The sequence below is a fragment of the Lampetra fluviatilis genome, chromosome 19, assembly GCF_964198595.1.
Source record: "Lampetra fluviatilis chromosome 19, kcLamFluv1.1, whole genome shotgun sequence".
Lineage (NCBI taxonomy): Eukaryota > Metazoa > Chordata > Hyperoartia > Petromyzontiformes > Petromyzontidae > Lampetra > Lampetra fluviatilis.
In genome coordinates this window covers 12,983,717-13,124,660 of record NC_136293.1, presented here as the reverse complement: position 1 = coordinate 13,124,660, position 140,944 = coordinate 12,983,717, and the positions used below count along the sequence as shown (strand labels likewise).

At 46.3% G+C, this 140,944-nt stretch overlaps 2 protein-coding genes across 2 annotated transcripts; both read right to left on the bottom strand.

Annotated features, from left to right (window-relative positions):
- Positions 1–60,520: 60,520 nt before the first annotated feature.
- Positions 60,521–63,738, bottom strand: LOC144937699 (thymosin beta-10-like). Its single transcript, XM_078865126.1, has 3 exons — positions 63,653–63,738; positions 61,865–61,979; positions 60,521–60,871 (listed from the first exon to the last, which is right to left on the bottom strand). The coding sequence occupies exons 2-3, from the start codon at positions 61,962–61,964 to the stop codon at positions 60,837–60,839; spliced, it is 135 nt and encodes a 44-aa protein (XP_078721252.1). The 5' UTR covers positions 61,965–61,979; positions 63,653–63,738; the 3' UTR covers positions 60,521–60,836.
- A 5,145-nt stretch (positions 63,739–68,883) lies between these two features.
- Positions 68,884–131,833, bottom strand: LOC144937698 (AF4/FMR2 family member 4-like). The gene is made up of 22 exons (XM_078865125.1): positions 131,314–131,833; positions 108,048–108,168; positions 106,356–107,402; positions 101,945–101,989; positions 101,494–101,580; positions 101,050–101,086; positions 100,406–100,457; positions 99,335–99,386; positions 98,709–98,752; positions 96,673–96,829; positions 93,883–95,349; positions 90,927–91,021; positions 89,964–90,035; positions 87,723–87,978; positions 86,411–86,520; positions 85,771–85,834; positions 84,568–84,704; positions 83,288–83,359; positions 81,714–81,807; positions 79,571–79,611; positions 77,981–78,207; positions 68,884–76,866 (listed from the first exon to the last, which is right to left on the bottom strand). The coding sequence occupies exons 1-22, from the start codon at positions 131,328–131,330 to the stop codon at positions 76,745–76,747; spliced, it is 4,416 nt and encodes a 1,471-aa protein (XP_078721251.1). The 5' UTR covers positions 131,331–131,833; the 3' UTR covers positions 68,884–76,744.
- Between the last annotated feature and the right edge of the window lie 9,111 nt (positions 131,834–140,944).

Here is a 140,944-nt window from a genome sequence, read left to right as displayed (position 1 = left end):
GTCTGTATTTATTTAAAGTTGCGCATTTTGATGTCACGTCACATTTCTCAACTACCCCCCTCGTCACACATCGTCACACATGTCTGACACTCCCCCCCCCCCCAGGTGCGTGACGTCATTTATGGACGGCCCCTAAAGCTCTTTTTCACAGATATGCTGCCAATTACACGTAAACGATATAAATTAGTAATAATAATAAAACCTGTGTTTTCGTAGACAATAACACGATCCATATCTTCTTTCTTCATCCTACCTGGAAAAGAGGTATGGCTCCGTAACTAAACTACAGCACCGTACCAACATTGAGGTCACACCCACCACGCACGCATCAACGACCCAGGGAAATACTTTGCAAAAGCATGAAGTCGATGAGAGTTACCTGATTATTTACCACTTCAATCGCTGAATTCTGCTTTTGGTGTTCCGCAAATATCTTGTCGGGAAGCCGCTGCAGGACTGCGTCGCTATGGGAGAAGACCTGCAGGAGCTGACTTGTCCCTCAGCAGGGTCCAGTGCCAAGGCGGTGGGTGTTGGTGCCATGGCCACCAGCAGGTCACTCAATCCTTCATCATAGAGGTGCTTCTGGGGTTAGATCGCGTAAATATATAAATGTGTCGTTAAACTCGCCACCACCCGATACAGCCAGCTAGTAAGGATTGTCACGTAAACAGAACGTGGCGGGTTTAACGACACATTTATATATTTACGTGATCTAACCCAAAAGCAACTCTTATGGATGATATTGGTCGCGAAAGCCAACGTGTCAATCATTATTTTAAGTGTCAATATGGCCCGCGATAATGTAGGCATCAGTGCACGTTACAACCTTTTTGAACTGTTTTCTGTTTGTGTGTTTAGTTTGTTGTCCTTCCCCGGCTCCTCCGATTGGCACGGGTGGCTACGAACGGTGCAAACGAAGTTCAATATACAGACATTCTCAATACATACAGGGGGCACGGAGCAGCAGGAATGAAACACGCCCTCAGCAGAGTCAATTGCTAAATAGATCATCCCTGTAAATGCAACCACGTTATTTGTGCGTGCCCCATTCTCGGCCTGACAGCTCAAGACGCGGCAGAGCAAAACTCGCGATTTGACTCACGCAGAACCCGCGGCGAACATTGCTGACTCAGTCCAATTGTTGGCAGCCCAACGTGATGATCAGAATTTGCTTCAGGTACCTACTTGGGTTCCACCTGTCCTGGTTTCCAGAGGTGTGGACTCGAGTCATGTGACTTGGACTCGAGTCAGACTCGAGTCATGAATTTGATGACTTGCGACTCGACTTGGACTTGCATAACAATGACTTTGTCCCACCTATGAGATGTGGACTCGAGTCATGTGACTTGGACTCGAGTCAGACTCGAGTCATGAATTTGATGACTTGCGACTCGACTTGGACTTGCATAACAATGACTTTGTCCCACCTCTGCTGGTTTCCCTGTTTTCGAGATTGCATTGTGAACGTCTGATGATGGTAAAAAAAACACAGTTAAGGAGGATGTAAGTGATTGACTTTACCTTTCTTGTACTTCACACTCCGATCATGTTATGTTTGTTTTAACGTTCTGACCCGCCCCGACTGGACATCTGTGAGCAAGAGCTTTATTGCTCATCGGATTCCTCCTGCAGTCTAAATACATATTCTGATTTTGAAATATTTTGTATTTTTACCAGGTCAAGGCCCACTAAGCTACACAGCTCTTTTTCAGAAGCAACCTGCCCACAAATGATAGCCTAGTGGAGTGGCTTATCGGGTGGATATTTATAGCATCCAAATGCTCTAAACGCAACTTCAAATACGGAGAGGGCCTCTCTCTCTGAAGCAACCTCTGGCCCTCATAGCACCGAGGCCAGCCCCGCTTGACGATGTTGTTTCACACTGGAGTAGACTGCCCAGCGCAGCCATGCACATCACTTGAGGCTCGGCCATTGCTTCAGACAACCCTTGCCTCTGCACAGGGTCTGCGGAAGGGTGAAACGACCCAAACGCCCCAGCTCCAGCCTGGCAACCCGAGTGTCGCCCTGTGGCTCGTCGTTCAACTCCTTCGAAACGCACCACCCCGCTGCTGCTGCTCGCGTCGTTCCCATAAACACCAGCCCGTTTACACTTCCGTGCCAGTGGAGATCAATGGAAACAAAATTAAAAGCAGCTGGCAGCCGTCGATTTAAAAAGAGAGTTTAATGATCCGTGTTATTTTGTGCATTTGTGCAAACGATAAATAACCGCTGGGTGGATTGAAAACAAAAAAGCAGCAAGTTAACCGGCATAAGCAAGAGTTAAAGACTGAGGCAGTGGAATTTACAGCTTTATTTTACATTTGGTATATAAGAAGTGTAAATCTCCATGCATTAATAATGCACGCATAGATTATTTACAATAACACTGCAAAATTGTGCCCCCGGCGTATTTATTCCTGTGAAGTCACGCTGGAAATCTCATTGTGTCATTTAGCGCCACTTAGCAAGTAGCTCAACTGTCAGGACGTGTGAATTACCATCCACGTAACTATTCAGGCGCCGTCATGTTTCCTGAAGTCTCCATAAAGATCCACGAACACAGAAACTACCTCGCTGCCCATTAGATCTCCCGCATGAAACAGTTGTTGTGCTATGTCGCTGAGACGCACTCAATAGATTTTTTTTCCGGGCCTTTTAATGCACAGTTGATGCTGGATAATCGCTGGGGATTTTAACGAGACCACCAATGCTGACGTTGTACCTTTTAAGGTTTCTCAGTAAATGTCTGTCCTTAAGAGGAGAGTTTGAATTCTCCCAGGCCTCGTTTATGGCTCCGTCAGCAAGACAACGTCAGCTTGACAGCTTTGACACACTTTGTTATGATGCTGGATGGAAAGTTCGGCCAGATGGCTCAGCAGTACAGCGGGCAGCTTACATCCAGAAGGTTGCGAGTTCAAATTATGGTTGTGGGGGAGGGTGGGTTGACTCAGCCCATCATCCCTCTCGGGTCAATAAAATTTGTACCACTCTTTTGGGAGGTCAACAGTGGTCGTCCTATGGAGAAACTCACCTCTGCCATCGTGTTGTGGAATTTCCACCACTGGCTCACGGCTTTAAACAGGAGCTGAGCACGGCCTGAATGCTCATTTGAGGGAGAAATCACAGTGTGAATTGTGCTACATGTACTGTACATATCAATACAGTACTCCGAATTTATCAAATGTATACTGTATCGTATGCATATATGGCGTACACTATGCATATATAATTGCAGCAATTCCACTAACCATGCACGGAGATTTATTTTTTCCACAGAAATGAAAGCATTGATGTTTCAACATGAAATATAAATGAAGACCTGCAGTGGGGGGAAGAAAAATGTGTAAAATCTTTAAATAATTTATCAAGATGTGCGCGGCACACTTTGTACAAATGCACTGCACCGCCTGCTTTAATAGCTCTATATTTGTTCCAGTGTTATCTTTTGGACTTTACAACTATAATCTTACAAGAAGATTGAATGTCGCACAAAAATAAAGGGACCCTCGTGAAAACGTTACATTGCGATCTTTGTATGTGGGCCACAGTCGCTTCAAAGGGTCATCACAATGCTAATTTAGACGGTCTGTGGCAAGCGAAGCGGGCTGCTGCCACACACACACACAGCGCTCATCTGAAATGTTAACGATTATTGATTGCACGTCTCAGACCTTCCTGGAACTGTTAAGGGAAAAAAAATTGCGACGCCAGAGATTTCACAATTAATTTCGTCTCAATCCACATCAGTGTACAGTACGTATTTTTATGGGGGGTAATATGTTTTTTTTACTACAGGTAGATTGAAAAATCGAGGTCACGGTGCACTTTGGTTATTGTCATGAGAAAGAAGTCAGCAATTGAAGCTGAGAATTCACGTTAAAATAAAAAAACGTGCTTGAGTGTTCTCATGCCCTGCTTGCTAATTAGATGAATGATAAGCTACGGCAGTGATGCAGTATAATTAACAACAGATTACCTCCTATTCACTCTAACGGCAGTAATAAATTGGTGAGTGCTGCTGCATGGCACTTCTGCGATGTGCACGCATTCATCTGTTATTGTCAACAGCAGCAGCCACGCTTCATCTACTGCTGGATGAAGGCCTCCCCAAGCCATCGCCATCTCTCACGTTCCTGCGATGGAATAATCCACCTAGCACCCACACACGTGTGTGGTTGCCACATGTATACACCCTTATACTGCAAACAAACTAAAACATTCAAAGAAAAAATCCCCAAAATGTATATACTGTACTTTGTTCGGTATGGTAAGTTTTGAAAGTCAGTAAAGGGTTTGAAAGACTTTAGAAACCAGCAGCCTATCACTGAAATCAGCAGGGTTGGCGAGTATGGGAAGATCTGGGTAACGGAGGCCATTTGAAATGCAAAGTGCCGCATTAGAAGATGCGGCTGGAATTCTGCCACGTCTCGTTGAACGGAAGGGATTTTTTTCATATTTTCAGAAAAAGATGAATCACCAGACTAAGAGAGCAGTGTCACTCGATCATTTTATAGGGTCCATTCGAGTTGAAATGTGCAGCGGTCAGCGGTGCAGATGATAGAACGCTCACATATTTACATCTGTGCTGCCCACACACCGATATGGAAATGCACTACAATCGGACTCCAACAAATGGCAAACGAAATTCACACTCAAAACTGCACGCGAGCGGGACTCTCCTGAAAGAGAAAGTCTGAGATTCATTTGAGGTGATGGCAGTTTTCATAATCAATGTATGGTACCCAGGATTGCTTCTGATGTTTAAGGATGAGAGGGGCAGCGGTAGCGCATTGGTTAGCGCGTTGCACTATGAACCCGTCGAGTTTTAATTCTCGGACACCGAGAACATCACTGGTTAACGATACCTCAACCGGTTCACGACGCTCAAACACATTCCCATGACCGACGCTACCCATGCCCAGGCCTTCGTCCAGCAGTGGATTGACGTAATCGATCATGTACGCACTTCATACTTTTTTGGGGGACAAAATAACCCCAGAAAAGTTGATCATGTACCAATGATCACACGAGGGAAGACATTGGAGTTTGGTTGTAGTGTGGATGGGGGTCTGGTAAACTCGAATCTCGGGTTAGCACCACACCACGTTCTGCACACCTCTTTGGGCAAGGTTATCGACCACGAGGCCCATGTCCTGTGCTGCCCCCTCGGAGCTCCTTCCCATTGCAGATGGCAACGTCTTGTTCGCGTGTCACTGGTGGGGTGAAGGGAGAGCCGTGGAGACACCAGAAAAGTCGATGCCTTATTACAGCAGCAACAACAAAGTAAACGCGTCCACAGTCAACCTTCCATTATCCGGGGAGATATAAAAGTGGCTGTAAAACACGAACTGTATTGCCAACCTATATAGAATGATGAGGGTGAAGATGTTAACAGTGCCATGTGTTTGTATTGCTCGTCAAAGTTACAAGGTTTACTTGCAGGCACATTTGAGGTGACGTGAGCACCAAGTGACTGAACCTGGACAAGTTGAGATGCAGCTGATAAAGCAGCATTTGCGAAAATATATTCCGTCTATTAATTTTCTTAGGCACTGCTAATCTTCGATACGGCACGTGTTAGCGCTTTTATTTTGGTTCCGATTGCTTTACTTCTTAGCGGTATATTGTTTTGTTTGATATCACTTTGAAAATGTTGGTGATCCCAGATTACTATTTCAGATGATGTTTTCTTGAATTGTCACATGATAAACAGAAATAAACTAAATACGCCGGATAACCTGTTTATAGATAACATAACGTTAACTATAATACGGAAAGCTAAAATAATTACAGTTTATTAATGCGTCAAAATGGTAGATTTGATCATTTTATGATCAGAAGCCCACCGTTGCGAGGACAATAACAGCCAAGGAAATGGCAGGACGCACATCAACCCCACCCTGTGGATGTGTAACATGCAGCAGTCGTTGTGTAGTGGCGTTAACTACTCGCTGTTCGCAAACTGTGAGAGAGCCGATCGTAAACAAGGTTTTCCCGCTCAATCAAACGGTCAGGGTCAAAGGGGGTGAGGTAGGATCCAAACGCCAGATTGGGAAGGACCAATCGGAGGGTCCCACAAGGTGGCCGGGGATTGGACAACTCGGCCACGAACAGGTATAAAAGCCGGAGCGCTGAGAGCTCTTGGCCAGTTCTGCTACACGAAGACCCAAGTCGGCCAAAAACATCTAGGACCCTGGACCAAGCCCTCCTGCCCTTGTCAGGGCTAGGGTTCAATGTAACCAGAGGTCGGGGAGAGATCCCCTAGGTCCAGCCAGAGGACGCTGGGATAGCAGGGAGATTAGATAGCCTGCAAGGTCCGGAGGCTGTACCTTCTCAGGGTAACGGGTGAGGGGACCATATACCCCCTTTGTGTGATAGGGACTGTGTATTAAGATAATAAACAGTGTGTGCCATAAAGAAGTTTAGAAGTCCGTCCTTTACAACACTACAATTGCATCGCTGCGTCTTCACAGCTGTGCAGCACACACACAGAAACTGAACAGGACTAACGCAACACACAAAGCAGCGTCTCAGCTGGCAGGGCTTTATCGGCGCATTAGCGATACAATCTCTCTCCCATTGTCTTTAAAGTCCTTCTCGGCCTCTCTCCAACTCGGCACGCCTCATCTCAATTCCCTCTGCTCCCAGCCTCACTCATTGCCTCCCAGCGGGCGAGCAAGCAGAGATCTACCCTCCATTTCCGAGCCCTGGGACTGCAGGTCGCACCCTCTCCTCTGTTGCTCCTCTGGCGGAATGGGTCTCTCACGCTTTAACTCCATCAGCGTTTTCTTGGTTCTTTCGAGGAGACATAGTCTCGACAGACCTGTTCTCCACCTGAGGACGGCTGCTTGCGTTGTGGCCGAAACGTCGTGAGAATTATTTTATTGTTTTATTTTCATTATTTTATTATTTCCATTCTACGCGACTTTACCGAAAGAACCAAGAAGATGAATCCCTGCAGTCACGAAAGCTTTAAATCGAAATCCATAAGCGTTCTTTATATGTACAGTATCCATGTCCCTTCATCATAAACAAAAGGCATTGCCTCAATGGGCTCTCGGCTGGTAAAATGATGGCTACTGAACAAAATGAAGGGAATGGTTTTGCCCTCCTACCCTGTGGGCGTGACTCATTTCCGCTAATGAAGTGTCAGCTCTGCAGCGTGATTCATTCTACTGACCTCACTCGATTTGGCCTGATGGTGATTATTAATGTGGTGAGAAGACTCGAGAATAAATGATTTGGCACGTTAAGGCAATGGAGATGAGTTTATCGAATTGAACACACAGTAGGTAATTAACACGAATTATAAGCAACCATTAATTGGTAATAACCATAACAAGTGCGCTGTATTGCTAGCTACTAAAATTGGAAATTACTCTGTTAACTTGTAGCATCCTAAAGAGTAATTTCACTCCACGGCTCTTTACTGCATCTAAATGTAAAGTAAATTTTCAAGTTCACTTCATCATCAGCCATGCTCTCTCCACTGCTGAATTAAATCTTCCCCAATCTGCCTCTCTCTCTGGTGATCCTGCAGCGAAACTAATCCATTGAGCCGCTGCACCCGACGAACTGATCTCAACTTATTCCATCGCTTCATCTCCACGGTGGACGTGGTCCTGAGACGCGTTCCATGTCTAGGCTGCCCCTGTGTCGATATTCGTTATCAGCGGCCGTCAATCCCCGCTGCCGCTGTGTCCTGCTCAAGACTCACGTGCCGACCGGTCTGACCCCTGTGTTTGACCCCTGTGTTTGACCCCTGTGGTTGACCCCTGTGGTTGACCTGCACTCACAGTGCAGTGCTCTCGAGGCCACATGCTCCACTTTCTGTCTCTGAATGTAATTCCCAGTGTACACCTCGCCGTGCTCTTCGTGCTCTTAACGTTTAATTACAATTCATCAATAAGAGAAAAATACGTCGGTGCCTATACAGATCTTTAAAAACTAAATGAATGCTTTTAAACGATATTTTCTAAATGCAAATCACTAGCAAATTATTTTGGATGTGAGGCTGTGGCATAGTAGCGTGCATCTTTACAAACAATAAAACAACATCATAACCATTTGTTTAATACATTTATAAATCAACGAGGGAAGAGACCCTGCAAGAGAAAAAATGACAGCGATGAACACAGTTATAGAATCACTTCTACGGGAACTAAAATAATGGAAACTCAGAACAAAAGGCACAGATAACGCCACGCAAATACAGCAATCACGTTGAAGTCGCCTCCATCAATTGCAGGCGCATTTGGGACCCAATTAACACTTCACGGCGATTAACCTCCCCTCGTCTTCATCTGTCACACGCTCACGACGCCGACACGTGTTGTAGCGCCGCATGCGAACACACAAACACACCAACAAACCAAAATCCTGCTTAAAATTAGATCCGTTTGCCATGACCACGCCAGCGATACACTCGCGTGCGTTCGTGATATGTGGCACCCGTGAGTGGGAAGTTTACCGACCTCGTGATTTTAGTTTCATTTGCGGCCCTTCGATTACACGGCGCTGCCACGCGCTGCTCTCAACACGGAGCAATGCAGAGGTCACAGTGTGAACTACACACACACAGTGTGAACTACACACACACACAGTGTGAACTACACACACACACAGTGTGTAGTACACACACACAGTGTGTGTACTACACACACACACAGTGTGAACTACACACACACACAGTGTGCACTACACACACACACAGTGTGCACTACACACACACAGTGTGCACTACACACACACACAGTGTGAACTACACACACACACAGTGTGTAGTACACACACACAGTGTGTGTACTACACACACACACAGTGTGAACTACACACACACACAGTGTGCACTACACACACACACAGTGTGTACTACACACACACAGTGTGCACTACACACACACACAGTGTGAACTACACACACACACAGTGTGAACTACACACACACACAGTGTGTAGTACACACACACAGTGTGTGTACTACACACACACACAGTGTGCACTACACACACACACAGTGTGCACTACACACACACACAGTGTGCACTACACACACACAGTGTGTACTACACACACACACAGTGTGCACTACACACACACACAGTGTGCACTACACACACACACAGTGTGTACTACACACACACACAGTGTGTACTACACACACACACAGTGTGCACTACACACACACACAGTGTGCACTACACACACACACAGTGTGTACTACACACACACACAGTGTGTACTACACACACACACAGTGTGCACTACACACACACACAGTGTGCACTACACACACACACAGTGTGCACTACACACACACACAGTGTGTACTACACACACACACAGTGTGTAGTACACACACACAGTGTGCACTACACACACACACAGTGTGCACTACACACACACACAGTGTGTAGTACACACACACAGTGTATGTACTACACACACACACAGTGTGCACTACACACACACACAGTGTGAACTACACACACACACAGTGTGTAGTACACACACACAGTGTGCACTACACACACACACAGTGTGAACTACACACACACACAGTGTGCACTACACACACACACAGTGTGAACTACACACACACACAGTGTGTACTACACACACACACAGTGTGAACTACACACACACACAGTGTGAACTACACACAGTGTGAACTACACACACACAGTGTGCACTACACACACACACAGTGTGAACTACACACACACACAGTGTGAACTACACACACACACAGTGTGAACTACACACACAATGTGAACTACACACACACACAGTGTGCACTACACACACACACAGTGTGAACTACACACACACACAGTGTGAACTACACACACACACAGTGTGAACTACACACACAGTGTGAACTACACACACACACAGTGTGCACTACACACACACACAGTGTGAACTACACACACAGTGTGAACTACACACACAGTGTGAACTACACACACACACAGTGTGCACTACACACACACACAGTGTGAACTACACACACACACAGTGTGAACTACACACACACACAGTGTGAACTACACACACACAGTGTGAACTACACACACACACAGTGTGAACTACACACACACACAGTGTGCACTACACACACACACAGTGTGCACTACACACACACACAGTGTGAACTACACACACACACAGTGTGCACTACACACACACACAGTGTGAACTACACACACACACAGTGTGAACTACACACACAGTGTGAACTACACACACACAGTGTGAACTACACACACACACAGTGTGCACTACACACACACACAGTGTGCACTACACACACACACAGTGTGAACTACACACACACACAGTGTGTACTACACACACACACAGTGTGAACTACACACACACACAGTGTGAACTACACACACACAGTGTGAACTACACACACACACAGTGTGCACTACACACACACACAGTGTGAACTACACACACACACAGTGTGAACTACACACACACACAGTGTGTACTACACACACACACAGTGTGAACTACACACACACACAGTGTGAACTACACACACACACAGTGTGAACTACACACACACACAGTGTGAACTACACACACACACAGTGTGTACTACACACACACACAGTGTGAACTACACACACACACAGTGTGAACTACACACACAGTGTGAACTACACACACACAGTGTGCACTACACACACACACAGTGTGAACTACACACACACACAGTGTGCACTACACACACACACAGTGTGAACTACACACACACAGTGTGAACTACACACACAGTGTGAACTACACACACACACAGTGTGAACTACACACACACACAGTTTGAACTACACACACACACAGTGTGAACTACACACACACACAGTGTGAACTACACACACACACAGTGTGAACTACACACACACACAGTGTGTACTACACACACAGTGTACTACACACACAGTGACAACTACACACAGTGTGAACTACACACACACACAGTGTGAACTACACACACAGTGTACTACACACACAGTGACAACTACACACAGTGTGAACTACACACACACAGTGTGACAACTACACACATACAGTGACAACTACACACACACAGTGACAACTACACACACACAGTGTGAACAACACACACACAGTCTGTGTAGTACACACACACAGTGTGTACTACACACACAGTGTGAACTACACACACACACAGTGTGCACCACACACACACAGTGTGTACTACATACAGTGAGAACTACACACACACACAGTGTGTACTACACACACAGTGATGACTACACACACACAGTGAGGACTGAAGCTCCCCACCGTGCACAGGGCAGGAACAAGCAGCCTCAGGAATTCTCGCAGAGGCCTTGGCCATTGAAGTCTCCCTGCATCGGTTTCCTCCCAGTGGACCGGCATGAAAGCCCTCCTGGTGACCCACTCACGAACTCCAGATTCCTTGAACGCTACAAATGATACAAATGAATGCAAGAACTGTTTTGTCTAAGGGTGTGCTTATCCTACAGCAGCAGCTGTGTTTAGAATACTACCCTCATTCCACTGTGCCGCAGAAAAAGGCTGCATGCTTGTTGTTTCCCTGGACTTGCATTTTCAGACGTGTCAACTTGTGAATCCGTTCGAGATATCAGCTCTTCCTACCGTCACCCAACCATCTGAAATCATTCACTGCAACTTCCCTCTGGAGTTGTGCACGACGGTAACGTTTCGATCTCCTGTGTGTGTTCTCGGGTTGTGGCCGCAAGGTGATCGGCTTGACGGTGTGGGAGCCGGGCGATTGGGGAAAGTCGGTTCCTGAATAAGGTCCCAGCACTTCAATTGAAGCGTCGGACAACCATGCCGAACGACACGCGGTAAAAGAGCGAGTTGCAGGGCCACTCTGTGCAGAACAGCACAGAACCAGCGCAGCTGAAATGTCTACAAGTGAAATGCTGTTTTGGTTGGAGGGATAAATACATAAACTGCTTAAGTGGTATTCACTAATACATCATCTTTAACATAACATAATTCTGCACCACCACAGGATGAATATTGCGTGCGGTGCTTCGTTTTAAAAGCAACTCTGTCGACGTATCTAAGAACATTCCACGGGAGACTTTTACAACTTCTTATCTTCGAACTGCAGACGCCAGTGTTTCTAACGGTGGAGATCATTCCACACACTCCATGCCTCCTGTGGAAACTGCCTGTGGGCTCAGGAGGAACCCGCTGTTAAGGCATTAATAATGGCAACATTGAGTCAGCACACGTCCACTATTTCTAATTTATTTGTAACCTTTTCCACTATTTTTGAGACCCACGTATGATTTCAGATCTCACATAGAGACGTGCGACATTTCGTGTTAAGAAAACGGCCCACGGAAGCAGATACCAGAGAGCTACCTCCGAGATTGCTTCAAGTGACCGCTTGCAGTGACAACATTGATTGCGGTCTGTGTATCCATGTCCAGTTGCTTGATAGGTGCTCGCTAACTGCGTTTGACCTAACAGTCTGTTCAAGGCTGTGCTGGGGATCGTTGTCTGATGTTGCCTTTGCTTGCCAAACGTATTCACGAATGTCCTGTAGGCCTCCATCAGTCGGCGTGGCATCGCAGAGCGGCATTCAGGTCGCCAGGTGGCGCCACTGCACCAAAGGGCCACAGTCGTTGAGGGAAAGAACCCGCAATGGGGAAACGAGAAATACTGTAAACGCCACAAAGGAAATACAAAAAAATCATTTAATAATTCTGCTCATTCCCCCCCTCCCCACCTTGTCCACTATAACGCACCAGCAAAACGCGCATGACTTCGATCCATGGAATGTGTCATTGTGTGACTTGTCTGGGTTATCTCTCAAGGACAATTGCGCAAAATGTGTCGGTGTTTTGATTCACGTTGTTCCTTTGTTCAGAACTGCGTAGCAGGCGATGTGGGTTGTTGTTTTTTCAACTGAATATGCATATCTGTGCTGTGTACGAGGCATAGCATGGCCAGTGAGCTTGCTACGCACACAAAGCACTGGACTGATGTTCGCCCTTTGCGTTCGCACGGCACACGGGTGGCCAACAGCACGTCCCACCTACCGGCTGTCTCCCCAGTGCCCATGTTCACACATCACCCCGGGTACTCAGTCCATACCGAGTCGACCTACGGAGGACTCAGGACCGAGTCAGATATTGGCTCACTGCTATTTGGTTCGTGAGCGAGGGAATCGAACTCGGCTGCGCCACTGCGCCCCAGACCGGAGCACGCCTCCACATGGGAAGTGGTGACACTCCAGGGGAAGTCAGACCCACACTCGGCCAAGAAACGTAACGGTCACACCATCTTAATCCTCGCATGGGGCTCCATTTTCACGTTTCTCTTGTTACGTTCCTGGTAAACAACACACGGCCACTGCTGCCCGCTGAGAGAGACTCCCAGTACGAGGAGCTCGTGGCCAGATGTCTCTAAAGAGATGCGGAGTGCCCACGCGTTACCCCTCCACACGCGACCGCGGGGTCTGTACCCATATCGCCGGCTGAATTGACACAGCAGGAGATTTAACAAACTAGCACCACACTCTATGTATGCTGAACTTATTTCTCACGTTCCCATGCCGGGAGACCGAGTGTGCTTCACGTGTGCACCGCGGCCACTGCTTAGTCGTCTTCTCTAGTGCTGCAGTTTAAAATGCTGACTTGCCAAGCGGAGAAGAGCTGTTGTCTAAGGATCATTGGAGGAGGACCGATATAAACGTGAAAGGGTCGCACAGGCAGGATGCAATTTGGCCACTTTTAGGAAGCCTCTGGAATGACATTTTCAAAACTAAAAGCACCCCCCAGAAGAAAAGGCAAAATCCATCCCTCCTCAGTCAACTGTGGTCTCAGGGTGGGCAGCTGTGGTGTGAGGAGACTTACAAATTAGCTACGGACCATTCCTTATTTGGCGAGGGAGTGTAAAACATTGCAGCACCGTACAGTATGCAAAAACTTACAAAAATGTGGAACAGGAAAGGACTTTGAGACTATCAGGGCCTGCAGTGCGGCGAACCAAAAACCAGATGCCGATACTTCCCTTCGGGTAGCAAAAAGTGGAAATAAAAACCGTGAATGCGCTCGAAGCCAAATTGAGCCCGCAATTGTGCTCGAGAAAATTAAAGAGTGATCAGATAGTTAAGACACATTTACTGCGGTCATCTGTGCGTGTGGCAGCCAACAGAATTATGGATAAAGAATTATATATTCAACAATATATAATTCTTTATCCACTGAAAAATAATTTACAGTAATGTCTTTGTGGAGAATATAAGTAACAAAATAAGCAAATATAAATAACGCCTCCTTACGAAATGTGTCTCTCTACATGAAAAAAGCAAGTAAAGTGTCTTTACACATCACATTAGCAGTAGTCTTCTGGGGAGTGCATCTTTTCAGCGGCATTGGTATACCACCATCAACATTCCAGATAAATATTCACATTTGATATATCAGCAGTCCGAATTGCATAGACTGATACTGGTGAATGGATATTTAAATGCAAGGAAATGGGTATTTTCTTACAAATAGGTAATTTTTACAAATATATACAGCATGGCTTTAGAAAAGTCGCTAATGAAAGCCACCCTTACATTGCACGAAAAATGTAAAAGAAAGTCTTCATTTTGTTTAACATCATGCAAAGCGGCTGTGGGATCCGCAGAGTGATTGTGAATCCTCAGTGGGCCTGCCATGAGCTTTTTAAGGCCACATTCCACACAACAACAATAGGCTCCTTCCTAATGCGGTCCCCTCGCTCTGACTCACTCCCGCCACCCGTGAGACACGTGACGACTCTTTACAAAATGTTGGTCACTCGTGGGCACGAGAAGAAAATGGCTTCTTTTTAACCAACTGCATGGAGAAACATCAGTGAATGGGTTTTTTGTCATGTCCCGAATATTTTTTTTGGTTGAGTTGCATATATCGTTTACGAATGGAATTTAATTTAAAGAAAAGAGTAAAGATGCAGGACATGACAAAAGCCATGTCATGTTACGATTCACATTCGATTAAAAAATGGACTTTTTGCATTTAGCCAAAAGGACATTCTACATTTGACAAATCCCAATGAGAAAGTGTTAAGGAAGGCAAGTTTATATTTCTGAGCATCAGAACAGAATCTAAAAAAGTTAAAGACAACTGGTAATTTAAGGCAAGCATGTCAGTGAACATTAGATGGTAAACTAATTAATGTGAGTGACACTTAACATTCAGCACTTAAATTAACCTTATAATTCAATTAAAGTATCCAGGATTTAAGCAGCAACACATAGAATCTTGAAATGTGAATTTTTAAAAATCTGATTATTATTTATTATTATCTACCGAGGGAATCCTCACTGAGCCTCATGACTGTTTTCCAATAGGCTCCTCAGTTGTCGCAGTTGGGGTGGCGACACAATGTATTAATCCCAATTTAGTAATTTGTGGGTGACTATTTTTGTTAGATATGGGAATGTGTACCATGATGGCAGCACGCAACAACTGCCTACTTTTGTGGACGAGGTCACATGACCTTTTAACGTCTGCTGTGAAGTAGATGGCGTGTATTTTGTTGTTGTTTGTTGTTGCCATGGTTAATGCACACGCAGTCAGGGCCGGGCTGCTGGATTGGTACCGTGAAATTTGTGCCACAAACGGGCGAACTCGACCAGGAGTTATGGCCAAAGAAAATCACGACAAAAAACAGCCCGTTTATTTTTTAAATAAATAAACCATTTTTATATATAAAATGTAGACATTTGCAGCTGATTAATTATTTAAACACTTCCTGCTTTATACGAGTAAAGGTTCTTTTTTTCTGCATGAGATCAGCGAAGTTTGTGGGGTTGCCAATCGGTATTGTACACTTATGCGCACAGCACATTTTGTATAAATTCTGGCCAGCACCATAATTGGCCACCTTTGTCACCCCAGTGCTTAATGTTTACATACTAAACCAGCTACACTATTAATTTTAGGCAAAATTATCATAAATGAGGCCCAAAACATGTCTAGATACCACTTGTTACCGATTTTATCCGTGGCTTGAGTCGAACCGAGGTGGTGGGGTTTGTATCGCAGTGCTCAAGACACTTTGCCATAGACAAGCAGCCACATACAGCAAGTCTCCGAGCCATTCCTCAAAGATATTGGCCTTTCCAATGCCTTCCACTGCCTTGTTGACTGCAGACTTAATGAGGCGGATTAACATACCTGAGCGATGCATGGTTAGCATAATGATGAGAAGGTCGTTTTAAAATAGGGGATTACGACCAGCCACATAGGCAATTGAATCACCCGACACATCTTCCAGTTTACATCACATCCTCAGGATAAATAGTGACGCATATACTCGCTGCCAAGTCACAGTGCTCAAAGATGTGACATTCTCTCGCTGCTAGAACACAATGCACACAAGGGCTGCTACTCAAGGTGATAGTTTTAAACATGGCAGGTATTTTATTATACAATTTTTCCAAGCTGTTACCATCTCTCACGGTCTCACTCATTTCACCACGATGTATGTATGTACGTTGACCTTCTTTTGCACCATACACAGCCAACCGTGCTAATCGGAGGTGTCCTGATGGGCAGGATTCCTTCTTTGGCTGTTATTCCATTGTTCGTCTCGATCACCAGCCATTAATCCTTTCTATTGACGTGGCCTGCGCAAGCTCACTTACTCTCTTAACAATCAATATCATGTGACGTACACTTATTTCTCTCAGTGCATTTCCCAGCATGCATCTAGCTATGATTCTTTGCACAGTTTTCACCTTGTTTTTCATTTTCTTTGTCAATGTCCATGCTTCTGATCCATACACCACTAGTGGGTAATATACAGTGACCAAACTTGTTCTGCTATAGGCCAAATGGTGTGCTGCTTTTCATTATTAAGCTCAGTTTTCCAAAAGTAAGCCAACCTGTTCTCATCTGCCTCTTTATAACACCATGTTCATCCGAATCCACCTTCAATAACCACATTAGGTATGTGCACCCTGATCTGCCTTCATCCAGCAGTGGCTCAGTCATTGTTGATGATTGATGATGGTGCTTTTTTCAGTTAAACTTCAATTTCCAATTTTTATGTAATCAATGCTCTGTTTTAAATCAGGCCAAGGCCCAGTAAACATCAGCTTCCAAGGCCATTTGAGAGAGAACTGTTTAAGATCAAGGACGCTCCTGGTATAAAAATAAATCCTTCTTTCACATCAGTGTATTCAGGGCAGCCTTCCTCGTGACACTTGGTGCGGGATGAACTTCAACTAACAAGCGTGACGTGTTAATTGTGGCAGGTAATGCCTCGCACCAGTTAATGTGGGATTACAGAAATAATTATTATCATATTTTTAGGTTTTTTCGGTAAAGTCACGTAGGTAAAAAATTAAAATTAAAATTAATAAAAGTAAAATAAAAATAAAATAAAAATCACGACGTTTCGGAGGCAACACAAGCTTCCGTATCAAGCTGTATCAAGTACTTGATACAGCAATCGTGCTGTGACGGTTCCGCCTGAAGACGGAAGCTTGTGTTGCCTCCGAAACGTCGTGATTTTTATTTTATTTTTATTTTACTTTTATTAATTTTATTTTTTTACCTACGTGACTTTACCGATAAAACCTAAGAATATTAATTCTTGCAGTCACGAAAGCATCAAATCTAAAATTAATTATTATCAGTTGCAACGTGTGCATGTTTTGGTTTATGGGACTGGCAATCTTGCATTGCGTGTCTGGTGGGGCTGTGCCAATTCCCGCACCTCCGATTAGCACGGTTGGCTACGTATGGCGTTAAAGAAGTTCAACATACAATTCCACAAACAGTGGATGTCTGCATCTATACCGCACCCATGAGGTGAATGGAAAATTCCAGTGAAAACAAGGTGCGCGTACTGTATGCAGATATGACAGTCCAAGTGACCCATCATTGTCAAGACGTCTTAGAACAAAACGAAATGACGGATTTCAGTGCAGATTCCAGAATTTCATTTGTGATACATATTGATGGTGGTAAGTGATTGACGCCTCAACATTCGAATGATTTTCCAAAAGGGCGAGACAGTTGAACCTGTCACAGTCACGTTAATTGTACTTATAGAAAGAAAGATTTTTGAAATTTAGTCACCTAAAACTATGGTTTATTTATTTTAGCCTAAAGTTTTAGATTTGCTTATTTATGCTTTTAACCTCCTATTGATTGTGACAATAAAGCCGATAGAACAACGCCCATTACAAGACACTAGTTATATGTAGTTTGTAAGTGTTTTAATAGTTTATATAAAATCTTCTTTCGCTGTATGGTTCCTGTATCAGATAAATTATGCTGCAACATATTAAAGAAAACAAGGTGCTGGTGAAATGTGAAAAGAAAACAGTCATAATCTATTCTAGAGACTGTTTCAACCCGACCACCAAAGGGTTTAATGTGAGAAGTCATGCAGAGACACGGACTGCTTGATATTATCAGCATTACCTTAATCATTTGAATTTGCAGCAATATTTTTTTAAACAATTTTTTTTAATTCAGAATTGTGTGATTAATATTCTGCTGCAGCTTCATATTACCTCACCACAAAATGACACGGATATAAAAATAAATTCGACCATGATACTGTGATTAATAACTTGTTAACTGAATTTAAAATGTAAAAACTTACGTAAAAAAATGTTGCAGATCATATTAATGACATTGCGCACACAAGCCTGTCATTCTTAGAATATATCTCCAGGTGCTTCAGTTATTTTTTAAACCAGATCTGTATCATCAGCAGCAGCCCTGAGCTATCTACTACTTGATGAAGGCCTCCCTAAACTGTCAGCATCCCTAAAACTATGTTTAGGTCTTAATTGTGTTGCTATGACTAGCCTTAGAGAGAACATATCTCCTTTGCCGACTCCCGAATTACATTTATTACTTTCTTCATGCAATTTCAGTGTAGCTGTTCCATCTCTATAAATATCTGTTTACCGTATTGTAATTCATGATAAATGTATGTTAATAACAAAAATATATTATTTTCTGACCTCACCTATTCCTTTGAATCCAAAACTCAATTGGCCTGTTTATCATCTTGTCGTAGTTTCTGTAAATCCCAAAGCTACAAAAAGTAGTGCCTTCTATGTTTAAACACAAATTATAAAAGGCTCTTTAGTCTTTACCAATAAAGATATCCTGTACTTCTTTACGGTCCATTAATAATTGAATCGCCCTTTCTCCGACATATGTACTACGATGTTGTGTATTTAAGCTATTATTTGAAATCCACTCTGAAGCATTAATAATACATATATTGCACTGCTCTTGCGTAACGGTCTACGTTCGTGATGTGTACCACAGTGGGAAATTTGCACGTGCCAATGTTTGGTCATTCTAAATGCCGCTAACAGTTTGCATCACCCCCGTCTTGTTTCTTTCTTTCTCCTTCACTCTTCATTCTATTTGCCCTGCTTCTCATCCCCGGCTTAGATCACAACTGGGTTCCTCTGTAGAGCCACTCGTTTATGCTGGACACGGTGATCTTTTGTTACCTAGATGCTGTGTTGAAAATACAAATATGCAACAAGAATGATGATGATAGTGCTATGAAAATCAACTCAATGTTGTTCAGAAGGGCCATTGTCCCCAACGTCCCTTATTTTTCCCCTTTAAAGCCACAGTGTAGTGGCGAGCAATTAACTACCTCGCCTGGTACGCAGAGAAGGCATGGGTTCAACCCCGGCCCTGACGCCTGCTGTATATCTGGAGTTTGCGTGTCTCTCTCTCCCCGTGATCGCGTGGATTTTTTTTTCTCCGGGTCCTCCGGTTCTTCTGTCCCCATTTACAATCAACATGTGTTTAGAGTATTTGGCTGCTATAAATGTCCACGTAATAAGCCACTTCGTTGAGCTCAAATATAGCTCAGTGGGCCTTACCTGGCAAGTAAAAAGCTTAGAGTTTAGTTGTTTGTGCTCTTGCCAAATGTGTTGAGTTTTTATGGTGGTGCACCACTGCCAATGCAGCTGCTTAACCAAATGTATTAGTGTAACTCAGCACAGTTAGTTTCATTTCCACCTGATGGGAAAAGAAGGCGTAGAGAATTAATTTGTGGGAATCCACAAAAAAAAACACAAGTATGCAATTCATGTCTCCACATTTTATAGCTCCAGAGCCGAAATTTCATTAGTTCCATGAGCATCCAAAGTGAAAACACAATGTAAGAGAGTGGCCAGGCACTTGTAATTTTCTGTAGGAGTAAATTGTGGCATGGCAAGAGCCCACCACTGCGGCGTCCCTGTGGGTTCTTAATAAGTCGAGAATGTTGCGTGATCACTTTCGGTGCCTTTTGTGATAGATAGCCTACCTATTGTGCTGTAGGAATGATGCGAATATCAAATGTGCTTACACTAACTTCCTTGCAGCACCCACAGCGAGCTGACTTTTCCACACCCGGAAAGGACTGTGCTTTGTAGCGGACCACTGTGCCTGTCACATTCCCTGCCAGGATAATTTGCCATGAAAACTCTCCCCGTTTCAGACTCAGTGGAGTTTGAAACGGGGGGGTGGGGGGGGTCTCCCATGTTTCTGAACACCGCAGACTAACTTTACGTACGTCGTAAATACAATGTATGGCAGTGTTCATTTTCGGCTACTGCTTTGTAGAGCTCAACTATCCCCAGTCACAAGTTACAAGCAAAGGTAGTAAATCAACGAGGAGTAATCATTGTTGGAAGTTAATATTTGATTTTTTAAAATAACAAAATTATCATCATCGCTTACTGCCTCTGCAACACTGCGTTTGTGACTTTTTGAACGCCTGCACAAGCGTGAAATTCAATACACTACAAATATGTAAATGCATCTCGAGTTAGCCACACGGAGAGAAAAAGCAGACTTGTGGTTTCTGCCAGAGAGAGATGCAAATTCCATTGGGACCATGACATCACCAGCACTGTACCCTAGAAAAAACCACACTTATTAGGTTAAACATTAAGCCTCCACTGCAGAACAGAGAGAGGCTAAGCCGCAGACTGTGAAAATGTGAGGCAGTCTAGGAGGCAAATGAAAGGGGCATTTTGGGACAACAGCAAATACGTCCCCTAACCCCCCTAACCCTCATGCCCCTCCCCCTCATACCCCTCCCCCCCCTCATACCCCTCCCCCTCATACCCCTTCCCCTCCCCTCATCCCCCTCCCCTCCCCCTCATGCCCCGCCCCCTCCCCCTCATGCCCCGCCCCCTCCCCCTCATACCCCTCCCCCTCATCCCCCTCCCCTCCCTCTCATGCCCCTCATACCCCTCCCCCTCATACCCCTCCCCCTCATACCCCTCCCCCTCATACCCCTCCCCCTCATCCCCCTCCCCTCCCTCTCATGCCCCTCATACCCCTCCCCCTCATACCCCTCCCCCTCATACCCCTCCCCCTCATACCCCTCCCCCTCATACCCCTCCCCCTCATACCCCTCCCCTCCCTCTCATGCCCCTCATACCCCTCCCCCTCATACCCCTCCCCCTCATACCCCTCCCCCTCATACCCCTCCCCTCCCTCTCATGCCCCTCATACCCCTCCCCCTCATACCCCTCCCCCTCATACCCCTCCCCCTCATACCCCTCCCCCTCATACCCCGCCCCCCTGCCAATGGGATAGGTGTTACCATGGCAGCAGGCTCAGGAAGATCGCCGTTGCCATGGAAACACGCACGCGATTGGCTGCCGCATAGCAACGTAGGTTGGTCCATCTCACCGAAGTTGCCGCGAGACAAAAGTGTCCGGCATCACAATAATAACAAATCGTGATCGGTGATGGGGGTTGTTTGACCATACTTCACCAAGCTGGTCGGTGCGAGTTGGTAAAGGGGGGACTGTTTAGATATCGCCAGCAGTGTTGGTCGTAGCTGGGAATCTAACTCAGGCTCGTGAGTTCATAGGGCAGCGATGTCACCACTGCCCCAACCACTCCACCCACATCACAAAGGCGACGCAAAAAATGCTCCGTCCTCTTGAGGCCAAACATCCTAAAAAGGAGCCATCAGAAAATACATCTCGGAAGCCTTTCCTGGGTATTAATTATTTAAAATAGGGCTGTGTGTAATCACACAATAATTACTTGCCGTGCCATTACAGTATTCAAACGTATTTGCACAACATCATCAGCAGCAGCAGCATGCGTGGACATGAGGAGGCCATCCTTCCATCAGTGCGTCGAGGAATGGACGAGGAGGATTTAGTGCTGCGACTGCGTTGCCATTTCCTCCTCCACAACAACAAGAAGATGACCCGCCACGAGAGTGTGCATCTGATGCGAGCGTGAGAGTGCAGGTCACCGGGGGTCAACATCTGTTGCCAATTCGCTCAGACACGTGGACGCTCCTCCACCACCCACCCCCAAGGCATCTTCCTCTCAAGCGAACAAAGTCGTGAAGCTCAGCAAGTGCGTGGCGCGCCAAATAACATTTTTGTTTCTGCAAAGTCGGTGCTTTTGTGCGGTTTTATCTTCTGTTTTCATTTGTTCGTGAAGTAAATACAAAAATAGAAGAATGTTAAGCGCAAGGCTTGGAAGAACAATACTCAACTCTGGTAGGCCAAATGGCATTTTCTGCTCACTGAAATTGTGCCAGAGCTCCGTGGGAAAGAATAATAAAAACCTGAAGCTTTTAAGAGAAATTAAATGCAGACACTAGTGAGTGCAAGTTATCAATGTTAGATATTTAATGGAGCTTTGCTATGTGTTATTTAGTCACTGCAGTCACGTGGTGCATTTAAATCACGTACATTTGCGACTGACAACCCCGCTGCAGCGCTCCATCTCCATCGTACTAAATACATCCCTGAACGCGACAGATGATAACAGATGGTGACAAGGCGGTCACTGTAGATGTGACACGGCCTATGGGTGCCCTCCTGAGCAGCCTACACTGGAGCAGCATGGTGAAGTATGGTCAAACGACCCCCATGACCAAAATATGTTTAGGGGTCTTCCTTCAGCAGTGGCACGATAACGAGCTGCACGTTATTATATTATTAATGCATAAAGAGTAACTTTGTTTTGGGGCATTTTTCCACAGTGGACATCTGTGCCTGAACAATGGATAATACATTTCCTCTTACCATTCACATCTTATTTTCCTGTTCGCTGCGGTTAGTTTCGCAACAAGCATGCGCTGTGCAACTGATGTGTGTAGCAATCAATGGACGGGCAACTTGTGTAAACCCCTTGTTTAACACACCTGCAGCCAGGTGTGGTGCTAAGAAGAGGCAAAATGGGTCCAGTCCTGCAATAGGCGCCATGGTGGTGAGATGTTGACTACCTCGCCTGGTATGCAGGAGCCCATGGGTTCAACCCAGACCCTGACGCCTGCTGTATATTTGGAGTTTGCGTGTCTCTCTCTCTCTCCCCGTGATCGCGTGGATTTTTTTTCTCCGGGTTCTCCAGTTCGTCCGTCCACATTTACAATCAACATGTGTTTAGAGTATTTGGCTGCTATAAGTGTCCACGTAATAAGCCACTTCGTTGAGCTATAATTTATGGCCAGGTCGCTTCTGAAAAGAGCTACATAGCTCAGTGGGCCTTCCCTGGTAAAGAATATATATATAGTTGAGTTGAATTGCTTTGTTGGCGCCGCTGCCAGCAGAAGGCCTTCCACTCGAGGCAGCTCTGAACTAAAGTCGTCTAGGAGGGTATTTGGACGACTCTTTGTTGCCTGCTAGAACTCTTGAAAAGGTGAGAGTGCCCACACTCTAGCTCACCACACGCGACCTGCTGACCGGCTGTGCTGGGTGGATAGAAGCGGGAGGATTGAATAAAAGTGTGAATTGTTACAACTGCTGTGACGGGAAATCGTAGTGGAACCGGCGGCCTCTGAAATGCGCGTCCGCTGTGCTGACCATCACACCACGGCAGGATCCCTGTCATGCGAATTGAATATGAATGGATACGATTGGTGTACGGAGACGAGGTTATCATCCCCTCTTCTGGCATTGTGGGATTTCAATTGTTCTTCCCATGATATGCCCCCGTTTTATTTGTACCCCAGGAGGTGGCAACTGCCATGAGCACCATCCCCCATGCATTGTGAGCTGGGCACCACTTGGACTCGAGGCACACAGCAGCACACGGCCGTACTTGCGTTAAGCACCCGATGCATCGGGCGTCATCATGTCGAGCGGCGTGTAAAGTTTTGTATTGGCAGTGTGCTATGAGGCTGCGGCACACACACCAGCCACATCTTTGGGGGCACGCAGTGGAGATGTAGCTATGTGAACTGCTTCTACTGCCCCCCCCCCCCTGTTGTCACTGCTTCCTTTGGCCCAGACTCTTAGCCCCAAGCGTTCACTAATGGCCCACGAACGAGCGTGCTCTCTGCCACAACCCGTACCCCACGATGGGAAGTTTTGTTTTGCTCTCCCCGAAGGCTAGGGGCAGGGTTTGTTTATTTTTTTGGGTGAATTAAAAAATATATTTTCAACAACCATGGCGTACATTGCTGCTTGTTATCTCTAAAAGAAAAATAACGGTTAAATATGCTTCCGTTAAACATGTCAGCGAAAAGTACAGTTACAAAAATGTCAGTGAATAGTGAGAATGTGTAGTTGTCATAGGAAGCAATTTACGAAATCATGAACAAAGCAAGCCTCAGCCTTTTTTGTTTGGAAAGTTTGGCCAATAATGAGCGATTGTGCACGTGTGAGGAAACCAACACACTCAGAGACAACATACACATGCCATGGGCAACCGCTCACGCCACATTATGAAATGTCTCCCCTTTGCTGCTACATTCCTATACAGCCTCTGCTGAAGCGCAATCAAAAAGCATTCTTCACCAAGAAGTAAACACGTAGAAATAAAAGTACAGTGCAGCCGCTGTGCCAGCCCCCTGCTAGATGAGCGCGCCCACGTGCCGTGCGAGTCGTGACGTTCGCTTCACCATATTTCACCACCCTGGTCAGTGCGGGTTTGCTGAATGTTAGAAAAGAGATATGGGAGCATTTGAATACGGTACAACAATGGATTTCCCTGCATTGCCCTCTGTCGTCCTGCAATGTATCCCGGCATCTTGGTAACGCCTGTCATGCATTTATGTCACCTTATCCAAGCGTCATCCCATGCGCCACTACACCGAGATCTGACCAGATCCGGCAACATTCCGGGTGAATTGCTCACAGGCAAATATAATGCCATAGCAAGTGCTCCCCGCAATTATAACCTAAGCCGTGTTATTTGGCTTTTAAAAGACTGACCACACATCATTACCAAAGCAATTTGCATGCCAAATAAAGGAAGTTACAGACCCAGCACGGGACATCACTTGCAAGAGGTGGCCCACAATAAAGGATTGCCACAGAACAGCTGTGATAATGAGAAAATTACCCACTCCTGACAAATAATGAATACAAATGTCTTCCCCTACTGGGAGCTGAGCATTCTTATAAATGACATGAATTGTCTCAGTATGTCTATACAGCGTTAATATAAAAGAAAAACCAAACGCCACCTGCAAAATGAAACAGCATTTGCTTTGAGATGATATTCAGGATGCAACGATTCGCCCACCACAGCAGCTTAATGAATTGTTATGACATGCGCTTGTGATTCGATTCAATAATATGTATTTATGTCGTGTTTTGACCCTCTCGTTCGTGTTAATTCCTTTTGTTCTGGCTCATTTGCATAATTGTGTTTGTCCCATTAGGCTGATTGTAACATAACCATATCGTTTGTATAACTCGTAACTGACTCACATCCACGATGCATTGCATCTGTCATAAGCATGGAAATTTACTTTAATTTGATGACTTGATGCATTGTTACGTGCGTAGAAGATGCACTTCACTGTCAACACAATCCTTAAAAAGTCGTGGAACACTGCGCCGTGACACCACAGCCGCGGCATCTCTCCAGACCAAGTCCCATTGGCTGAGATAACATGGTGAAGCCTGATTCGCTCATTTTGTTTATCTTCCTTTACAATGAGCTCAGCTTTCCCGCCAGTGCACGAGTCGGAGGCCAAATGGAAAAATGTCACATCCTGGGCCCTCATTGGCTGGCCGCTACGGAGCGAAAGCTTATTTGGTGGATTTTCTAAGGGGTAAAAAGCCCCTTGTTGGCTGGCTTATCTCTCTGCGAAGCATTGAAGCCTGCCGGAGTGAGAAAAAAATGTGCAACAGAGTAATGAAAGTTTAAAACAAAAAACCGTAAACGTGCATTGAAAAGCAGCCAAGCGGACACGCGGGGTGGGGGGGGAATGGCTCCGTGCACAGAGAGGGCATCGGCGTGAGTGGGTTGAAACGAGAGCACGGGAAGGGCATGCCACGGAAGACCGTCCACTGTCAACGCGAAGCAGTTTTGATAGGGCGAGAGGAGGGTGGCAGTAAATTGTAAATAATGTACCCGCAGCGATTGCCCTGCCGAGAGAAGCGGGCCGTAGGCGATCACGCCGTGCGTGATTACAGGACGTCTGGTTGACTGTGCACACCCCCCCCTGCCCCCCCCCTTGTTCTGCTTTGTCTCACTTGGCAACGTTACACACACGTTGCTTTGCTATAATGAAGCAGAATTTTGTTGCGTTCATTAAAAATGTGTCCACGCAGAAGCAAACAAGCAACTGCATTTGTTTAATCAGCCGTGCAATTCCACTTTTATTTCCATGACACCTTTACTTGCGTTTGCTGCGATGTGTATGCCGATGCACATTGCAGTACAATATTGTGTTCGTGTGCCGACAGAGCCCCACAATTTAGAGGGAGTGCTCTTAACAGTAACATCTTGTGAATGACAAGTATTTGTTAAGCGAGTCTGACGAGTGACGACACCCAACTTTTATAAAACATTCTATACCAAAGAATTTAGTCAAAAGTTTAATAAACGAATGTTGCTGACAGGCCACAAGACCAATTTACTACTTAAAATACAGAACAGAGGTTGGTTTATTTCTTCATCAATACAATATGACAACCGTGTTTCTAAATATAAGAAAGGAATAAGTAAATGTGTACAAAGCCATCATGCTATTTATAAAAACAAACATGTTTAACCTCAACTCTGAATGTCAGTGCTAATGTTTAGAATGCTTTGTAATTACAAGTGAGAAATTTAATAATGAGAATTGCAGAAGATTACCATAGCATAGCTTGACCGAAGTCAACACAAGTGCCATGTACTGCAGTGATAAACCCCGCACGAGCTCATAGTCCAGGCAGCAGTAAAACAAAGTGCTCAGCCTTTACAGGCTTGGCTCATACGTTCATTCAAAGAACAAGCTTGAGGCCATAGACAGTGATACATTTCAACAAGGGTTGATTTAACAAACCAAAAACCAGCGTGTGACGCAGTGAAGTTTAATATCCTCCAGTGATCGTTGCATACTCTTAGGTTTTTTCGGTAAAGTCACGTAGGCAAAAATGATCGTTTCATGTGCTACGATGGAAAATGGTCTTGCTATCGCTGCACGGCGGCGATGAGATGATGCCGCGGGTTTCAAACTGTGCCACCTGAACAATGCAACGGGCGCGTGTGTGTGTGTGCCGCGTCCTTGTGCACGGCGACAGATTGTGAGACCTTGTTTCGAGATCCGCGGCCTTGCAAGAGGCATTTCCAGTCGTCCCCTCGGGAAGGCTACCCGCCGAGCTGACCTCATTAGAGAGCAGACGGCTCGGGAAGGGACAGAATTCAAGCTGACTGGCTGAGCACCTGCCAGAGGCATTATACCACTCCACGAAATATAAGACGTTTTGTGCTTTTCTTCCCTTCCGATAAAGCCACGCCATGTGCGCGCACCCACAGTGGTGGTTGCTCGACAATTGAGGCCCCAAAGCAGAGGTTAGGTTTTGGGTGGATTCCCCCTTTCAATGGATAGCGTCTTAGTGAACTGACGGAAGAGATGAGATGTAGTGAGATAAGAGAAATGTAGACAAAAACATAAATTAAGTGAGATGAGAAAAGAGAGATGCAGACGAGATGAGAGATATAACTATTGTGTTAATTGGCTGTTTATGTATCTTTAGGATATGAATGTGGGTCCATTGAGCTGCTTGAAACCCGATGCTTTTGTTCGGCTTGCTTATGGCTCGTGCCGCCACTGCTCATCCTCGAGAGAGCCACAGCAGCGGCAGCACACGCGAGATGCTGGCGGTGGGCTCGGTTCAGAGGTCATGCAGCAGAATCTCGGCTTTGTGTGACCCAGCCCAAAAAAACACATAACCCAGCCACGAATGCTGTGTTGCAAGCACGGCAGGCCACTAACGAGACATTTAAATACCACTCTCATGCAATTACCATTTGTACATTTGAATGTTTTGATTTTATGAATCAATTACAGATATTGATATATGGTACGGATGGCTCTATTTAAATCTGCAAGTTATTATTTTGATGTAAATCATTGAGCCAATTAGTAAGCCATTCTGCGTGCGCAATACTTCGTATATTATAATTGCTTCTGACAATTTCAACCGGAATACATCCGCTTCTTGTCGAAAGCTAAGCAGGTTGGAGCCTGGATCCGTCTTCAATGTGCGACCACAGTGCACAACGGGCGTAAGAGACCGCGGGGCTACGTGGTGGGCAGCAGAGGGCAGTGCAGCAGCACACGACAGTTGTAATGCACATCTATGGTCCCACATCTACTCTCTCGCCCTTCGGCAAACCGCACTGAACAAGCAGCGTGCTGAAGAAGTAAAGAGACACGACGCTTCTTTGACATTTGATACATTTCCTGCGCTGGCATTTACAGTGTATGAAGGCAGTGCAATGGTTTAATCGCGAGGCTTTGTGTGGTCTGATGTAATATCCAAACACAAATCACCCACTTGTGTGCTCCGACATTTAAAGTGATCAGCTTTCACAGCGGCTCGCAATACTTCGTATATTATACGAGTTAGGTGTACACGTACCGCCTGTGTTTGTCACTTCACTGCTGGATGAGAGCTTCCCATGCCGTGCTGGCTGTGAAGGAGCTCTCATCCAGCAGTGGATTGACAAAGGTGCTGTACGTGTACATAGTGTGTTGAGTTTTAACAGCTAGGATGGCTCACTTAGTTCATACTCGTGATCACTAACAGAAATGAAAACCTCCCACTGCTGAATATAGCTTTTGTCCGTGTGTTGTTGTGTGTGTGTGATTTCATTATTACGTGTATTTGTGTGTGTGTGTGCTCGTGTGTGCCGATGCGTTGAAATTGAATATTTGTGGGGAGCTTTGGCACCGTGATTAGCACACTGCACTACAAGCCCGGTCACGTGAGTTCAGCTCGTAGCCATGGCTGGGATGAGTAATACCTGCACCGCATACAAAGGTGGCCGGGCGTGGTGCTGACTGTACCCACGTTCTTATGCATCATGCAGGCAGGCCTTGGTATGTGCTGGTTAATAACTGGCGATCAACACCTGCCCTCAACAGTTTACACAGCATTGTGTAGCCCAGTGGTCTTCGCTGATTTTCAGAGGGGGGCACTTTCGCTGAGAAGACGTCACCAGTGCGAGGAGCGCTACTCGGCGTGCGAGTGGCGTTGTCACTCGCTGTGTGCTGTCGGGGGGGGGGTGCACGCCAGGGGCCCTGCTAAGACCACCAGGGGCCCTGCTAAGACCACCAGGGGCCCTGCTAAGACCACCAGGGGCCCTGCTAAGACCACCAGGGGCCCTGCTAAGACCACCAGGGGCCCTGCTAAAGGCCACCAGGGGCCCTGCTAAGACCACCAGGGGCCCTGATAAGACCACCAGGGGCCCTGCTAAAGACCACCAGGGGCCCTGCTAAAGGCCACAAGGGACCCTGCTAAAGGCGACCAGGGGTTCCATGACGAAGCACTGCCCTAGGCTGTAGGGGGGGTGGGGGGGCCATTGTGTTTGTATGAAGTGTAGTAGTTGTTAGCTCGCTGCACGATGATTTCAGTGGCTTGCGTTCCACTGCCGGTCATGGCTAATATCAGAGGGGATTGACATCTGACCAGGATCCTTGGCCTCCTCGAGATCAACCCAGCATTACAAGAACATCTGGTGTGGTGTGGACACATCAATCCTGGGGTGGCCGCGGTGGTTTTGTGTGGCGATAACCTCACCACCATCACTTCGTGCTGTGCCTGCCTCAGTAGGTGCTGGCTAACAGCAGTGAACCACGCTGCAAGCGACGGATGGTCTTCATCTCGTACACGCCGTGTGCACGGTCATGAATTCACCGCATTATTATATTTTGCTGCCTGCATATAATCCCCAAGTTGCTCAGTTGTGCCTTTCCCTTGAACACGCTTCCATCGTCTCGCTCTACACCGCGCCATGTACAGCAACTTGTGCTGTTGGCTCGTGTTCCCCTGAATGCCCACAATTGCCTGGCAATGCTCGCTCGTGCTGGTTAATAGCACACATTGATTAAGAAGGGCATTCTGCCGGGCTGTCACCGAGGACACTTAACAACAACACTGGCAGTTAGCTAATAATCATCATCAGCTGTGAACCATCCCCTGCTGGATGATGGTCTGCCAAAGTCAACACGATCCCTTATGGTTCCGTACCTTTTCACGGGTCGATACCATCGCTCCATCTCCTCGGCTGGCGGGTGCGCTACATTATTTGGCTGTCACTCCGTCACGAATCTTCACCGTCAACTACATAATCCCGTCTAGCAACGGCGTCCTGCCCAAGGCCACACGAACTTTGCTTAAGTGTGAATGATGTCTTCAAACTGCGTACGTTGCTCGATACACGTGAAAGGATAGTATATATATTTTAAATAGTTTAGATGTATTTAGATATATATATTTTAAGTGATTTGTTCACCTTTCCTAGACGTTGCACTCCTGCCGTGTGTTTGCCCTGTTTGTTGTTGTAGCGTTCTGGCCCGCCACGAGTGGACATCTATGAACAAGAGCTTTACAGCTCATCGGATTGCTCCTACAGTATAAAGACATTCTAATTCTGGACCTCACCGAGTCGAGATTGTAGACTACGTATTATTTATTTCAACCACCATAAACAACATTCGGCCACGACAGCTGCAGCCCCGGCATGAGAAGCCCTCTCCGTCTTTCTGGAGCTCCCTGGTTCACGTCGGAGGATACGTTCCTGGAAGGCGCGACGACTCATCGAAACGGCGTCAATCAAAGTCAATTTACAGGGTACGGCGGTGGTGGTGATGGTGGGGAAGGCTGAGAGACGACGGATACGAGAAAGCACGGACGATGATGCTGTCAGCGACGTAAGTGTGGGGTTGAGACGACGCAAATCGGGGTAGCGGTATTAATAAAGTGACGATGTCTTTGCCAAACGACGTGAAAGGGGAAGACGTAATTCGGGGTATTACTGTACTTCTACACCCGTTGGCCATTATGCAGACTACCAGCCAGCCCCATCATTACCCAATTATCTTTGATATTACATCTCTACACATGTGTCCCTCTTCCTCTCTCGCACTTTAATTCCAAGCATTCATCTTGGCACCGTTTTTAGTCTCGAGTACTAGAACTTGACATCACCTTCCAAAGTTGAATGTGTGATTATTTGAAGGAGCAATGTCCAAAGGGTGGACAACAGCAACAACCACGATCACGTGGTTATGTTCATAGTGTAGACAAGTTATAGCAACAACAGGAAGTTCACATGGATTCTTAAGTCCCAAAGCAGCAGCAGCTGTTCTGCTTTGTGTGACATGGGGCTTTGAGTATGGCTCTGGCTCATTTGCATTGCAGCACAAAAGTGAATAGATGAAAGAATGCATTGTCTGGGGGAATGTGTGTGTGTTCATCTGGGCGAATGTGTGTGTGTTCATCTGTTGTGGGGAGTGGTAGTGTAGCGGTTCACAGGCTGCACTACGAACCCGGCGACACGAGTTCGATTCCCGCTCACGACCATCAGTGACGATTTTCTGAACCGGTCCTGGGCCTCCCCAAGGTAGACTCAGCCTCAAATGAGGACCTGGTATGGTGTCTAAACATCGCCACTGGGAAGACAAAGGCGGCCGGGCGTGGTGTTGGCCACCCTTGTATGCCGTGCCGACCTTCATAGGTGCTACTCGCTAACAACACTTGCCCACACGTTCTGTTAAGGCTTTACGAGGATATTTGTATCTGAAAAAGAGCAAATATGTTTACGTGTACTCGTGTGTGTCTGCAAAAACTCAACTTATTTTGTGTATCTTGTACTTGTACAAATACTCGTGTATATATACATGCGGGCTCGTGGTTATATCAGCCAATAATCTCCGGTACTGAACAATTCCAGTGACAAAATATTTGAATCCTGGCCATTCGCGTTCCTGTGGATTATAACCAGATAATAAGCCTCCTTCCCATATACGGCATGTCCCCACATACCCCTCCATCATATCTGTGCCTGCACGATGTCAATGATTACTTCGCTCTGCGATGCGTTATCCCGTTGTAAGCCCGTCTGGCTGCGCATGACGTCGGATGCTTCATTCCGCGTGCTGCTGGAAGCTTTTTCCAGCAGCAGCAGCACATAACCCTACATGGCAATATTACCGGAACGTGCTCTATATATATAGAGAGAGAGATGCAGTAGCGTAACTAAGGTGGGGGCAGGGAGAGCCTTACCCCCCCCCCCGCAAACCAAAGCTACGAGTTGAGGGCCCCCATGACGACCACCGTGAGATTTGGTTTCAACATTGTTGGACCCCCATCTGATCGATTTGCCGCACCCCCTGGGCTAACAACGTAGTCACTACGCCACTGGATAGATGGTGTTTAGTTTCAGCAGCAAGGGCTTACTTAATAAGCTCTGAGGTTCTTTTCATGGGCATCCAGCGACGGTACTGGCGTTATACAGTACAGATCTTATTTACAATCGTGGTTACAAAGGTCGTGATCTTGGCTCGAGGCCTCTCCGATGTCGACTCAACCTTACGTAATCATCACGTGGGTGTGGTGTGTGGACATCACAACTCGGAACCTTTTCCCCTCTCATATAAGGCTACGATATCTGGCAAGAACAAATGTTGCGTGTTTGCTTTTGGGTTAGGCCATGTCAGCCGTTTGATGCCAATTGTTTCCTCGTTGTCATAAACCGAACAAGTGAGCTCACGCAAAAGTAAACAATGCGCATTGTATTGCCGACAGAAACACACGTTTTAAGGTAAAAAAAAAGTTATTTACCATTCAAGAATCCCCACATTTAGCCGCAGCGCTGCACATATCTGCAACATGCACGCGACGTCGTTCCATCGCAAGACTTGTGCCACCCCACGACGCACTCATCATCTCTGCCACCAGAACACATTTAAATAAAGCTCCGAACGTTTTCTCGTGTCCCGTAGCCAAACTCGGGGCACAAAGGAAGGAGGGGGATGAGGATGGGGGGGGGAGAGGAGAGGGGTTGGGGGTCGTTCTCGCGCTACGAAGGACAACCTCCCGGCACAGCTGCCGGGACATGCAGCCCTCCCGTGCCACCGGCTCAGCATCAGCGCTGGGCGGCCCATGCAGCCCTCCCGTGCCACCGGCTCAGCATCAGCGCTGGGCGGCCCATGCAGCCCTCCCGTGCCACCGGCTCAGCATCAGCGCTGGGCGGCCCATGCAGCCCTCCCGTGCCACCGGCTCAGCATCAGCGCTGGGCGGCCCATGCAGCCCTCCCGTGCCACCGGCTCAGCATCAGCGCTGGGCGGCCCATGCAGCCCTCCCGTGCCACCGGCTCAGCATCAGCGCTAGGCGGCCCATGCAGCCCTCCCGTGCCACCGGCTCAGCATCAGCGCTGGGCGGCCCATGCAGCCCTCCCGTGCCACCGGCTCAGCATCAGCGCTGGGCGGCTCGAGCAGCGCCTCTCGGAGTGAGCGACGCTCCCTGGAACCACCAGCGGTGGCCCGCGACGGTCCACCACGTGGGGCCCGCGGGGTTGCTGATGCAAATGCAGGTTGAGCCTTAACGTAATGACCAACGTTAACCTTTTGTTTCGGACATTCATTAGTATTTCACTTTATTTAATGCAAAAAATGAAGTTAGGTAAACTAACCCAGTTAAACTACCCTGACCCTATGATTTAAATGCCCCCCCCCCCCCGACCTAAAAAAAAACGTATAACTGCATAAACATTATTTTGTGTACTATTAATGTGGGTAACGAATGTATTTCAGACCAGCGCGGTCCTGCACGGATGCCACATTCTCTGTCCGCCTGCAACAGCAGAGGTGTAGGGAATTCCAACAAGACCTACATCTCTGATTTATTCACCTGGTCAAGGCATATGATACCATCAACAGATCAGTGATGTAGGCCGTTCTTCGTGCTTTTGGAGTTCCTGACTCTCTGCTCACAATCATTAAGATACTTCATGATGGTGGGGAGCCCGGGTAAAGCTCCGTGGCCAGGAGTCGGAGGCATTCCCTGTTCACCTTGGGGTGCGACAGGGATGTCCTTTGTCCCCCACATTATTTAACATTATCTTTGATCAGGTAGTTCGAGAAGTTTTTCATGGCTGTACTGGAGGAATTTGCAACTGGTACAGCTACAACAGGGGGGGGGGGCTGATCGATGCCCGGGTGCGGTCGAGGGATGGCTTCCTATTGGTCAACGATGTTGTATATGCTGATGATCTGGTGATTGCTGCTCAGAGAAGGAGTTGGAGGCGCTGCTGCTGAACCTGGAGTGTGCCACAAAGAGGTGGGGTCTTACCATTAGTCCCACCAAAACTAAGCACCTGCCTGGGTATTTTGTGCCACCAAACACTCCACCCCCTCAGCTCCCCATTCATGATCGAGCAGTTGTGGAGAGAGTGGAGAGTTTCCCATCGTGGGCAGTGTGCTTATGACCAGCTCCGGTTTGACAGCAGAAGTCTCACTCCGAATCAGTCGGGTGGCATCTTTTCATCGGCTGTGCAATGCTGTGTGGAAGCTACCTGGCCTGTCGCTCCGAACGAAGCTTCGGGTCTTCTCGGCCACAGTCCTGCCCTCCGTTCTCTATGCTGGTGAAACGTGGACCCCTCTAATAGAACATCTGCGCCGGTTAGAAACGTTCAGGCTGGCATGCCGACGATCCATCCTGGGTTTAACCAGGCTGAATTGTGTGAGCTCACAAATCCTTGAAAGATGTGGACACATTCCCATCAGTGAGCTCCTCCTGCAGGCAAGGCTGCGTTGGCTGGGTGATGTAGCCCGCATGCCCAGCCACCGCATGCCCAATGCCACGAGAACGCCTGGCAGACACACTCTGTAAGGACGCAGCCATCGTGCGTTCCTGTGGAGCATGATGGGTAAAACATCTTACATAAGCGGCTCTCCGTTCGGTGCCTGCATATATACATACAATCTATATATATCCATCTAAACGTGTCGCACCAGAAGCTCGAAACCGGTCTGGAGTGTGCGTGCTTAAAACACATTTTCACTTGATGATAATGGTTTGGAAAGCCAATGGGGGCCGATGGATTGCAACGCATCTTAACTGTATTTACACACAAGGGGATACAAAGAATTGAGCTAAGTCTTGATTTGAAACTTTCGTGACTGCAGGAAACCATACTCTTTGGTTCTTTCGATAAAGTCACGTAGGTATTACTTTTATACCTTCGTGACTTTACCGAAAGGACCAAAGAGTAATTGAGTTAAGCTGATGCTATACATGCGTCCTCTTTGAAAGGACGTGCTTTTTGTTGATTGTTGTGCAGTCACCATTGACGCGGTCGACCCGTGAGCACCCAGGACTCGTTGCGCTGGTGGCGGATCTGAGGGCCATGCTGGTGGATTTAGGGGTTGGGGAGGACGTGTATCTTTCATGGTTTTTATGTAAATAGACTGAAATGCAGCCTCCGTGAGAATCGAAGCGTGTGAATGTCAGGCTCTGGTGGGCTCTGGGCTGTGCATGCCGCGCGCGGTGAACTCTGGGGGAGTTTGTGTTTGTCTATTTCAATTGGAGCCACATGTGCTGCAACCCCGAACCCCCCGATGGACGTCAGTAAACAAACAGCGGGCCAAGCACAGCACGTGCTGCCGTACCAATGTAGAACTGATGATTGCTCAAGTCTCGTACGTCCATCACCTCTCATCACGATCCAAGAGGGCAGAGAGCCCGTCGTTGTCCACTGCACATGGCGTCGTTTGCTTCCACGTTCCTTTGTCCTGTGCCAATTTACTTCTACACATGTACTTACTTTTTTCTATAACGCACAATATATACTCTTTGGTTCTTTCGGTAAAGTCACGTAGGTATAAAATACAATAAATCACGACGTTTGGGGCGCAGCACAAGCGTCATCAGGTGGGAAAGCAACTGCTTGACTTTACGAACAGAACCAAAGAGCATGGATTCGTGCAGTCACGAAAGCTTCAAGTCAAGACGAAACGCACAATATGGTTGACGTGCCGTATGTATGTCGTTATGAGGCTACCGTAAGCGTGGCACGTTACGCACTTACTTCCCTGTACTCTACGTACAAGCGGATGCCATCACCCAGCACTGGCCTTGTGTGGTGAAAGCAAAGCCACGTAGTCATCCACAGCTTGCGGAGCGTGAAGAGACGTCCCATCGAGCAGGGGATCGACAACAACGGCTGCACGTGGAGCGGTGGCGCAGTGGTTGACGCAGGTGATGGCCACCGTCAGTGGTGATAGCTGAACCTTCACTGACACACACTGAGACAAGTGCGGTGAATGATATAACTCCACCACCCCTGGCAGACGGTTATATAATCAATGGCATTTAATTCGAATTGACGGAGTATTGTTTTGAATGTTCTTTCATAAAATAAACGAGCACTGATTACTGATTTCCAATTTCATATCATCTTACAACCGTCGTAGAGCCGTATGTGAGAGGATGTAACTGGAGGACTGAATTACATTCAAGATTCGTGTACAATACAACTCTCAGTTTTCCGTTTTGCATAACACCAAGAGAATTGTTACATAAGAAGTCTGTTTTGTTGTAAATGTGTACACGACGCACCTATCCCAGCGCTCGGATTCCTCAGACACTGTGGGCCAGATTCACCTTGTGGGCAAATGGTGGAGTGGGTCTAAATAAACACATTGTCCTGCGGAGGGAGCTGGTAGGAACGTTGGGTTGCTCGGTCAATGGCCAGGGTCAACGGCGGCGTGGTGTATTCCGCAAATGTGCCCGACTGCGAGAGCGGGCACAAGCCGGCGTGAGTAGGTTAAACGTTGAGTTTTATAAGGGCACCACGGGGTGACCAGCCCCTCCCCACCCAGCCCCACCCCTCCCATCCCCACCCAGCCCCTCCCCACCCCGTCCCACCCTCCCCACCCAGCTACTCCTCACCCAGCCCCTCCCTCCCCACCCAACCCCTCCCTACACGACGGACGGACGGACACAATAATCCCCTGTGGGCTGGTGGAACCAGTGGGTTCCTACCAGTAAAAGAAGGACCAATTTCCAGGAGGTGTTTCTGCCTTTTCCTTACGACGTTGGAGTGGGTCTAAAGAAATACCTCTGCTGTGTATATCTCTACACACACAGCACTGTCTGCCAGCTCGCTGTGACCAATATGGCACGTTTTAGTGGAGTTGATCCATTTATCTCCCCAAATTGTACTTGCATTTGCTCGGTCAATTAAATAATGAAAACATGTTTTACTCGGCCAGAGAAACCAGAGGACCATTATTTGGAAAATGACGCAACAAAGTAATTGCAGATTTTTTTCCTGTTTAATTAACCAGTGATCAGCAGGCTACGTCCCGTAGCCAGAAAACCTTGACAACTTGGCTGAGGCCAAATCAATAGACTAGACGCGAGGCACATTAGAATCGTGCAGCAGTGTTCGCTTCCTTACCAAGTCAAATAAAAAAAAGTGTTTCACTTTCACCCAAACAAACAAGCACGAGATCGTGCTCATCTCCATTGGCAGCCCTGAGACAGTGGTGGAAATTCCACATTCCTATGGCAGAATATAATATAGGACAATCGCGGTTGCACTGTTGTATTTACGATGGACTAAGTCGACCCCAACTGGGATTAGGGGGTTCGCGACATTCCTACTGCCGACTTTGAGTTCAGAATGAGAACATTTATTTGTACCGGAGGAGGAATCCGATGAGCTCCTCTTCACAGATGTCCAGTGGTTGCTCACGATGTCGCAGTGCGACCCAGGCAGATGACGGTACAGGACTCCACGCTCCCACGACGCATCGATGTGCCAATGAGAATCAATGCGTGAGCCAAATCGTGTGCACGTTCCTGAACTTTCGATCTTCATTGCCAGACCCCCAACCCACAGACCCCCCCCCCACTCACCCACTTCTCCCTAAGCACCAAATGAAGGCCTGCGTGCAACGAGTGACTTGTCTAAGAATCCGGTGGTTTAAATTACGGTGCGAAAATGACACGATGCAAATATGTGTGTGATCGTTCGTATTCGCACGGGGAGGGTGGGCAACGTGATGGAGGCTGAACGAGACGAACAACGCGGGGCACAGACGACAGCCGGGGCGTGAAGACACCAACAGTGGCAACAGGAGTCGACGGCACTGTTCAAGGCAGCACCAGAAGTGTAACATGTGCGGTGCACGCAAACCACACCACAGTACACGCTGGGAGAGAGTACAAGAGAGTACAGTACAATATTCGTGACAAACTCCCTGCCGCCGCTTGATGTTTGGTCCTTTGTGACTGTGCTCAGCACCTTGTGACGATTATTTGAATCGGTCCTGGGCCTCCCCTGGGTCGACTCAGCCTCAAATGAGTTTCTGGTGGGGTGTGTAAAACATCGCCACTGGGGAGGCAAAGGCGGCCGGGCGTGGTGCTGGCCACCCACCATATCAATGCCGGCACAGCATTGATAGGTGCTCGCTAACAGCACTTGCCCCAACAGTCTATTAAGACTGTATGGGTGTTCTTTGTCTTTGATATACGGTAAGTATAAACATCAACTAAAACCCTGCTTCAATGAACTTGGACGGAAACACAAGTTGATGAAAAAAAACATTGTTTTGTTGTAGTCAGCTAGCATTTTATGGTACTGTCATAATAATCATCAAAATCTTTGCATTTATATGATGCTTAAATGTCGCAGTAACTCAGAGTGCATTACATCACATCTCAAAGGTCACTCAGTCTGCAGGACAGGGCGAGCTGATGATTGCTGCGTTGGACAGATCGGTGCTGGCGTGAGATTTGCGCAAGGTTACAATGGGGGTTTGGCAACACGGTGAGTCATCAACACAGTGACTCATCAACACAGTGAATCATCAACACAGTGAATCATCAACACAGTGACTCATCAACACAGTGAATCATTAACACAGTGAATCATCAACACAGTGAACCATCAACACAGTGAATCATTAACACAGTGAATCATCAACACAGTGAACCATCAACACAGTGAATCATCAACACAGTGACTCGTCAACACAGTGAATCATCAACACGGTGACTCATCAACACAGTGAATCGTTAACACAGTGAATCATCAACACGGTGACTCATCAACACAGTGAATCATCAAGGCCGCTGGCGTCTGGAGGGGGAGTGATGTGGGGGGACGGATCACTTTCTGGGGTCAAAGTGCACGGCATCGCCTATTAGGATTCATCTGCTTTGTGGGGCCGAGTGATCAATGTGGCTCGCAGAAGATTGGGGCTGTAATGCCACTTTGGGTCACCCGTGTGGGAGCGAGATGCACTTTTGTGTTGGCAAGGGTCGCTGAATGCTTCATTTTGTGGAAAAACTGCGGGCAAAAAATTGACTCGAGGGTAGTGGCTTTCACGGCAAAATGACGTCCAGCAGCCGTGTCTACAGGGGGCTTTGTGTCGTGAATTGCATCGCCTCACGGTCACCGTTTCATTTGCGTATCGTTGATTTTCATTGCGCCCGTGTCGGTGTCTGCCTCGAGCTCTGCTGCTCTTTCTTTGTAAGACTGCAGGGTCATGTAACACGCGTTTCATCTAAACTATTAAACTGTTTTATTTTGTATTTTACCAGGTAAGGCTCACTGAGATATGTAGCTCTATTTCAGAAGCGACCTGGCTACCACAAATGAGAGCTCAACTTAGTGGCTTACCATGTGGACATTTATAGCAGGAAAATACTCTAAACGCGTGATGTTTATTCTAAATGCGGAGGGAAAACCGGAGGACCCGGAAAAAAATCCACGCGACCATGGGGAGAGAGACACGCGAAGTCCAAATATACAGCAGCAGGCGTCAGGGTCAAGATCAAACCCACGACCTCCTGCATACCAGGCGAGGTAGTCAACATCTCACAACCAGCCGCACACCTTAGTTTGTATCCGACAGGAACCCTGCAGCCCTTAGCACCCAAATTGTAGTTAAACAAGGAAGCGATGTTAGAGACCGGTCGGTAGAGTCGTCACCGCTATGGTTGGCACCACGGCTCCCACCACTCAGTGGACATCCACTGCTTCTGAGGAGGGTTGTTCGCTACCCGTGTAACGCTGCTTCATCTCACACCGATGATTGCGCCCAACATAGTTGCATCGAATTGCGTCAGCATCAGTCGTTCGCAATTCGCATCAAACGAGAAGCTGATTACTCACTCACTGTGAATTACGAGACCATGGAACGAGGCAGAAAGAACTAGAATAACAAACCATACTGAAAATACAAATTAGATAATAAAGTTACAAAATCCTCGCATTGCTTTATGCTTCTGACTCAATACAATTCATTGAATAACTGGGGCTGATGTTGAATCAAGAAATGGATATTTCTTTATCAATTGTTCAAAATGCCACTTCATATCAACACAACATCCTCACTGAGAGTTGCCACCTGTACTGGATCTCCCAGGATCACCCTTTTGTTCGTTTAGCCGTCCTGGGAAAATGTGTAAGTCTTCCCAGGATGTCCAAATTGCTGGTTTGAGTCAGTTGCCTACTAAAGCACCACTCCAGACAATGGATTTACACGCAGTTATCCCCTCTTTTGGTTTTGTGAGATGCTGTATTATTCTTGCCATTATATATCCCAGTCGGTTTTTTTGTAACCTCAGAGGTGGCAATCCTATCTCTGCTCCAGCAAAGTGACTCTCTCGTCCAAACAACCCTCAATTTAAAACGCCCCACGCTGTAAAGTGGCAGGGGCGGTGATAGACGAGGTAGAGCAGTCTGCTCCCCCGTGCTCAGTCGCCAGGTGTACACCTTGCCACCGACGGCATGTGACGGGCACTATTGATGATGGAAAGGAGACTAATTGGCTGACACGTGGACATATAAGTCCTGTACACTACTGTGCTGTTACTATCCCCCCACCGCCCCCCACTTGTGTGAACAGCTGGAATTTAATTAGCTAATGTACCACTCTATCTGGTGAATATTTATTTTGTGAACGTTCAACTGCGGAGTGGCCTGGATGTCTTGTGACCCCCCAATTAATTTACCCCTAATATATAAACTTTAGAGGATTAAATGGGAGTCACACGACATCTATCTGGACCACCCTGTAGAGTATGGTTGCTCTTTACTAGGTTTGTTAAACATGCCAGGCGTAGTAGATGGCTGTGCGCCCTGAATAAGTCACAGAGGAAAGGCCTGAACCTCAAAGTAGGTCATCACAGGACCGCAGAAACTGACGCCCAGTGACAAGTGGGAGTTTAAATGGACATGACACCCTTCAATAAGTCGTTGTAGCAAAGGGAAGAAATACAGTGCATCGCAAGTATGCGTCATGGTTTTGGGAACTGCTGTTTTTCTCCTTGGCACTAAAACAGTTCGATAGCTTAAAGCAAACAGCACTGCTCATGGGTTTTATTTAAAGTTCAGCAAATGCACTGTGGGAGACTTTTTTTTTGAAACCTCATCTCTGATTACAAGTTTTAGGCGAGGTTACAGATAAGGGAATTTCAGAGCCCTGCTGCGATAGATAAATTTGTTGGCTGGATTACACCGGTGTAAATGTATTGGCTGGATACGCCGCTTTATTTAAGGGGTCCTACGGTGGCGTGATGTTATCTTCTTCGCCTGGTATGCAGGAGGTTAGGGGGTTCGATCCCAATCCCGACCCTGGCGCCTGCTGTATATTTGGAGTTTGCGTGTCTCTCTCTTCGTGGTCGCGTGGATTTTTCCCTCCTGGTCCTCCGGTTGTTTCACTTTGGCTGCTATTCATTTCCACACGATAAGCCACTTCGTTGAGCTATCATTTGTGGTCAGATCGTTTCTGAAAAAGACGCTTTACCTGGTAAAATAAAAAAAGTCTATTTTAAATTTGTTTAAGTGATTTGCTCACCTTCCCTAAACTTTGCACACCGATGGTGTTTGTTGTTGTAACGTTCTGACGCGCCCCCAGTGGGCACCTGTGACGATAAAGCTCTCGTCGGATTCATCCGCTATAAATACAGATTCTGATTGTGAAACGTACGTCGATGAAGTGGCCACACCGTTGACGAGGCTGCCACGGTGTGCAATGGCGAGCACAGCGGACTTACAGATCCCGGGGGTGACCTGTTCCTGCTCCCTGCACGGCAGTGTCAACAGCGGTGCGCGCTTCTTCCACGGCCCTCGCCTCAGTCCACGCAGCCGTATCGATGGGGACAACATCGATACAGCACAGCCGGTCTGCAGATCGCCTGCGGTGGGATAAAGTGTGGGTACTGCCACCGTTTCTCACGGTGTTTGGCCAGCGTTTAAGAGTAGGCCAAAACACAATTATACAGGGTGCTCCAGATGTCTTGTGACATCTGTGTTTTCCTTTGCATATTGATGAATATTTTAAATAAACCTTACTGTAAACATATTACGTTTTGGAGAATGGGATGGGGGTCACAAGACATCTAGACCACAACCGCCGCTCTCACTCCCCTTCCACTAGCAGGGACGTGAGCAAAGCAGTTGGAGGGCTGCACCTTCACCCTTTGTCAGGAGTTTATAAACTACAAATGCATCGTACAATTACATTTCAACGACTGCAATCAGTCTCCGTTTCACATTTCGACGTCACGTTACTATATATACAGAAATCACGCACTCGACTCAAACACAAATATGTGAACACAACAGAACCCCAATAGAATTGCCCAAACTTGGTGTTTCTGAGGCTCTGCTGTGGCACAGACGCTGCTGCTGCTGCTGTTGTTGGCTGGCGTGGGCTGTGCAAGGTTTCCAATCTGAGATGAGGGATGGCACAGGGTGCCACGGTGGCTAGGAGATGTTAGCTACCTCGCCTGCTATGCAGGAGGTCGTGGGTTCGATCCCGATCCTGATGCCTGCCGATATGGAGTTTGCGTGTTCTCCCCGTGGTCGCGTGGATTTTTCTCTGGGTCATCCTGGTTTCCCTCCACATTTATAAGTGTGCTGCTGCTATAAATTTCCACGTGATAAGCCACTTCGTTAAGCTCTTGTTTGTGGATTGGTCGCTTCTGAAAAAGGGCTATTTATCCCAGTGGGCCTCACCTGGTAAAATAAAAACAAAATAGTTGTAGTTTAAACAGTTGAATACTTTTGTAGTTTCAGTCTATTTCCATTCATCAAGCATTCCAATAATTTACCCTGGATTACTAATTTAATTTCAGGCCCATGAAAAATGTGCACTGTTTAATTTCATTGCAATTATATCAATCTGTGATGGATGAGATGACCAAGGACTTGAATATTAATCCTCTGATTAAATACAGATCTTGAAAAAACGATATTATGCTAATATTGCCTCTGAGTGACCTTGATTTGTGATACGATGTGTTTGAATAACCTACGATATTGTGTTTTAATTCCGAAGTGCAAATTCTGTGCAGATGTTTACAATTTACATATGCTGTATATTCACCCTGAATCTTTGCAAATTTGAGATGAGAAATGTTGACCATGCAACACATTTTTTTCCAACGCACACATATGTCATATCACATTAAATATAAAGTAACTTAATATAATCGAGGCCTATTCAACCCACCAAATGGATACAATCCTGTCTGCATCGTGGCTGGTCACTGCGGGTTGGTGAGGACATGAACCGTCTGGATATCCCTCGCCGCTGATGTTAGCCAGTCGCTGGGTTCAGAGCACAGCACCACTAATCCACTGCTCCACCCTTCTGTTAAATTCACATTTAAGCACAATCTGTTCAACATGTTGATATATTTCGATTTAAAGCTTTCGTGACTGCAAGGATTCGTCTTCTTGGTTCTTTCGGTAAAGTCACGTAGAAGGAAAATAATAAAAATAAAACATTCTCGACAGACCTGTTCTCCACCTGAAAACGGCTGCTTGCGTTGTGGCCGAAACGTCGTGAGAATTATTTTACTATGTTTTATTTTTATTATTTTCCTTCTACGTGACTTTACCAATAGAACCAAGAAGATGTTGATATATATCAGAAACATCATAATCTTACTGGTAGTACTGTTTTGACAGACGTTTCTTCGTCGGCCATTCTGCTTTTAATTCGAGAACCAAGAGCAGAACAACGATGAACAATGAACTAGAGAATGATCCCCTCGACGAAGTGCGCACTTCCTTCTTGAGATGGTGCTGTGGCCAGGCCGAGTAAGGTGGCGGTGGGGGGTGGTACATTTCACGGGGAGAACTACCAGCTCAGTAGCCCGCTGCCTCATTGCCATCAGCGAGTCGCAGAGCACGAGATACAGCATTGAGCATGTACCAAACAAGGCTCGTTTGAGCAAAGTGAGCACGCAGAGTTGCTAATCTACACTGTGTACAGACGACTTCCTGTGTACATGGCTGCGGTTGTAAGACGGCGATAAAAGCCCGCTGCTGTGGGCGTAGTTAGTGATAACGTTTTAGCGGTTTGGTTGTTCAGTCAGGTAGTATAAGTGTTTAGAGTTCTCAATGTTGTTTTACTTATTCACCCAGGAAAGCCACACTGAGTCTTATGGCTCTCGTTTAATGTTTAAAAGTTTTCAGCCAATGAATGAGTAACACCTTGCGGATAGTTTTAAAATGGATGTGCTACGACCAGGGCCGGATTAAGATTGTGTAGGCCCCTGGGCTACAGGTACTGTGAGGCCCCCAGTGATATTTTCAAAAGGAAACAAAGCTAAAGAAACATCTAACTTATTTTTACAAGGCTGACAACAAATAAAATTCAGCATTCACAAATTAAACAACTTTTCACTTCATCTCTGGAGGCCCTCCGGCTGGCTGTCGCCTGATGATGCTCGTTGTAATTACTGGTGAAACGTCGTACTCGAATTGTAAATGTTGTGGGTTTACTCTCCAACACACCGGTGTTCTGAATTAGCATTTTTTGTTTACGTGACAACCCTTACTAATTGGCTGTGTCGGGTGGTGGCGGGTTTAACGACACATGTATATTTACGCGATCTAACCCAAACAACTTCTCTTATGTATATTCTTTATCGCGAAATCCCCCTACGTGTTAAACGGAATGTTGATATTTTTTGTTAACACTGGCTCAGGGCTGCCATAGGAGATGCGCTCAATGCCAGCCTCATTGAGGCAAGCGGACACTGATGTTTCCGAGCTCGAAGTTGTTAGTGGGGTTAGGGCAACATTTAAATTTACACTGAAAAGAATGCTGAGAATACTCGATATAGACTTCATGCAGCGTGGTTTCGGTGCATTTCGGGAAGGTGTGAGAATGCAGAAACACTGCAATCGTTTACGTGAATTCATAGTTTCAGGAAACGTCCCTTGTCGTTTAACATCAATTGGATTTCGAGGCTGTCTGGTAATAATTTACAAAGGTATGTTCGAACACCTTTGTCTCTGAGCTTTTGCTTAGTCTGCCCTGCCCCGTGTTTGAAGGCACGCATTCTAATGTGCTCGTGCCTAGCAGCACCATGTAAATACATTCGTAGCTAATGTGTCTGTTACTCGATGTGTGAATGCACGGCCAACTACCAAACCATCCGGCATGCACTTACACTCATCGCATCTCGGACGATGAGCGAGGTGGAGCATGGCTAGTGGCTTGCATGGGCGCCCGCCGTGCATAACAGGTGTTATAGGATGGTACAGCAACATCCATTGTTGTACTGCATCGTTCTCCCTTGTCTCAATGATCCCGCGGCTTCACCCACCGGCAATAACGGGGATGGTGAGGTATGGTGGTCAAACGACCCGGATGACATGGGGAGGCCCGCATCCGGCAGTGGATTGGCCATGGTCCCTAGCCCAGTCGGTCCCCTTGGCACAAAGACTGAGACTCGCTCAGCACTGTACGCCCAAGCCACAGCACGTGGCCCTTCAGCTGATACACATCTGCCTCTGCAATTCAGACTCCGAACTCTGCCTGCCTCGGCGCGATCATATCAGATATCAGCTGCATGTGGGTTCCCTGTTCATGAGGATAAGCTAATCATGATAATGATGGGCTTCATTTATATATAGAGACCCCCCCCCCTATACGCGTATTTGAGAGAGAGAGAGAACACTCTACATTGCGTGTCTTCTCAGCACGTTTTAAAGGGCACCCCCAGGGGCAGCTGCCCCGGGTCGACACAAGGTGACTGGCCTGCAAACGGGCATGAGTCTCTGCTGCCAGTCGAGGGCAATTACTTGCTGCGATTTGTGTAATCTCTAGTGAGTAAATTGCATTTAAAACACTCGGAATATTTTTTTCATCTTATTATTAAACTTGTTACTGTAACAAAGGACCGGTGTAATTCGTGCAGTTTCACTATTTCAGCGGGGACATTTTTTCATTAAAAGTGCATCGTAGGCAGCACGCTGATTTTCTCTGCCTCTCTGGTATCCTCCCACACGCTGCTCGACGCTCATGAAGCGAATATAATTTCCCAAACATCTCAATGTAGCAGGATCTCCTGGGAAAAAAAGTCGTGAAGATTCAGAGGAGGCTTTCCTGGATGCAAAAATTGCATTTAATACAAAAATACGGTGAGTTGTTCTTCATGCGGCAAGCCGTGGATAGAGCCACCAACTTTTCGACTGCTCACTGGAGCACAGACACACTCTGAGTTGACTTTTACGTCCAATAAGTAATATTTAAAAATACTTGTTTTTAAACACGCTTTAATGAAATGTACCGTACTCGTAATGGCAGAACTCCACGACTCCAAGAAGTGGCCCCGAGGCTTGCCACAACGTAAGAGGCCGTGGTCATTTACAGCCAACGTCAGTTGAGCGTGGACAATTAGACCCAAGCCGAAACATAACATATAAAAAGGAATGTTAAAAAATATATATATTTTTTTATGATAGAATATAGCAGTGTCATCAGTATGACATAAGTATACCAAGTTTGCAGTCGATACCACATTGGGAAGTGGGTTAAAATCGAGTTACAATATTTGAGGATACGACAACAACAACAGAGTGAGTTAAATAAAAGCGTATAAAATATAAAACATAAATAACGCTGCGGCCCTTGACTCATTTCCCTCTCTGCTCTCAACCAGACAGCGCCCTGCCATCGCCGGGTCTCTGAAGTCAAACATCGAAATGCCTCCAATGAGCACCATGCAGTTTTTATGTCTTGGTCTAGAACGATGACATTGCTTAATTATCATCGATTCTCATGCTCACAACAATGCTTACACACGTGTTTTGGGGGGTAAAGCGTCGGAGCTCTCACCTCTTCCAAGACATCCGGCTAGCGTGGATGAGTAGGCCAAACACCCTCTAGAGAAAGCTCTAAACAGCTCCCTGGAGTGGAAGGCCATCCCGCTCGCAGTGGCGTGAACAAGCAATTGCAGGGCTGCACCTTCACCTTGTACAGTGATGTATGCCCGTAAGTTGAACTTCTTTCGCACCGTACGCAGCCGACCGCGCTAATCGGAGGTGCGGGTGTGGGTTCACATCTCCCGTGCAGCCACTGGAGATGATCTCCACCGCAAAGTTCAAACAAAACCCCTCTGGATCCTTGAACAGTTTCACTCCGACTCATCTCCACTGGGAGTCCTTCGACATTCCTGTGTCAAGGGACCAGTCTCTTTCTTTCTGAAGAAGGCCTCACTGTTGCCTTCTCACGCACATGGTGCAAGCTCGCTAGCTGGGGTACTCGTTGTCTGCCACCATCAGTTATCACGACAGCATTCAGAGACGTGCGTGTGATGAATTCCCCCACCACAAAATACAATTGTCTCCGCAGCGGCGCAGCAGATGTGCACAATGGACAGGGGAGAATTAACATAAAAATATACACACGCGGGCAATGGATTCTGTTGATGGATGGAGCCCTTTTCATGACGCGAATGACCGAGGGAGCCGACATTTTACAAGCAATCTCTTTAATTAATGTGCTGTGCGCAGCGTGGTACCCTCACAGTGAATAGCAGTTGCATTGTTGAGATTGCAATTGCATTGATGGTTCTATTGTGAGCGTTTCCAAAGCTGCCTAAGTCAACAATTCATGGACAGTCAACATGAAAAGGGCAATGCACACCCTGGCATCCCCACACACACGAGCCTCACGTGAAGGTAAACCTGCAGCCATCGCTGGCTCACAACACGACGGGCGGACATCCTCCACTCTGGAGAGCCCGCTCTAGCGGGTGTTCGGCCTACTCTTCCACATTGGCCAGGCGCCTTGGTAGAGGTGGGGAGCACGCACACTTTACCCTCCTAACTGTGGCGTAGCCATTGTAATGTCCACTGATGCTTACTTTATTCAGGGCGATGTTGGCACACACACCAAAGATTGATGTTGCTGGGTAGACTCAGGCGCGGGTGGGTTGGGTTAAGCAACACCCATGAGAGGTCGAGATGGTGGGGAGTGGCAGCGGGAAGGATGGGGGAGACATTACTGTATTTGCAAGAGCAATTGCTACTGTCGATATGTGTGCCGTTCTTACAGTGCAGGGCTATCACGAACGCGCTACGTTTCACAGGCGGGTATCGGTTGCCAGTTTAAACGACGCTGCTGTGTGTGCAATGCAAATTGACTAATGTGCGGGTATTTATGTTTTCTTCAAAATTGGATAATGTAGACCCTGACGCCGGCACACAACAGCTTACGTCGTTTTCAAATGACCTCGTCAGATGGTCTCTAACCGCCACTGTGTCTCTGCACGGATATTACCCTGCAGGAATAACCAGGGCAGCCTGCCCGATTCAAACCTCTGCGCCGTCCACTCGTCTCTACCCAAACATCACTTCCTTCCCGACGCACCACCTCGTGGTTTATATTCAAAGCTATCGTTGGTTAAACATTGTTTTTGTAAAGTACGTATTCCACGCACAGCAGGCTAAGTGAACCCGTTAGGCTACCCCACTGCGTGATATCGGCAGGGTGGAAATAGTAAGCAGACAAAAAAAGTAATATTTAAAAAACTTTTATAAAAACACGCTTTAATTAAATGTACCCAACGAGTAATGGAAGAACTCCACGACTCCAGGAAGTGACCCCGAAGCTTGCCATGACGTAAGGGACGTGGTGATGTACAGCCAACGTCAGTTGAGCGTGGACAATTAGACCCAAGCCGAAACATAACATATCAAAAATGATGTTTAAAAAAATATATATATTTTATGATAGAATATAGTATTGTCATCAGTATGACATAAGTTTGCAGTCGATACCACATTGGGAAGTAGGTTAAAATTGACTTACAAGATTTGAGGATACAACACCAACGACAATAACAACAGCAGACAGAGTGAATTAAATAAAAGCGTGTAATAAAAGAAGAATGCTTCCTATCCCCAACACCGAGAAGTGGTTTTCGTGTTTCTTAACGCAGCCACTCCGCCCTGGCAAGGGGCGCCGTTGCAAGTCGTGGAGCAGCCTCGGACTGAGCCGCGTGTCCCAGCCGCGGGGTTGGGAGCGTGAGCCACATCCCTTGCCACGAACTGGAGCCCGATCAGGCTCAGCAACCTGCGGCTCAGGGAAGCCACGAGCCGCATGCGGCTCTTTCACGACTGGCTCTTGACGTTGTGGACGGTGCATTGCGGATCTGGAAATATTGAGGGTTCTTCTTTTTTTTACGATTGAAATTGAACAAAAAGGCTCTCGTGGTGATTTTGATCGCCTCCTCCTGAGCTCTATCATCCCACCCCGCCCCGAACGACACAGATCCCGTGGGAGCAGCTCCTGTGAGCGAGCAGCTATTGAGGCTGGCCGCAGCGCAGGAGGGAGTGCCATTGTCAGCACCACGCCCGCCCGCCCGCCCGCCCGTCCGCCTTTGTCTCGCCACCTATTCATCCTGTACTTTGTTTCTGGGCAGTAATTAATGTTTAGCTAAGGCGATGTATTTCAATACAAATTACATTCAAAATCTTATTTTTGCGTGCAGCGCTTTTGATACACGTTGTGAATTGTGCTTTTTTTAATTAATGGATATATTGACACTTATTTACGGATGTTTTTTACACACTGCACCAGGTACTCATTTAAAACTGAGTCGACCAATGGGAGGCCCAGGATTGGCTCAGATTTAAGGCTCGGCGGTCAACTTATTGGAGACCCAGGATCGATTCAGATATTCGCCCCCGATGTTAGCCGTGAGCGATAACACGATGTAACACCATTTTTGTTCCTGGGTACTAAGTGTTATGTTTTATTGCTTATGCCTAAAAAGTATAGAAAATGGATATTATTCCCCACAAACTTTGCTGTTCTGACCAGGACTTTACGTGAAGGAATGACACAAATGCACACCGCGTTTTCTCATTGAAAATTGGTCAATTTAAAAATGTCACTGTCCTGGTCACAAAAGCAAAGTTTGTGGGGAATAATAGCAATTTTCTGTACTTTTGAGGCATAAGCAATTAGGCAATAACACTTACTACCCAGTAACAAAGAGCACGTGCTATACATTGTGTATCATCACAGCGCACTGCGCTAAGCGCCATGCTGGCAGCCCAAATCACCCTGCAGTCTCCCGCCTCGCCCCCAAGACAAAGATCCCCCGTACAGCCTCTACGGACTTGTGGGGCAAGTGCTGTTAGCGAGTAGCACCCATGAAGGCCGGCACAGCGCACGAGGGGGTGGGTGGCCAGCACCACACCAGGCTGCTTTGTCTTCCCAGTGGCGATGTTTACTACACACCGCACCAGGTACTAATTTCAGGCTGAGTCGACGTAGGGGAGACCCAGGACCGGTTCAGATAATCACCACTGCTGCTGCTGTTGGCCTTGAGGGCGAATCGAACTCGGGTCGCCCTGGTTAATCGTGGAGCGCGCTAACCACAACACTTCCACTTCAGACAAAGATCCCCTGTATAGCTTGGCCACACTGTTGGGGCAAGTGCTGCTAGCGAGTAGCACCCATGGAGGCCGGCACTGTGGCACACGAGGGGGTGGGGGGTGGCCAACACCACGCCTGGCCACCTTTGTCTCCCCAGTGGTGATGTTTACACACCGCACCAGGAACTCATTTCAGGCTAAGTCGATCTAGGGGAGGCCCACGAACGATTCAGATATTCGTCACGGGAGTTGGCCGTGAGCCCCCGATCCTCCCTCGCTGGACGCAGCCGTGAGATGGGCAGCTGCGAGTTTGGGCGAGCGGTGGTTGCTGTGCAGGGCGGAGTGCGGATGTCTGCTGCAGCCATCGATTGCTTCCACCTCGTTTAGTATTCACACCCCGCCACTGTCTCGACTCAACAGATGCCGTCTGCTGCGCTCCCTGTGCCCGTGCCAGGGCGAACATTTACAAAAATATGAATGTGCAAACAAACGTTATGTAAACACTGGGTCAAATTGCTTCAGTCTGTAAACGAGCAGAATTGTAAACAATTTCCTTCTGCCCCTTTGCATGGTTTGTACTGAATATTTTCATTGAAATAGAAGAGTACGCCGTTTAAAATTGTTTGGAAAATCTAGAGGATGTATAAGAATGTTAACGTCCTTTAAACGTCCTGCCAGGAAAAATGTGTCCTGCTCACAAACAGGATAACACGTAATCTAGATTATTACGTACTTAACTGTTATATTTTGTCAAATATGTGCCTTTAGGATGTAGTGAATACATGTTGCAGTAAAATCATCTACATGTGACTGATTCCATCCAGCCACAGTTACAATGAGGAGGCAATTGCAAAAAAAACCATCATTATTTACAGCACATTGCCAGTTATGGCCCAAAATGATGTAAGAATTCGGCAGAACGTCTGCTGCAAGCAGCATCATACCATTTTGTAAAATGGTACCATTTTTATTTAAAACAAGGCAAGTTATTTATTCTACTTATTAATGGAAGCTCTCGTAATTGCTACCCTAAGACAGGATTTATTGGTATTTTTGTATTTATAATACATTGGACTTTGGATTAATAAACACAAGCAGCGATGTCAAGGGATCTTTATACGCAAATCGCTACCACGTGTCATGCTCTCGCACTGTCTGTCTTTGCTGCTCACAGACAATATTGAGCTTCTGCCATTCTTTGAGGCTCACAGACGGCAGCAGTGGTGAGCGCAGGTCTTATTGGCTGGGCACAGTCCGTCTTTCAATGTCAATCAATGAAGAGGGAGCATGCGATGCTCATTATGTAATTCGTGAGTGAATGACGCCAATTTGGTTGAATGTGGGAAAGCGAGCTTTGTGCTTGCCGTGAGACTCGCTTTGAGGGAGTCCCAATATCAAAGAAAAGTTATTTTCCAGAAACCGTAATGTACCCACCTTACCAACCTGGGTGATTGACACCTGAAATGAATAAACACGGCTCACTTATACAAGAAGGGTAATACGCCATGAAATACGAATTCCAATAACATTTCGGGGACAGCTTTGTCAGCGGCGTGGAATCGCAAACCAAACGGGCTTCACCATCGGCGTTATAATCTAACGATGCCAACCACGCCGCCTCTTAAGACAAAATGGACTTGCTGTGATGCTTTTGCATCCGCTGACGAGATGGGAGCAAATGAAATCAGTTCGTGTGCAGGTGCTCGGTGCAGTGCGACATCGCAGGATCGTGCAAGAGGGATGGGGGTGAATTGGTCACGCCTTCATTCAGCAGTGGCCATGGCTGCTGATGATAATGATGAGTATATCTACTGCACGATATAAGATCCCCAGCAGAGAGTAGCATGATCCACTCATATGAAGTTGTATTTAACGACTGGTGCTCCACCATTATTATTGTTATCATTAAAACCACAATGTATCCTGCAGCATGACGGTGCTCATTACTTTAAATATCCCTGAGTTTAACTGAGGTCAAAAATGCTCACGTGTGATTGCAAAACTTGTCCATCAAGCCACACGAAACAAAAGCAAACTATTGACATCGCTTGCAGCCGAAACCACGCTCTCATGTGGCGTTTGAAAAATAACCAGTACACGGATTGGCCTTGTAAATCGTGTTCTTGATTCTTTTGCACACAGAGACAACCGCGATAAAACTGGAGCTTTATAGATGTCCGACTGGCACATGCTTGATTTATCTCCTAAACCCTTCCCATCACATGTTTTTGATTCGCTAATTCCTCCCCCTGCTTGCCACATGCAGGGTGTTTGGTTACAAACACTCCGAAAGCGGTGTGGGGAATAAAGATTTGACAAGCGTAATCGTTTTCAGTTGTTGCCCGCCTCTACATGAAAGAAAGCAATTTAAGAACTATCCCAGAATTTACAGGCCATGCCTCATGTCTCTGACAGTGTAATAACTACACGTTTAAAAATATATAACAATTTATATTTGAAATTGCAAAAATATTCCAATTTGCAATAAAGTTGCCAGTCAAAACAAAATGTAAAAATAACCTTCATTATGGGCAGCGTTTATACAAAAATCAACTTGTATTCGATGTGTGCATGTGGTCGTCAGTATGCCACAAGGGAGCAGTAGCATACTGATGAGCACACTGCTCTACGAATCCACTTACCTGGGTTCGATTGCTAATCATGGTGATTAATGATATTGGAACCTATCCTGGGCTTCCCCTAGGTCCACTCAGCCCAACATGAGTACCTGGTGCAGTGAGTAAACAACACCGTGGTTGCTGCCCACTCCACCCCCTCCTGTACCTTGCCTGCACTGAGCAGGTGCTCACTAACAGCACTTGCCCCAACAGCCTGCGGAGGCTGCACGGGGGATCTTTGCCTCTGTGCTGAACCTATGCAAAAAAGCAGCCCCGTTCACTATAATGGACTTCTCGTACATTCCTGAACATTCCTCATGCAACTCCCAGTGGTCCACATTCGAGCTAATTATATTTAACCAGATGGTGGTTCCCTACCACACCGAGGCCCACACTTACACGGAAGCAGGAATACACACTTTGTAGACAGTTGTGGTAACGTATATCGGTCCAGTCTGGTTCATTTAAATGTCGTGTAAATGGTAAAGGGTACATCAATGGTGGTTGATTGGCAGGTCGCGTGGGGTGGTGTCAATGGTGGGCACTCCCACACCAGCGTGGGAAAGTAGGCAAAACACTCTCTCGAGAGGGGCCAATTCCACCAGCAGCGGCGTCAATATGCAATTGAAATGCCGCACATTTAATCGGACATAGGAACGTGGAATTAGTTTAGCACACTGCAGTCTCCACGAGTCTGACGTGACAACGGTTTAAACCCGACTCGAGATGGCACTAGATGTTGGATGGATAACTCCACTCACAAGTCACCCGAGCAGGAGGGTAAATCAGTATAATCTTGATGTATTTATTATTTTATTTTGCCAGGCGAGGCCCACCAAGCTACTATGTAGCTCTTTTTCAAAAACGACCTGGCCACAAATGATAGCTCAACGAAGTGGCTGAGCACGTGGAAATATATAGCAGCAGCCAAATACTTTAAATGCACGTTGATTCTAAATGTGGAGGGAAATACCGGAGGGCCTGGAGAAAAATCCATGCTACCATAGGAAGAGAGACATGCAAACATCAGAGGCGGTATCGACCCACGACCTCCTGTATACCAGGCGAGGTAGTTAACATCTCGCCACCGTGGCGCCCACCACTCTGTGCCACGTGACCGTGCTGTGTGCTGTAATTGCACATGCAGCAGTAGTCGTGGGTGAGATCTGAGTGGGTGAGATCTGAGTGGGTGAGATCTGAGTGGGTGAGATCTGAGTGGGTGAGATGGGAGTGTGTGAGATGGGAGTGGGTGAGATGGGAGTGTGTGAGATGGGAGTGGGTGAGATCTGAGTGGGTGAGATGGGAGTGGGTGAGATCTGAGTGGGTGAGATCTGAGTGGGTGAGATCTGAGTGGATGAGATCTGAGTGGGTGAGATCTGAGTGGATGAGATCTGAGTGGGTGAGATGGGAGTGGGTGAGATGGGAGTGGGTGAGATGGGAGTGTGTGAGATCTGAGTGGGTGAGATCTGAGTGGGTGAGATCGGAGTGCGTGAGATCTGAGTGGGTGAGATGGGAGTGGGTGAGATGGGAGTGTGTGAGATGGGAGTGGGTGAGATCTGAGTGGGTGAGATCTGAGTGGGTGAGATGGGAGTGGGTGAGATCTGAGTGGGTGAGATCTGAGTGGGTGAGATCTGAGTGGGTGAGATCTGAGTGGGTGAGATCTGAGTGGGTGAGATCTGAGTGGGTGAGATGGGAGTGGGTGAGATGGGAGTGGGTGAGATGGGAGTGGGTGAGATGGGAGTGGGTGAGATGGGAGTGGGTGAGATCTGAGTGGGTGAGATCAGGCCAGGGGGGAAGCTGTGACTCGACAAGGGCGGAGGGGGCGGTGGTGGGAACATTTTTATTGAAAGGGAGGTCATGGGAGGTGGTGGTGGGTGGATGCAGCCAACCCAGGAGCGAAGAAAAAAAGAGCCCACACCGTGTGTAGCGGTGCGGAGCAGACTTCTTCATGGGTCTGTGGTTCCACAGCCAAAGGCCTGCCACCACCGCTATGGAGGGGCCAAGTGCGTGTGGGAGATGATAGTTGTGAGGTGATAGTATAAGAGTGATGTTCACTAAGACATTTTTCTGTAAATGTGTTACTGGAAATACAGAGTTCATCGATGAGATTTCCATTAATAGCGATTTTACACAAAGCCACTGCAGTTTTTTTTTAAGCACGCGTAAACTTGTAGCAGATTACAATATAGTCAATTAATAAATTAATGGCAGTTTGCACCATCTCCACTGGGTGATTGGATATGAGATCACACTTTTTTGCTGATTCCTAAAATATTTGGTTATTCGCTGCTCACGAGATGGGCTGAAAAAGTTAAGCCATATCAAATAATTGTTAAGCCATATAGAAATACTTTTAAGACATATATAAATATTGTTAAGCCATGTAGAAAATATTGTTAAGCCATATAGAAAAGATCGTGCTTTCTATTTCCCCGTCTCCACGGTCTCTCGAAAGCAGGCCGAGCTGGCCCATGAAGTGCCCGGTTCTGCCTCAGGCACCACAGGAAGGGAGGGCCCACGGGGTCTAACTCACACAGGCAGGGCCCTGGGGTCTGACTCCCAGAGGCAGGGAGGGCCCCAGGGTCTGACTCCCAGAGGCAGGGAGGACCCCAGGGTCTGACTCACACAGGCAGGGCCCTGGGGTCTGACTCCCAGAGGCAGGGAGGGCCCTGGGGTCTGACTCCCAGAGGCAGGGAGGGCCCACGGGGTCTGACTCCCACAGGCAGGGAGGGCCCCAGGGTCTGACTCCCAGAGGCAGGGAGGGCCCACGGGGTCTGACTCACACAGGCAGGGAGGGCCCCAGGGTCTGACTCCCAGAGGCAGGGAGGGCCCTGGGGTCTGACTCCCACAGGCAGGACCCACAGGGTCTGACTCCCACAGGCAGGGAAGGCCCCAGGGTCTGACTCCCAGAGGCAGGGAGGGCCCACGGGGTCTGACTCCCAGAGGCAGGGAGGGCCCACAGGGTCTGACTCCCACAGGGAGGGCCCACGGGGTCTGACTCCCAGAGGCAGGGAGGGCCCGGGGTCTGACTCTCCGCATTTGGCGAGCCGTGAGGTTCTGCTGCCGTGATGCCTCCCACTCCTTCCCCTACACCCCCCCCCCCTCTGAAACCTAGACAGGATAAGATCTCGATTTTTTTATATTTAAACAAAAAAATGTCTGCATGGGTCAGTTGAGGCTAATTTAGGCTAAATTTGTTTTTTTTCCTTCAACGTTATGCCATGTGTTTTACAGCTGGGAAGTTGAACTTGCGGAGTCCCCGTCACAGCGTCTTTATCTCACCCCACATTGACCAGAAGTCATCCCATTTCGTTCCCCGAGGAAAGCCGAGAGGGTTCGGTTGTTGGGGTTGGTTCGGCCCAGGCCTGCCATGGGATCATGGCGCCTCGGGTTCAGCTCCGTGAGATGCCCCGGGCCACGTCAGCTCTCAGTGGGCATAGAAATGCGGCATTAAGAAGGGCCCCCATCATTTGCTTTGATAGCAACTCCACTGAGTTCCATACCACTCGGTTGTCATGACTTCTTACGTGATATCTACAAGAAAAAAAAGAATTTAAAAATATGGATAATTAACACAGCTCTGTGGTTTAAATTAGATAGAATTAATATGGACTAATAATACACTGTATATGTGAGTATTGTTTAACACGTAGGCTTTTGTGAGTATTGCTCCCTCCTAAGACAGTCCTCAATATATTTGTCATTGCTTTGACAGCTAATGTCACTCAAAAGTGACTAACGCGCGTGTTAATGTGTGGCTGCCTGCCAAAGGGTACGTGTATATCAAAGTCCAATTAGGCTCGCAGGGAGGAAAAGCTTCCCCCACTCCTGCCGCAAACAGAACGACCTTCAAGTCGCACGCACAGCATCGTAACAAGCAGCACCAACAACAAAACAAGCGGATCTCACAAAATGGAGAAATTAAATAATATTATTTGATCCATCATAAAATACATAGAGCTTACAAAACCGGCACAGACTCTAAACGATGTCAATGATCGTGCCTTGCCAGAGGAGAACACGGTTTATTTTATTTTATACCTACGTGACTTTACCGAAAGACCCAAAGAGTATAGAGAGCACGGTAGGAGATTGATGGCATTCCAAGTGATTGCGGTGGTTCAAGCCGCGTCTCAGTTTAAAGGCCCAGCGATATGCACAGCCCTTCCTATGAGGAGCTGTTTGACGCGCCACAACACCCATGCTACGGCTGCTCACCGTGCCCATTGAATCAACCCTTCCACCTTCACGTGTTTGTGGCCAGATCAGGGTTTTAGTTCGTTCTGTTGCTGCGCTGTTCTGGGCAGGACACTGGGACTTGCAATCCGGAGATGATCGCCGGCTGGGTATCCGAGTGCGGCAGTGGCATGGCCAAGTAGTTGTGTCTATCCCTCTGCCTCTGTACACCGAGAAATGTAAATTATTTCTGTGACAAAGTTACTTATATATATGACACATGAGGTGGAAGAGAGTAGGCTGGAGTACTTTCGAAAGCTAAACTTAGATAATGACAACATACCAATGCACCTAAATAAGAACAAACGCTATTCGCACTCCTCTTTCGTAAATGGGACGTGAAGGCGGACCCGTGTGATTGTGGCCATGCACGCCACAATATGGGCCACGTTCTGCCGTCGTAAACCACTTGAGTCTGCGCTCTTTTAGTGGAGGAGCAGCAAAACAAGAGACTCTCTCTCCAGAAGCCCTCTCGCTGCGCCTAGCAGATCTCGACATTGGCATGGAGCTCCTGAACTTATTGCCATACGCAAGAATAGAATCCTCCATCCATGATGTATGGATCAGTAACAGTCGTTAAGTAAAATTACAAAAAACTTAAAAGTGCGCAAGGAAGCATGGAGATAAATGCGCGCTTAAAATTACATGGGTCGGATAACGTATAGCATGTAGGTAAATTGTAGCATCCAAACTATGAAGAAAAGTGCACTTGGGTAGGACACGTGGCTATAAGGGATGTCAATGTTCAAGATAAGTCGATGTTCAAGAACGATAACGGAGTGGCAGCCAGGAAACAGCGCCCATCCTCGAGGATGTTGCCGAAGGAGTTGTGCGTACTTGCCGTGCCGAGTGGTTGTATTTAAGAATCGCGAGAGGTGATGATGGTGGTGGTAGCTTTGCGAGCCCTTCATCCAGCAGTGGATTGACTGCCGGGGCAGGTTTAAAGGAAGCCCAGGACCAGTTCATGGCACTCGCCACTGACGTTAGTGGGTCGATTAATCGTACCCGCAGTATTCTCTCCAGAGCCGAGTATTTCTATGGAAAACGCTGCATAATCTGTAACGTCACACACCCCCCCCCCTCCCACGTCTGCAACTTGGTACGTGCCTCCATCGCTCGGAAGGCTTATACAAAGCCCGTGAGCACGTTCGCACATTACCGGGTGAATCTAACCATAATCTATCCAGAGCCCTCATTTTTATTGTCCACTAGGATAGCATGACAATTAAAATAATTAGAAAACCAAGTTACGAGATTTTCCAAGGTGTAAATCCGCTAAAAAAACAGTGTCCATCATTTGGACGCTGTCTTTCCAACAGCTGTTTCTTCACCCGAGGACGGCTGCTTGTGTTGTGGCCGAAACGTCGTGAGAATTTTTATTTTATTGTTGTATTTTTATTATTTCCCTTCTACGTGACTTTACCGAAAGAACCAAGAAGACGAGTGTCCATTGGTTATTGCTTATAAGCAACCACGTCGGCGACTGTGCAGTTATAAGGCGAATTGTTTCACAACACAACCACGAGGTGGTGGTGGTGATGATAGCCAAGGAAGCCTTCCTCCAGCAGTTGACTGGTCATGGCTGATGCGACATTGCCGTCATGACGAAAGCATGCAAGGATTCGTATGGATTGCAGTTTATACGGCATCCACTTAAATCGATGCATTTTTCCACTGCATGCAGCTAGCGTCGAAAGGCTTTTCTGGAAAACGGACTCGTTTATCAACTCGTCACTCCCTAGGAGTGCCATCTCAGCAACGAGCAATTCCGCACACGCCTGCAGACAGCTGGTGCCGTCACCATTCCAAAATCCACGAGGGACAACCTCCAGCAGCCCATCTTAAGTCACCGATAACAATGTCCCACAATCTACGAGTACCACCAAGCACATTCTTTTCGGGGGCCACTCGTCACACCCGGCCTGCCATAAACTGGAGGCCACAAGGGCAAGATGCAGCACCGAATTGAGTCAAGGCAGTTGGAAAAATACCCAAGTTTGCAGCAGGGCAAATCGCTCAAGAGGTGGCCTGCTACGAGCTAGCGATTCTTGCACCAAAAATCCAAGTAGGCCATTGCAATATCATGAAAATAACAGGCAAGCTACTAAAAGACGACCAGTCATTACAAAACCATGAGGCTGCAATCTAATACAAATCTAAAATGTGTTACTAGCTTTGCCGAAGCTTCAGACTGCAATCAGGCAATCCCTAAACAAGACCAAGCATCGGTTTTGAATTATAAAGCCGAGGTTTTTGCTCGATACCCTGCGCCTATATTGTTTGTGTTTCACAATACAATGCGGGCAATCCAAACAAATATCCCAGGATTGTATTGCATACAATTTGGGTCGATGGAAAACTCCCGACTATTTTACAAGAACAGAACCTGGCGCTGTTCTGCAAATAAGTTCACGCTCAGTCTCCAAACTCCTTTTTGCTCAATAATCAAAAGTTAATTCACTTTCCTGACAAATTAGACTCGGAACAATTGGCTTGCGTAAATTACTGTGCATCCAAAGCAAAAATGGCAGACTTAACATTCTGCAAGGTATAAAACGGAAGGTTAACGTTTCCATGAACGTCAAAATGCCACGACAGATTACGAGTTGCTTGCATCTTAAATGGTTTATGAATGCCAGTATGAAACGAGCATCTTAATCTGCAAGTCACTATTCAACATTTTAATGATGTTCATATACGCAACAGAAAGAACCTCCATCACCACAGCAGTAGAGTTTTCATCGGTTTGTTTGTTTAATGTTCATAGTAAGTGCACATTACAAATAAGCTTGTTGCACAGCGTGCTCCCAACAGACCAATGGCATTTTAGAGGGGCATTAACACAAAGCCCATATACCACAGGTTAACCAACCGTTTGGTCCCCATACTGGTAGCAAGGGGAGGGGGGAAAGTAAATTGCTTTACAACAGAAAATTATTTCACGTAAAAAAACTAAGACCACCACAATTCACAGGGAAGTATCTCCCCCCCCCCTCTTGAGCCATGGACGGGATGCATGTTGAGGGCACGGCAGCTCCTGAACACCTCACGCGTCTGGCTGACTCTTCTCCTGGTCAATCGCTGCAAGGACAAACGTGGTGGAGGGAACAATTACTTTCTACAGAAGGAACTGGTTCTGAACAAATGCACACGTGGAACGGGGCAACATTTTGAGTCACCGATGAGCCGATTCATTTAGTCAAAAATACTCAATTATGGAGTTTTGGGTACATTCTGTCCGAATATTCATAAATATTAAAGTTTTAAATGGCCTCTCCATCTTCGATAGAACAATTAAAGACTCCTTAGCAGACCGATTAAAACAATGCATTACAGGAGCATGAAAGGGATGTCATTAAATTTAACCTCAGGTCGACTTGACTTGGGCACGGAAAGGGGCACCTGCCCTACAGCCAGATACATTTTTAATGATGAAGCAGACTAAGTGGCCTTCAAAAAGAGGCGTCACAGCCGTGCAGCAGAGGCAGACACCAGCAACACCTGACAGAGCACCCAAGGGCGACAGGCCGATGCATCTGCCTAACGACCACCCAGAGACTTCAATGTTCCGCCACTGCTCAAATATTCATGGCCACATGCTGTGGTCACTTTTAACTATAAATCTTAGCTTTGAAAATAAATTAGATGTACATTTGACAAAAAACATTTTATTTCCATCTCGTGGGGCAAAGCCTCCATTATTAATATCTTATCAGAAATTTTTTTGGATGCAAATGAATTTCCACCGATAAGTGCAGAACAAAAGCTCTACGTCCCATCAAAATGCTGGACACCTACATTGAAGAGCTCTATAGCTCAAATTATTTCAGTATAAATCAATATTAATTCAGAAATGTCACAATGAATAATAAAACGTGCACTTCTGCAAAGGTGGCGAGGGATGGATGGATGCATGTTGAACTTCTTGCACACTGCATGCTAATCGGAAGCAGGGGTGTAGTCGTGCAGAAATGAAAGCGAGGGGCATCAAGGCATTTGTGGATGGGTGGAATGCAGCAGTCGGGCAAGGAGGGGGGAGGGCGAGGGTAGTGAAAGGAGGGGGGGGGTACTCACTCTCCTTCGTGGGCAGGGTGTTCTTCTCAGTGGTCTCCGCTTTCTTCAGCTTCGACTTGTCGAACTTCTCAATAGAACTCAGGTCTGGTTTATCTGCCATGTTGCTGCAGAGTTGCTGACACACGAACAACACCATTACACATTAGCACAGACGCACGCCACCATCTAAGATGTCATCCGAGGCTACTGCCGCATTGCGAATTGGCATCGGTGGGCCGGCAAAAGCTCAAGTTATTTTGAGAGGCAATTTGCCTGGCGTTCATCTGATTAGAACCAATGTGCCGGTTATCAGATTACAGCAAGAACGAGGCTACATTTGACCAAGCAAGCCGTACGAAGCCTCGCAAATAACCTGCAAAATGTATTTATCTTTCCAATTGACGGTCTCCCATTCAACAAGTTTACACGACCACACCCACCCATCAGCAGCAGCCTTCGATGGCTCTTGGGACATTCCAATGGCTCAATTTACAACCTCAATTGCAGACATCTGTCCAATAGCTTAGTTTATACACTTTAAAGTCACACCGTGGATGGTAACAGTGTTGAGGCGTTACATTTATCATTTACACGGGAAGGACTTAATTTAATCACCAATTAAGAATGTGCCCCCCCCCCTCCTGTAAAGCCAAGTGTGCCATTATTGCACGGGGTCAATTGCTCGACATTTTATTTCTACAGTCTCAAAGCCCCCTTTGTTGACAAATGGGCGTGGGTCATCCCTTTACACAAAGACGCCAACTCACATTTGTTTCGTAAAATAAATTATTGTATTACCTTCAGTCTGGGCTCAACAAGCAACAGCAATTACACGCACAGACGGCTAAATATTTGCAGTAGCAACACGTAAATGACCCTCACCGCTCCTACACCGTCTACACCAACGCAACCATTCTTCTTCAAGTTGAATATTTTCGGGAAAAACAGAATACCACAAAAATGTATTCAACATCTAAATCGTGTGCCATGATGGCATTAAAATTATAAACTTATGGTGGCCTAGGCCGTGCTCGAGAGGGCTGCGAATGAATGAATGACGAGCTTCTGGGGCACAATGGTGAGGGGCTGGGGGACCACGCCCCACTCAACGTGGGTCGCCATTGTTCGTCTGCGGAGAGGATCGGGGCCACGACTTGGCAGTGGGATAGTCAGAGGGGCCCCCCTCCCCGAACGAGCAGCAATCTCACAGCACAAAGGGGCACGGACTCTCCCCTCCTTCCCACCCACTTGTCATCGCCGAGATGTGCCACATGCCCCTCTGCACACACCTCCCTGCTGAATAGCACCGCCACATTGGTCACAGATTTGTTATATTAACATTCTGTACACGCTTAGAAGGTCCACATGGATTCTATATATTTTTTAAAGGAGAAATGCTTTATGGCGTATTTGGATAAATGTTAAAATTTGGCAAGTTGCTTTAAAGCCACAGACGTGGGGGAGAACCTTGCAATAAAAAATCCGCCCGCCCGTTTGATCCTCCCACGTACCTGCTAATAAAAGCAAACATTATTGGCGAAAAAGGAGACATTAAATCCTCAAAAGGGCAGGGCAAATTCTTGTTAAAATTTTTTGCTACAAGCCAACAGCGCCGCTGTGCGCAAATACGGGCATCAATATAGTTATTAAAAATATAACATATAGCGAATAGCGTTAACATCTCCACCGTTTCAGATTTAACGTGGGAGGGGTTGGGGAAATAATTATACGAGCAATTACACTCGAGAGTAACGTGGCTTGAAGCGAAACAAAGAAAAAGCCGGGCGAGAGGGGAGGGGGGTTACTCACTTGGGACGCTCAACACAGCCACGACCTCCCGGATTCCTCGCTGCAGTGCGACTCCGCCTACAGAGCGCCCTCTTTTATACACGGCCCGCGGTCACGTGGGCTCGCCCTGACCACGCCCACATCCGTCTGGCCACGCCCATCGCCTGGTTAGTCACGCCCACCACCGGGCTAAGCCACGCCCATCGCCGGTTAGCCACGCCCACAGTAAATATTTCACTTTGTCAAGTCACGTCGATAAAAAATTATATCCAAATAATAAAATTAATTAATATAAAAATAATACATTTCATATAATAAAATTAATTAATATAAAAAAATAATACATTTAAAATAATAAAAGAAAAAACCCCACGACGTTTCGATCGCAACACAAGCGGTCTTCATCAGGCGGAGAGAAACGAGGGGGCAAGTCTCAATTTATTATTTTTAATTTTATTATTTCATTTTCTATGGTGGTGGTAATGTTGATGTTGTTGCTGCTGCTGCTACGTTGGCAGACCGGTGTTTGTGTTGGTGGACAAACGCAAATACCGCAACACACAGAAAATAACTCGACGCATTCATCAATACAACTGTGCGTGGCCTTAAATGGGAGAGAGATAAACATATATGGATGTAATAGGCGACGTTTCGGTCAATGGCCCTTCTTCATGTAAAATGTATAACAATGTTCTTTGAAGACTGATGTGATCTAAAGGGCCATTATCTGAAACGTCGCTTATGTATTGTATTGTTTTAAAACCACCGTGTTATTCATTAATGCATTGAACCCATTAAGTTGACCACACCTTTTCTTCCAGGCCCTCATTAACATATTGATCACGCCCATTTCTAGCTGGACCCGCCCATTAGCCACCTGTGATTCGCTCATTGGTTTATTGACCACGCCCATATCGATTGGCCACGCCCATTAAAGTTCCCATTACCCAAATAGGGCATGTTTGGCTCCTGGCATCCACACCAACTCACGCGTGCCCCACACAGCCACCATGTCCCAGTTGTTTCCTTGTCTGAGTATTTAATTGCGTTAATTGCATTGATATGTTATTTAAATGGTTCAGCACGTGCCCTTATTTGATTAATAATGAGTCGTTGCGCATGATTAGTCAATTGTAACAATAGGCCCAAACGTTGATGATGGAATGATTGGCGTCCTTAATGGGGCATTGAGAGTCAAACTGGGAATAATTGTGTATTTGATACCTGCACACAATGATCATTCGAATTCGCAAATCGTAATCTCGCATGAATTTGAATGTTCACTGACGCAGGGATCGAACCGTCAATCGATACCGTTATTGCCTTAATGCCATACCCATATCACCCAAGCAGAATTTGTTTAAGCAAACAAATTATGGACCGGCTTCCATTTGTCGGGCTTGTTAAATGATGCAGGGTTACCCAATGTTATTGGCAAGGGCACTCCCAATAAAGTCCCGAACGCCGTTGGAGGTAATAAGCGATACTGCACCGTCAAGCCGATGGCCCAGTGCCTGAGTGGTGAACGCGTCTGTCGTGGTGAACACGTCTGTCCACTCGGCTGTGTTCACGCACACGGTACGCACCCACTACCCAGCTGGAGGACAGGACTACAATTGTTGAATCGAATTCACGTTCCCCCATATTTGATCGTCTGGTGAGTTTTTCGTATTTAGCTTTAATTGGGACACGAAGATACGCCCAGGAGCGGCGAAACATCTTCCTCTGCAGCCACCAGGGTTGTATTTTTGAAACTGCTTTTTGTCTTTGTGACACATTGCACTCTGTGTTTGGTGCTTGAACATCTTATCGCCTGTTTTATTGCCAGAAAGGGTAATCCCTGTTATTGATTACACATCTCAAGGCTAATTTGCCAATGCTTTTGCTCGGATGAGTCTTCATTCCACAGCGTGGAGTGGGGGTGGTGGTTGTTGTTTGACCATATTTCACCTCGCTGGTCAGTATGGGTTGGTGGCGGAGCGGTGGCCCAGGCAGGACTGGTTCTGTGTGAATGAGAGCTGTGAGATTTCCGTTGTCTTTCAATGCTGGACAATGACAATGCCATTCCTCGTGGTGGTCTCATTGCTTCGTCTTGCTTACACGAGCTCGTCCACGTCTAGAGTGCAGCATTCTGTTATATAAGATCACAATAAGCCGAATGATGAAGACGATTGATCTTTTTCATATTAAAACAACAACCACGTTAAAGTGCCACTCCAGAAACTCGTTTTTTTCCGAGTGGAATGTGCGGCACTGCCGTCTGTTGCGTCACTCCGCAGCTCCGCAGTCGATGACCCCCTCGCGATTCGTGCGGCTGGCTCCATGCGGGCACTACTACCCCAGGCCCATTGTCTGCTTGGCTTCTGCGAGGTAAAACGTCGATCGGGGCCGGGTTTCTCGCTCACGAATAAACCAGCGTGGAAATGCGCTCTTCCTGGTTATGGCCTTGACCTAGAGTTGGAAATTCCACATTTCCATGACGGGGGCGAGTCGTTCTTTCGGAAACCTGGTTCCGTATCCATTTGATGAGGCTCGCGCCATGTTTACCTGCGCCAGGTATTGCTTATGCGCGAAAAATATTTAAATAGTTTCTATTACATCTAGGGACTATACAGCATGTGTAATGTGGCGTTAACGCTGGTCACATATGTGCCGATTCAGTCGGAATACGGTGAAATTGCAGGTTAAGTACGGGACGGTGGAGAACGAAGTTCCAGTTTCCTCCCACGCATATCGATTTTCACGAGTGCATAATGTATAATTTACAGATTTAGAAGTTGCGTGTACATATGTCAATACGTGTTTGCGATGTATGCGTCCGTTGGTAACGTGGGCAGCATTGCAAACGAGATGCCCCATTTCAAGGGATTTTCCAGGTGAAATACAGTAGTTTAAAAATAACATCTGAACAAAAAAGTGCACTCCAAAAATATTGGGGGTGGTCCAACGGCATCGTCCAGCGTTAGAGCTTCCCCCGACATCAATGAATGCCAATCATTTCTGTCATAAGAACTGTCGGCATATTTACATTATGAAATATACAGACTCGTCACAATTCCTTTTGTAAATGCTCCTCTTCATAAATGCCAAATCACGCCACGGGTGGAGCGGCGAGTCGCGTGGCCACGCTGGGGAACGCGTCCACGGCCTGCGAGCGCCGCCTCGTGGCCACTGCGTGGCGTGGCAGTCAACAACCCGTGCCCTGCCTCCCGTGGCAGTCAACAACCCGTGCCTTGTCTACCGTGGCGGTCAACAACCCGTGCCCTGCCTCCCGTGGCATTCAACAACCCGTGCCTTGTCTACCGTGGCAGTCAACAACCCGTGCTCTGTCTACCGTGGCAGTCAACAACCCGTGCTCTGTCTACCGTGGCAGTCAACAACCCGTGCCTTGTCTACCGTGGCAGTCAACAACCCGTGCTCTGTCTACCGTGGCAGTCAACAACCCGTGCCGTGTCTACCGTGGCAGTCAACAACCCGTGCCCTGTCTACCGTGGCAGTCAACAACCCGTGTCTTGTCTACCGTGGCAGTCAACAACCCGTGCTCTGTCTACCGTGGCAGTCAACAACCCGTGCCTTGTCTACCGTGGCAGTCAACAACCCGTGCCCTGTCTACCGTGGCAGTCAACAACCCGTGCCTTGTCTACCGTGGCAGTCAACAACCCGTGCTCTGTCTACCGTGGCAGTCAACAACCCGTGCCCTGTCTACCGTGGCAGTCAACAACCCGTGCCTTGTCTACCGTGGCAGTCAACAACCCGTGCCCTGCCTCCCGTGGCAGTCAACAACCCGTGCCCTGTCTACCGTGGCAGTCAACAACCCGTGCCTTGTCTACCGTGGCAGTCAACAACCCGTGCCCTGTCTACCGTGGCAGTCAACAACCCGTGCCCTGTCTACGGTGGCAGTCAACAACCCGTGCCTTGTCTACCGTGGCAGTCAACAACCTGTGCCTTGTCTACCGTGGCAGTCAACAACCCGTGCCTTGCCCACCGTGCAGTGGGGTGAGGACGAGTCACATGTCACGGCGCCTAAAACGAGAGGGGTGTTGTAATCGGTGTACTTCGACTGAAAAGGAGAATGAGTGACAAACTAACAACGTGTTTGATGAATCCACGGATATTGGGCAGAGCTCAGGTGTCCAAGTCCCACTGGATCACGTTAATGTCCTGTGTCTAATGTATTGTGGATACAAATTGTGCCGATATAAATGGAAACACAGTGTGGATTATTTAAGCAGGCTCGCTAAATTACACATTACAATAGCACGGAGTTTCCATTTGTATCAGTAGGAGAAATTATTGTAAGCAAATGTCTTGGAGGATAAAAATGAGGATAGATATGTTCCGGTTGCTCGTGCGATGCTGTTAAAATGCTGTAGTCTGATGAATCCAAGATGTGGATTGGCCACACTCGGAGGCAAAAACTGGTTAAAGGAAGTGGCGATAAAAAGGACGTTGGGAAAGACGCCAAGAGGCAGAAAAAAATACTTCTGCTTGATGACTTGAAGGAAGGCGCCACATGCAGTGAAATAAACTCAAGATCAGACAGGATGGAGAGTTGGTGCCAAAGGGCTTCCATTGGGCACATAACGAGGAGATCAACCCTACAGGTTTTCAGAACCTTTGTTGCATGCGAAGACAGTGTGCTTATGAAAGCAAAACAAATGAAATTGGGAACACACTGAGTTTAGTTACCAAAACGTCCCCTCGTCTCTGTAGACTGCAAATGTGAAGAGACATCGTTGTTAACATTCCCCGAGCCCCCTCCCTTCCCACTGCTCGACTCGTTTCTGCCCAGTCGACAATCTGCAATTACAGATCCGTCACGCTCATGTGAGAGCCGCATGTTTATTGTATTTGCGAACTGCACACACGCTCCAGGCGGTGTACTGCAGACGAAAGCAATCAGGTGAAAAATGCTCGCTTGGACCGTGCAAGGATTGAGTTGGCTGCAATGAGTAGCGTGGCCATGATAATACAGGACAATGTGGGCAGGAACAAAGCTGTCTTGCAATCAATAACACGCAATGTGATTTTCGTGAATAATTCCACTTTAATCAGACGAGCGGGTGGAGCGCTGCCTAGATGTATAAGTGAAGATTTGACACTTTGGATGCTTTCGTCACATTGCAATACAAACGCAAGGACTTCAGGGTTCAATGTGTCAAAAATTTAATTGTAGATTTAATGTTTTACACGCCAAGTGAAGCCAACCAAGATTATCACCGTTCTCTTAAATCATAAATCGAACAGAATAGTTGGACAAGAAAGCATTTAATGAATTAATGGGAAATGAACAGACAGTAATAAAAAAATCACATATATGAAGCATATACATGGATATTAGCTCTCCTACTTGCACACACGGATACGACAGTTGCTGTAAAACCGATCATTTCCTTGAAGCTAAAACCACCGTTTCCCGATGCAGTGGACAGCCTGCCCATTTTAGAAATCGACGCCAACAAAACACAGCTGTAGTTCGTGACGAGAATGATGCTGGTTTAAGTATTAAAAGCTTTCTAAAGAGGACACTGTACCATTTTCAGAAGAACAGAGCAGATTGACACGTGTACTTGTCGAGACCACACTTAGACGATTCTGTTCGGTAGAAAATGGTCTTTACAGCAACTCGCTTTACTTGGGCATTTTTTACACTTCAAATATTATTACAGCAGTGACTTGAACAACAGCCATAACATATACTTTTTTTTGCTAAATACAACAAATAGTTAGTCATTTAAACAAAGCATTTTTTTACAGTTTAAACTAAATTAAAATAAAACAAACCCTGTGCTTTCCCGGACAGGCAGAATATGTTTTGAAAACTCGTTTTAAAAGGTCACAATCCATCGGTGAACCCATCACCCACTGTACACATTCGTCGACTACAAACCCTGTAAGATAACTGGCACACAAGAAGCGACTGCACATTTTGGGATCGGGTCTTTGCTCATCCTTTGCATCAGACAAGTTCAAATATTTCATAAGATGCGTGACAGCTGCAACTGCTGTGTAGTTCATCTGTACACATTTTAGGAACATGGCTATTACAAAAAAAAACGTAAAAATATTACATTTGCGTGTAAAAAAAAATCATGACTGCACGAAAAGCGAGATGTGTTCATAGGACAGCGTTGAAGGACCAAGAGGTCGTGATACAGCTTTAGCAGATGCAGTTCATGGGGATTGTCCCAGGGCGCCCTTCTCTACACTGCGTAGAGGGCCATCCCACCCACACGTATTGGAAGAGCTCTGTATTTGTAGCAATCTTACAAGCAACATCTTAAATGTGAGTCGATCGAATGTGGAGTCTCCACACTTGCACACAAAGGAGAAGTCATCACTTGAACAATGACATACACTCACATGCACACACACACTGACCATAGTTTTATAAAATCACCTCTTTTGTAAAATTCCACGTACAAATTATTTAAAATGGCGAATCCGGCAGTCTGCCGCAGGCCCGTAATAAATAACTGATTATCGCACACTGGTAACAAACCTACTCTGCCCAGCCTAAAGCACGATTATAAATACCCATAAATAAACAGCAAGCTTTCCTTACATCTACAACTACGCACACGCGCACATACGAGACAGAACTAAACGTTAAATGCATGCCCGTCATTAACGCACTATCTCAAAACATCGTCTGCATTAGAAGTACCAAACATGAACAATATGAATAACAACAAGCATATGAAACAATGTCTGAAACCAATGTTAGAATTCGGACGAATTAATCAAGACGGCTGCTGCAAAGCACTGGCATCAGAGAAGGCCATATCACCAATCAAAAGTAGCAGCAAAATAATTTTTGCAAGAAAGTATTCAAAGGTCGACTGCATGGGTATTCTAATAATAGCTCGTATACGCTCTAGAAACTTATCTGCACCAGTGCTAAAACATGAAAACATGGGACGCTATTAAATGGAAACTGTACACGTAGACAATAGATGTGTTTCTGGAAACACCAAACCGACGTGTGGGCCCACTGGCAGATGAGAAATGGGACAAGGTTGACCCAACGTCACGGCCTGTAGCAGACGCGTGAGTTCGCGGCCATCGTCAAAGTGTGCATCCCTGGCAGGGCTCGTGATGCAAGACACACAGCAAGCCCCTTTGCAAACCTTCCCACAGTACACGATTATTTCATGAATGTGCAACGCCGATATAAAAACAAAACACGACGTCCAATGGCCTGTAGCATGGCGTTCTCCCAATGCCAAGGAACGTAACAAAAAATAATAGCTTTGCATAAATGATGGATGATATGGCTCCCATCATAAGCTTATGAAATTTTCACCTCCCAGTGGCAATTTGTGTTGTCACTGAAATTGCTTAAAATTGCAGATGTTGCATAACATTGTCTCCAAAAACAAGCACGACAACCACCAATTGCTTTGCTTTACAGTGTTGTGCATCTTGAAAGTGAACTGTGCAAAGGCTGTCTTTACTCGGCTCCATATCTGCAGCCAGAGGCGTGAATACACTGTAAAATATGGCCTGTTCATCTATTACCCGCGAGCTCATCACAAACGCGAAAGCAATCCGCGCCAGAAGGACCTTTAAAAAAAACCCGCGACCCCTCGACAATGATGGACATGAGACGTCGTCCCCTGCTGCAAGTACTTTCACTCTGTGAGAGGACCACAACTGGTGCCGGAAACATCGCTGCGTCCCACAAGGGCCAACCAAATTTGACCTCGGCAATGGAAAGCAGGTTTCGTATCGCAATAGGGCGGGTTCCGTGTTCTCGTCTTGGCTGATGCAGTAGACACGTAGAGCTGTTGGGCACATACGTATACTCAGGTCACTTGCAAACCAGACCATCCTGGTCTCACCTGGTTCAACAAAGTTTTCGCCTGGTTAAATACAATAACTTAACATGTACACTCCTTGATTTTTATGTGTTCAATGCAAACTCATAAAATGAGTAACACTGCAGTAAAACTATTAACTTAGACGGGGGCAAACTAATTTTAAAAATTGTGTTCCCTCAACTCAAACAAGTTTACTACGACTCCACCACCGACTCCACCACCCACTTCGGGTATTCAAATTAATCTCGTAATGGAAGCAACACACTTATCTCATACAAAACTTACATGCATCCAAACATCATGGATCAACATTAGTTCCATGGTATTTCAAGGTAACGGGTTACCCTGCATACATGCGTCGTCAGTGCAGTCAGAGGCCCTGAAGCGGCGGCATTTATTGAGCTTTCACCCACGCCAGGCAGGTTGGCGGAGGTGGAGGAAGACACTAACTGGTCACAAGATTTCCACTGATCAGCTTTACCTGACGTTTGCTCCAGCGACCTGCAAACAGGGGCAATTGTTGATTCGTGTACAAGATTTCAACCTTGAACATAAATTTATCAGACGTCAAGCGTTTTAGTTGTACATAGTATCCCTCCATACTTTGGACTCTTACGACAGTTAACGATTCTGTAAATGCATCCGATAAGATGAATTCACAGAACCGAGACTGAATTATTATGGGCACGATGATTACAGTGTATCACGCCTACGGTGTATTAGTTAATCGAGCACTGCCAGGCAGCATGAACACATTATTTACAACTATTGCCACTTTCACATGCAGCGTTCAACTTTGGACGCACGATGATCGACGCTAACATTGGTCCCAAAAATACTTCGGCGTAATACAAACACAAAGACGGCGCACACGGTTAAATACAAAAAGTGACGGTACACTCCCGACCCAGTAAAAAAGGATGCAAAAGTGTTGCATGCCAAAGTAACTGTAGTTTTATTCTTTGGTTCTTTCGGTTATCTTTAGACGTGACTTAACCGAAAGAACCAAATAATAATTCCTGCAGTCACGAAAGCTCCAAAAATGAAGATTTAACTGTAGTTTATGTGAAATAAATGTAACATACACATCCACGTCAACAAAACGGTGGTCTCAGAGGGCAGACTTGAGCAGAGCTATCGTTTCAAAAGTCGTGCAACGTTGGTCGAGATTAAACACTCGTATTATTTTCATCGGTGTAAAAAGAACACTCTAAAAGCGATTCTATTTGTGAGGATTTTTGTGCCGTTGATATAATGCGAGCAAATGTTGAAATCTTTTCACGCTTCAAAATGTCATCGTAAAAAACACATTGTTCTTCCAGAGACGGTCGAAACTATGGTTCTGGTTTGCACTTACAAGTTCTGCATTCCCTGCACAATCCGGGGGCTCCATGAGACCACTGTGTTAAACCAAAGCGAGCAATGCTCATGATAGTGATTGCAAATTATCTTTAAAAAAGGCCTGTTTAAAAATAAAAAAATTAACTTTCACATTTACACCGGTGGACTAAATAAAATTGCAACAACAACAAAAAATGACACTTAAAAAATCATCCTATAAGTTTATCGGGAGGTAAAAAAAATACAAACATTAGAAGGGAAGATGCAAAGAGACAAGGCGAGCGTGGAGTACTGCAATGAGAGACATTCTAACGCCGTAAGACGGGCTCGAGAGCTCAGTGGTTGGTGGAGCGTCACGTCAGTCACGTGTCCTTGCATTATTTGACAGCTGAATAAATTACAGTACTTGTACTGCTTGCACAGGCAACGTATCACTGCATTTAAAAATATATATACACACACACTTAAATACATATATTTGTGTATATACGTTATATCTATACTTATACTTGTATATACTTTTAATTGAATTTCTTACCCACGAATAGTTAATACTCCGCAATGACCATTACTAGGTACCGGTGCTGTACACAAACATTGAGAATAAATTGTGGAAATCAGTGATTCTGGGCTAACAAGAAGAGCAGTGTTCATTCATGCACTGCTCTTTGCGAAGTTTGCAAATGGGCAGTTTTATGTAGCGTGACTCGTGTGGCCTGGGCATTTGAAACACGTATACACTGAATTGAATCAGCAGGGCTGGCCTCCTTGGTTCAGGGGTTAGGTAGGTATCCTTAGCACGTGGGCACTCAGTGATGGTCACTCCTGAGATGTAACCAAGAACACTAAAAGTAATCTACAAGTGACACGAAAAAAATTAAAATATAAATGTCATAAAATTGGCGAGGAAACGCTCCAAATGAATTATGAGTCAAGATCTGAAGAGGCAAGAGAAGCTTGGAAACATTGCCGTGCCAGAATCAACAACGCTGTGACGATTCACTCGCCACTCTGGCCAAATAAGATGGTGCCGTGGTGATGCCATAAACCAGAGAAATTACACACACATACAAAGCAACGCTCCACATGTGCTTAATTTGCAAATTGGGTCATGGTGGCTGTGCGAGACAAAGGGGTGAGATGCTCAGCTTTCCAAACGACAGCAACACGCTAATGGGTCACCACATTGCAAGCTACGTTTCCCAGAGTTCTTAGCGCTTGGGATAAGTGTGAGCACCGTGTCCTATACATCTTTGGCAAGCCACACATTTCCACCAAGCTCAAGGAAATGTTATCAAGAATAATGCTCAGATCTGTGACCGCTACACCACAACGTACACATCAAAACCAGTGTTCAGAGTTGGAGCTTGGATACATCTCCAGCAGAATTAATCAAGTGAAGCATTTATAATGAATGTGCAATAATCCTTTCACATCATTACAGCTGGAAAAAAAATCTATATCCACAATGTGCTAGACTCACTCGCACTCGCATGTATCCAGATTAGTGTTTTGCAACATTGGAAAAATCAGAATGGGAAAGTCACTTCAGAGTTCAAGTTAAACGACAAACGACTCTTTGTATTGTTTTCAGCATCTTGCCAGGTTTGAGAGAGGAAAAAAAAATGTATATTTTAAATTAGAACAGGTACAGTCAAAACGTGTTAAAGGGTTTCCCATTTCCAAGTAACATAATCAAAATTGACATTGCAAACACTCCTTTTGTGCTGTACCCAAGTGACTATAATACCAAAGGTGATATCCACATTTTCCAGTATTGTAAAAGTAAATTCAAACTATTGAACCTGTTCTAGAACATTGAGATATTATTGCAGAAATAAAATTCGAGCCACAAGGCAGGGCACTCAGGGTTTAACCTTCCAACGTCTCGCGGTCACCGTGCAAACAATCTTCCCTTCAAGCACTTCGCAAGCGGGAAATGTACCCACTGAAAACTCTATTCAGCACGGTTATGCTCAAGTAAATTTGCCACATCTGTATTCTATTTGGTGCCTCGCTCTGCTGCAGTCAGTGAATCACCAATGTATAATGAGGGCGAAGGAATGTCCATTCTTCCATATGGGCTCTCACTCAATACGACAATTATTGCTGGGTCTTTTTTAAATCAAAACTTGTTCACTCTTCTCACTGTGGCACTTTTAAATTTCAAACTGACATGATCCACAGACATTTAATTTGTGTATAACAGGATGGGGATTTCGTTAATTTTAGGAAACACAAAACTGAAGATCTATTCTGGCGGACTCACTACACCAAGCTGCCACAAGGAACAGGAAATGAAAAAATGTGGGAAAAAATGACAAACTCAAGCCAATTATAATTCCTGGACAGAAAATCTCTGCACTGTCCTCTTTGGCTTTTGTGTTAAGTTTTATGTTAGTGTTTCAGCCAAACATCAAGACAAGCTTTGAATAATGAAAATAGAGCTTAATTGTCATACAATGGAGAACAATATATAGGAAACGTCGTATTCTATTATTTAATTTATTTTCTTTCTACGTGACTTTACCAAAAGAACCAAAGAGTAATATATAGGAAGATGCAAAATATTGAACTGTTTTCAATGTTACCACAGAATAGATTAATGGGCCCACGAATGATAAAACATACAACCAATAATTAATTCCTGTGGTGTTTTACACAAGGATTCATCGACAACATAAATTGTTGTCAACAGCCCCCAGTGCCTTCCAACCTTGAACATTCCATCCTCTAACAAAGAAACCCTAAAAAATATATCTAACACTAACTGATCAAATGGATGCTTATACGCCAACCAATGTGCGATGGGAAAAAAACATGAAAATATAAAAATGGGACCTTGGATTTCCTTGACAAATAATTTATAAAATCGATGAGCGAAATAAAGTTTGTAACAGTTGGTTAAATGTAATTTTTTTCCATAAAATTCCAAATAGTACCAACTGGAAGGACTCGCCATATAACGGTGTGACATTGGAACAACATTTGTGAAAATAACAGCAGTCTGCACAAACAACATTGATCTGCCAGAGAAAAATGAAAAAAACGTATGTTAAATGTTAGCCAAGACGTTTTGTTTGTAATTGTGTATAAAATGACTCACAATCATGCATTGACCACCGACGTTTGAAGTGTTTTCCCCATAATGCTTTTAAGTGGAAGTTTTAGGCATGTCTGATTAATATATTACTCACGATTAAAGGGGGGAGTGAAAGGACAAATAGGTAATCAATTAGAGCAAGAAATGCAACTTTTGAAAGATTAGCAAAAACACGCTCACCTTTCAAATGACAGCAAATTCTTGTCATTGACCCCCAAAAAACCTAACATCCTATAATCACTTACAAGAGAAGCAGACACACCGAGAAGCAGACAGTCATGGCAGTTCACGTGCACAGTAATTGTGAGCTGTGCATCAAACTAAAGACGTACATGAATAAATACGTTAAATTAATTACAAAATATGAGTTTGCACTGCTGCCGTACGCGCAGCCGAGGGGGGGGGGGGCTTGCTCTTCGACCAACAGGCAAGTCAGGAGGGCGGCTGGTTCCCTCGCAGGCCCGGCATTCTGCGTTCTCCAAACCGTCACAAAGTTTACTCAAAGGCAACTGATCGCCCTTGGTGTGATGTGCTGTCAAAAAATGCAGCCAGAAGGTTGGGTGGGGGGGGGGTGCTGCTTGCCGTCTTAAAAAAAAAACGTTTGCACGATGTCATTAAGAAGCATGCCACTGAAGAAGCTTGATCTCAACTCCCCGAGAGGTTGAACCTTCCAAACGGTCACAGACGATAAAAATTGTCAATCGATGCGGGACTGTCTGCATGACCCGTCTTGTGGCGGTCGTGAAAGGCTCAGGCGGTGGCCGGAATTAAAGCCGGTAAAGCTTCGTCGCATTCCATCGTGGCAGTCCCTGGCTCTCCCCCTTCCCCTCCTCGGTTCACTGCACATCACAGCAGTTGCCCCTCAAAGCGAAGCCAGTGGAGTCCTTGGCGAGTGTAGCGCACCAGCTCCGTCATGCTGCTGTTGAGAGTCAGTGCCCCCATCAGCTGGTCCAGGTCACGGAAGAACTCTGCGGGGGAGTGCGCACACACAGAGACAACGGATAATTGTTTAGACATACAGTCGGAGCAAGTGATGTTATAAGTAGGCATTTTCAAGGCATGCATGGTACACAAATGGGTGGTCACAGCAGCGCCCAGAGTCCAGGCGCTCACTTTACTCCCCAGCGCTGTCTCGAGGGGAGACCCATACAAGGTTTATTTATCAATTGCTCCTGTTGTGCATGGCCATGAATAGAACCTAGATGGGCCCGCATAATAATGCAGTGATGTTAAGCATTTCCCTACCCTTCTAATTACACACAATAGCGGTTAGAATAACCACACAAACACACATGCTCAATCAAGTTCTAATCGTTAATGTTGGTAAATCCCATCTGGTTTTTTTAAGATTAGAAAAAAAACTGTGCCACAGTGCAATGGGCAATTGAACCACGAACCCTTTAGCACAGGAAACATTATTCAGCTAAAGCTATACATGAATTGTATACCAATAACAGTGCCCATGGGCTTCTCTTTAATTCAGCATGCAAGGCATTAGCCATCCAATAAATTCACCCACACCTCTATACAACAGCCCCCAGGTAAACGTTCAGTGCTGACAAACACTACCCTTTACATGGACGAGCAGAAGCGGTCAGATGAACTGCTAAGACACCCGACGGTGACTGGGAGAGGCACGTTGAGCATGTAATCTGTAATAATGATTTGTATTTGATAAAGAAAGCACCCTTAACGCCGGGACGTCTCGAAGCGCTTTCCACGTGATAAGAGACTTACATTTGAAACGGCACCCCCAGTGGCAACGGCTGTCCCCGTACGGCACAAGGTGACCCAGTACTTGGGCTACAAATGGGCATTCGTTTGCCAGTCGAGGATGATTGCTATGTGTAATCCGAAGAGTAATTTTCTCCGGCAATTTTTATTTATTTATAATATATGGACCATGACACTGGCACACAACGGCCTACTGATTTCAAATAGATGTCGGTGGACGGCAGTGTCCAATATGAACCGGAAGACGTATTTTACAGTCGATACATCTGCAGTAACAACCAGGGCGGCCTGCCGGAATCAAACGGCGAGCCTCTGTAACTAGCGGCGAACGCGCCACCGCCCACGTACCGTGGTTCTCCTTGGCCAGCAGCTCGGCCTGCTCCCAGTGGTCGTAGCCGTACAGGAAGTGGTTGGTGATGTTCACGTGGCTCGCCGCCATCTGGTGGATGCGCTGCGGGATGGTGACCGTGGCCACGGGTGACGAGGACGGCGCCGCCGTGTTGGCACTGCCCTGCGAGCCCACCGAGCCCGCCGGCGACGGCGTGGGAGACATGGGAGACGGCGTGCCGTTGCCCCTGCATGTGCGCGTGCCAGAGTGCGAGTGTACGTATGGGGCGATGCGATGGAGCAGTGGTTAATAAATATACCTTTGTTATGATGCGTTGTGTTATGCGGTTGGTGACACAGGTGTTAATGAGTCCAAGTGTTTTTTCCAATTGTTGGCCTCTTCTACAAAAGAAGCAATTTTTAAACAATCTGGCAAATTATGGGCAATGTCTTGTGCTATGACAATGTGAAAATGTAATTTTATACACAAATAAACCACATTTACTCAACTTTTAAACATTAATAAACAATGTTGCAAGTTAAAACAAAATAAAGTCACCGTTATTTTGGGTAAAGTTTTATGATGGGATGTGTTTGTATCCAGGTGCATGTGTGTGTGCACCAGCGGGGAGTGGCGGTGCAACAGTTAGCGCCGTGCGCTACTAACCCAGAACCCGCATTTGATTCCCTGCCACGGTTGACACTGGAGGCGAAAATCTAAAACCAGTCTTAGGTCGACTAAGTCTTAAACAAGTACCTGGTGCGATGTGTAAACATCAGCACTGGGGAGACAAAGGCGGCCAGATGTGGTGCAGGCCACACGACCCCCTTGTGTGCCGTACCTGCCTTAATATGCGCTCGCGAATATAGCACTTGCCCCAACAGCCTGCAGCAGGGCTGTATGTGGGTTGGATCTTTGTCCGTTTTTGTGCAAGTGTTCAGGGCTAGACTGTGGCACAGTCTTACAATGCACAAAGCTGCCCTCTCCCCCCCCCCGCCCCTCCGAAGGTTTGGGTCACTCTCTCCTCCCATGTCCAAGTGCGGCGATTAAGATGCTTAATTTTTTTTTTTAAACATTGTTTAAAGTGTGTTTATAAAGCTTGTCCAAGCAGCACGAGCAAAATTGAAACGTTATAAGAATTTTTTTTATAGATGTGTTTAAGCACGTGGACATTGGCTGGTAAGATTAAACAAACTGAGAACAGACCAATGTCTATGAACTGGATTTTCATAGCACATCAAGTTGTTGCAGCATAAACCAAATGACTGTGTCTATGTCATCCAATTGTAATAGAAGATTGATTTATTAGTTGTGATTACAGGATTTCAGTTAGAAATATAAAAATGAGGCTGCTGCACTGGTGTAAAGGCACAATTACCAATATATTTTATCACCATCATATTTAGCAAACTCTGACCTTGAAATAAAAATAATAGTTAACCAGCAAATAATGTGTGAGGAACTACTCTCAAAGCCAAAACCTGTTGGGCTCATGCAAATCCGTGTGTTTACTTGTGTCTCAGTACATGGAGTGCATGGGGTATGTCCTGAGACACGTGTTTACTTGTGAGTTCACTTGTGTGTACACATATAAAGACGTATAGACATACCTTCCGGTCCAAGGTGGTGTCTGCGACATCTTTGAGGCATTCTGAAAAAGAAACACAAAGCACAAACACACCTTGCAATGTCGGCAGTAGACACTAAAAACCATTAATTTTACACGTTAGGTTTCTACGACCAATATTCCGTACGAGCTTCTTTTGCAATCTAAGCAAAAAAAAATCTAATTATGAACGAATAACCATTAGTCAAAAAAAACCCCACAGCATTAACAACTTCTCTAATCACGCTTGCAGTGCGCCTAAGTAAGACTCATGGCGCTCAGCGCTCATAAATATTGACGCACTACGAATCAAATAGAATGAGTGACTGCCAGTTAATCAAAGTTAAAAAAATGTTGGTGCAGTTTAAGTTTTTTGGATGTCGGTAGTGAAAATGTGCCAAAATCCTAAAGCACAATTTTAAAAAGTCTCTGACATGCAGGAATGTTGGTGTGGCATGTTGTGTAATGGCATGTGTGCCGTTTAGCAACAATGGACCTCTTGGGATGGCAGCAGTACTTGTGTGAATCATAAACTACCATGATGGTAGTCACTTTTTTCGTCATTTGGCATCCAATCTTACACAAAATGTAAATCTGCCTTTATAGTTTTCACAAAGTCTCTCGGCCAACCTCAAAATGGGGGTCTTCGACCTCAGAGGCCGCCCGTGTTTGCAAAAGGCAGCCTCGCTTACCATATTCAAATCACCCCTTGCATAAAGGAGCCATCTGGTGTTATTTATTTATTTAACGCACTCGGCGCTTGCGAGCACACACCAGCGTGAACGGCGGGCTGCTGTTTATGCGCTAGCCCCACTGTGCACCATTCTCCATTACAGCACATGATTAATCCACACGCTAACCTGTCATTTAGCCCGACCTGTCCCAACGCTTTGCGTGAACACGCCAATTCAGCTGCACTTGCATCAAGGCCGGCGGGCCGGAGTTTCGGATTCCGTGCTGAGCAGCGGAGAGGCTTTTTGGAGAATTCGCTGCCTTTCATTGCTGACCATATGGCCCAGCCATCTGTCCGCCCCCCGCCCTCCCCCCGTTCTCTGTAGCGGGAATTTCAGCTGCTCACTCTTTACGTTTATTTATATCAGATTTGTTTTTCTCTTCTCTTTCGTCACATACTTGTTCTGGGTATTTAAATGTATTCATGTGTTCATCGTGTGTTAGGCACAAGGGGGCATATGGACTACAAGTCTTGCCATGCAATATAAATCTGACTTATTAAATTAGGTCACTAACATAGCTGCCATCATTTACGTTTTCGTCCACTCTCAATCCGCTGTTAGATGATGGCGAAAACACTCAACCTGCACAGATGCAATCCATTTGACTCCCAACTGTGCTCTCATTTAATTTCTCCATCTGCACTTTGGTCATTCCCTTGTGAGCATTCCCTACTGACAGATGCATCCAGTTTGCCATCTCTGTTGGTGACATGGCCCCGCTCAAGTCCACTTGTGTTTGGGGTTTCACAATAGTTGCCGCGATAGAACTTTTCACGATACAATACGAATAGTAATCAGTTTCAGTTCATATCAGTTTCACGTAATATTGTAAATCACATCTTCACTGTAATGTGCTGTACGTCTATGATGAATAAATAAAATCCTGTAATGTTGTTCAACGGCAGTTCACTCAAAATTAGCCTAGCATTACTATTCTAATCTTTAGAACTCTGACATCTGTAACATTTGCTGTTGTCACACGAAAAATACATTACTTGAATTACAAAAATTAAATCTTAAAATTGCCATGCTGTTAATGGCTCAATTAATTTTTTTCGCAAAGCATTCACTTGATGAATAATGGCTATTTATATAGAATTGTGATTATTCAGTAATTTTGTGAATATATTTTGTCGGGAAGTAAGACATGTTAAGTAAAATTAAATGATTAACAACAAACACTGACGATATAGTGCAAAAAGCAATACAATTATCGTGGCCCTTACATTGTACAATTGATCATAGCTTCGCCATATCATGGCAACTTCATTTCAAACATCAATCCTCTAACACAATATATATCGTCCCTCCTTTCTAAGTAATTACAAGCATCCATATTTCCACGTTCAATGTGATTTACGTGACAATTATCGTCATGATGAAACACTTAACAATGCCAACAACTGGCAATACCTTGAAATGCTCCAGGAGAGACTTGGAATATTTCATGGCGCTGTCCTTTTTCAGCTTGAACATCCTCAGGTAGAGCAGCGCCAGGCAGCGGAGGCTGTCACGGAGAAATTACAAACTTAACACGTCGGTTTTTGCAACCAATATGATTCGTAATAATATTTTTAGGTTAGACCATTTAATGACCTCAGCAAATCTGCCATTAGGAACCCTACACCACCCGACACGGCCAAACAAATTGTCACGTGTAGAGGCGCTTATCGTGTCAATAATTGTTTCAGCTCACCGGTAAGATGACGAGCAATCCTCACAACCAAATGTAGAAATTAGATACATGAATATTCTTTGGGTCTTTCAGTAAAGTCACGTAGATAGGTTCAAAGAAAATAACAAAAAACTACGATGTTTCAATCGCAACACAAGCGTTCGTCATCAGGAAAAGGGGGCTAGCTTCTAAAGGCAAACTGTTTATAAAGGTTTGAAATGGGGGTAGCCCAAGTGTCAGCAGCATGGGCGGGGCAGCGAATGTGAATGGCAGTGGTGGGAGGCAACTGCCTTTAGAAGCTAACCCCCTTTTCCTGATGACGACCGCTTGTGTTGCGATTGAAACGTCGTAGTTTCTGGTTATTTTCTTTGAACCTATCTACGTAACTTTACCGAAAGACCCAAAGAATATGAATTCCTGCAGTCACGAAAGCTTTAAGTCAAGATTTAGATATATGAAGCGGAGTTTGAAATTGTCAAACATCATCAGGACAGGATCCAGAAAGTCAACGTCACACTCCATCCAGGAAGTCAGAATCAATTGACCTTCTGCATTGTTATTCTGACTGCTGCTAGTGGGGACCAATTCTGGATGGACAACTTATTAGACAAAGTTAAGGAAAGGAGACTACAGTGGCTCGGAAACATTACAAGAACAGAATCCCAAACTTAGCGATGCTACACACACACACAAGCAGAAGGAAACGGGAGCAAATGAAGATGCAGACAGAGCCAGATGCAAAGATGGAGTAGGAAATCTTGAATACAGGGGGTGAGATCGAATGAGGCGGTAATACTAGCTAGAGATACGTGGTGAAAATGGATTTAGCCCTCATCACTGACGAATAGGATACATGATTAAGGATGACAATGGCACAAGCGGGTAGATGTGGGCAACGCCACACTTGGTTGCCTGTCTCTCAAGTGCTGATGTTCACAAACTGCTAAATATACTAATTTCAGGCTTTAGCCAGCTTTTTAGATGCCAAGGTTCCGATACCACTGATGTTATTCATGGCCAGCAAATCAAACCCACGTAGCCATGTTTGTAACGCAGTGGCGCTAACAACCGAGCCACAGATTTCCACAGGCTGTCGGACATGCCACAAGACACTTTCCATACGACTGGCCAATGTGGAAACATTTGAGGCCAAATGTTCCTGGAAAGAGTAGAGACCCGCACCGTCAGCGTTGTGGGAAGTATGCACAGGGGGAGACTTTTAAAACCAACAGCGTTGTTAGTGTGGCATGAGCACGTGTACATAGTTTAACGAGCATACAGCGGTTATTTAAGGAGTGCATTGAGTGAGTACCTGAACACCCCAAGCTTTTTGTCGGCCGGGGTCGAATCTGGAGCAGAGTGGCTTTTCAACTTCATGGCGTACCTGCCGTATCAAAGAAGCGCCTTTACTTAACCGCGTGTTGGCTCTGTTCATGCTTGAAACTTTTAAGGTATTCAACTCAAACACTGAACAAGCACACGTGAGTGCTTGACGGCACATTTTATTCACCTGTTAATGATGCAGTTCTTTCATATATTTGCTGGTAGTGAAAATATATTAAACAGTTGTGTGTTCCTTGTTTCCATTTTTATGTTAGACTAAATAGAAAAGAACAATCCTGAAGGTTAACATACCCTTTGTTTCAGCAACCAGGACACTGATCAAAATCCCCAGATAGCCTGGCTCAATGGGAGGTTGGTTCCGGTGGTTCTGCTGCTGGTCTAGAATGTCCTCTCTCTGGTTATTCGCTGGGGGGGGGGGACTGTCTCCCTGTTCAAGCTTAAGCCTTTCATCTTCTCTGTCGATGGCTATTCAAGTGACTTATATTAGAAGTCCTCTTCCATCTATACTCTCCTCAAATTCCAATTCTCCCTAACAATAAAATGTATCCTCCCCAAAATCTTATGATGTACATGTTCTCCCAGTGTACAACATCTTGAGATGCAAATTTAGAAAACGTATAAATTCGAATGTATTATATTCAACAAATTGTACAATGTCAAGAGACGCAAAGTATCCATTCGAAATTCTCGCAGATCAGTGCAACCCTTCTTCGCGTTAATTTGAAAACAGCTGATGAAAGTAGATATCACGGAGCTACCTCTGAGACCCCTGCTGGTCCACGCGGTAGAGGGCAGAACTTTTCCTCATGCGCTGCATTTGAAATGAACGTTCACCACAGGAGAGTGAAATTGAAATGTAATATTCTCCGAGATGGAATTTGGCTCCATTAAATGCAGAACGTACGTGAAATGCGATAAGGATTTTTTTTGTCGTGCAGTGATTCATAACTAGGTTGAGACCATCAACTCACGACACTTTAATCACCGGCAAATGCATGGATTCAAAGTCGCCGGGTACTCAGCAGTGCCAGCCGAGTGCTCTGACCTCTGAGCTACCGGGCCACCTCAAACGTTGGATGTAAATCTTCAAGAGGCCTTGAGACATCGGTGGAAGGCGCCTTACAAGCCAAGTGTAAATTATTATCAACAAGGGGTTAGAGGCTGCGCTTCTCGTGGGTCGCCCAGTGGCCTGCCGGTGGTCCTTACTGTCGATGGCCGGAGCCGGGGCAGCATGGCGGCAAAACTCACTTGACGAGGTCGGTGGTCTCCGAGTACATGGTGTACGGGGACTTGGCCTCGAGAGGGTTCTGCTCCATGGCGTTGCCGCACTCGATGAAGGAGAGGCCTGCGTCTGTGTAGTTGATCGCCTTTCCCAGCTTGTCCGACTGCGAGTGGTGGCAGCAACACAATATTTAGAATCAGAATCAATACAATACAGACAAATACAGCAACATGGCACGGTCGTTTTATTTGTACTTCACAATGGCACCAGGTTATAGATACCCACTAAAATTACGTGAATAAATTGTAGAAGAGAATTAAAAAAACCTACATAATTTCCATCACCTCCACATGTCTCAGACTACCAATCTCTAATTCACTTACGAGATATTTCACCACCGTCAAATATGGCGCCGTCGCTTTCACAACAATTAAATCACGTGTTGAGAAGTAAGAGTCACGAGAAGTGAGCAGGGACTCTATAAATGGATCGCCCTGCACCTCTGCAGGGGCCCGTTGCTGAGAAGGGCCGTTGAGAGAGAAACGTAAACTCGTTACTGGAAGGGTGCGGCAAAAGGCCAGGAACCAGAACGATATTGGCGCTGCCCTCGTCGAAAATGCGAGCCGAGTGCGCCAAGATCAACGTGGATGTGTTGAGGAATGTTCAGGCACCCCGTGTCAAATGGACTGAGATGCGTGTCCAAATAAACGGTGTAGAGAGCGAGCATCTGCTATGATTTTCTGTATAGATGCACGGTTCCTGGCTTCTGACGCACACTATACATTCAATTACACGGCCGTGTACAGTGCTGCTACTGACCACACAGGGCAGAGGTGACTTTGCAGCCTTTGAATTGACGCGACACTTCTGCTAATGTAGTTGCATAAGTTAGATGAGGAAGTTCATTGAAACTGGCTTGCAAAAAGGCCCACTTTTTTAAGTATGCATATAGTTTCAGTCATAGGAAATGGAAAAAATTGTGCACGTTGTATAGGAATGTTAAATGATTGCAGTAATGCTGAGGGCATGGGTCCTAACAATGTCAAATCAATCAAAGATGTAATTACAGTAATGTAGTTTCTTACCATCATATGTGCAATATATGTTTATATTATTTTGACCAAGATAACAATTTTGAGTAATGGTCCTTCAGGGCAGTGATTATTTCCAACTTTTTGAGGTTCAACACCATTGCTAGAATGGTATTTCTGTGCTGGACGCAGCCTTACCATGCCATCTGCCATGTGTTTCAGCTTCTTGGCCTCTTGCATGTGGAAATCCACCGACTGGGGTCTGAGCACACGACAGTTCACGTGGAATAGAGAGCGGGGCAAGCAGTGAACAAAGGGGAGCGTGTACGAGCATTGAAGACACGGATGCATAGCAGGCGACATCAGGAGCATTCCAACTCATGTCCGTCGCAAATTTGTTTTCCTGACCCCGATATATAACGGAAGACATTAGTTCGGGCAAACCAGAGGTTGCCAACCAAAGGGGAAATGGATGATGATAATAATGTAATTTATTTATCAAAGAAAGGCTTGATGATACGCAGGACTCTCTCAGCAGGGTCCTGCACTGTGTTTTGTACGTGTACCTAAAGCCAGATGGTTGGATGGTCTAAAAGTAAACCTCCAAGGTCAGATGTCAACTGTGCAACAGTTGCCGATTTGACGAAAGAAATCAATGGCAAGATGTGATGGCATCAGCAGCACTGGCAAATACGACCTCTTGACCGTGGCTATTTATCATCATCTAAGAGCCACCGCTACTCAGGTTTCCTAAACACATCTGGGTTGTGCGCGGGATCGGCACCCTCAACCCAGGCTTAAAACGCCACGCCCACACACTGAAATAGCGCGCACTCACTTGTCGTCGAACACAAGCCGGGGCCTCAGTAGGGTGGGAGAGACGGCGCACAGACCAGGCTTGGTGAAGAGGGCCTCGGACACCTGTCTGTCGTCCGCGACGCTTTCCTCCTAAAACACACACACACAGCCACGGGCGTGAAGCTCCAGCAGCCTGGCGCGACTACAACAAGCGGACCAATCATGTTTGGGAGTTGGCAAGTGTCTCACCAAGGAATCGTGAGAAAAAATCCACGCTGTCCTTCAGTTGACACTTGTCTCGGCAATGTCAATGCATTATGGTTAAATGAGCACTACTTTGTGCTTCTTTGAATGGACTTATTCATTGCATTAGAAATTCCCATAACTTTTCCCCCACCTACCACTATATAACTTGTGCACCTTGCCACGAAGTGACGGGATTTTGATTCATAAGTCTTACAGCATGGTACCATGCGTCAGAGATCAGTTCCAAAAGAACTACATTCTGATATCACTTCAAGAGGAATGTATCTATAATCAGGGCATACTCTTTACGTGTCCTTCAAAGAAAAGTTAATCACATGCCAATCACACAGTGATGTATAATTACAATTATATGAAAGACCACATTTATTGACAGTTTGTGCAGTTGTGAGTGATTGGGCGGAGACCATCAACTTTCTGCAATGGAGTTTAATCCTGTGCGGATGCCCAGAATTTGTACCCAACGTCTCAACAGTGCTGGCTCAATGCTCTTGTGATACCATCCTAACCTCCTAAGCCAGTTGGCTACCTACCCCACCACTTTCTCCAGGACACAGGTCATTTGACTTTCTATATTTCAACAGTATTCTTGACATCAACTCATATTTCCAAATTACGATGAAAGCCAGCAGTGCACGCACAGTGCCGATCAATGCGATGAAGGCTTCCTGGCCTCGGTGCAGTGGCACCCAGTCGCCGGAGTGGCGAGATGTTAACTACCTCGCCTGGTACACAGCTCATGGGTTAGATCCCAACCCTGACGCCTGTATATTTGGAGTTTGCATGGTTACCCCGTGGTTGCGTGGATTTTTATCCGGGTCCTCCGGTTTCTCCCTCCACATTTAGAAACGTGCGTTTAGAGTATTTGGCGGCTATAACTTCCCACACGATAAGCCACTTCGTTGAGGTATCATTTGTAGCTAGGTCGCCTCTGAAGAAGCGCTATACAGCTCAGTGGGCCTTACCTGGAAAAATAAAATGAATTTAGTTTAGAATCAACAGCAGCAGGAGGAAGTAGTCCCCCGTGAGTGCCGTCCGATCTGTAGGCATGGCGGCGCGCGACGCTCGGTCACAGTGCGGAGCCGTACCCGGTTCGCCATTTTGGCGCTGCCTGCCGTCTTGCCATCCAGTTTGCGGTGTTTGCCCGAGGACTGGGAGGCAGCGGCGCCTCCCGCTGGATTCCCTTTCTTGCTCGACTTGCCGGCCTCGCTCACGGTCGACACGCGGCTCGACGTGCTGCTCTCGCTGTTGCGCCGCTTGCGCTCAGGCGCAGCCGTCGACTTGGAGAGCGGCGACGCTGGCGGGGCGACCTTCTTCTTATTATCCACCGTGTGCTTGCCCGACCTGGGCGGGAGTGGGGGGGGGTAGCATGGAAGGGACGCGAGCACATGTCATCAACGAGATGGCATTTGTAATTGCCATGTTGCACACCTCAAATTGGTAATTTGTATGTAAATTGCAGGAGACACGGTGAATTGGTAATCTGAATGTACATTACAAATAATCCGAGTAATCTATGATTTCAGTGCCCATTTCTGGCCATTTTTGCCTGGGGGCTGCTTGCAGGGCCCTTTGCGAGTGCTTTGCTTCGAGGTGCATCGCTCTTAAAGTTCAGCTTTTATGGTTTTACGTGATCCAACGAGATCTATGCCAACAAGCTCATTCCTCCTTTGAGCCGCTTGACATCTGAACCGTGAGACACAGCCTCGCGCAAAGGCAGGCAAACAGGTCGGCAGCGCAGTCACGCGCGTGTTCCCGCACGCCACTCGCAAGCGTCCACGTAACGGCGCTGTGGCCGGGCAGGGACTGAACGACGAACCGGCATGATTAAAGGCTCCATTCGTCTAGTTCGGGTTTAATGTCATGTGGCAAGTGTCACTTTGCTCTGGTTTAACACATGCTCCTTGGAGCCACGCCATGCGTGGAGGAGACCTTTCCCATTTCATTAAGGGTACTCGTGAAAATAAATTACCATAATCCCAGTTAACCGGTTCTGCCTGACTCACTTTTATGAGCGGCGCAGTGTTTAGATGGATAAATCCTGAGCGCTCAGCTAATCAGTGCACTGAACAAGTGAGGGTATTTACTGGTTTCACAAACAGAAACCTAACAACCTAACACTTTGGAAAATACTAAATGCAGATGCACTCATGCATTAGCTAACAAGGAAGATTTTTTTTTCCAAATTGCCAAGAACATTTTGGAAAAAATAAATGAGGATTGATTTTATTTTGGTTTTATATAGGTTCTGTATAAGGCTGATATATATGGATATTGAAATGTTCCTTTTGTTGTTTTACGTATGCGTCCGGTTGTGTTTGGATTTATTTTTTATTGATTGTATTGAGGTATAATCAAATTTTCCAGACTTAAAATGGTAATGAATTTTAGAAAAATGTTGCTAGAGCGTATAAAACAGATATAAAAATGGCATTTTTAGTTGGCGACAACAGAACTAACCATGACTAAATAGTCAGAAAAGAACAGTCGCACCAGTCATGTGACCTCCTATAACAGCGTCTTCAAAGGATGCTCTTGCTGACATTGCAGTGTTGTGGGTAATGTTCGACTGAATTTTACATCAGTAAATAACTAACAATTATTACGTGCCCCATTTTCCTCTGATTGAATACTTGCCAAACACACACACTCTCTCCATTTAGGTTGATCAATAAGTGAAAACTGCAGCAAGGCATCACTTGGTAGTTTAATAGACAGCGATAAGTACATACAGTAAATCTAAGTAAATCGCTATTTTAACATTTGTGTAAAACATACACGAATATATCAACTTTCAGAAGAGAACCCGGCAAACCAAACGGCAGAAATCGGCAGAGACTCCCAATGGCATTTATTATCAAGCCATGTGGTCAAACGCCACCTAAAGAATAAAATAAATTGAGGCATTTTTAAAACTACGCAGTGACGCGTCTGTGGGGGGGGGGGGGGGGGCGAATAACAGTGACCCGACCATTGTGTGTTGACACGTGTAAATGTTGAACTTCTTTCGAACCGTACGTAGCTAACCGTGCCAATCGGTAGGTGCGGGGCAGGGGGGGGGGGGAGGAGGACAACAAGCAATTTAGTTAGTCCGCTGACACGACGAAGCCTTCCGCCGTCTTGTCGGCGGAGGAGCCGAGCGCGCACCGGGCCGACCCTTCCTTCAGCTTCGTCGTGTTTGCAGAGGCTCTGGCGGGACCCGCCAGCAGCCTTGGCCTGGCACCCGCCTCTACGTGACCCGGGCTACGCGGCGGCAGCAGCAGCAGCAGCTGCGGACTTGCTCTTGGGAGCCCCGTTGAGTGCACCGTGTGTTTGCACGTTCGACTTACTCCTTGTTGACAGGGGGCTTGTAGCTGGAATGAGATGGGGTCTCTGTCTTGACCTTGATCTTTTTGCGATCGCTGCGAGTGCAAGTGAGAGCGACAGAGAGGCAAAGGGCGAGAAGTTAGGATGGGGGGGGAGGGGTGCGATGCGGTCACTGGGTAATGTCGGTACGACGACGCCAGGCTCTGCTGCCCATCAGTCACAGCAGAACACTACGATGTTAAGGGCTGTCACTCGCGAGGAATGAGCATGCTAACAACAGAGAGAGTGCCAAAGCGTACGCTAAATTCAGAAGTTAAATAAAGTAAATTATTTTACGTAGTGTTCAGAAAACTAGGTGGTGGTTTGTTGGCAAAATCACTCTGCAATTCTTCAACAGCCCATAAGATGCTGCTCTCTACCCTTGTGAACAAATAATACACCACTGACTGCTGACTCATGTCCAATGCTATCTTTTTACTTAAAGCAAATACAACTTGTGTACACAAAACTCTCAATAGGGCCAAGTGGGCCAGTGAATGGCAGTACAATAAATACGCCCAATGACTTATTTGTATAGATTTGAGTGTAAACTTTTTTCGATGGTTTACCAGTTTAATTCGACATGCGAAACAAACTAATTTGCAACCATCTCAGTCCTCAAAAAGTGTCAACGAGGCTTTAATAAATAAATAATTTTCCAATCTTCACTCAAATTCTAACTTCCGATTACTGCATACAAAACAATGTTGTTTTACCGGAGAATTTAAAGTCTGTTAAATAAATAAAAGGCTTTAATTACATTTAAAGGATTCTGCATTTAAATGTTTACAAGGCCTTCTCTCACCTCCCCTTCTAGCACCTCTGTAAACCTCTGAAGAGGACAACTGCAGGTGCTGCTGAGCATTACCGGGGGGGGGGGGGGGGCAATGGGAAAGCCGTGGTGCAGTGACTGTACCATGCCCCGCACAGCAGCTGCGACAACTCACTCTTTGGTGGCGGCTGCCTTGTGCGCAGAGTGTGGCGTAGCGTCCTTCTCCACCTTCCCCCTCTTCCTCTCGCTGTGAATGTCCTCGCTGTCGCCCTGGTGAACCACACGGGTAAACACTTACAGCCATACCCTTACCAAACCACTGGGAAACACATCGTTACCGAACCGAATATGAGCACTCCTTACCACGAACGCTTACCCAACCCCCACGTTGCACGCATTTACCGCAGACCCTTGCCAAACAGCACAAGCTCAGTCTAACTAAACCAGCGGTTGGCAACAATAACAAATTCGGTAATAAAACTCAACAATTCAAGAGCCGCAATGCATGTTAATGTGACGGTCCTTAAATAAGTAAGGTCACAAAGCAGTCCTTAAAGCGCCGCATGCGGCTCTGGAGCCGTAGGTTTCCGACCCCTGAACTAAACCACAGAGGCATTCTTACCAGAATCACCCTAAACCACTGAGCGCACTTCACCACATGCCCTTGGTGAACAACATGGCCCACTTTTATCATCGCCGACTTAGATAAAAGCACTATCTGTACATCGCTTCAAAACAGATATGCATTGCTGCAATACTGTACAGGATTAGTCATGATACAAAGTTTGGACAGAGTGTTCTATTTATTTCACACTCCATTTTCATTTCAAACTGACAGTAGGGCAAGAGTGATGGGTTACCTCTGGGTGTCATTTTAGCATTTTATAAATAGCACACCGACTGGCTCACATTTCACGCCGTCCACTGCATAGTGTGTCATCTCGTGGAAGTTCGACACACCCATGATAGATAACGAACAACGCTACATTTGCCCACGAAAAAAAATACTGCTTATTTCGTATTCATTAGTAAGTCACATGCTGTTGGTTTCCAAAGCAGTAATTTTACATAAGCAAGAATTCTGTCACCTCGCTTGGACACAACTTTCCCTAAGCCCAGCTGCATTAAATGTGCAATGCGTTTGCAAATTAGGGGGGGAGGGGGGAAATCACTTTTTTTTTTAAACCATCACAACACAAACTCCTTATTCGTTCACTCATTTCAGATCAATGCGAACCTATTGGAGTTGACATGGCAAATATAAATAATTAAACGCCACAGCCAATGAGTTGGTCAGAAGGTTGCGCCACATTGCGAGGGGCTGGGTGCAGGAATGTTGGCACACACTGGTCGGCCATGTCTCCCGAGGGTCAACCACGAGTAGCCAGAGCTCACATTCCTCACTGGCTGGCAGCCCTCACTGCATCTACACTGCCCCGCTCACACTCACCACTGCCGCATCCAATGCCTTTACACCAAGGTGTAGTGTTTGCCGGCAATAACCCAAGCAGTACTCTTTGTTTGTGTGTGTGCCTGTGTGTCTTGTTCTCTCGACCACAGTCGTGAAAAATAACACGGAAAGTAGAGATGGATGACACAAAAAGTAGATATCAATGTTTTTATGTGTGTATGCGTGTAATGAGTTTGTGTCACTCATGACGCTGCTGTTCACTGCCATGATAAAAAAAATGTGTTGTAAAAAATAATCAATTAAATTCGCCATATCGCTGTGGGGGAGGAGAGTGGATGTTGCGAATCATTTCTTTCCATGTGGAAGCAGCCACTAACATAAACAATGCTCACAGGCTTGTACCACGCCTGAACTTTTCAAACATTTCCTTGGCACACTGTGCACATGGATTGGTAATATTCAAGTGAGCCAGCTATCAACTAAGCATGACTGCTGATGAGACAGAGTTGCAACTGCTAGTATTGAATTAAAATTGCTGAAATTATGCACCCCCAAAAGTCCATGTGGCTGACAGTAATTGTAAAGAAAGACTTTGCAGGGACCGATGTGTGGGAGGTGCATTATCTGCTTATTTATTTTGTTAAGAGATATTTGAAGTGCACCCTTGCAAAAGTCTAAAGTAAAGCGGTGGCCAACAAATGAAAGAAATAGCTCGATCCTTCCCACGAGAACAAAGCAGAAATCCACGACAATCGTCCACAATGAGCACGTGGAAGTCCTGGCCTTGCCTCATCTGAATGCTCGGGTGCAGTGGCGCCTTGCTTGTGACCCCATATCGACGGTGCAAGTGAAAGCGTCGGGTAAGCTCCGTTTGTCGACCAAGATCGATAACGCAGATAATGCATCTATGCTATGAGTTCATGTTCATGGTGCCTAAGTAGTTTTTTATAATTTCTCTCCAGCACCGCGCATTCATTGTACACACCGATGGGAAATTGCGTGCACCGGCAGTGCACGGCTACGGGCCGAGACAAAACGCCGGATCTGTCTGCTGGAAATGTTAATGCGAAGCGCGGCCCCTTAATTGCACTGACAAACATGGCCAGGGGTCTTTAACAACCAACAGGCGAGTTAATCAATTAACATCACGGGCTGGAGGATTTAGGTACATGCGCACCCATGTAATGGAACATCGAACTCATGTTAAATTCATTTGTTAATTTTTAACCCGGCAGCCAAATGTTTTGCGTACAAACAAGGCAATGCAAAAGGCACCAGGTTTTATGTTGACAATATTACGCATCATTGCAATTATTGGTTTAACATTAGATTAAACGTAATTAATTAGCACAGTAGGTTACGGAGCATTATAAATAATACGGCGTGCGTCTATTTACATATGGAGGTGAGTAACAATGTAATCCGCACTGCTCTAAAAAGTACAGGCTGCACGACGAACATGTACATAGTAATTATGGAACAGCCCATTTACAACTACACCATGATGTATAATGTTAACAATATTACTTTGCTGTATTGTCAACCAAGTGAACAGAATCCAAATTGTGTCAGCAAACCAAATGGCACTCCGGTAAACCCATCAAATTGCCCCGCTTAGTTATTGCGACAGTTCTGACATGGCCAGAATCACAAGCTTCTCGGGCCACGCACCACCGTCTGCGCTGTTTGTGCCGATTGTGCCCACGTGCGCTCCGCTTACCTGCCGCTTGCGTTTGGATTTCTCTCCTAACGCTGTGGTTGGAGGCGGTGGTGATCTTTCTCTGGATGTGCTCTGCTGCCGGTGAGAGCCCGCCCTCTCGGACACCGACGGTGGCTGCTGCTGCTGCTGTCCCTGGCGTCCGCCGCCCCGAGTCTCGCCGCGGCCCGGCACGCGGGCAAGAAGGCTCAGGTCGATCTTCACCACGAGCGATCGCACCTCGTCGTAGTCGTGGATGGGCGACAGCAGCTCACCGCCCGCCACGTGCAGCGGCGACAGTATCTGCTCCTTGCGGCTCAGCAGCGGCGGCTGCGGCGCGGGCGGCGCGGGCGGCGCGGAGCCGGGAGCGCCCTCGTCAGAGTGCTGCGGCGAGTCGCAGGGCGCGTCCGAGCCGGACGACTTGGCGGCGCCGGACGGAGCCGGCGAGTCCGCTTTGCCCGCCGGGCTCTCGTCCGGCTCCGACTCAGAGTCGGACGAAGGTGACGACGAGGACGAGGAGGTGTCCGAGTACACCTTCTCGCGGCCCTTGCGCATCGACTTGCCTGGCACACGCTGCTTCTTGGCCTCGGCCGTGCACTGTGGTGCCGGCTGCGTCTCCTTCTTTACGGCAGGCTTCCGGCCGGTGCCGCCTTTGGGCTTGCTCTTTGGCTGCTCGTGGTTGGTGCCCGACAGAGCGCCCGTACCTGCCTTGTGCTTCTGCGAACTCTCTTGTGCTAGTGTGAACTCTGACTTGGGACAGTTTTCCACATCAGGGCTAGCTGGCTTCTCTATCCTGCGTGGCTGCTTGCGGCCAACACTCCTACGTTGTGGCTGCTGCTGCTGCTGCTGCACTGAGACTTCAGGTTGGGCCGGTGACTTGTGGACACCAAACGCGTACTCCGGCTTGGTCCAGTCAGGATCCTCTGGGCTCAACGGCTTCTCGGTCCGCTTGGGCTGCTTCCTGCCGACGCTACGCCGCACTGCAGCCACGCCGCTGCCTCCACCGCCGCCACTACTCTCCACCACCGTGGGCGATGCCTTCGGGGGCTCGTACCCATAGTCCGGCTCTTCGGGGCTTGGCGCCGGCTTCTCCAGCTTTTTGGGTTGCTTGCGGCCGATGCTGCGACGCTGAGACAAAACGTCGGGCTGCGCCGGCGACTTCTGCCGCCCACCGCCGCCCTTGCTGTCCGCATGCCGCTGCCCGCTGCGACCCTTGCCCCGCTCTCGCGCGGGGCTCCGCAGCTTCTCCTTGGCGTCGGCCTGACTGGCAGCGACATTCGGCCGCTCCTTGTCCTGGGCCCCGCCGCTTCCACCGCCGCCTCCACCAACACCGCTGCCGCCAGCGCCACCATCGCCGCCGCGCGGGTACTCGTGCCCTTGCACCTTTGCGTTTCCCGTGTCAGCCTGCGGAGTTGCCGACTTGTTGGTGTTCAGGTTCACCTTGGGCAGCCAGTTGTCCAGCTTCCACTTGTTGGTGGGCGGTGGCTCGGGCTGCAAGAGTAAAGAAATGCACGCAAAGTGAGCAAATAGCGATGCGTAGGTGAACTTGGAAGCAGAGCCTAGATCACGTTATTCATAAAGTGAGAATGTCACCCCATCTGTGTGATGGGGGTTAAGAGTGTTATCCCCTAACATGCGTGGGTATTCTCCCAGCACTTCAGTTTCATCCCACCCAGAAATAACCTCAAATATAGGAACTAGCCAAAAAACCCAATCAATGTCGGCTTGAAAAACTACCTTGAGGCTCCAATAAAAAGTTAAACTTTAACTAAGACAAACCAATGCGCAGTGCAAGATTCCTATTCTGTATATAGTGTCCCGTTCAGTTGTCATGTGGAAAGGCTGGCCTGCACCACTGGCTCAGGACAGTGTTATCCCCATGCCCATTTGAGCAGGGCAGCATTGACTCTTGACTCTATGTACTCAAGTCTCCAAAGTCTTTGATAAGGAAAGAGCAGAATACAGTAAATACACACAACTGTATCAGTTATTGACCGAGTAGGAATGCACTGTCCTAAAGAGATTGACGGGCACATTGTGGCTGAACTTATTGTGGATGTACTGCTTACTGGGGGATGTGCAAGTGACTAATGCTATGGGGTCATGTGTTCTGGCCTTGTTGTTGAATGGCGTTAGCCGTTGATACATAGCAAGATGCTAGGGCGCTGCCTTTGAAGACGCTGACTGACCACAAGCCACCAATAGCACTCAGCCGCACGGGCACACAATAATACATTTTTAAAAGCATAACTTGTAGCCCTTTGTCAATCCACTGCTAGATGAAGGCCGCCCCATGTATTGTCAGTCATGGGGGTTGTTTGACCATACTTTGCTAGGATTGTCACTGCACGTTGGTGAAGGTGGATGGGGATCCAAGACCGATTCAGATATCACTCGCCACTCATGTTCGTTTTGGCCAAGAATCAAACTCGGGTGGCGAGGTTAATCGTGGAGTCCACTAAGCTCTGGGGCACAGCTCCCACAACAACAACAATAATAATAATGTACTTTACTCAAGAAAGCCTCACTGAGCGATAACACTTTTCAGAAGGGTCCTGAATTGGGCTCTTTGACCAATTTCATGAGTATTTGGCATGTGTGAGAAACCAAAAAGAACTTGAATAAATCTCACAAATGCAACAGGGTAAAGCTCAAATCTCAGCACAGATCGATTCAATAACCCATCGTTGTAATGCTTCCTCCTGGCCATGTTTGCAGCACAAGCCTACAACACCTGGAGTTTACAAAGCAGTCTCCCATTCAAGTAATAGCCGGGCTGGACCCATGGCTAACGCAGACGAGTGAGCGCCTCACCTGGGGAGAGGCGGCGTTGACGGACTGGTTTTGGGCCTCGCTGTCGCTGGAGCTCGTCTCGCTCTCAGAGTCCGACTCAGAACTGCTCTCCGACTCGCTGGAGGAGCCCGACTCGGCGCTGGAGCGAGGGGCATCCCCGCTCTCTGCCACCGGCACGCTGCACACACGGAGGACACACAGGAGCAACACCGACGATGAGATGAACTAATAACTACATGTCTTAAAGCTGCTGGTTCGGTGAAATTACACAAATGTTAACAGATTAACGGGTACGTTAAAAATAAGACTGTTTCAGCAGACTGACCTTCTTCAGTGACCGGAAAGAAAAGAAACAGTTGTTTTTAATTTCACATCCTGTGTACATTTATATCGATGTATACAGACCAACAGCTCCTGCATAGCCTAGAGGGGTTGCTGGGGCAAGTGGCAGTGAGCCAGTATCTATTCAGGCTGGAACAGTACATGAGGTGGTGGTCTCCCCAGTGCTGATGTTTATACACTGCACCACGTACTCATTTAAGACGGTGTTAAATTAAAGGAGGCCCTTGACCAGTTCAGATATTTGCTACTACATTAGCTGCAGCTAATTACTACGCTGCAGTACCATCCTCCACCCCATACATATATAGACAATACAATCAAGGCATTTAACATCGTGAAACCTAACATTAGGATAGAGATACATCTCTGAATTGGGCTCTTTGACCAATTTCATGAGTATTTGGCATGTGTGAGAAACCACAAAGAACTTGGATAAATCTCACAAATGCAACAGGGTAAAGCTCAAAGCTCAGCACAGATAGGTTCCATAACCCATCTCTATCCAGGGACGAATATGTGGCAGAACACCGAGCCAGCATTAATGAGATGCCGAGTTTGAATTTGAAAGGCCAATGATGATGAAACCAGATCAAGGTCATCGCGCCGGGGGCTGTGGCACGAGTGTTGACGTCACGGCCCGGTCAGATTCTTTGAACCTGCGATCCGGCTGAACACACGACTATGCCATCACGTGCCTGATAATGAAGAAACTAATGACCGCGGTGGCAGGACACCAGGAGAATAAACAATCTTGTTGTTTCTCAGCCAAGTTATCATCGGCTGTACACAAACGCAGGCACCTGTTGTAAATTTGATTTTCCACATTATTTGGTCTGGACCAGCCATGAGAATGAAGTTTTATCACCCACCAGCGGTAAAGAATTGCCATACAAAGCATGACTATCGTGAAAAAAAAAACTGTACGCATCAATAACACTCGACCTCTCTGGTGTCTCATTGTGTTGTGAAGGGACATTGCCAGGAACGTCACCTATTATACATCTTTTATTTTTATGACCGTGTTAAATATTACAGCTTCCTTCCGACGACGGGCTAACAAGCTAGTTGACAAATGTGTTGAGTTCTGTTGTTATTTGTCCTTATGCGCCACTGCCTTCGTAGTATAAAAACAAACATTGTTTTATGTACAAAGCATTATGGTTCACCGTCCAGTTTGACCTGAGCTACATAATGAAGCGGCGGGAAATTATATCTATTGGCATCATCTTCTGGGGCCATTCATTGCGATGATGTGATTCTCGAGTTATGAAATGGTCATTCTTAGCTATATAACATTATTCAAATTGAATTATAAGGATATTAATTATTAATGGCGGTAAAGTAAAATACAATGGTTCATATAAATAGAACTACTGCCAATTATTAATTCAGGGAAGAGTCACAATATGTTTTAAGGAGTGTTCTGCATTGGGATGTTTGGCCATTATATTTGTAAGGAGTTTGATTGCATATAGGAATGGCCAGATTAGCCAACGAAAACCCATGAACGAGGGAATAACGCTTTAAAAAAGGTCCGTACGGTCAGGTTCAAGAAAGTACTTGCTGTCCTGAGATTTAGCCGCCACCTCGGAGCTCAGAGCAGGTTGTTTATAGTTTCACAAATCCATGTGATGCAACAACACCAATGGTGGACTAGAGGGAAGTGTGCCATCACAGAGAGAAAACCTGTGACATGTTATTGTGAGTGTACATACCTGACAGGAATTATGGCCTTGTTCAGGACAGACTTATCCGCAAACTGGGGAAACACATTGGGTGCATTCATGAGGCATGACAGGACAGTCTTGCTGTATGGAAAATAACACACTACTGTATAATTTGCTTAATTGGCTCCAATGAGACACTTGCAGCCCCAGCCTTAAGACTGCCAGCAAGAGTGTGATCCACTACAGGTTTTTAAAATGCCTTGCCCAGGGGGCTAACAGATGTAATTGAATGCACAGGTACAAGACCCGTCATCACTTCCCTTTATTGGCCACACGTGGTGCAGGGATTTTAAAGACCTGCCATAGATCACTCCATTGCCATATAAACGAAGTCTGGAGCCGACGCTGGTTAAAATGTAAATTGTTAATGTATGTAAATGGATTCATTGCAATACAAGCCATTTATAATTAACCTAAAAATTATTATTCATGTTCTCAGTCACTTTTAACTGTGATGCACTGCAGACAGTACACACATTACCGACATGGAGTAAATGTGTTAAGCTGTGAATTATTACATGGCAAAATGGTGTGACTGTAACAGCGGATTCTAATTAATGTCATCTAGAAAGAACTACAAACAATTAAAATGGAGATCTTAATGCGTAGTTTACCAGTTCAACATCGCTCTCATCACTGCTCAATTTCAGGTCATCTTCCAGCATCCTAGACGACAAAGCATTGTGGATACACGTGGTGAGTGAGGTTGTGAAGGTCATGGAACTTGCAGTTTTAAAATTGCTTTGCTTTGTGTGGAAGGGAGGTTGGAGTTGTTTGAAGGACCCTAGCCTTCTCCCAGTCGTTCCCAGCACTTCCCAGCCTGCTTCAGCAAATGCATGCCCCCCCCCCCCCCCCCCATTATAATCACTTACCACAGCATTTTCCATTCCTCAACCACTCGAATGGCCCATCATTTTGCCAGATTTATATAGCCTTTTGTAACCGTTCCCGGCTTCCATAGCCCGCAAGTGTCTCTCTAGTCTTTCCTAGGTATTCTAAGACCTCTCAATTCTTTCCCATCCTTCACAATGCCTTCCAATGCTTTTTGCAACCTTCCGTAACTTTCTGTTGCGTTTACTAGTCTATCCCGGGCATTTGTTGTGATTTTAGGAAATTGTCATCCTTTATTAGCGATGGCAAGACATTCATATTTTAGTAAGCTATGTTTGCTAAATTCTAATGTAGCCCACCACACAAGTAGCGTTTACAGGGTCTAAATATTTACCTTTCCTGCTCAAGTATTCACAGATGCACAAAACAACGATGCAAAGACTGCACTTAACAGTGAACTCCTTTGCTACAAACCCCTGGCGCTATCACCCTCGCGTAACCTCACTGAGACGCAGGAACATAGCGCGATTAACGCATTAAATAATCAATATTCTCATCTCGTCAATCGTTATGCGTTCTTCTGCAGAACATAAAGCATTGACATTGAAACAGCCCTACTGTGCAGCACCAGCATCTTGCCCGATTGTATCAAATCAGAAACGGAGATTGTCATCTTACACTGCTGCCAATAAAGTTTAACAGAGCCCATTGGGCACGTACACATGTTAACGCCTTCATTTATGTAAAACCTGCATCAAACAGCTGCTGAATAAGAGGTGTTGGCCTTGTTGCTGACATGTCATACCAGAGTCGATTTAAACACGAAAAAAAACGTTACAAAAGTAAATACTTACGAATTATCCGCCAAGGTGTTTGTGGCGCTCTTTGAAGAGGCATCACCGCGCTCTGACAAGGGCGAGGTAGAAAAGGACAAAGTTCAGTTCACTACGCGAGCTTTATCCAATGCGGTCGAAGACAGTATCCACGGGTTTAAAGCAGTCAAGGTCCAGCCTTCACTGTTACTAGCTCTGTCATGACCAACGCTCGCACACCAGGCAACGTGTAATGGTCTCCGTGAGCAAAACGCGATAGGCGACGCTTTTCACCCAAGGTCTGCGATTAACGCAGACAATCGTATGGAGGCAGGACATCACATTGTACAATCCACAGTCTCTTTGTGCAGAGAGAGCTGTTAAAACTTTATAAATTGCTATTGACATTGGCAAAAGCCAAAGTCCATTAAGAGGTTTTAAAAAAACAAATCTTTGCTGGCACGCGTGATTTCTGCACGGATGGCAGACGCGTTATCAGTGCGCTTTCACAACGCACGCGGTTCCCTTTCAAGTCCCGCACGAGCACGATACACCTGTGTGGGGCACATTGATGCAGGTGGCGCCAACAAGGTGGCATGCACCTACACTCTTTACGACCTTTCTGGATATAAATTACAGTACACAAGCAGAAACACACAACAAAAAGGGGACCACTTAAAACTTACTTGTCCCTGGAAACGACGTGTTCACATGCTGGGAGTCCTGTAAAGCACGAATACAACGTCCATGAGTAAAATTACGTCGTATTAAAGGCACAGACACAATTCATCAAGCAATTAAAGCAAATGTTCACTTGAGTAGATGAAATCCTACCTTCACTCATGGCATACCATACCAAGAGCTACAATACAAAGTCCACTGCTGTTAATTTTCCAATGCATAATTTAAAAGGTACTTTATTTAAGGCTCAGAGAAAAAAAACGAATTTTCCGCTGAATTATTTAGACATGTGCTTGTACCGGCTGTGTTCAATGCAAGCATAAAGGTCAAAGCCTTCCTTGTGGAAATCTACGTAGATGTGGTTTTGCGCGAGACAGTGCGTGGCCGCATTTACGTCAACAAGTGGCTTCGGCAGCCCAAGCGTGTGTGTGTGTGGTGCGTTAACGCGCCTTTCCAGGAAATGGGAACTTGGATGGTTTGGCGGTAACTGGGGTCTGTATTGCTGTCAGAGGGGAGGGCCAGGGATAGGCCATTTCCTGTGAAAAAAAACACACACACAACATGTCTTACACTCACGAGCCAATGGGCTTAGCGCTGTCATGTTATCTTCATACTGTCCTAAAGAGGGCACTGTGCACATAGCCTCCCACTAAAGAAGTGACGTCATGGAATTGTGTTTTACTGCAACTTAAAGGGAGGGCACTTGCATCTATTTCACCGCTAACAGCTGCATCACCCCACCCCCAACCATGTGGCAACCAGCGCGCCTTGGGGCACTTGGGATTTACAGCGTTCATTTTATTTTGCTTCGCCGTTGCCTACGCTTGTGTGTTTTGCACAAGAACAAGACGTGGTGCGCCAGACGCCAGGGTTACAGACAGTGAGTGCAGCTGCACCCACCCTCAGAATCTCCTCCACGCAGTTGCCATCATTGTTGTTGCCAGCCTGGGGCAGACGGGGGAGAGAGAGAGAAGCAGGTCACGGGTTTGTGGCACGGCTCTGCAATCACTCAACGCGCTCGCCTCTCGTTAAAATGCGGCACGCCGACAGACTCATCTCTGCACAAAGCGTACCAGCAGCGGTACACGTGCACTGTACAAAAGACGAAGGTGTGCCATGCACACAAAGGTCACCGCGCTGCAGGCCAAGTGGGAATTTAGCCTGTGACTTCCGACGGTGATCTGAAGTGGGAGAAATACGCAACTGCAAGTTGCTCGTTTTCACTACTTTTATGGACACTGGCAAAGGTGGACGATGGAACTTGCCCAGGGATTCCAATGCTTGCCTTTAAATTAACCCAGTAACACTGCAACAAGACCATATTGCGCTCGCCGTTACATCACTCACGTTATACATCATACATGCTCACAAATATAATCTATTCATTTGTGAGGGCGTGCTGGCTTGCATTCCTTACATTCAGTTTACAAATGATTAAACACACACTTCTGCACAACCCCCAGATCGTAAACCCCTCCTTGTCCTAACATCACTTGGAGTAATGCTACTAATTAACACATTTCCTTTAATTTCAGCGCAGTAGGCCAATACACGGTGTCTTATTATCGGCTCTGCCCTCAGTTCCCCTTACCATTAGCCCTTTGGTTGTTCAGGATGCCCATAGACCAGGATAGCATCTTCATATAGTATTCCTTGGTGACCTGCAATCTGGCCTACGGTTCATTAACTGTTGGCAATAATCCCAAAACCAGAGTAGAAGCAAGCGGTTGCTATAAAATAAATAAAAACAGGCGTCGTGCAAGCATGTAGGGGGGGGGTCTTCAGTTCATGCGAGACAAAAGCACATGCAGTCCAGCTTCTGCAGTAAGAGCCATCGACTTTAATTAGGATTCTTAAAACTGTGGTGCACTCGTGCAAGCCTTCACTGCTGTTGTTCCCGAACGCAAATCCCCCCCATCATCCTTCCAACGGGAGGCAACGCTGCTGCTGTTGTTTGTGGGATTTAAAGTCGAATTCCTGTCTGAAAAGATGCATGACCTCTTTTAAGGGTAGGCCAATGTGGAGGAAATTGTCAAGTAGCCGGAGTAAAGAAAAAGATGGATATGCTGGTGACCAAATATAAAACAAATCTCTTGAAATACTTTATACCTTGGCATATTTTTGCAGAACATCACTTTGGAAGATGCTCATTTGCAGATTTAAAAAAATACCGATCAATGTTTGGCTCATAAACGTTCCAGGCGCAGCCTTCAACACTCGCAGGCAAGGCATTAGATTCAAGTTGTGTGTGCAGGCACCTTTTTAGCACGGCACAAGCACGTCCGATTTGAAAATGCAACGTCCACTATCAAAACGTGTCTTGTTGTGGTGAAAACAATCTTACCAGCAAAACATGGGGTAACATTGTTTATCTACTTCAGGTACTTTAATGGATTCACCACAATAACTTAATTTTGACATCGTGTGTGCAATGAGCTACACACATAAGTGCAAAAGGTAAGTAAGTAGTGGATATGGTTAAACATGTTTAAACACAAACATATGTTTCTGCAAACTGCCCTGTGTGCCAATCGTTTCCAGCATCATAATAACGGTGTGAGCGAGTGCACACGCGTGCCACGCCCTGTCGAGACGTGCCCAGGCTTTTCCTGAAATTTTCCAGCAGATTTCAGTGCACTGCGAATCGCGCATTATATAGAAACAATGGAATGTAAATACTCCACCTCCCACCCTCACCTCACTGTCAATTCAGGATTGAGAATAATCACATCAAGGAAGCCCTGCCAATTTAACCCGATTCATCACGAAGCGTCTCTTGGAGTGGCCTCAAACCTGGCATGTGGTGGCAGAGCTGAAAATCCTGAAAATGGTAAACAAGAGCATCAAACTGCGGCTTCGAGTTGTTGCCTACCTCTCTTGGGCACAGTGGCCCTAAGTGTGTCAAAGGGGGCCACACTTTAAAAGCGTACCAACCAGGCCGAAACCTGAGCAGAAGCAGCAACGAGGAAAACAAGCTGTGTGCGCGTGTCATGAAAAAAGCGCGTGTCATGAAAAAAGCACGCACCAGGTTTTCAGGACCGCACTAATAATGCAAAATAATGCACCGTCCTTTGTCAATCCACGAGCGGATGTAAACCCTGTTATGCCATTTGTTGGGTGTTTGTTTGACCATACTACACCGTGCTGGTTGGTGAAGGGTTTTTGGGGGGGGAAATCAAGGACCTGTAGAGATATAATTCGCTACTGATGTTGGCCATGGTTGGGAATCGATGTTGGCCATGGTTGCGTTACACACTGTGTCACACCCCCCCCTCCTCCTCCTTATAGTAAACTCGATTTTTAAAAATCATACTTCAAATAACACTAAAATAAATGGTTCATAAAAGAAACGTGTAAATATGAAGATACCATCTATTTGAATACAGTGGAGATTGAGGACAATCCAAATGGATCAAGGATAAGCACATGCAATTTGATCTAAATAACTCTTTTTTAGGCTGGGTTAAAATAAATGGGAAAGTAGATATCTACGTGTATAAAATGAGACCGGAAAGCATTGGTGTCTGAACTGCGCCAAAATTATGAATGAAATTTTCAAGGATGGAATCAATATCTTGGAATGTGATAATGTCCATGCAATTCAGTCAAGACCATTTGCTCTTGACTCGAGAGCCACGGCTAAGCTGGCAGGTATTTATTCCTTCCGCCGCAGCTCATTTCCGCAACATTCAAGGCAAATTCAACCATGGAAATTGCCAGAAGGGTCGTAGCATTAGGGATTGTGGTCATACGTATCAATCAAATGGAGTTCATGATGGCCTACACACACCCACGGCCCAACATGCACACATTGTATTGTAGCCTACACACACTCATGATCTTCAAGCATCTTGCAGGGTAGTCTACAGCAGCCCAATCCTCACATCGATCCACTTTCTCCCCTTTGCGTCTAGCCTCAATTATAAGATTGTTGCCACCTATCTTTTATTAAGATCTTACCATGGTCTTGCTCGTGTGTTCCCCCCCACCACCTCATCGCTCCCTACTCCCTCACTTGTACACTTTGCCCCAGCAACCAAGGCCTCTTTGCAAAACTCCCCCAGTCAGATTGTGCCCAGTGGGTGGTTGCTCTTTCTCCTCCGTCACCTCAGCCATCTGGATCTTTGTCAACTCCCTCATCTTGAAAGCCATATATATACATTTTATTTAGGATATAACCAGGTAACAGCCTAATGAGAACCAAGTATATATATATATTTTACAATGGAGACCGTATCAGTGTAGGCACAAGGTCTCCCTCTTTTCCTACTGCCTTTGAGTATTTGCGTTTCCCATCACACCTCCTCAAATCTGCCCCAAAACTAAATTCCTTGGTGTGGGCCCCTCTATTCTGCGACCATGTCTTGAGATGCAGTTACACTTATATTCTACATAGTCAAACTGTCTCATAACGTAGTTATGAAAGATAAGGAAATCACCGGTCTCCAACGCAAAACGCAACTGCGTGACTTTCTGGTATTCGCCGAGACAGCAGGCCTTTTAAAGGCATTCCGCCTGTGGGGGCAGTGACGCTGCCTTCACTCTTATTTAAAAAAAACAAAGACCAAGAGGAGGAGGAGAGGAAATGGGAGGGGAAGGTCTGTATGGTGGGCGGAGGGTGCTGCTGTGTACACACCACCCCCCTCCCCGCCTGCCCAAGCAAAGCGCACCAAGAATATGCCAGCCAAATGGTTCAGTGGGCGGGTTAGGGGAACATTCCCACAGTATGAATGTGTGCGAGCTGGTGGGCGCGACGTTGGGTTCGTGGCGCATGTGGCCAAGATCACACATGTGCGTGCGTGCTGGCGAGCCATGGCAGCTGCAACTCAAGCGTCGTGCCGTCAAAGTCGTGGCAGTGACGCGCACTGTCGTAAACAAAGCAATGAAACTTAAACAAGATTTCAACTGGTGTGATGGTTTCCCCAGAATTATTTAATGCCATACGAATTAAACTTGTGCAATTTAAACAGGTGTGGTGTTTTAAATAACACACCCCAACCCACCCATACCCAATGAGCATCGTTCATACTCATCTACACTGAAGGTCTCGAACCTGTGTTAGACATTCTACACTCTCATGGTTGGGATGAGTCTTTCCATCGGACAGCCACTGTGTGTTGTTCTAATTTATAACAAAGTGCTACTTTTTTTTATCGAATCCAAACAGATGATGGGCCGAGTCAACCACAAAATGGAATTTGTCATCGCCCAACAATGTGAACTCTCTGCAGATACCAACTGTACTGTACATTTTGGGGAACAGCACTGCCTGCAAGTGAAGCGATGAACAGCAACTTTCTGCAGCACTCACCTCCAAGGGCTGGGGCGGGATTGTTATTTTTGTTAGCTTGGCCTTGGCGGCCGCAGCCGATCCTTTGGGGTCCGGCACGGCACCGCCGTAAGCAGACGGCCCCGAGGAGTAGACCACGTCTCCCGTCACGGCCGCAGGGCCCGACGATGAGGGCAGCTCGGAGCAGTCGCTCGACAGCTGCTGGTCCTGCCCATCCATCGGCCGCACGTACGCCGTGGGCTTCTGCTGCAGCGACGACTGCTTGCTCGAGACAGGCAGCGATGAAGGGAAGGCCTGGCTGGACATCTGTGAGGACGATGCCGCCGCCGCCGCAGATGCAGACGAAGAGGAGCTCGGCCCCGGCGAATTTGAAGAGAATTCGGGCGGCTCTCGCGGAGACTTGGAGCGATGCCGGTCGCGTCCGTGGTGCTGCTCGACGGCAGCCGACGAAGTTGTTGCGGACGCCCGCGTGCCGCCGTGGTGTTCACCGCCGGTCGCGCTGCTCCGGGAGTAGGAGTGGCGGCCCGAGTGCGAGGACGACGCGGTCGGCGCCGGGCTTATCGACTGCTGCTTGGAGCGAGCGTCCACACCGCCACCATGCTCCCCGCGCCGGTGATCCCCGTGGCTGTAGCCGTGAGACGACGAGTGGCGGCTCTTGCTGGAGCTACTGTGTCCGCCACCGCCACCGCCGGCGCCGCCGCTGCCGCTTCCTCGCGACCGCTCTGCCCCGGGCTTTTTGCTGCCGCTTCCGCTGGGCTGGTTGAACGACGGTCCGCCGTACCCCGTGGCCGCGCTGGAACCCGAGGCCGTGGCCGAACTAGTGGAGGCGGACGAGGGACCCGACGATCGGCCAGTGCCGCTGCTCCCTTGGTACGGCTGCATCACAGCCGTTCTCTGGTCGGGAAAAAAGCTCTGCTCGGTTTTCTCACTTGGCGTCTGGGGGACGGACATTGCTGGGATGCCAACAAATCGGCTCTGGGTTGACCTGTTGCTCAGGATGTCTTTCATTTCGTCGTAGCTGCCAAGTGTGCTCTGAATACGACTCGAAAGCTCATCCCCTCTGTTCGTCTGCAACACAAACGCGGGCGCGCACACACACACACACGGTATCATTTGAGTCACCAATTATTTCTGAACAATACAGGTTTACTCTACGGGTTGACACCACATCGTCTTAAAAATACTTAGGCTCAATTACACAGGAAACAACCACCAAATTCCCAAGGCATAAAAAGAAATGGAAAATACAGACTTAAAAGTTTCGTAAATGGAACAGTAAAATACTTTATTTGGAAGTGAAGAAACTTTCACCACTATTCATTAATTCTTAATTCTTACCAACTATACAGGAGGTTGTGGGTTCGATCCGACCCTGACGATGCCTGTATATTTGGAGTTTGCATTTTCTCCATGTGGTCACGTGGATTTTTCTCCGGGTCCTCCATTTTTTCCCTCCACATTTAGAAATGCGCATCCAGAGTATTTGGGTGCTAGAAATTTCCACATAAACAACTTCACTGTGGCCAGGATACTTCTATAAAAGAACTATGTAGCTCAGTGCACCTTACTTTGTAAAATAAAATTAGTTAAAAAAAATTATAAACTTACTATTTAATGGAATCTTGACATTTCAGTGAATCGTGGGAGGGGGGCGGGTGAACCTTTCTGTGCGGAACAAGCTAAGATTTCATCGAAATGGACGTGACAACAGACCTTGTATGGCTCCTTGAAGAGGTGCTCCGAGCCCGTCAGGGCCTCCTCCTCCTGCAAGGTTTCTTGATTGCGACGCTCCCACTCTCTCCTGCGAAGGGCTGCTCGGTCCTTTTTGTCAACACTGCGAGGGGCACCAAGAGACAACGGGGTCCCGGTTAGCTTGGTCTGGGTGCAGAGTTCAGCGAGCGGCAGACAAAGCAAACGAGGTGACTACAAAAAAAACACAAGTGTAATCAATAATTGTTTTTTTACCCTTTTATCTGGCAACAAAACTAACACGTTTTTTACAAGGAGTCATGTTTGCATTGACCACAATACCTGCGGTCAGAATGCAAAAAAAAACCAATTATCATATTTTGCTACTGGCAAAGGAGGTTACAAAAGTGTAATCAATGTACAAGAAGCAAGGAGCACTGCATACATGGGCACAATTACAGTCGGAGACAACCACAAACTCAAACACACGCTGCTCTAATACCCTATTTGTGCCATCAAAACAAATACAAAATAACTACCATTATCAATTCTACACATCATAAACACAAAAGATTGGCTGCCTCCCAAAATTGCATTCAGAAACATTTGCACAGACTGAGTTGGCCATGAAATGGATTTTAAACCATTTTCTCCACTCCAACTCGTCACATGAGAGGGCTAGGAAAAAAAATCACGGTCACTACTGATAAGTAAAAGATATCTTATAATCCAAGTAATGTGCAATCTTTGTTTGAAGGGTAATAAAATGAATAACTGCATCAAGGGTGTCTTGTAATTTGCCCATAACTATTGCTGTTCTATGTATGGATAAGTACAGTGTTTGATGCTTCCTTAAATAGTTTCCTACTCGGTAACGAATGTGCACGTAAAACAAACGTACGTATCTGTGAGTCATGTCACAAGCAGGCGGCTCACACATCACTATCATTTGGCAAAAGGCTCTTCGGTCTTTGGCAAGGTTCCATTGACCAAAAATTGTACAGGTTTTGTTTTCATGCTGAGAGCATTTCACTTCAAGTGCTGGGGGGAGCTTCTGAAGCAACTGCACTTTAGAAGCTCGTGGCAGCAACGTGCAGCAAAACGTCAGAATCCTTTCCCAACCCCACACTGTACGACCTAAACACACACACATCGGAGCGAGAGCTACCCAACAGCACAACTTCAAAAACCCCACTCGGCACAGTTTTTATTTTACACGCCTGCACCGTTTAACAGGTTGGGAACATTGTGCTGGCACGGAGCACTTGTTCTAACCTCGGTTTATGAAGTACAATCAACAAAGATTAATTCACGCAGAGTTGCTTATGACTTCTGTAAAAATAAATAAATCCGCAAGTCCAGGGTTCACTGCGTCTTCTGAGGGCGGAGTTGGGGGAAGAAAAAAAAACTGCAATGAGCCAACCCGGCCTTTCTGGACAGTGTACGTCACACGCGTGCCCTTCTGGAGCGATTCCAGTAACGTGCGAGTCACCGTCATGCAAAACTGGCGTTACCTGTATGACACGCACCTGCCTTGCGTGTCCTGTGTCGTAGCCCTTATAAGGAGAATGACTGAGTGTGCTCCACACTTAAGCTTTATCCCTTATTGAACAATTACTATAAAGAATACAACAACAATGTTGATGTATATAGTGTATAAATACAAACGCATCTCAAGACTCGTTACAAAAGTAACGATGGAAATATTATATTTGTGTAGAAGTTGGTTGGGGGTGGGGGGAGGAGTCAGAGTAGAGGAACATGATTAGAGAGGACAGAGAGGCAGAGCAAGATTGGGGCACAGCCTGAGTTGAAGCTACCAGTGCCCTGCATCAACATCGAAGCCACGGGGGCAGCCAGGGCAACATCAACGAGTCCCCGAGGATCTTGAGAAGGCCTCGACCCTTCACCAAAGAGTCCTTGGGCAGTCTCAGAGGGCCAGGTTACTTCACTAACAAATCCCAGGGGCAGCCAGGGCAGCACAGACGAGTTTCTTTGCAGCCCTGAGGGCAGAATATTTTGGAGATAACAATGGGATGAGGTGGTGTCGAGGACCGGCGAGGACGTGCAAGAAAGGTCAGGCAAGGGTCAGGAGATAGCAAGGGGTGGGGGGTGCAACAAAAACAAATGAGGTCAGGGAGAAAAATAAATAAGAGCGGCAGGGAGGAAGAGGGGATGACAGGGAAAGTTTGGGTTGGTCAGTGGCAACCACAGCACTGAAACACAAGGAGGTTGTGAGCGGGAAACAGCCACAGCTGCAAGGCGGCCATCTTACCCCCAATCTTTACTCGCCGCCTTCCACCAGAGGAATGTGGAATTTCCATCACAGTCTCAGGGCCACCAATGGAGATGAGCGCCACTCCATTGCTTGCATGAGCATGGAAATTGCACTTACACAACTAGCAAAATACAAAAATTACTAAAAACTTAATGCGTTAAACTAACGGCCCAAATAAACTTAGCACTGTGGTATCTAAGCATTGCTATGTAAAAACGCAGAAATGCATTCCACTTTGCGAAAGGTTTATAGAGGCATGAAACGGATTGAGGGCATTATCAACACAATTATTGTACGACACTGCTTTTCATCGCAGGCAACTGATGATATCAATTTGGAACAACTGCTTATGTACCTATGAAGAACAACTGAGTATAGGTTAAGTGACCTGTGTATGACTTGTTACAAGCAGCTTTGGCAGTTAATGCAAGATATATGTAACATTATCGCACCCATACATGAATGTAAAATTGCCCAAAAAAAGATGTGGAGAGGAATATCAAATATGAAACATTTTGGCTGTCAGGTGTAACAGCATTACATCAAGGAAATGTTCCAGCCAATGTGACTTCCTAAAATTCGAATTTGACAATTTAATATTCCATTTGAGTTTAAATAACCTATCAATCCTGTCAATTAACCTTTCAAAGGTACAATTACATTGACTTTAAGGCTTCAGTCCACATAAAATTACAACTGTCAAATTGTATCAGAAATACCTTCGTAGATTGTTCTGTATGCGTAGCGTTTAAAAACGCTCTCAATAAGTGCAGTGTATTTGGTGATGTATCATTTTTAAATCAGTCCTACTGGATTGCAATAAAAAAAGGTACGAGTGTTATTTGGCAGCGCGACATGCAATGTCTTCCATCGCAGATGCAGCAAGGTGAGCTATTCATCCTAACTGCACCGAGCATATGTACAGCCTCCTCCAGAGCACTGTTTTTGCATACCAACGTACAACTTCTTCTTTCGCACGGTGTATCGCAGAGTTAAGAAACTGATTTTGGTAACAGAAATTAACGTTACAAATTGACGTCTAGGTTTTTAAGCCATTCAGGGGCCTTGGCTGTAAGCTGATTAATTGCTTTGGCCCTGCCATCATTCAATGGGCTCGGATGAGCAGTCAACAGCTGACCCTGTGCTCCATTGTTCGTTCTTTTATACCCATGCACTATTACGTGAGGCTTAGAGTACCTGAAGTAGTTAAGGAAAAATCTCCGTGGGATGTCACTCTGGTATGTTAAGGAGACATCAACTCTGCTGCAAACTGGCCAGAAATGCAAGGCTTTGCTCATGAATAAATAAAGCAGCTTCTCTGGGCGATCACGGAGATCGGCCAATGGCACGAGCTCTGATGCCGCGACCTTTACGCGCGATTAGAAAATATAAAAATAACAACAAAGCTGAGCACGAAATGGTGCAAAATAAACCCTGTAGAGTACACACCAGCAGAGTGATCTACACTGCATTACATAATTGTCCAGTGACGATTAGTGGATCTGTTGTGACAAAAAAATTCTACATTGACGATTTAATACAATCGATTTCTGAAGATGTTTGTCAATTTCATGAGCTTCATAACAAAAAAAGTTAAAGGATGAGAAATACACCAACAATCTGCACGAAAATTTCCTTTTCATAATTTTGTTTGTTTCTTGAAAGGATAACCTGACCTTCAGAGCATGAAAAACACATTCAATGCTTTGGTTGGTTGTGACAGCTTGCTATAAACACGAATTGACATAAGCCTGAATTACAATATTTGTCAAAACATCATATTACTATAGATGCACTAAAATATGCTTGTCAGTAATTCAGCTTTTAATGCGAGGACCAAAACCAGTGCATGGATGAGCCCCTGTGCACACGGAAGCCTTCCTGTGTGCTCGGACGTGGTGGGACGTGCCCAAGGCTCCGCTTACGCTAATCGGTACAGGCAGCTGGCTCATATGGGGGATGCGCGCTTTGCAGTTTGCAGAGCGATGAGGTCGGCTATGACAACATACCAGATTGACACGTCACGTGTCTCCTACCTATCTATCGAGGCTTTTGATCCTGCACGGCCCAGGTGCAGATCCCCTCTTAAACACAGCTACGTTTGAAGACTTAAAAAAACGAAGAATGCGCAAGTCTTGTGAAAAATGGCATGACCGATGAAACACCCTTGTGATTACTACGAAGACGGAGGACTTTCTCGGTAACCGAACCACAACCCATCGTCGTCTGAAACCCAGAGAACATTCGAGAGCCGGGATCAAGGGGAGCCAGCGTTCTAACGCGAGGGAGACTGCGGCAATCATTGTCCATTGACGGCGATGTTCGTGCAGCGAGGCAGGGTGTGTGGGCAGGTCAGCGTGACCGTGAAACATCTGTACTCGTTTGGCTCAGGATTGCAACGAGAATCAATTTAGATTTTTTTTTTTACAGGTATATTGCGTGTGCTTTAGCGCTTCGTTAATTAATCACGTGTAATGAGGTGGAACAAAAACTGTGCTTAACCATAATCAGGTTCCTTTAATTTCTATCCTAACCATCTGCTATACGCATACTGCAGACACATAATTGTAGACTAAATATCTACCTATTTTCTCTTGCTAAATATTTGGATTTATCAAAAAAAAGTAAATGTTTCCCCGACTAAAAAGAGCATGTGGCAGTGCTTATTGGCTTACAGCCTTGAGGCAGTGGTGGAAATTGTGCATTACTGTCAAGGGGGCCAGGCTATAAGAAAACCAAAATGTTGACTTCCCATAAAGAGGTCCTCATTTTATCATCCACATAGGGATAAAGCATTGAGTCAACGTCTGATCAGGAATTGAACCTGTCACCTTGTGAATTCTAACTATGTCCAAAGCTAGATTCCATATAAGTAATTTAAAAATTCGGTCAAGGGTTGTACGTATAATGAACTTCTTTCGCACCGTACGTAGCCAACACGCCAAAGCAAAGTAACACTTATCTCTGTTGTCAATAATGAATCTGTCTCAGATGAGTCAAATTTTCATTTAATAATGGAGGGGAAGAATATGAAGGTTATCTGCATCATCCTTCAACACTTGTTCCAATGGCAAACACATGTTTTTATATTTAATAACAGATAACTCTAAACCGGCACACCACACCGTAGAGTAGTGGAGACAAGGGCCCTATTAAAATAATATAAATACTATATTGGTGGCTCCTGTCCAAAATGACTTGGAGAATGCTGGTATCAGCTCTACAGATGCTTGTGTCTTAGCTCTGGGTGCAAAAAAAGTTTGGACCTAAAATTAGTTTCCCATAAAACAATGAACCCAGTCAACAGTGACAAACTGAGATGGGAGCGTTCTTTACTTTAAACTTTCGTGACTGCAGGGATTCATATGCTTGGTTCTTTCGGTAAAGTCACGTAGATAAAATATATATAAAAATAATGAAAACTAAAAATAATTGAAAATAATAAAATCAAAAGAAACACAATAAAAACAGTAAAAAAATAAAAAAATAAAAAAGCCCACCAATTTATTAATATTTGTAAATTCTTTTTATTTTAGTTTACTATTTTTATTGCGTTTTTTTGCTTTTATTATTTTAAATGTATTTTTGCTTTCTATCTACGTGACTTTACCGAAAGAACCAAGCATATGAGATTGGAGTGGCAGAGTTGGTATACAATTTATTAGCATACTGCCAAGTGAGGTTTTGCTTGACAGGTAATGAGCATGATTATGAGGTTTGACGCAGGTATTTAACTATAATTGTTGCTATAATGTCGATCCAGAGCTCCAAGTGGCACGGCTTGACCATGCACACTGCAGAACACATTTGGAAAACATTGACATGGGGGGCTCCATGGCACGCCCCTTCCAAGTTCTGTAATGTGAAGTCACGGAAAGGTCTAGAAGTTATCTTCCAAGTGCTTCAACAACAATGCCCACTGAAGCGCACACCCACATGGCCTTGCAACAAACCGGCAAGCGTCTTTAAACCACGCTGTTAACAAAACCCGACCACCCCTGCCGAAAGATTGGTGCCGTGCAAGTCAATAACGTGATGTAAAAAAAGAAAATCTCACAACAGTTACTCAAAACACCACTTCACTGCAAGGCAGGCAGGCAGGCAGCGACAATGGCAACATTAAGTCATACATGACCAGGAAGCCATACGTTTATAAAATACATGAATAAATAGCACAAAAAACACCTCATTGCATTAACAACATATATACAAGCTCCATCGGCTGTGTGAACTAATTCAGAGAACGCAAATTTCAAAACACCATTCTCCAATTGTTTAGCAACTCACTTTACCTCTACGATTCGAGTCAATGTGGTTGTGTCGTATGACTCATGTATAATCATTGTACGCTTGGTGTAAGTGCCAGCAAGTCCAGCGTGCGTGCGTTTCCCCACGGCGAGAAAGATAGCGTCCAAAAGGGCACGTGTTAGAACAAGATGTGGCCACGCTCGCATACAGTGCACGTGGACTTTCACTCACCACGCATCCTGATGCTTTCGGTCCCCGTTAAATTAAAATGACACACAGGAGGCTATGGTGATTGGATCGTGTCTATTATATTTGACCACATTTGACAAACACGCACACCAGCTACACATTTCCAGTACATAAACACATAATATATACAGTACACTGTTGTTTATTCATCAGTGGTCACCACCAGCTGAGGACTGTCAACAGAGATGAGGAAAACCCCATTGCTCATTTCAGCAAAGACAATTTTGACTTGTCTTAACATGCACACCATATATGAATGCACATATTAATGCACAAACACTTGAAAATTAGTGTGGACCAATCAGTTTCAAAGACAATGCATATACTGTCAGAGCATGTTTTTGTTTGTATTTTCACCACAAGTATATGTGGTTAATGCAGACATGATTCCTTGTAAAAGGTTTCAGTGTGGTGTTTTAACATCTTAACACCTGTTTTGTTGCCAGAAAAAAAGGGGGAAAACCTATCCTCATATTAGTATTCATGTTTACGAATTTCATGTTAAATATTCTGGCTATAAGCAAAGTGGCCTGTCATGGATATCTGTACCTCAAAATGAGCACCGTACGTCCATCACACAGCAGCCCGCCAACCGTAAGTAAACACTTTCCAGGTGAACAAAGGAAGAAGGCAGAGATACAAATCTGGGCTCTGGAGAAAAATGAAAACTCAGAAGCCATTTCCCTGCACAAGGGCCTATCTACATCCTACGGGGCTATACAAATGTGGGTCCCTGGAGCCAAAAACACCCCACCGTGCCACTAACCACTGGTGGCCCTGCAGCCAACATGAACTGCCATGATGGTGTAGACTTGGAGGCCCTGCCAAGTAAAATTATAATTTGCAGAGCTTTTCCTGTGGGCAGTAAATCATCAACACCACACAAGGAATTCAAAAACAAATCTGTAAGGAATTAGGATTATGCTCACTTGGATTCACGCAACCCTAGCAGAGGCAGTAAGGATCTAATTGTTCAAATCCCCAGAGCGCACACGTAGATTTCACAATAACATGACGGTGGTAATAGGCAGCACACTGCATTATTCAAATCATGTGGCACAATACCTTGCCTCGTTGGAGAGCTTTAAAAACACACACAACTCATTTCACAATATTCTGCCACCAGTGTTCATGGGCTTTCGACTTTACTAAAGTTTCAGTTTTTTTAAATAATGAACTCGTTTCGGTGCTCGTACCGACGTCTGCAATGCGTTCCACGTGCAACCTGAAATTATAGCGTCAGACAGCCGTGCTGCGACACTGTCCATTGCGACTTGCACAAGCTATTAATTTACAGGCTCGCTCATGAATCTGCATTTAATTATCACATGTGTACGTACAGTTCGAATGCAGGCGAGAGACATGAAAAGCAACACTTTAAAGGAGTTTTTAGAACAGAAATTAGCAGGGGAGTAAATTTTGCACGCCTTGCTTACTCCACAACGCCCACACTTCACCGACAGTTTTGGATCATTATTCCGCACTTGTGTTTTCAATCAACAGTGGCCCCTATAGACAAACTTTCCCCTGTCATGCTAATCTGGAATTTCCACTGGTTTTACCGTTAATTTGGCTTAATCGTGCCTTTCCTCGCCAGACAATATTCTCCATGAGAAAAGATGCACTAATAAAGATATTTAAAACTCCTACAAATATCTGACAAAGGCTGACTTGGGCCAAAGGTGAAAGGAGCATGTGAACTCCCTTCCCTCTGTTTATATTTCAGGAGCATGTTAGGAAAGTTCTGGGGAAAGTGGGTGGGTGGGGAACGGGAGGGGGCACTGCACATTGAACGAGTCATGAATCAATGATGTCCAGGTGCAGGACTTGTTCATCACCTGGCTGCTATGACCACTAGTGAACTGCAGCCACCGCATGATTGATGAGTTCGGAGGCGAAGCACGCTAAATCAATTGGGCACGCTGTGTGTGTGAGACACCTTTGGGCCATACCAGGTGTGGCTCCACTCACAGCATAAACAAACCATTCGCGTCCATCCCTGTTGGGGGGGATGCGTTGCATGTGTTTCCAGGTTCAGTCGCTCAGGGATGAACGACCAGCTTATACACTGCAAGAATATTAGACATCTACATACCCCAGCACTCCTAAATTGCTCTGCTGTTGCAATTGTTAGTGCTCTTATAAGTAGTTATTAGTACTCTGACTATTACTAAGTGCGTTTTCAGAGCTTACAAGATGTCACACCGTTCAGCACAAGAGAACCCCCCAACCAGGATTTAAACTCACAACTTTCAGATTCCGAACAACTCCTCACTTTACCACCGAGCCCCGTGGTCGGATTACTATTCGAAAAAATATTTAAGTACATTTATTACTATAATGCTTTTGTTTTTATCAAAGGTGGCTATGGTTATGTTGTTTAAAATGCTACATTTATTACTTACATTTGTAGCACCTATTTATCCTATTCACAGTCTTTTCAAGCAAACTCCACAGCATAAAATCACTGAAAACGTGAAGCAAGCGAGAAAGCGAGCAGCACTGCAGATCTTTTTGCTTTATTCGCAATGACCGTCTCCGGTGCACCGTCGGGGTATTTATTTAATGTCGACATCGTGGAAGCAATACGGCTGCCTGCACTGCTTCATTGTGCACGGGGGGCGGGGGTCCTTAGACTAATTGGTGGCCGACTCGCACACAACTAGGCAACAGGAGAGTTGGAAAGGCAAACTAACGAAGGGATTGGCTAGACAATGTTACATAACAAAACAATGTCTGACACGAAACATCATTCCATTTAAGGTTCTTATCCCTTGGGAAGATGATATAAGTACTACTATTTCGATTGGCTGGCAGCCTTGACATGACAGCTGTATGCTATAACCTGAATATCCCAAAGGGTCCAGAAAAATCGCACACGCAAGTCTGAGAGCTGGCACGACGGACGAGACCCGAAGCACTTGCCACCCTAAATTAAAGTGCCAGTTTCTCGGCTTAAGTGGCCGAGCGATCCCGATGTGCCGCACATACAACCGCCGATAAGATGCATCTCTACGAAATCCTTCGGTGACTTTGGATAAGTCAAGCGGGTCATGTGCCGCTGTCGTGGACATGGTAGGCATTCGCAATGAATAAGGCTCCACATAAAGACACAATAGCGTCTTTGCTATGAAGCTGTTTGCAGACTTGCCTTACAAACATGATGTGGTTTGGCTGAGTGAAATTCAATCACGTGTAGAAAATATTCAACCAAAGCAAACGGGACTCCTCCCCTCCCCACCCCCGACGTGTAAACAACAAGCGGTGTGTGGTTTAATGAAGCTATCAAGCTTACAGCTTTGGAAAAAAACAATATAAAGTGTATACTCTAAAAACATAATCCCCGCCAAATAGACGGTGTTTGGCAAACATGTTGAGCCTTACAACAATCTAAAAATGCAGCTGAAAATAAATGCAACATTGCACAACGATTTCGTACACCCTGTGGCGAAAACGTACTCCAAAAACAGAACGGAGTGCCAATATAAACGCACGACCAGGTGATCAGGGATACACATTCTACCGAAAGCACCTTGCCAACAGAATTTCGCCATGTATCCCTGCTTAACAGTCAAAGCATTGGCACGTCCGAGTCCATTCTGGTACCGCTGCTCCATGACGCGGGAGTTCCGTGTTACCAAACGTCAGTTTTAGGACGTGTCTGTCTTTTGAGTGTCAATCTACTTCGCACACCCTCGTATTTAAAGGGGGGGGGGGGCACAGAAAGTGCCCCGTGATAACAGCCCCATCTCTTCTGTTCTCAGGGGGTGAAGCTCAGCGCATCTTTTTCACCTGACCCACACACACGCTGCTGCAACAACTGTTGAACCGTGCCAGGGGGGCGGTGGCGGGGGGGGACACGGGAGATGCCATTGTCTCAAATCCCCAGTGACGGTAAAATGAGTCCGAGTCAGACTGTGGCACACCTGGCCCTGCAACAGATGTGCTGTGCTTCGTTCGTCGTAGACTGTGCAGAAGGAATGGCAAACCAGATGGCATTGATAGCATTCTCCCCTGTATCACTGCTGGTCACCATTTAAAGATTAAGCGGCAGAAATGCTGCAGTTTGGTACGATCGTTCTGCAGCCAATAAAACGGAGCACGGGCTTAGAGGCCGATATTGAAGATTAAAAGGATCACGGGGCCACCAAACTTCTTGATTAAGGGGAATGCACGGGCAGTGCTTTTGATAATTTGAAACCAGCTGGTGATAGAGAAGCACCCAAAGAAACCCACCTGCCTAGAAGTTGCTGTATGTGGCACGGCACCAGCCACACTATGCTGCATGTGCTACAGAAGATCACAGCAAACAGATAACAAAGAGCGTGCTCTGTGCAGGGGGTGATATGCATTTTACAAGCAGAGGATCCATTCTCCATGCCTTACTTTTGGATTGCAAAGTAAAATCTTTGTGTTACAGTGTAAGAATGATGTATTCAGATACTAACCCCAGAAATTGAGATTAACCCCAGAAATTAAGATTAACCCCAACAGGAAAAAAGAATGCAAATGAAAAGTAATTGTGTCGAATTTTACAATGTACGGATGTTGAACTTCTTTAGCACCATACGTAGTCAACCGCGCTGATCGGATGCCAAACGTCCCGTCCTGTCGTGTGTGTGCATCTGCACCTTTATACGTTGACCTCACCTCGCGTCAAGCAAACATAACTATTAATACCGCTCCCAGCTGGCACGCACAACTCTGCAGCATGCTGCTACGCATCAACCAGAACACTAAGTACTGCTCTACGTTTATTACGCATCAACCAGAACACTCAGTACCGCTCTACGTTTATTACCTCGCGATTGGCCAGCTTAATGACGATACACTGTACACCGATAGGTGCACACTGTACACCGGCACTGTGCGCACTGTACACACTGTACACCGACACTGTACACACATTGGTGTGGACCAATCAGTTTCAAGGACAACGCATTTATTATCAGAGTACGTTTTTTGTTTGCATTCTGACCACAAGTATTGTGGTGAATGCACACGTGATTACTTGTAAAAGGTCTCAGTTTGGTGTTTTAACATCTCAACACAGCTGTTTTGTTGCCAAAAAAAGGGGAAAAAACCTATTGTCACGATACAGTGTATACTGATACAGTACACACTGTACGCAAACACGATACGCGCGGTACCGATACAGTGCACACTGTATACAGGCACGATACACACTGTACTGATACAGTACGCACTGTATACAAAAAGATACACACTACTGATACAGTACGCACTGTATACATACGCGATGCACTGTACGGGTACATTAAACACTGTATACAAAACGATATACACTGTACTGATACAGTACACACTGTATACAGACAGTACACACTACTGGTACAGTACACACTGTATACTGAGTGCACACTGTACTGATACAGTACACACTGTATACAACCACGATGGCAAGGTGGTTTTGACGAGTGCACCAAATGCGAACTTCAATGCCTTCATTAAACCAATTAACCACGTAACGATCTAAACAATGTCACCGCCAACGGCAATTGAAGACGCATGACATCACAGTCTTGCTATTGTTGCAACACTGTATCATTACTTATTACTTCATCAAGGCCGAGGCTTAGCAATTACATTTTGCCGCGTCAAGACTTCCCTGGGGTCCGAAAGTGGCCACGAGACTGCGCCGACACTGCCAGGAGAGACTTTCAACAGCGTCTCGTTCGCGATGGCACCGAAGATGATCCATTTCATTTACATTGTTATAGGCACCTGCATTGCATCGTGGTTTAAATCACCACACTGTGTGTTTAGCTGTATGCGCATGAATATATAAACTCTCCAATTATCCATCCATCTGCCGGCACTTGTGATTAGCTTGCGCGTGACGCCACGTGGGCTTGAGAATGATGTCAGAGAACAATGATCATGCGCCGAATACAATGGTTGCACGTTTTTACACAATAAAGTAGCTGCAGATTAAAACATTTAAAAATTCCCTTCACCTTCACCACGCTAAGATGTGTGGAGCAGGTGCGAGGGACTAAACAATGCTATTTCACAGGTATCATCCACCAGCTGAGACCAGCTAAAACAACAAACATAGGCGAGTGTCTAAAGCACGACTCTGGTTGTCATCACAAAGTTACATCACCGACCATTGAGGCCGCCACGCCGCATGACGTCACAGTGCCGTGCTCATGGCGGCATGCAACTAACAATGGCACATCCGACTGCACCGTCGTGCTGTACATAGCGGGACTGATGCCCCCCCCACCACCACGTTGCTTGGCCAGGGCAAGGCGGGCAGGGCGGGCAAGGCAGGCGGTGGGCGGGCAAAGCTACCCCGGTGATCGCCGGGCTAAAGGGCCCGTGGCAAACTGTACACGTAGACGCCAAACTCTGCCGCGCCAGGGTCACTTGGCCGCGGCGTGCTATTGCAGGCACCTGTAGTTACATTAGCGGTGCCCGCATACCTGTACCAACACAGGCACTCACGCCAGCCTAACCCCTGCTGGAAGTGCCCCGAATTCTGCGCGCACTGCACTGCTTTGTGACACCAGCCTAGGCACGCCGGCCTTGGCGCGCACCCCCCCCCCCCACCACAGCAGCAGTCCATAACACGGCACATTTCTAATTATCAGGAATTTAAAAATGTGTCCCCACGCCCCCCCCCCCTACTAGTGACTCAATTCGCCGTCATGACTCGGATTCACGATTCTAATAAAGAATATTTCAGGTCTTTTTTTCCTCTTCGGTCGTTCCACGAATGCAAAGGTAGCGTTTGCATAATTCCCGTAAATTATAATTATCAAACAATTGTTAGATGCAGGGCTGTATAAGTGTGATGGGTGTATAAGTGTGATGGGTGAACAGAACTTTAAAGTTTTTGGGGCACCTCTTTAAATATTCAGTTCTTACCATGTACTGTCTTTATACCACCACCCATCCTCAATGTCAAACATCTCATTGCTATTCACCTTGGTTATTTTCAGTTTTTAATGTGATATAGGAATTTGAATGCCAAGATGAATATACAAGTTTAATTTTGGCCTGTAACTGCTGGTAAAACACAGTTTTGTTGTGATATCGATTACCACTGTAGGATTCATTATAGTGCCAAAGTATTGCGTCTAAGCATCATAATCTATTTTTGGGGGTCCATTAAAATTTGAGGCCCCCAACTGCTGCCCCAAAAGCGTGATTTAATGCGTGCATCAGGAGCGTAAGAACTAATATTAATTGTTGAAACATTATGTCCTTGACGACTCAAGCATCTTTATTTTGTGTCACAGGGCACTGCCGTGGTGGATATGTTTAAACCTCGATGTCATCATTCCAGAGGGTTGATGCGGAGAACTTGTTGAGGACCAAAGTAACACCATCGGGCAGGATTGACGTTATTTTTAGCACCACCATCGCTGCCAACCCCCACCAGCATGAATTTTTTGCGAAAGGAATGAGCCCCAGTCCGTTGTCAGACTTGCTCGTGTAGGTGCGACAGCAGAACACAAGCACTCACCACAAGATGCCAGGGTAAAGGCTAATTAAACCCCATGCTGGAAATTACAACACTACCTCATAAAATGCAGTACTTACAACGGCTCTCTCGCTCTTAAAATTAGGGCTCTAACCATCCCCAAGTCACTGCTCCAGTAGGGGTGGAAAAGCTAATAAATAAATTACACTTTCATAGCCGATCATCGCGGAAGTGGATTCAGGATATTTGTGATATCAATTGGCATGTGCCCGTTACACCGATCGGGCTTGACAGATCACAATTAACACGAAGCTATGGACCGCATTCAGGAAGAGGAACGTGTTCAGGACGGGGAGGGCAGGCTACTGAGGACAACCACCATTGGAGGTCGCGTCAACAGCTCGGCAACCAAGGGGGGAAGACCTAAAGCCAAATGGTGATGCCGATGAGATTAAGAGCGGACTTTGGAGGTTGGGTGTCGACTGCGCAACAGCTGCGGGAAGCGGCAGCAGAAAGAGATGACGCGTTGTTTTTTCGCATCAACAGCAACATTGGGCCACAGTGACCTCTTAACCTTTGAGTAGGACAGTCATGTGCTAGCCTTGGATAATGGAATGGTGTTCACCGCTTGGATGCACAAAGAACAACTCGAAGGGCACAGAGCAGGCAATCAACAAGTGCTTCATAAACTACCCAGGGCCCCGTAAGGCATGCCGTTTACTGTGCAGTAAATTTCACCAGTAAACTTTACACTTTTGAGGACGGTAGGGGTCAAGGAGGTGACGGAGAGGCTATGCCCGTCGCTGTATGGCCTCGTGTGGCGGCTCAGCCTGTCACCCGGCGAGGGTTTCCTGCAGGTCAGCTAAGTCTGAAGAGGTAAATAAAAATAGAGCTTGGCTAATGCGAGAGAGCAGGAGTGGTAGCTGGCCACCCACCGAGCTCTCCCTCCCCTCCCTCCCACCACTTGTGTGCCAGACTGCAGAGGGATATTTATGTCGGTGGTGTCATGGCATTGGCTCTAAGGTTGTATAGTGAAAGAGTTGGCATGCTAGCACGGATCAATTAATGAAACGCATCGCTCTATCCGATGTGGCTGGAATAAAATGAGAGGCTTGGGGGAGGAACATACTTCCTCTGCGTGTTACTGTACAGCATAAAGCCGCATTATTGTAAAACAACAACTTCTAATGTTGGGGCCAACATAGCAAGAAGAAAAGTTAAAATGATTTAAAGGCTAAGTAGTATAATAATTGCATGAGTTGCAGTTTGGAGAATAACTTTAAGAGCCGAGATGTAATAGCCGCACCAGTATGGTGTGAACATAATTGTTGATAAGTAAAGAATGCCTTTCACACGAATACATGCTAATACTACTGGGGAAATCAGTTTGGGCCGTTACGTACATATCCACAGATAATACATCAGCACTGTACATGGCAAACTCAACCGCTGCAGCTAATCAAACGAATGAAATTAATACAAATACATTATAATACAAAATAATCTTTTTTGGGGGAGAAAATTTGTACTTATATTTTTGCCTATATTTTGGTGGTGGTAAAGGTGCAGCCCTGCAATTTCTTGCTCGGAGCACTGCTGGTGCAAAGGGTCTGGGCAAACTTTTGGAAGTGGGAGTACCCTCACTTTATCCCACCGCACGCGCCCTGCTAATCGACGAACCGTAGCTGTACATTTACGTTGCTGGGTGGAAAGAGGCGAGCCGGGTGGTGGTGGTGGTGGGATTTAGGACAATTTCGCTTAATTTTAACTGCTGCACCAGCGGATCAAACTGGCAAACCTCGAGATTGCAAGTCCAGTGGGGTGGGACCATTCCACCACGGCAACATGCCATTGTCAAAATGTACACCAAGCTGTTATTGGTAGGGTCCATTGATGTTGACGCTCGGCCTTCTTTAATACATTTTATTTTGTACTACCACGTACCCTGCATGCGTGGATTGGCTAGGCAACCACGAACAAGCATTCCCGAAGGGTAGTATTTTTCATGGCAGGCTTTTATAAAACAACTCGCACAGACACACACACGTGTACAGAATGTTCTGCATAAGTGGCCTGTTATGGTTTGTGCAAGCATGTTCCTGTGTGCCCAACTGACCTCAATAAAAAGCACTGCCAAGAGCCCTTGACCAATCATATTCGCATTCCAAAGGCTGTTAGCAGCCATGCGCTGTGCTGTAGAAGGCAAACTCTACCCAATCTGTTTTATTCTTGAGTTTAATATGTTTTCACGTCATGTATTTATAGCACACTTAACCGTGCGGCAAGCGTTTTACGGAGCATTGAAAAACCCAACCAAATTCAGAGGCCATTATTTATCATGATGCCATTATTAGACCCAATAATATTTTATTTCAAGTATTTCCCTTTCATACACCTTTATTTCGCGACATCACGTTGCACTTCCTCAACAACACACGGCGGTTAAACCTCAATAAAAAAAGAGAAGACCGTCGATAAATAGCGGCAAGCGTAAATAAGACGGTTGAGCGGAATGCATTCAAACTAATGCATTGCTGTTGACATGCCTTTTCGGTGCTGCGATTATGATAAAGATGTATCCGAAATCAACGGGGAGCCTGCAGAAGTTGTGTTCTGGGTCATATCCAAACCGTGCAGCTTGCGTGTATATAAAGCACACGGCGCTGATGCCTCCAGGCGGCTTAAGGGCGGTGTCATTCCCATCGCTCCCCACCCCCCACTTTCGTTTCACTGCCCTCCATTTTCATCCAGTCGGTGGCAGCAGCAGCAACTGAAGCCAACTTTTCGGCGTGCAGAAGAGGTGTGCTGGGTGGTGGTGGGGGGCTAAGAGACTAAACACAGTACGCAGCATTTACCCAAAATCTCCGCGAGCACTCGAGCAATTATTTCATTGTTTTACGGCATTCACCTGGACATCTTGTAAATGCAGCCAGCCAGCCAGCCGCCCAAACAACAGACGAAGAAGAAGCAATGAACAACACGTTCTTCGCCTGATATCTCCCATGCGCGTCTGGCCACTTAGGAGGCGTTGTAGGACGCATGGGATTATTTTGTCATGAACCAAGGACATGGATATTGTTGTCCACCGATTGAGACCTACTGCGGTTCCCGCCCACCAAACACCAAGCTTGCAAGTGCATCATGGATCGGTTTCAAAACTCGTGTTTTGGGGTAAACAACTATTTTACGTCTGCCAATAGACAAAAATGTGCAACAATAAAAACGTCCGCGGAATAAGAAAACAATAAAGACCGTGGAAGATGTTTCATACGGTAAGGTTTAAATGTGTCAACATTGATTATGAGATGCAAATGGTTTTTAAATGGGTTTCAAACTTGTTCCACAGCTATAACAATTATTGCACAAAGGTCTTTTTGTTGGGCTGCCTTGCCCCGTTTGTTTTGATGATCTGTGTGTGTGTTTCACAGTCAAGGGGGAGGGTTGTCCGGCCTGAAAAACTAAATAAATAAAGAAGAGAAGGCGAAAAACACACCCCTGATTGTGACTCTACTGTAAGTGGCCTCTTTTCTCTTTCACATCCTCGTGATCACTGCGAAGACGAAGATGAAACTGAACTCCAACCCAGAGAGCAAACGGCAGCGCTCCTGGCTTGCAGTGGCTCGCACTGAGCGACACGCAACACTCAATGATTGATCACTCCGCCGCGGCTTTATGTCCATGTTCTAATGCAAATGAGATTATGTAACGACGAGCTCACAGTCTCGCGGAGCTTGATACCAGACTGGACATGTAAATGAGTTGTTTATGCCCAAAGGCCCCTACGGGCAAGAGGATTTTAAAATGAATTAATGATAATGCAACTAACACAAATCTGGGGACCAAAATTCAATATGCGCATTCTCAAACAGAGAGGAAAAAAACACCGCTCAACTGGTTCTCTCGGCTACTCGGCCTGTTTATATTATTCCGGAAAGTGTTAGTCACTGTATTGTGTGACGTTTTAAAAGTTTATCCTCAAACGTAGCCAACTGGAAGTACAAAAGAACAGAGGCCAGGGTTTAGGCTCGAAATCCTTGCCTCCAAGTAAAAACAACACATGCATTTCCCAGTCTCTTGACAGAGCTTTACAAACCATAAAAGTTCACCAAGAACACCAAGCTGTTCATCCGTGAAACCTCCAGGACTCTGGCTGATCCACAGCATCGGAGCGCCCGAGTTTAAATATCTACCGCATCTCAAACAGCAGCGGTGTCATCTTGCAATTACACATTCAGCCGCAGCCCCGCAGCTTGAGGTCTTTGCGGCCGTTTTTTTGGGGCCAAGAAACCACACTGCAATCACCCCACTACTTGCACCCTGGAGAGACATTTTGAACAACCCACTGCATTTTGGCGGCAAGCCCTTCTTAAGTATTCGGTTTGATACCCTGACACCCAGATCCAATTACTGGCATTAGCGCCACATATTTGTCCACAGCTCTTGGGGAAAAAATTACGGTCCTATGAATGCAGTGCAATTCATCATTCCTACACTAAAGTGGACAGCGTTCTGCACAAAGTAAATTGTGTGTATCATCAAAATGTGTGTTTTTTCCTCTCTTCGTGTATTTCATGGAGACACTTGATGCACTTAAGTACTGAAAATCCAGCAGGCCGGGGAAACGAAAGCAATGGCAATAGCAGCCATTTTGTTTCATTTCTAGAAAATGATTATAGGTCAAAGTGTTTAAGGTAAACAGTTGTTACGCAAGCACTGCCACACGGAAAAAATACCCTTCTGTGTCCAGTGTAAATGTGTAGTTCAAATGTAACGCACCTGTCCACATAAAAGCGTGTCGCTTCAGAAATGTAACGAATGTACAAGCAAAAATGTGCATTGTTGTTTTATTGCTACCGACTTGCTTATACTGGGAAAATCATGAAAGTCAATTGATAACAACGTAGTTACATACATTCATGCTATTTGTCCAATCAACATTCAGTGAATTAAGTGACCCTGTATGATGGTCAGAACATGTGCATGACTGACATGCAGTCACTCGGTTGCTTGTAATAGCACAATTATTTTAAATCAATGACTGAGAAAGCAACATGACAAATATGCCCTTTTTCATAACCCTCGCGTAAGACACTACAGTATGGTGGACATTGTGGAAGATATATTGTTATTAATACTCTACACAATAGGAGCTGTAAGGCCACCAGTCAACATAGAATTACTAATCTAGAAAATTGATTCTTGGCAGTTTAAATAAAGAGAAGCAGACTGGCTTACTCTGGCACGGCTCAAACTTATATGCAGAAAAAAACAGAATAATTTAAGACAATTAAATGTCGAGCAGTAATCTGGATTATTAATGAAGACTTTGTCCTGGCTTTGAGCCCAGTGTTTGGATTTTGGGAATATTGTTTTCTTGAGAATTCCTGCGGTATTCCCAGGGCAATGCTGGGAATGGAACTGCTTCTTGTTTTTTTATGGACACATACACAGGCCATATCTCAGTGTGTCACGTCACCTTCGGCCTCTTTCCTGCAGGCGTGTCCTACAGACACATCCGGTATCTCACTGTTTAATGCTGAAAGCAGCAGCAGCAACAAAGCAGCTCCTGGCTCCCGTCGAAATGCTTTTGGGAATGTGAAAATCAAGGACCGCAGATAGCTGATAGAAAACCCCAGCAGCACATACGACATCAACCATGTAAAATGAGCAAGGCCTGTGTTTATAAGAGTGTTACGTAAAATGTGGTTGTATGTAAGCAAGTTCTCACGTCCATTGGCCTCTAAAACCAGAAGTAATGGGTAGTAGACTCTCTCACATTAACAATGTTCTCTGTTTAGGTTGGAATGAAGCCAACTCGTACCAAACCGTTCAGGACACTCTGCTGCGATCACAACGATCGGAAAACCGCACAACGCAGCTCCGGCACAAAGCACACATCTACTGTTACGCCTCACCTTTGGAAATTAAGCACAATGATCGGAAACCAACTAAATAAAACTGTTTCTACAGTAAATACCCACCACATAAGGGAGGTAAATGAAATTCATCTCCAATGGATATACATCAGTTTACATAAAAATGCACAGCCTCTCTTGACAACATATACAGCCATTAAACGCGAACACAGCGATGAGAAAGGAGCTGTCAACACGTTTATGTAGATACGTCACAGATTATGTATGGGACTTCCAGAATAATGCAAAAAACGCACTGCACCCTTGTCCCCAAGATAACAACTATAAAATGGATGCTGCCATTTAGTTGATGGCTCAAACTACTGATGAAATCATATTAAAAGTTGCAATCCATTAAAGATGCAATGGTATTTCAAATGAGCAACAGGCTCTATTATTGTGTATTTATGATAGTCGACGTTTTTTGTATCTTTGCTTTCAACTAATGGTGAGAAAACACACAATTGCGTGCTATTATTTTATTATGCACAACGTAGAATGATGAAACTCGATTCAACAAGCTGCTATTTGTGAATTACAGCATGAATTGAATCTGAATCCTTTGTGTGCCCTTCCTTACACTGGCTGCTTTTCCAAATCCATGAATGTGCCTACAACATTGTCATGAATACCGCAGACATGTACAGAATTACGAGCATCCAACAAAGACATCTTCCATCCTAACCACAAACCTCCTCTTTTCCACTCATTCACCTCCCACTCATCATCCATCTTCCCTTTCATACCACCCTCATCCCCCTGCTTTGCCACTTCCTTTCAACTCCTCCACCATCCAATTGCTCCCATGACTCTGCCTGGTCTCACAAGTCCTAACTAGCCCCCACCCCTACTACCAACCCCAGTTCTCTCAATCACCACCAGTCTGACAGATCATTTATTGTTCTTTCCCTTCATCTCTTCTTACTAACCCATTACAATCCTGGGGCTTGTGGCTTGTCACAACCATCAAATCTTCAATTTGCAATCCACCACTTCACCTTTGGGCCAGAGCACCAAAGCCATCTCCGTCCACCCATCACACTTCTCTGAATCCTTCACACTTCTCTGAATCCTTCACACTTCTCCGAATCACTCATCACATCCGCGTTCAACATGCGTGGCTCCCTTGCCGTTGACTTTTTCACAACCGCACTCAGTATACACAAGCCAAGTCACCCACAATCACATCAACAAACAGGATACCCTCACACAATCCTCTTAATGTCACCTATTGGGCCCTTCCTCTCTTCCCGCTATTTGTTGCCAATCCATCTGTGCCACCTGCCTGGCGTCCACCACCTGACCCATCTCGACAGGGCTGGGACTAACATTGTATCCAAAAGCTTGTAAAAAAAAGCCCTGCCAAGGAAGGAACACTTGTCCACAAGGGGTAGAAACGTTATCCACACCACCACCCCCCATAGTCCATGGGCCCCAAACAAGATATTTCACTTGTTACCACCTGGAGGTGGCAAAAGTTTGCTGTTTTCCAATTTATTTATATGGCCAATAAAAGTTAATTATAACCATTTGAAATGAGTGTGTTATAACATAATTCACCTTTTTAGACGTAAATTAATCGGTACAATTTAAGTTTGATACCTTTGGTGGTACCAATTCCTGCTCTGAAAAATTGCATACCAATGGCATGGGCATGAAAATTATATTAAGGAGACGGTTTACATGGCATTTAATAATACACAAATGCATCGATTAAACGGGACACATTCATAATAGGCGACGTTTCGGGCAATGGCGCTTCTTCATAGCACATCCTTCATAGTGCTAGTATGGCCCATTGTCCGAAACGTCGCCTATTGTGTAGGTTTACTTTCAAGGCAGTGTTATTGCCAGAATGTGTTGATGTGTTGCGCGCCACTGTCAAAGTACTTTTACCAAAGAATTAGATTATAACCGATTGTTATCCTCGAATTGATCATGTACCGATTCATGCAAATGCTCTGCAAAGGTTATGACGTTATATTTAGGCTAACTGAGTGAACACTGTATTATAGGGTCATAACAGTGAGAAACAATACCAACAAGTCAGTAACAATTAAATGAAAAATGTGATTCTGAAATTGAATAGCAACCCCAAATGGTGACAGTTAATCTAATTGCAGGGAGGATGAACTGTTAAATGTCTTCTGTTTGCATCACCACCATGATACCTACCATCACAATTTCATAGCCACCAGGAACATCAGTTCCAACACAAGAAATGAAGATCATAAAAGCAATGCCTCTAAATAACCTCCACACCACCGCTGTTACCTCACTTATCACCTCAACCAAGACTCCTGACATTATTGCCACCACCTCGTTGACATGGTATCCATACAGTCATCAGCACGACCAGCAAGCCTCCTACACTACCATCCTAAAAACTACCTCGACTCTTCTGCCAATGAAAAAATAATTGCCCTCACCACCTCATAATTCCTCATTAGGACCTCCAAAAGTACCATCTTCTCTTGGCATCACAAGAACCACCACGACTTCCACCACCGACGTTCAACATCTATCCTCCACCATGTCACCTCCACTCTCATCAACATGACCTCCAACAGTTCCATCATATTGCATCCACCAACAACCATCATCTGAATTCCACCACCACCTTGCCTTCACGACCATTACCTCTGTACCTCGAACGCCCACATCCACCATTAAACACCACCTCAGTATTAACCACCACCAGCATTTCACCCCGCTGTCTCCAATAATAAAACCAACACCATCTAACATCATTCATCACCATCCTCCCACCTTCATTACAATTATCAGTGCCATCAACCACCATCTATCAACCATCACTATAACTCCACCTTTTATAACCACGATCTTCACCACCATCTTACCTCCACGGCATCATCTGACCACCACCATGTCGCCTCCACTTTCTCGTGCCACGGACTACAATCTCACATCAACCACATCCATCAACACCACCTCCACATCACCACCAAACCACGCTCACCTCCCACGACCACCCTCACACCGCCACAATAACCACGACCATAGGTGACCGTCACCCATCGCACCAGCACCACAAACACCGCCAGCAAAACACAATCACGGCCTCCAGCACCACCACCATCACCACCACATTCACCACGACCACCACCACCACGACCCCGACGCTACCTTGAGCACGAAGCCATGCTGAGCTCCGCGCCGCCCTCACTCCATCACACGCCGCCGCCGCCGCCGCGTCCCCTCCAGCTGCCCGAGGCCAGGTCCGCGGCGGCGCTCTGCCGGCCCGTGTCCCCCCCCCACCGTGAAGACGACAAGCAGCAGCAGCAGAGGAGGAGGCACGGACAGACACCCTCGGCGCCAGACAGAGACTCCGATCAGCTCCCGCCGCAGCTGCCCCCGGGGTTACAGCCCTCGGCCCCCCTCACCAGAGCCCCCCTTTCACGGTCCGCTCGCCGCCAAACCGGGCCGGCTCGAGGGTTTCCCCTCACCGCCCCTCACCGCCTTCGTTAGTCTCCTATTGTTGCCGACGTCGTCGTTGTTTTTGTTGTTAGGATTCAAATAATAACAACGATGATGATGATGGTTCTTGTTGTTATTGCCGCCGCCACCTCCGCCGGTTGCTTTGCTGCTGCCGCCGCCGGGGCGGCTCACGTCTCCGTCGCTGCTTCCCTCCGCGCCGCCCCGCGGAACGCTCCGCCCGCACGACCCGGGACTACTTTACAGCCATCCTGGCCAGGGCGGACCATACCAAGTGGCGCCCCCCCCCCCCTGCCTCACCTCCACTCACTCCAGTAGGGGTGGTGTGGTCAAACTAATTAATAAAAGTAATCCTAATGCGTGGTACGATATGAACTACGCAACAATCATGAATTTAAATCGGATTATAACTATATGGATTTAGACATCTCAGTGAAAGTTACTGTAGGTAATTAGTTTTTTAGTCGCGTTGTGATTGAGCACCCCTTGGATGTCTGCGGAGAGGGCCAAGGTGGACGAACCCGCGTTGCTACGCGCGCGGTGACGTCACCGTTTGTTGACCGCCGCGTGGCCAATCAGCGCGCGAGGCGAGTGCCGACCTCACCGCCCGGGGTAGGAGCTGAACCTGGGCGGTGATTGGCACTAACACTCGTTATAGTTATATAGTTATAACTTGTTATATAGTTGTACACTACACTAGTTATATAGTTATAAGTTGTTATACACTCGTTATAGTTATATACATATAACTAGTTCTAGTTATACACTAGTTATAACTATAACTAGCTATAGTTATACACTACACGAGTTATACACTAGTTATTGTTATACACTAGTTATAACTTGTTATACACTAGTTATAACTATAACTTGTTATAACTTGTTATAGTTATAACTTGTTATTGTTATACACTAGTTATAAGGGCCTTTGCTATTGATGCCCCCAGGGTCTGGAATGCTGTTGCCAATAAATTGAAACTTGAGTCACTACCTATGAGATCTTCACTCAAAACTGCTCTAGAGGAGTTGTACACCCCTAGCTGCCAGTGCTATTCAGTGACCTAAAATAAAATGTTTCGCTCCGGATGATCGCTACAAAGTATGACCTGTGTTTTGATTTAGTGTGCTGATCTTAAAGGTGGAGTGACTCATGCAGCCAGCTATGGCTGCAGGGTTTTGGTAGTACATGTTGTTTATGCCATTTATTGTGAAAATTCTGTCACAGTTCCTATGATTGCTTTTTCATTGCTTTCATGGCTTTATTTTGGTGATTTCGAAAAGTGTATTGGTTTAGCCATGTTTGTTTGTTGTAGTACAGAGTTAGACTGATGGCCTTAATTTAAGCTGTCTTGTGGTTGTTGTTGTTGTTGTTTGACTTGCATCCCACTGGGATTTTTGCACACAGCGTTGGTGTACGGTGTTTTTTCTGCAATATTTTGCTGTCTTTTCTTGGATTTTCTGTTTGCACTTAGTCACATATTCACTTTAAGATGTTTTCTTGTTCATGTTTTTGTTTTTTGTTTGTTGCGGTTGCACCCGATTCAAGAGCTGAATGGCTCACAGGGCTATACCTAATAAATGAACTTGAACTTGAACTTGAATAACTTGTTATACACTAGTTATAACTATAACTTGTTATAACTTGTTATAGTTATACACTACACTAGTTATACACTAGTTATTGTTATACACTAGTTATTGTTATACACTAGTTATAACTTGTTATAACTTGTTATAGTTATAACTTGTTATTGTTATACACTAGTTATAACACTACACTTGTTATAACTTGTTATAACAACTTGTTATAACTCTACACTTGTTAAAACACTACACTTGTTAAAACACTACACTAATGATAAAGGGTTTAGAAGCGACCCGGCCACAAACGATAACTCATCATCACCACTTGTGCACTACGTCATCACCATCACTAGTGCACTACGTCATCATCATTAGTGCACCACGTCATCACTAGTGCACTACGTCATCACCATCACTGGTGCACTACGTCATCATCATTAGTGCACCACGTCATCACTAGTGCACTACGTCATCACCATCACTAGTGCACTACGTCATCATCATTAGTGCACCACGTCATCACTAGTGCACTACGTCATCACCATCACTAGTGCACTACGTCATCATCATTAGTGCACCACGTCATCACTAGTGCACTACGTCATCACCATCACTGGTGCACTACGTCATCATCATTAGTGCACCACGTCATCACTAGTGCACTACGTCATCACCATCACTAGTGCACTACGTCATCATCATTAGTGCACCACGTCATCACTAGTGCACTACGTCATCACCATCACTAGTGCACTACGTCATCATCATTAGTGCACCACGTCATCACTAGTGCACTACGTCATCACCATCACTAGTGCACTACGTCATCATCATTAGTGCACCACGTCATCACTAGTGCACCACGTCATCACCATCACTAGTGCACTACGTCATCATCACTAGTGCACTACGTCATCACCATCACTAGTCCACTACGTCATCACCATCACTAGTGCACTACGTCATCACTTGTGCACTACGTCATCATCACTAGTGCACTACGTCATCATCACTAGTGCACTACGTCATCATCACTAGTGCACTACGTCATCACTAGTGCACTACGTCATCACCATCACTAGTGCACTACGTCATCACCATCACTAGTGCACTACGTCATCACTTGTGCACTACGTCATCATCACTAGTGCACTACGTCATCATCACTAGTGCACTACGTCATCACCATCACTAGTGCACTACGTCATCATCACTAGTCCACCACGTCATCACTAGTGCACTACGTCATCACCACTAGTGCACTATGTCATCACTAGTGCACTACGTCATCACCATCACTAGTGCACTACGTCATCACCATCACTAGTGCACTACGTCATCACCATCACTAGTGCACTACGTCATCACCACTAGTGCACTACGTCATTATCACTAGTGCACTACGTCATCACCTCTAGTGCACTACGTCATCATCACCGTGTGGCAATGTCTAAGCAGCCAAGTAGTCCTCTAAACGCGTGATGTCGAGTCTAGACGTGGAGGGGGGGGGGAAACTCGGAGATAAACCCACGAGGCGACACAGACAGAGCGAGAGAGATACCGCAAACGACAAACAGCAGCAGCAGCGGCAGCCACCAGGCGTTGTCAGGGTGGTGATCGAACCCACGAGCCCCTGCACAGCAGGCGAGGTGGTCAACACCTCCGAGACGCCGCGGTCACCGCGACTGTGGTTAGAAACACAATCAATGGGTTGGTTACAGTAACGAGTCTGTTATTGCATGTACATACATTGTGCCGTCGTTTAAAAAAAAGGGATTGTGAGAAAACATGTCACGCACTTATTGTTTTATGCTATGATTTATATGTGCATAATTGTGTTCCTTAATGTTATTATTGTTGGCTTATTATCATGGATGATATTGGTGGCGACAGCCAACGTGTTAAACATGATTATTGACTTTGTTCGCGGCTGTGAGCTGGGCCACTCGCTACTGCTCTTGAGCAGCCCACCTGGTTCAGCAAAATACAACTTTCAACTACGACGACGACGCTGCAACAACAACATCAAGTCGCGTGCAACAACAACATCATCATGAAGTCGCGTGCAACAATGTCACTGAAGCAGTGGGAGAACGGCGTGGAGCGGACACACCGGGACAAGAGCGGTGTGTGGGTGGTGTGTGTGTGGTGTGTGTGGGTGGTGAGTGGGTGGTGTGTGGTGAGTGTGTGGTGTGTATGGGTGGTGAGTGGTGTGTGGGTGGTGAGTGGGTGAGTGTAGATGGTGTGTGGGTGGTGTGTGGATGGTGTGTAGGTGGTGTGTGGGTGGTGTGTGGATGGTGTGTAGGTGGTGTGTGGGTGGTGTGTGGATGGTGTGTAGGTGGTGTGTGGGTGGTGTGTGGATGGTGTGTGGTGAGTGAGTGGGTGAGTGTAGGTGGTGTGTGGGTGGTGTGTGAATGGAGTGTGTGTGGTGTGGGTGGTGTGTGGGTGGTGTGTGTGTGGTGTGTGGGGGTGGTGTGTGTGAATGGAGTGTGGGTGGTGTGTGTGGGTGGTTTGTGGGTGGTGTGTGGGTGGTGTGTGAATGAGTGTGGGTGGTGCGTGGGTAGTGCGTGAGTGGGGGTGGTGTGTGGATGGTGTGTGGTGTGGTGTGTGAGTGTGGGTGGTGTGTTTGTGGTGTGTGTGAGTGGGGTGTGTGGGTGGTGTAGGTGGTGTGTGGTGGTGTGAGTGTGGGTGGTGTGTTTGTGGTGTGGGGGTAGGTGGGGTGTGTGTGATGGTGGGTGTGGATGTGTGTTTGTGGTGTGTATTTGGTGTGTGGGTGTGGTGTGTATGTGGTGTGTGGATGTGTCGAGTGGTGAGCGTGGCGCTGAGCGACCGACACGGCCACCAAAGTTCGTTTCCAGCTCACGGCCAACACCGAGTGACGATTATCCGAACCGTGTCCTGAACCGCCCCTAGGTCGACTCGGCCTCAAACGAGTACGTGGTGCGTGCACATCGCCACTAGGGGAGACAAAGGCGGTCGGCCCGTCGTGGGGCTGGTCACCCACCATCGTGCCCTGCCGGCCCTTTATAGGCGCTCGCTAACAGCACTTGACCCCAAGTCAGTTACAGGCTGCACAGGGAGGGGGGGTCATTGTCCCGTCTCGTGCGCTGCGTATTTAGTGTAATTATAAGTGAAGGGGGACCGGCATCAAGATGGTTAAATAAATGGGCAAAGGAAAGCGTGATGCAGTGCTTCTTGGAAATGCAACGTGGTCATGAAAACACACAAGACGTGGATGCAGAATATGGAGTGAAAGCTGAAAGGTCTCACGTGGAGATGAGTGGCGGCGATTTACACCGAGACGGAGAGACGCGTGGGCCCGAGAACACATCGCAAAGTAAACACAACGCCGACTTGAGAAAACGAAGTGATTTCGAGCGCGACTCGCCGCTCGAAAGGACAATGGGGACTGGGCAAGGCCGGCGATGAACTGTCGGTGGAAGGAGGAAACGTGGCCTGGGAGGAGGAGGAAGACCTCCAGCGAGAGACGGAGCGACAAGAACAGCTCACACCACGGGATTGTGGCGTCTCAGGTCCGTGAGGGCTGGCGACGCGAAGAGGTGGATATATCAACACGTGGGCTGCTGATGACTCAAACCAGTACCTCGATGGGTGTCAACCGGTTCCTTTAACAATCAGCATTTAAACACATTCCTCCTGCGGAGGGAGCTGGTAGGAACGTTGGGTTGCTCGGTCAATGGCCAGGGTCAACGGCGGCGTGGTGTATTCCGCAAATATTCCCGACTGTGAGGGCGGGCACAAGCCGGCGTGAGTAGGTTAAACGTTGAGTTTTATAAGGGCACCACGGGGTGACCAGCCCCTCCCCACCCAGCCCCACCCCTCCCACCCCCCACCCAGCCCACCCCTCCCACCCAGCCCCTCTCCAGCCTCCCCACCCAGCCCCTCCCCTCCCAGCCCCACCCAGCCCCACCCCTCCCACCCCCCACCCAGCCCCACCCTCCCCACCCTCCCCGTCCCTCCCCACCCAGCCCCTCTCCACCCAGCCCCTCCCCACCCAGCCCCTCCCTGCACGACGGACGGACACAATAATCCCCTGTGGGCTGGTGGAACCAGTGGGTTCCTACCGGTATGAATCAGCACTCGTAGAGCAGCGGAGTTATGGAGAGGCCTTCGTCCAGCAGCGGAGTGACAAGAGGGCTGTACATGACACGTGGAAGGAAACTGGAGTGCCCCTTAGATATGAATGCTAGGAGGGGATAACACTTCGAGATAAATACTCCATTCAGACAGATGTACGAATCTGGTGCTGTACTGCTATTTCCTGCCCACCTCGTGGCGTTCCTGGCGTTGTTTATATTCCATGGCATGTCAGACAAGGAGCAAGCCTGCAATTTTGGAAATTATGGCAGGGGGGGTGGGTGCTATGAAGTCACCAATTATGACCCCATTCACAGGCACTTGTGATGAAAACCATTAAAAGCTCCTCACGAGTGAGGCATTTTTCGCCTTTTGTCCAAGTCTGTTTCTGAGAAGCATTCTGCATGACCAGCAAATTGCGCCATCTGATTTTGAAGGCGTCCGAGTGTCAAAACCACTGTACATCCATGATAACCACTTCTCCCTTCACGGACTTCCCCTTTGATTTCCTTTGTCATGTAAGTGTTCAGTAAAAAAATGTATTAAGCCTGGGCGATTAGTGTACATGTAAAGGTTTAACCAAGGTTGAAACAAATGTGTAACAATCAGATTGATCATTCGTATGCATAGTGTACAATTTATAGATTGAAAATTTATATTTGCATGTTTGCTACACACGTCAATCAACAGCCGTCCTGGACACCCTTGCAGACGAGATGCTCCGCCTCAAGTGAAATTTCCACTGAAATATTTTAATAGTGAAAACAACAACATTGTACGTTGGACTTGCAAACAAACCCGTACCTTTGTAGAAAAAAATATGGTAATCATCAACGATGTTCCCAAGCACAAGACCTTACAAGAGGACTTGTCATTTAAATAGATATATTATGTCAAACATGCGTACTCATTGCACCAGTTACTGAGCCAAAACGGTACATTTGATTACCACTGGGTCGTGTAGTGTGGAAATTCAGACACACTGATGATGCCCAAGTTGGCCCGGTGACCATGAATCGCGTGAGCGTTGATATCATCGCATATGCTAATGATTAAGGCACCTGCCACCACTACACAAGTAGCCTTCACCACCTGCCACTGGCACTACAGGTGGCCCTGCGACGTGGCATCATTGGGAAGGTGCCGTGCCAGAAAGCGCCAAACACATTGTTGTTGTTTGGCGCTAATATTCAAAAAGAATCTGGCATTTGCGGAACCCATTGTTTGAACAGCTCCATTTCAATTCTCGTCCTTTAGAGTTTGGCGTGCGTGTGCGACTGCATGGGTCGGCTATAGATAAGGACATCTTAGTACAGTACAGATTATCGAGACCTGGGAGCATACTCCACTACACAAAATCTGGTGAACAAACATGGTGAACAACAGGCTATCACGGCTGGGCCAGGCCAACTCGAACAGATATGTTTGAACAGTGCACGCATGTGACCCGCCAAGAATGTGACTACCAGAAGTGCCCACTAATCAGATTGTTTGCTAGTTACTCATATACTGTGAATAATTACACTCGAATACGTATTATGCGCGCTCCACAACTTCATACCAAAACAGAAACAAAAATGCAATGTGTTCTGAAATGTGTTATACAAGAAACCATTCCAGTGCATTAGATTCCTTTAAATGCAAGTAATATTCCCAGATGATGCATTCAGCTCAACCCAATGTTCAGCTGAACTCAATGAACATCATACACATGTTGAAGTAATAAAACAAAGTCAGTGATTTCCTCTTGCAGTGAGCATCGAAGCAGCGCTATTATGTTGACAACCTAATACAGTGTCGACAATTCAACATTCCTATGGCGTGGGTCGGTCTGTCCAAATCATAACAATTTTTAACTTCCCCACAAAGTGGAACCCATTGTGAACTAAACGAAACTATTTTTTATTATTTTACCAGGTAAGGCCCACTGAGCTATGTAGGTTTTTTTCTTTCAAAACCACGATAGCTCAACGAAGTGGCTTATCACGTGGAAATGTTTCGCAGCTGGAGGACCCGGAGAAAAATCCACACAACCACGGGGATAGAGACACGCAAACTCCAATTATACAGCAGCAGGCGTCCTCCTGCAATCAGGCGAGGGAGTTAACATCTCAGCGGACGGATGATGGGCTAAGCCAACCCATCAACCAAAGTTGAACTCGCTACCGCTGAGCCACTAGACGGTCAGAAATAGAAACAATAACTCAAACATTTGTCAATCCACTGCTGGATGAAAGCCTGTTGCCCACGCCGTGTCGGTCAATGAGGCTTTTTTGACCATACTTCCCCAGGCTGGACAGCGTAGGTTGGTAAAGATGAGAGTACGGTGCAGTAATACGGTCCTCTGACGCGATACTATGTAACTGACGGATACATAGATCACATGTCTCAAGCGTGCTTTTTTTCTATCATAAACCCTTTTAGCTCTGCCATTGCATTTCTATCACAAGCAAAAGGTGCCAGTTTGTAGCGGATATAATCGATGTTCCTGTGCAACTCCTTAACATTCCCTTGGTCGTTTCACTGCCATGCTGGATATGGATTCTGGGCCTCAGAGGGCGCAGCTTTTAAACATCCAGAGGGTGAGAGGGGTACGTGTTTGTGTGTGGACGTTTGTTCACGACACAGCCACTTTATTACAATTACAAAGTGCAGACTTGCATGCTTTAGTCAATGCGGTGACATCAAAAGGGACGGCTGCAAGTTTGTGTCTCGGTGTGTGTCCTGTTACAATGGGAACACATCTTCGTGACCTGCACGTACCGCTTGCTTGGGACTGGTGCTGTGAGTGGGTCCCCATTGAACCCACGTCAGCTCAGCCTTACACCAACTTGAGCAGCCCCCCCCCGCCCGTCCCACGGACTGATATTTATATTTTAAATACTGCATTGGACACTCATTGCAGGCTGAATAGACCCATGAGGGCCATGCCCACATGATGCCCAGAATGCGCCCGAAGTCACGAGATCTTGGAAGCTCAGCAGCATGCAGCCTGTGGGGGGGGGGGGGTGCAGCGTGATGATTGGGGCGACTCCCATGCTCGACAAGTCGTAGAGCCACGTGGCAGCCAGCAGAGGGACGTGCAGGAAAGGCATTTGTCGAACAGCATTTTATGCTCCCAAATCTACGCGTCTTGCCTCCCCCCATCTTATGGCCAGTTGTGGTGAAGTATGGTGAGATAATCCCGACAAATTTCGATTTAAAGCTTTCGTGACTGCAGGGATTCATCTTCTTGGTTCTTTCGGTAAAGTCACGTAGAAGGGAAGTAATAAAAAAAAATTAATATTATGTTTTATTTTTATTATTTTATTACTTCCCTTCTACGTGACTTTACCGAAAGAACCAAGAAGATGAATCCCCACAAAGCTGCACGGCGTGGATAGGTTCTCATCCAGCGGTGGGTTGACGAAGGTACGATAGAGATGCAGAGCCAGAGAGAGAGTGTGTTCCGGGTTCAGGTAACATTTGGGAACTGGTTTTCAGCATTGTCCGATAATTGAACCATCACAGGGCAGTGTACTAACCACAGAGACGCCACTCCCCACTCGACAAACACACCTCGACAGCTTCGTCTTGCAATAACACACGTCCCACAGCTCGGTCTGGCAGCAGAGGACGCGCTGCATGCAGTTACAGCGTG

Bases quoted from the DNA above. Each gene is read 5' to 3' on its own strand.
- LOC144937698 (XM_078865125.1), bottom strand. The intron at 90,036-90,926 runs GTGAGTTGTCGC...TTGCACTCGCAG, and splicing joins AAGGCAGCCGCCACCAAAGA to CGATCGCAAAAAGATCAAGG. The intron at 78,208-79,570 runs GTATGTCTATAC...GCGCACATGCAG, and splicing joins ACACCACCTTGGACCGGAAG to GGGCAACGGCACGCCGTCTC.
- LOC144937699 (XM_078865126.1), bottom strand. From the start codon at position 61,964: ATGGCAGATAAACCAGACCTGAGTTCTATTGAGAAGTTCGACAAGTCG. The intron at 60,872-61,864 runs GTGAGTACCCCC...TTGTCCTTGCAG, and splicing joins CACCCTGCCCACGAAGGAGA to CGATTGACCAGGAGAAGAGT.